The 144,179-nt window shown below is 38.5% G+C and overlaps 2 protein-coding genes and 1 pseudogene across 3 annotated transcripts; 2 read left to right on the plus strand and 1 right to left on the minus strand.

Moving 5' to 3' along the window:
• Positions 1 to 22,256: 22,256 nt before the first annotated feature.
• On the minus strand, positions 22,257 to 46,298 carry AASDHPPT (aminoadipate-semialdehyde dehydrogenase-phosphopantetheinyl transferase). 2 transcript variants are annotated; one of them, XM_086338836.1, is made up of 6 exons: positions 45,873 to 46,298; positions 43,710 to 43,935; positions 31,223 to 31,344; positions 30,444 to 30,605; positions 24,824 to 24,895; positions 22,257 to 22,502 (listed from the first exon to the last, which is right to left on the minus strand). In XM_086338836.1, exons 2-6 carry the CDS (start codon positions 43,921 to 43,923, stop codon positions 22,338 to 22,340), a joined length of 735 nt encoding a protein of 244 aa, XP_086194962.1. In that variant the 5' UTR covers positions 43,924 to 43,935; positions 45,873 to 46,298; the 3' UTR covers positions 22,257 to 22,337. The 2 variants fall into 2 exon arrangements, with proteins under 2 accessions (XP_086194962.1, XP_086194961.1); XM_086338835.1 differs by lacking the exon at positions 45,873 to 46,298 and adding an exon at positions 45,456 to 45,683.
• On the plus strand, positions 46,003 to 120,692 carry KBTBD3 (kelch repeat and BTB domain containing 3). Its single transcript, XM_086338834.1, has 3 exons — positions 46,003 to 46,143; positions 109,357 to 109,601; positions 114,029 to 120,692. The coding sequence occupies exons 2-3, from the start codon at positions 109,381 to 109,383 to the stop codon at positions 115,629 to 115,631; spliced, it is 1,824 nt and encodes a 607-aa protein (XP_086194960.1). The 5' UTR covers positions 46,003 to 46,143; positions 109,357 to 109,380; the 3' UTR covers positions 115,632 to 120,692.
• Positions 120,693 to 123,943: 3,251 nt separating this feature from the next.
• Positions 123,944 to 125,286, plus strand: LOC147357254 (myb/SANT-like DNA-binding domain-containing protein 4 pseudogene; annotated as a pseudogene).
• The last annotated feature ends 18,893 nt before the right edge of the window (positions 125,287 to 144,179 follow it).

Genomic DNA, 144,179 nt, shown 5'->3' on the forward strand with positions numbered 1-144,179 from the left:
AGAGTCAAAAATGAAGAGAGCAATCAAGCCAGTAGTCAAATCCCTAAGTAAAAACGGGTACTAAAAATTAACCTCTTAAAGATACAAAGTTAATAACAATAAATCAAAAAACAAAAATTAAATACCTAGAAAAAATTATACTCTCAAAATTACAATGTTAAAAAGACAAAATAAAGTACAAAAATTTAAAAATATGGAACTTACTCAAAAAATAAGTTTCTTTCTTTTTTTTTTTTTAGAAAGGTAAAAGTAGGGTATAAAAAAAAGTTAAAGGAGTAATAAAGAACCATATTAGAACAGTTTGAAAGAAAAAAGAAAAAGACAAGGGGAGGAAAGGAGAAGAAATGGAGGAAAAAATACAATAAAAAAAGAAATTAAAGAAATAATAACATTTTTTAAAATTAAAAATAATTTAAAAAAATTTTTTAATGAGGCATGGGGATATATATGGTAGTGAGGTGGATGTTCATGTGATTCCTCTGTTTTCCTTCTCCAGTCAAGTTGCCTACTCAGAAATTCCTCCAACATATCTAGGAATGTCTCTGGAGCTCTTGTTAGTGTATAGTCAGTCCAGTGTTAGATAATCCATTGTTCTGGCTTGTACTTGTTCTCAAAGTCTACAGGTGCCCCTCAAATGCACAGTCTCAGCTTAACTGCAGGATTTTAATCTGTTGCACCTGCCACCTCTGGGGCGATTCCCCCTTCTTCTTTTTCTTTTTTTGCTTAGGTTGGCCTCCTCTGCTTGCAAGTCTCTCTTCAGTGTCTGATTTCCACCTTGACATGACGGGGTGAAAGTGGTCACTTATTTGGGCTCACTTGCTCAGTCGTGCTGTGGAGAGGGAGGGACACTGCAAACAAATGCTACTGGTGTGTGTGGGGAGATCTCACAGTTGCTATACCACAGGAGAGTCTAAGTCACTTGGGCTCCCAGGTGCCCTGTGAGGGCACAGTCCATGGCATTTTCTTAATTGCTTTGGGTTTTTGTCAGTCTTTTTCTTCTCTTGTGTTTCCTGCCTATAGAAGTCACTTTAACATTTGTTTAAAAGCTAGTTTCAGTTCAATTCAGTTCAATTCAGTTCAATTCAGTCGCTCAGTCGTGTCCGACTCTTTGCGACCCCATGAATCGCAGCACACCAGGCCTCCCTGTCCATCACCAACTCCTGGAGTTCACTCAGACTCATGTCCATCGAGTCAGTGATGCCATCCAGCCATCTCATCCTCTGTCGTCCCCTTCTCCTCCTGCCCCCAATCCCTCCCAGTATCAGAGTCTTTTCCAATGAGTCAACTCTTCGCATGAGGTGGCCAAAGTACTGGAGTTTCAACTTTAGCATCAGTCCTTCCAAAGAAATCCCAGTGCTGATCTCCTTCAGAATGGACTGGTTGGATCTCCTTGCAGTCCAAGGGACTCTCAAGAGTCTTCTCCAACACCACAGTTCAAAAGCATCAATTCTTCAGCGCTCAGCTTTCTTCACAGTCCAACTCTCACATCCATACATGACCACTGGGAAAACCATAACCTTGACTAGATGGACCTTTTTTGGCAAAATAATGTCTCTGCTTTTCAATATGCTATCTAGGTTGGTCATAACTTTTGAGTTTGGTGGTACTAAATTCTCTTAACTTTTGCTTGTCTGTATACCTTTTGATTTCTCTATCAATTTTGAATGAGATCCTTGCCAGGTAGAATAATACTGGTTGTAGATTTTTCCCTTTCAGTAATTTAAATATATCCTGCCATTCCCTTCTGGCCTGAAGAATTTCTGCTGAAAGATTAGCTGTTAATCTTTTGGGGTTTCCTTAGTATGTTATTTATTGCTTTTCCCTTGCTGCTTTTAGTATTCTTTTTTTGTGTTTAGTCTTTGTCAGTTTAATTATTATGTGTCTCAGCATGTTTCTTCTTGGGTTTGCCCTGTATGGGGCTGTCTGTGCTTCTTGGACTCGATTGACTATTTCCTATCCCATGCTGGAGAATTTTTTGACTATATCTCTTCAGAAATATTCTCAGACCTTTTCTTTTTCTCTTCTTCTTCTGGTACCCCTATAATTTGAATGTTAGTGCATTTAATATTGTCTCACAGGTCTCTGAGGCTATCCTCAATTCTTTTCATTTTTTTCCCTTTATTCTGCTCTTCAGTAGTTCTTTCCACCATTGTATCTTCCAGCTCACTAAATCCGTCTTCTGCCTCAGTTATTCTGCTATCAATTCCTTCTAAAGTATTTTTAATTTCAGTAATTGTGTCATTCATTTCTGTTTGTTTATTCTTTATTTCTTCTAGGTCCTTGGTAAATGTGTTAATTTATTCTTTCATTTTCTCCATTCTATTTTCAAAGTTTTGGATCATCTTTTCTAACATTACTCTGTTTTTTGGGTAGTTTGCCTATTTCCTCTTTGTTTATTTGGCCTTGTGAGTTTATAATTTGTACCTTAATTTGCATAATATTTTTCTGTCCTTTCATTTTTTTTTTTTTTTCTAACTTACAGTTCTTGAGGTCTCCTTTTCCTAGGCTTTAGGGTCATATTCCTTCTTCATCTTGGTTTCTGACCTTGGTGGGTTAGGTTGGTTTAGTGGTTTGTGTAGGGTTTGTATTGGGAGGGATTTGTGCCTGTGTTCTGGTAGGAAAAGGTGAATTGTTTTTTCCCCCTCTGATAAGCAGGGATGTGTGAGGTAGTATGTTTTGAGCTATCCGTGGGAACCCTGTAGACCGATGACTAGGCTTGTGTTTTTGTCTTGCTTCTCTTTTATGTGAGGCATCTTACACTGTCTGCTCCCAGCAGTTGGGTGATGCTGGGTCTTGTATACTTGTGGAGGCCTTCACAGGAGTTCTCACTGATTAATATTCCCTAGGGTTAGGAATTCTCTGGCAGTCTAGGGTCTTGGGTCCAGGACCCAATCCAAAGACTCAGGGCTGATCTCTGGCTGGGGAACTGTGATTCTACAAGTCATTTGTTATGTCATTAAAGGGGGTTAAAATAAACACACAACAACAAGAAACAAAAGATGAACCCCAGGCAAATGGTAAATACAAAATCAGAAAAATAACAAAAAAATAATGGAATTCACATATACTCATGTACATACACACAAACAAAACCAAAATAGTACAAAGAAAAAGTACAAGAGAGTGATCTGGCAAGCAAAGAATACTAAAAATGATATTGAGGGGAAAAAAAAAAAAAACTAACTAAAACACAAACTGGAAAACAAAACCAAAGCAGAGTGCCAACTGGAGAATAAAGCAAAAAACACAAAAACAAAAAAACCCACAAAACTAACAAACATGGTGAAAAAAGGAAGAAAGAGAATGAAAGAAAGGAAAAGTAGAAAAGCTAAGTTAAATAGAATTATATTTAAAAGATTTATATATATTAAGAAATAACTACAGCAGGAAAAGAACAGTAATGAAAATAACAAACCAAAAAAATGTATATTTTTTTAATTTGAAAAAAAAAAAAACCCCACAGAACCACAAAAGGCCAGTGTAGAGGTAGAAGTGACATCTTACAGTGAATGATGTTGGATTTGTGATGTCTGAACAAGAAGATTCAGTTTTGGGATTGGGCACCAGGCTTAATCACTCAGAGCTTTTGTGTAATAAAATGCAGAAGTTTTATCACAGTGAAAAAGGACAGAGAAAGCTTCTGACACAGACATCAGAATGCAGATGGAGAGTGTCCCACACGCTAGTATGGTCAAGGCCTTATATATTTTTAACATACCGACTCCAACAGTGGAAGTGACAAATAGATTCAAGGGATTAGATCTGACAGACAGAGTGCCTGATGAATTATGGACGGAGGCTCGTGCCATTGTACAGGAGGCAGTGATCAAGATCATCCCCAAGAAAAAAAATGCAAAAAGGCAAAATGGCTGTCTGAGGAGGCCTTACAAACAGCTAAGAAAAGAAGAGAAGTGAAAGGCAAAGGAGAAAAGGAAAGATTTACTCATTTGAATGTAGAGTTTCAAAGAATAGCAAGGAGAGATAAAAAAGCCTTCCTCAGTGATCAATGCAAAGAAATAGAGGAAAACAACAGAATGGGAAAGATTAGAGATCTCTTCAGGAAAATTAGAGATACAAAGGGAACATTTCATGCAAAGATGTTCACAATAAAGGACCTAACAGAAGCAGAGGATGTTAAAAAAAAAAAAAAAAAGGTGGCAAGAATACACAGAACAGTACAAAAAAGATCTTCATGACCCAGATAACCATGATGGTGTGATCACTCACCTAGAGCCAAACATCCTGGAATGCAAAGTCAAGTGGGCCTCAGGAAGCATCACTATGAATAAAGCTAGTGGATGTCATGAAATTCCAGTTGAGCTATTTCAAATCCTAAAAGATGATGCTGTGAAAGCGCTTCACTCAATATGCCAGTAAATTTGGAAATCTCAGCAGTGGCCACAGGACTGGAAAAGGTCAGTTTTCGTTCTAATCCTTAAGAAAGGCAGTGCCAAAGACTGTTCAAACTATGCATAATTGCATTCATCTCACAAACTAGAAAAGTAAAGCTCACTATTTTCCAAGTCAGGCTTCAACAGTATGTGAACTGTGAACTTCGAGATGTTCAAGCTGGATTTAGAAAAGGCGGAGGAACCAGAGGTCAAATTGCCAACATCTACTGGATCATAGAAAAAGCTAGAGAGTTCCAGAAAAATATCTATTTCTCCTTTATTGACTACACCAAAGCCTTTGACTATGTGGATCATAACAAACTGTGGAAAATTCTTCAAGAGATGGGAATACCAAACCACCTTACCTGCCTTCTGAGAAACCTGTACAGAGGTCAAGAAGCAACAGTTAGAACTGGTCACACCCACCTCTGCCTACACCCAGAGCCACAACCGGCCTGGGAGAACGCTCTCCCACTGCATACTGGTGGCCTCCATGGCCCTCACACACACAACCTGCTGCACCCAGCTTCCCCCTCTCAGGGACTGAGGGCATTGCTCCATCCAGGGATGCCACCGGCCAGTGGAGGCCAGGGGACGACACCCACATGAGGCATGGAACCACAGACTGGTTCTAAATCAGGAAAGTAGTACGTCAAGGCTGTATATTGTCACCCTGCTTATTTAACTTCTATGTAAAGTATATCATGTGAAATGCCGGGCTGGATGAAGTACAAGCAGGAATCAAGATTTCCAGGAGAAATAGCAATGATGTCAGTACACAGATGATACCACCCTTATGGCAGAAAGTGAAGAGGAATTAAAGAGCCTCTTGATGAAAGCGAAAGCAGAGAGTGAAAAAGTTGGCTTAAAACTCAACATACAGAAAACTAAGATCATGGCATCTGGTCCCATCACTTCATGGAAAATAGATGGGGAAACAATGGAAACAGGGAGAGACTTTATTTTTTTGCACTCCAAAATCACTGCAGATGGTGACTGCAGCCATGAAATTAAAAGACGTTTGCTCCTTGGAAGAAAAGCTGTGCTGAACCTAGACAGTATATTGAAAAGCAGAGGCATTACTTTGCCAACAAAAGTCTGTCTAGTCAAAGCTATGGTTTTTCCAGCAGTTATGTATGGATGTGAGACTTGGATGATAAAGAAAGCTGAGTACCAAAGAATTGATGCTTTGGAACTGTGTTGTTGGAGAAGACTCTTGACAGTCCCTTGGACTGCAAGAAGATCCAACCAGTCCATTCTAAAGGAAATCAGTCCTGAATATTCACTGGAAGGACTGATGCTGAAGCTGAAACTTGAATACTTTGGCCACCTGATGTGAAGAACTGATTCACTGAAAAAGACCTTGATGCTGGGAAAGATTGAAGGCAGGAGAAGAAGGGGATGACAGAGGATGAGATGGTTGGATGGCATCACTGACTCAATGGACATGAGTTTGAACAACTTCCAGGAGTTGGTGATGGACAGGGAAACCTGGCATGGTGTAGTTCATGGTGTTTCAAGAGTCAGACACAACTGATTGACTGTACTGAATTGAACTGAACTCCCACAACATACATTTTAAATTAACAATATTAGAACTAGCAATAGAAATGTCTTACCAGACCCACTGGTACAACATACATCTTAAGATAACAAGATCATCTAAGATTAGTCAGAAGGTTCTTGTTAAGACGGAGAAACATATCCTCAAGATACATTGTTCTTATAAAATCATTAGCACAGAGCTTAAGGAAAAACATATCCTTGAGCAAGATGAGTTGTTTTGTTGTGTAATCATTAGCTCTGAGCTTAAGGAAAGTTAGTCTTGAAAATTGTTGTCATAACAACTCAGAGTTTAAGAATAAACATCTTATTCGACTAAGACAAAGTAACATAGAAAAAAATGTTTGTTTTTTCTCCTCCTTGAGAGCCCTGGACCCCTTTCTCCTTGAGGGCCCGGGACTCCTTATCAACTTACTTAAGAATTAGCTCTCTCACAAGCATATGAAAGAAATATAAAGTGTGATTAAAAAGAAGTTCTCAAAAGACTAAGTAGAATTAACAGGAATAATAATATCAACAACCACAGCAACAGGGGGAAAAGAAAAAGAATCCAGAACCAATAATAGAACAAATCAAAATAAAAGAATGATAAATATTTACCTCAGATCTCAGCTATCAGTGTCCTTTCCTTCACTGTCACAGATCATCTGTGTCTCCTTAGGGTTCCCTCCAATACTGGTGTGGTCTCTGGACCTACTGTGGGAATAGCTCAGACTCAAATCTTGTCCTACTGTTTGGTGTTCTTGCCCCCAGTGTCCACAGTTGAAAGAGTTAGTGCATTTCCTTTTGTGGGAACTCTCATTGTTCTTTCATATGCTCCAAAGACAGAGAGTCTGCCTAGTCGAGTGTGTGGATTTAATCTGCAGCTTGTATTATTGGTGGGAAGGTATTTGCTCCTCCTCCTTAGCCCCATTGCCCCTCCATTTCAATTGTGTTTTTATCTTGAAAGGTTGTTGCTGAGCTGTGAAAGATGCTGGGATTCTTGGCCTCCAGAGTAGAAGAATTCTATCTGGGACTAGTGATGAGGCTTGATCGCACAGAGCTTTTGTGTAATAAAGTTTTATAAAGTATAAAAAGGATAGAGAAAGCTTCTGACATAGACATCAGAAGCGGGCAGAAAGAGTGCTTCCCTGCTAGCTAGATGTTATATAGCTACTCGCATGTTGCTAATTGGAGAAAAGAAATGTCTCAAAACTCAGAGAATGGCACCAGGCCCCTCACCCACAATATGCATTCTGAGATAACATTCGCACAAGGTGAGTGGTCCCAGGCCATAAAATGATTGACATGAATCTTGAAGAAAGGCAAGTTTCCAAGTAAATACTGTCTTATTAACATAGCTTAAGAGAACATTTGTATGAGTAAAATATACTGGTTTGTCAAGTTGGTTCTGAGTCTTAAAGTGAAGTGAAAGTGAAGTCACTCAGTCGTGTGCAACTTTTAGCGACCCCATTGACTACAGCCCACCAGGCCCTCCATTCATGGGATTTTCCAGGCAAGAGTACTGGAGTGGGGTGCCATTGCCTTCTCTGTTAACAGCAGCTAGGCATATTATATTTACGGTTGTGAGTCTTAGGCAGAACCAACTTGAAGACAGAGTCTAGGATAAATACATAGTTCATTAACATAGCTTAAGACAAACATTTCCATAAGAAAAATACATTGATTAGCTTAAGGTTTGAGAAAAGTTAAGTTCAGGTGGAACTGGGTGTTGTCATGGCAACACAAAATTTTAAAAGAAACCTCTTTTTAAGTTTCTATAGAGAAGGGGAAAATATCTAACACTTGTAGTTAGAGGAAAGGAACAGGCTGAGTTGACTCCATCTTGAAAAGGAAGGAAAATCCATCTTACATTCCCAGTGAACTTTGGACTATGTTCCTGGAGGCCATGGAGATCACATACCTATGACAGAACAGACCTCCCAGCCTGATAGACACCAGATCCCACACCAAGATTTCCCTTCGCCAGAAAGAATGTAATAATCCCCTGTGTAGTCAATCACCTTCGTAATCTTTATGGCACCTATTGGTGTAGGTTACAATGTATAACTGACCTTTCTGATTATGAATCATGGCTGTACCTGATTGTATCTCCCTTTAACATTTTCCAGGATAGGCTTAGGGAATTTGGGGATGTGGACTTGAGCAGTACACTTAATGCATATAAGGTGTTCACAAAAGTTCGTCAGGGTCCCTGGCTAAACAGGAAACTCTGCCTTGGACCCGCCTGTGTAATAAACTGCACTCCAGTATCCACACTGTCCTTCTGAGTGAGTTTGTTTCCTGGAGTGTTTGGCTATAACAAATCCTGCCACTTAAGAGAGAGATAAAAAAATCTCTGACAGTTGCTGCCTATTTCCCCCGTTTGGAGACCCCTTGGTTCCTGCCTGATACCCTCTCAATCTCTATTCTGCATGTGGATAATCCACAGGAGTTTGCTCCTGAGGCTGCCCTGGAGGACTTGCCCAGTGAGGACCGGGTGTGGAGGTGGTGCAGCTGTTTGGATTGCAGGGACCCTGGCGGTACCAAGTGTGCTGGATGCCAGCTGCCTCAGCTGCCTCAGCTATGGTACTATTAAGAGTCTTTTTCTAGCCTCTGACAAGTGGCATACTATTCATACTGTTCATGGGGTTCTCAAGGCAAGAATACTAAAGTGGTTTGCCATTCCCTTCTCCAGTGGACCACATTCTGTCACACCTCTCCACCATGACCCATCCGTCTTGGGTGGCCCTACACGGCATGGGTTAGTTCCATTGAGTTAGACAAGGCTGTGGTCCATGTGATCAGATTGGCTAGTTGTCTATGATTGTGTTTTCAGTCTGTCTGCCCTCTGAAGCCTTCTCTCAGTGCCTACCGTCTTAACTTGGGTTTCTCTTGCCTTGGACATGGGGTATTTCTTCACGGCTGCTCCAGTAAAGTGCAGCTGCTGCTCCTTTCCTTGGACGTAGGGTAGATCCTCTTGGCCGCCGCCCCCTGACCTTGGATGTGGGGTAGCTCCTCTCAGCTGTGCTTCTGAGCCATTGCAGCCACCATGCTTCAACAGCACTCAGTTGTGGATGGGACTGGGGATAGAAGCAAGGTTCGATGCTGTAAAGAGCAATATTCATAGGAACCTGGAATGTTAGGTTCATGAATCAAGGCAAATTGGAAGTGGTCAAACAGGAGATGAAAAAAGTGGACATAAACATTCTAGGAATCAGCGAACTAAGGTGTACTGGAATGAATGAATCTAACTCATATGACCATTATATCTACTACTGTGGGCAGGAATCCCTTAGAAGAAATGGAGTAGCCATCACTGTCAACAAAAGAGTCTGAAATGCAGTACTTGGATGCAATCTCAAAAACGACAGAATGATCTCTGTTGGTTTCCAAGGCAAACCATTCAATATCATGGTAATCCTCGTCTATGCCCCGACCAGAAACACTGAAGAAGCTGAAGTTGAACAGTTCTATGAAGACCTACAAGACCATCACCCAAGAACTAACACCCAAAAAAGATGTCCTTTTCATTATAAGGGACTTGAATGCAAAAGTACGAAGTCAAGAAACTCCTGGAGTAACAGGCAAATTTGGCCTTGGAGTACAGAATGAAGCAGGGCAAAGGCTAATAGAGTTCTGCCAAGAGAAAGCACTGGTCATAGCAAATACCCTCTTCTATCAACACAAGAGAAGACTCTACACATGGACATCACCAGATGGTCAACACCGAAATCACATTGATTATATTCTTTGCCGCCAAAGATGGAGAAGCTCTATACAGTCAGCAAAATCAAGACTGGGAGCTGACTGTGGCTCAGATCATGAACTCCTTATTGCCAAATTCAGACTTAAATTGAAGAAAGTGGAGAAAACCACTAGACCATTCAGGTATGACCTACGGCAAATCCCTTATGACTATACAGTGGAAGTGAGAAACAGATTTAAGGGCCTAGATCTGACAGAGTGCATGAGAAACTATGGACGGAGATTCATGACATTGCACAGGAGACAGGGAACAATATCGTCCCCAAGAAATAGAAATGCAAAAAAGCAAAATGGCTATCTGAGGACGCCTTACAACCAGCTGTGAAAAGAAGAGAAGTGAAAAGCAAAGGAGAAAAGGAAAGATATATCTATTTGAATGCAGAGTTCCAAAGAATAGCAAGGAGAGATAAGAAAGCCTTCCTCAGCAATCAATGAAAAGAAATAGAGGAAAATAATAGAGTGGGAAGACTAGAGATCTCTTCAGGAAAATTAGAGATACCAAGGGAACATTTCATGCAAAGATGGGCTCAATAAAGGACAGAAATGGTAGGGACCTAACAGAAGCAGAAGATATTAAGAAGAGGTGGCAAAAATACACAGAAAACTGTACAAAAAAGATCTTCATGACCCAGATAATCACAACAGTGCAATCACTCACCTAGAGTCAGACATCCTGGAATGTGAAGTCAAGTGGGCCTGAGAAAGCATCAATACAAACAAAGCTAATGGAGGTGATGGAATTCCAGTTGAGCTATTTCAAATCCTAAAAGATGATGCTGTGAAAATGCTGCACTCAATATGCCAGCAAATTTGGAAAACTCGGCAGTGGCCATAGGACTGGAAAAGTCAGTTTGCATTCCAATCCCAAAGAAAGGCAATGCCAAAGAATGCTCAAACTACCACACAATTGCACTCATCTCACACACTAGTGAAATAATACTTAAAATTCTCCAAGCCAGGCTTCAGCAGTAAGTGAACTGTGAACTCCCATATGTTCAAGCTGGATTTAGAAAAGGCAGAGGAACCAGAGAACAAATTGCCAACATCCACTGAATCATTGAAAAAGCAAGAGAGTTCCAGAAAAACATCTATTTCTGCTTTATTGACTATCACAAAGCTTTTGACTGTGTGGATCACAATAAATTGTGGAAAATTCTGAAAGAAATGGGAATACCAGACCACCTGACCTGCCTCATGAGAGACCTGTATGCAGGTCAGGAAGCAACAGTTAGATCTGGATATGGAAAAACAGACTAATTCCTAATAGGAAAAGAAGTACGTCAAGGCTATATATTGTCACCTTGCTCATTTAACTTATATGCAGAGTACATCATGAGAAACACTGGGTTGGAGGAAGCACAAACTGGAATCAAGATTGTCGGGAGAAATATCAATAACCTCAGATATGCAGATGACACCACCCTTATGGCAGAAAGTGAAGAAGAACTAAAGGGCCTCTCGATGAAAATGAAAGAGGAGAGTGAAATTGGCTTAAAGGTCAACATTCAGAAAACAAAGATCATGGCATCCGGTCCCATCACTTCATGGGAAATAGATGGGGAAACAGTGGAAACAGTGGCTGACTTTATTTTTCTGGGCTCCAAAATCACTGCAGATGGTGCTTGCAGCCATGAAATTAAGACACTTGCTTCTTGGGAGAAAAGCTCTGACCAACCTAGACAGCATATTAAAAAGCAGAGACATTACTTTGTCAACAAAGGTCCATCTAGTCAAGGAATGGTTTTTCCAGTGGTCATGTATGGATGTGAGAGTTGGATTATAAAGAAAACTGAGCACCGGAGAATTGATGTTTTTGAACTGTGGTGTGGAGAAGACTCTTGAGAGTCCGTTGGATTGCAAGGAGATCCAACCAGTCCATCCTAAAAGGAGATCAGTCCTGGGTGTTCATTGAGAGGACTGATGTTGAAGCTGAAACTCCAGTCCTTTGGCCACCTAATGTGGAGAGCTGACTCATTGGAAAAGACCCTGATGCTGGGAAAGATTGAGGACAGGAGGAGAAGGGGACCACAGAGAATGAGATGGTTGGATGGCATCACCAACTCGATGGACATGGGTTTGGGTTGACTCTGAGAATTGGTGATGAACAGGGAAGCCTGGCGTGCTGTAGTTCATGGGGTCACAGAGTAGGACACGACTGAGGGACTGAACTGAACTGACAGCTGGCATTCAAAGGACCTCCCTGGCTGGTCCTTCTCTGTTGCTTGAGGCATTCAGGCACCTAGACGGCCCCCCTGGCTGTGGTCCTTCTCTATTGCTTGGCATGTCAGGCACTTAAGTGGTCCCCCTGGCTGTGGTCTCTCTCTATTGCTTGGCATGTCAGGCACTTAAGTGGCCCCCCTGGCTCGGGTCCTTCATCAGGCACTTAACCCTTCTTCCCCCTCAGCTTAGTTTCTTCTCCATTTCTTGGTGTGTCAGGGGACCACCCTGTCTGAGGTCTTCCTGTGTTGGCCAGCTGCTGGTGCTGGCATGTGGGCAGAGAGATGATGGTGATGGCCTCACCCTCTGTGTGTAACTCAGCAGTATTGCCAAAGGCATTTTTCATGGCGATATCCTCGCTAATATCCCCTTGGGCAGTCTCCCTACCATCAAGAGCAGACTTTGTCCTGGGGTTGCTCTCCAATTCCTAGGCTTCAGCTCCTAGCCACCGCACATTCCAGGGGAGTTGCATCCCTGTCCAGTGTATGTACAGATGTGGCAAGGATTGTTTGTATTGTTCTCATTCCATTCAGCCTGTCGCAGATCACTGCTGCACTCTCAAACAGTCTCAAATGCTTCTCCTCTGTCCCAAACAATTGCAGTTTCATTCCCCTGCCTACCAGGTGTAGCACCAGTCCTGCTCACTCTCTGGCTTTTCTCTTCCTTCATTTGCTCTGCCAAATTTTGCATGGGTCTATATATTCCTTTCCAGTGGTCAAGGATTCCTGCCTGCTCTCAGCTGGTGTCCTGCAAAAGCTTCTGTGTCTGAAGGTGTATTCTTGATGCATCAGTGGAGAGATGTACTCCATGTCACCTACTCCTCTGCCATTTTGTTTCTCCTGTTATTTGTAAACTTTTTAATGATGGCCATTCCGACTGGTGTGAAGTGATATATTGTACTTTTGATTTGCATTTCTCTAATAATGAGCATCTTTTTATGGCCTATTGACCATCTAGATGTCTTCTTTGGAGAAATGTCTGTTTAGGTTTTCTTCCCAGTTTTTGATTGGGTTGTTTTTTAGTTGTTGAGTAGGATATTTTTAAGTTACGCACTTTATTTTGACATAATTGGAAATTCATATATAGCTGTAAAATACTAGAGGTAGCCTGTTTACTATGCATGCAAAACTATAGAACAATATTACAATCAGAATTTTGATATTGATACAATCAAGATACATAACATTAACGTCTCAACAAGGATCCCTTGTGTCTTACTGCAGCCATACTTTCCTCCTTCCTGTCCCCACCACCTCTTTATACCCTGGTAGTCTCTAATCTGCTATTTCTATAATTTCATCATTTAAAGGATGTTATATAAATTCTTCATATATATGTGTATATCAGTTCAGTTCAGTTCAGTCACTCAGTTGTGTCCGACTCTTTGCGTTCCCATGAATTGCAGCACACCAGGCCTCCCTGTCCATCACCAAATCCCGTAGTTCATTCAGACTCATGTCCACCGAGTTAGTGATGCCATCCAGCCATCTCATCCTCTGTCATCCCCTTCTCCTTCTGACCTCAATCCCTCCCAGCATCAGTCTTTTCCAATGTGTCAACTCTTCACATGAGGTGGCCAAAGTACTGGAGTTTCAGCTTTAGCATCAGTCCTTCCAAAGAAATCCCAGGGCTAATCTCCTTCAGAATGGACTGGTTGGATCTCCTTGCAGTCCAAGGGACTCTCAAGAGTCTTCTCCAACACCACAGTTCGAAGGCATCAATTCTTCGGTGCTCAGCTTTCTTCACAGTCCAACTTTCACATCCATACACGACTACCGGAAAAACCATAGCCTTGACTAGACGGACCTTTGTTGGCAAGGTAATGTCTCTGCTTTTGAATATGCTATCTAGGTTAGTCATAATGTTCCTTCCAAGGAGTAAGCATCTTTTAATTTCATGGCTGCAATCACCATCTGCAGTGATTTTGGAGCCCCCCAAAAATAAAGTCTGACACTGTTTCCCCATCTATTTGCCATGAAGTGATGGGACCAGATGCCATGATCTTCGTTTTCTGCATGTTGAACTTTAAGCCAACTTTTTCACTCTCCTCTTTCATCAAGAGGCTTTTTAGTTCCTCTTCACTTTCTGCCATAAGGGTGGTGTCATCTGCATATCTGAGGTTATTGATATTTCTCCCAGAAATCTTGATTCCAGCTTGTGTGTGTGTGTGTGTGTGTATATATATATATATATATATATATATGTAAATATATACACTATGTATACTTTCATAACTTTTTTTCACTCAGTGCAATTTTTCTGGCCATTTACCCAGATTGTAATGGGTATCGATAGTTCATTCCTTTTTATTGCTGAGTTAGTATCCCATGGTATAGATGTATGATAATTAAACCATTCACTATATAATAGTAGATTGAATAACTGTCCCCAAAGAGAGCAATCTGTAATCCTTGGAACTTGTGAATGTAATTTATATGGCAAACCAACCCCCCCCCATAAATATGACTTAGTTTAAGAAATTTGAATCCTAGATTATTTGAGTGGGCCACAAATTCAGTCACAACCATCCTTGTAAGAGACAGGCAGAGGGAGATTTGACATGCGCTAAAGAAGAGGCAATGTGTCCTTGAAGACAAAGACTTGAGTGATGTAAACACCAGCTGAGCAATGTTGGCAGCCCCCAGAAGCTAAGAGGCAAGGAACTGATCTCCCCTGGAGCCCTAGAGCCTCCGGAGGGAGTATAGTCCTGCTGACACCTTAATCTCAGACCAGATTTTAGACTTCTGGCCTCCAGAAGTGTGAGAGAATACATTTGTCTTCTTGTTAAGCAACCAAGTTTTTGGTAATGAGCAAGCCCACATTCCCATCTCCCTAAGACTCTGGACCCTTCCAAATGTACTGAAATTTCCACCGAGCTGACTGTAGGCAGCTATTGTGTCAATACTGCTATCATTCCCAGGTTTCCAAGCCAATACATTAAATCACATTTCCCATGTGAGTACACCAGTATCAATAATCCTGGCCTATCCTATGTCACACTTTTGGTGTGACTCCTTAGAATCCACTTCCATACTTGTTTCCCAGACTCATACTGATGCAAGGTGGTAATATGTTGTACAGGTGCCTTCTCTTGGGTTCAACCTTGTACTCATTTGGGATATGCTGGCATTTTATCATTTTCCAGAGTGTAAAGGTGGATGGCAGGTGTAGACCCTGATATCCTCTGACAGAATTTTCTTAGGTGAAGTCACTGAAAACTTTATTTTCTTGGGAGTAAGACTGTTTCCCCCAAAGAGGAAGGATTCCTTCTGTCAACTACGAAGGACAAGACATTCCTCTAAAGCTGCCACAGTTAAGTTTTCTGAAGTTTCACACTTGCTTTCAATTTATCCTTTATCCTGTGCCTATCTCCTGGACATTTAAAAAGACTAGCCCAGGACTTCCCTGGCGCTCCAGTGGTTTAGACTCTGTGCTTCCACTGCAGAGGGTACAGGTTTGATCCCTGGTCACATATTTCACAGGCCATGTGGCGTAGCCAAAAAATAAAAATCCCAATCGACTAGCTCTCACAACCCTCTGTAATCCCCACCATGACCACAAGGACTGGACGCCACAGCCACTCAATCTTAACCCATTGTTCTCCAACACCCCGCAACACTATTAGGGACAATGTGAACAAAGGTGAAATCACCTCTTGCCACAAACATCATTTCCCCTACACTCAGGCTCTGCTTCCTAGAGCTACTTGTGGTACAACTGACTATACTATACAGGACTGCACCAGGAAATGGGAATGGAGTGAGCAAAGAGTGCAGGAAAGGATAAAGGCCACTACAAGAGTTGGTGAAGCAGCCTGGGTTAAGCAAAAGCACCATGTTTCTACTCATAAGAAAATGTAAGGAAAACCAGTTGCTGAACCTGTGAGATCAACTTCTGGGCTACATTAGGAGCTGTAATGTGGAGAAATACAGCCATTTCCAAATCACTGCGTGAGAAGAGGCAAAAGCATAAACTCCTTGACTTCTTTCCCTTCCCACCCAGTCTTCTCCTAATGGCTTCGCCCATTTGCAACACTCTACCAAGGAAAAGGAATTCTGGTTAATATACTGCAAAGAAGTCAATTTCTCGGGTACTGAGCAGGGTGAAGGGTGGAGTAAATCTAGATGGCCAGGTTATCAGGCTTCCTTATTAAGGCACTGGGAAGAACACAGAAAGGGTGCTAAGTACAAACAGATATGACAGCGTACTGTTCAGTTCAGTTCAGTTGCTCAGTCATGTCTGACTCTGTGACCCCATATACTGCAGCACGCCAGGCTTCCCTGTCCAACACCAACTCCACTCCCGGAGCTTACTCAAATTCATATCCATCCAAACATCTCATGTTCTGTTACCCTCTTCTCCTCCTGCTTTCAATCTTTCCCAGCATCAGGGTCTTTTCAAATCAGTCAGTTCTTCACATCAGATGACCAAAGTACTGGAGTTTCAGCTTCAGCATCAGTCCTTCCAATGAATATTCAGGACTGATTTCCTTTAGAATGGAATGGTTGGATCTCCTTGCTGTCCAAGGGACTCTCAAGAGTCTTCTCCAATACCGCAGTTCAAAAGCATTGATTCTTTGGCACTGAGCTTTCTTTATGGTCCAACTCTCACATCCATACACGACTACTGGAGAAACCATAACTTTGACTAGATGGACCTTTGTTGGCAAAGTAATGTCTCTGCTCTTCAATACGCTGTCTAGGTTGGTCAGAGGTTTTCTTCCAAGGAGCAAACGTCTTTTAATTTCATGGCTGAAGTCACCATCTGCAGTGATTATGGAGCCCAAGAAAATAAAGTCTGACACTTTTTCCATTGTTTCTCCATCTATTTGCCATGAAGTGATGGGACCACCAAAACTCTGGGCTTCCACTAACCTACTACTTGAGCTCCAGGCCAGTAGAAGACTGGCTTTATATCTAGCACATAGGTGCTTTCTTGAAGGTGATTTGCAAAGGTAGGCATTATGCCAAGCATCAGGCTCTACTTCTGATTAAGTATTCAACAAATTTCACTTTTTGTCCTCCTAATGTTGGCTCCTATTTAATTTTTACATTGAAAAATGATCCTGAAGGAACTGTGACTGCATATCCTAGGCAAGGAAGCTCCTCTGCCGTCCTTTTTAAAAGTCAGGCAAGTTTACATTCTATTTATTATCTGTATTGCTGCCATCATAAAGATTCTTTCCCAAAATTTAGATAAAAATTGAATGCCTCCAGGTGTCCTATTGTAACTCCTAATGGTGACCACCTACCTTTAAGGGTATGTATGGATGCACATGCATCCTAAGTCACTTTAGTCGTGTCTGACTCTGTGACTCTATGAACTGTAGCCCCCAGGCTCTTCTGTCCATGGAATTCTCCATGCAAGAATATTGGAGTGGGTTGCCATGCCCTCCTCCAGGGGGTCTTCCTGACCCAGGAATTGAATCCTCATCTCTTGTTTCCTGTATTAGCAGGTTCTTTACCACTAGCACCATCTGGGATGCCCAAGGGTGTCTAATTCAATTGAGTGAGCTGATTACTCTCATACTGTTGCCACTTTGAAGACATCCAATCCTGATGTTTCAATTTTAATAGGAAAAGATAGGCTGTAAGTATATAACATTACCCATAGATTATGGATGCATACACAAGTACTTAAGTCCATAAAACTGCAAGTGATACAAGTTATCTCTGGAGAGAGAAAAAGGAATAGGACTGGGGGTGATGCCGAAACTCAGCCTCTGTGCATCAGTGCCAAATTGAATCTCAAAGACAAGGTTTTGGGTGAAGTAGAAAAGAGCTTTATTGCCTTGCTGGGTAAAGGGAACACAGTGGGCTAATGCCCTCAAAACTGTGTGCCCCAAGTCAGGGAGAATTTGGTGAAGAGTTTTATAGCAATGGTTCAAGGGTATGATTGCTGATGAGGATCAGAGTTATGTTTATGGCCTGCATGGCTTTAATCTGGCTTCAGGTGGTCTTCTGATGAGCTTCTGTGGTTCTCAAACTGTGACCTTCTCTGGAATAAAGAATGTGAAAGTAGTAAACATCTCCCACTTGTTGGGGGTTTTAGTTCTGTGGAAGAGCTGATACTGTCATGTGTATCCCTTGAGGCAGAATCATGACCCTGCACACTCCTGTTTACTTGTTCCTCCTGTCTCTGCATTTCCTCCATTCCTCGATTAGCAACTGTTTGAACCTGTCCTTTGGAACTCAGAGGTCACAGAGGCTGAAGTCTATACTGTACAAACAAGAAATGGGAAACATGGAAAGGCTTCCATGCCCAGGAGCCCCACATAGTCCTGCTTGGTTTCAGGGGTGGGATAAAATTTTTTATCTTTGGGATAAAAAATTTGAGGCAAATATGGTAAGACAGTGATAAACCTAGGTGTTGGTGACCTGACATTATTTAATGATATCAGCAAAAGCTACAAGTTCAGGCTCCCAGGCTCTATCATCCTTGCCCCAGGATTGCTTTCATTCTTTACAGTGTACCACTGAATTTCAGTACAGTTCAATTCAGACTCTGCATCTAGGCTACCTGGTTCAAATGTGGAGTCCACTATATAATTCCATCTACTTTATTAGTAAACTGCTTAACATCTCAGTACCTTATTTCACCCATCAGTAAAAAGGGGATACTAGGACTTACCCTGCAAAGTTATGAGGATTGCTTGATACATGTGAAGCAAAATGGAAGCTAGGTATTCTAACATAGATGCTCTAAGACAGACAAAAAATATGTGCAAAGACGTTTGCCAACCTCAAATTCACAAACTCTGGTGGCATATTTTCCCCATAATTTGATCAAGAAGTGCTGCTACTGGTAAGTTGCTTCTGTCATGTCCAACTCTTTGCAACCGAATGGACCATAACCTGCCAGGTTCCACTGCCCATGGGACTCTCCAGGCAAGAATACTGCAGTGGGTTGCCATGCCCCTCTCCAGGGGATCTTCCCAACCCAGGGACTGAACCTGCATCTCATGTCTCCTCCAACGGGCAGGCAGGTTCGTTACCACTAGTGCTACCTGGGAAGTGCAAGTACTAGATGGAATTATCCTTATGCATATTTTTGATCAAAGATGAATATATTTAAGTATACATATATTTATGTATATAAATACATAAAAACATATACAGGAACACACATATAAATCTCTTGAGCTGTTTAAGTTCAGATGGCAGTACTTCAGTCAGCGAGGGGCTATTTAGTTACCCAAATCTAATTAGTTTCTGAGTTTCAGATACTTAGTAGTAAGGATGGCAAATATTTTAATTGAAAATATATTCAAATATATTCAATTCCTGAGTTTGAAGACCACAGGATGCGTGAATATGTTTATGTACACACATACACACACACATTCATTTTAAAAAGTCAATCCATCAGAGTTCCTAGGTAGGAAAATATTTACAGAAACCAATGAAGCTATAAATACTTGGCAGTATAGTACAAAGCAAACAATGCTTCTGGACTCAGCAAAATATGGATATGAAACAGTGCTGTCGTCCAGCCCAGCTCAGGACTCAAAAATTGGCGACACCAAATACAGGTGCTTTGGTGGGGGAACTGAATGGCGTAATCTGTAAGAAGAAATTAGATCTCCTATACCATTCTGCAAAAAAATGTATCCCTATACTCCCTTTGTTCTCAAGAAGTTACTTGATAACAATCCACACAAATGAAGCAGTAAATCTTAAAAAGGATATGAGACATAGAAAATGGGCCATCAGGGAACCCAACATAGGGGTGTGTGCTAGTTTTGCCCGACTCTCGGACTGTGGCCTCTAGGCCCCTCTGTCCACAGGATTATCCTGACAATGATACTGTAGTAGGTTGCCATTTCCTCCTCCAGGGCATCTTCCTGACTCAGAGACTGAACCTGCATCTCCTGCACTGGCAGGTGGATTCTTTACCACTGAGCTACCTGGTGAGCCGTCAACATAAGGGAGACAGAAGTAATTTCTAGGACGATGGTGAAAAGAGATCCCAGGATGACAGCTGTGTACTAGCCACAGAAGGCAAAACGTTCAGAATGGACAAAACAGATTATTACTTCAGGAGCAATTTTTTCAAGATGGATGAAACTGATAAACAACTGGTATGTCTGGATGTAGAGTTTTGGGTTTAATTAGCAGTAAGTACACAGAAACCTATGCAAACAAAATTAATTATTAAGTCAAGGAAATAAAAAGGCAGAAGAGGGTAAGAGTAACACATCACTTAGCTGTACAGTGTTACATAATCTCAGTCGTGCATACATTCTTAATCACAGTCAATGAAAACACTGAATTACATACACTGGGAAAGGGGAGCAGGAAGGGAAAGTGTAATGGCTGGGAAGCAGCAGAACAAAGTTTTATATTAGAAATTAAAGAAATGCCTCAAACTAGAAACAGATAAAGCAATGCTATTTAGAGATACGATAATAAATAACAACAACAAAAAAATCAGTGAAACAGCTCACTCTGGGGACAGGAAATAGGAGGTGGTCAAGGGAATGGTAATTTTTATTAGAAAGAAAGATTTTTATAGACCTACTTGAATCTAAACTATGTGTATTTATTTGATTCTGACTATGTGAAACCTTAAGACAACAGATCTCCACCCACTGCCCGCCCCCACCCCGCCCCCGCCCCACCCCCAGAAACGCAGCATGGTGCCTGATCCATAAAAGTTCAGAAACGTTATAACAACAAGACAGAGGGCGGCGTTTTCATATCACCATTACACTCATGCTACAGATAACAATGCTTCCTCTGCTACAAATGCTACTTGATCCTTTTAAAACAAGTTATTTACTATGCTTGGAATATCTGCATGCTTTAACGAAGTAAAAAATAAAATGTTCAAAATTTTTCTTGTACTTAAGCAAAATACCTAATTTTATACAATTTAAACACAACTTTTCACTTTAGTAATAGAAACAATGAAACTATTTCACTTCTGACATTTAACAATTATTAATATAAAGACTTCAAACTTCCCAAGACATGCACTACAACCATAGTATAGATTCTGTCATCAATATGATGGTCTTGCATCTTACGTATTATGTTTGTACTTTAAGTCTTATTTACCAAAATAAAAACAGGTTAAGATAATGAACAGGCAGTTCATACAAAAATAATACAAACAGCCAATAACAACACTGCCATAGCAACCTCATTTGTAATGAAAGAAACACACTTTTAAAATATAAGGTACTACTTTTAACCTATATTGGCAATGATTAAATTTTTTTTTTAAAAAACGATCCTATCTACAGATGACCAAGTCTGTAGGTTGATGGGGGGTGGGGGTGGTGAGAGAATGATCAAACATATAACACTAACTGGAAATATAAATTATGCAGCCTTTTTGGAGAAAAATTTGGCAATACTTATTGAGGCTCTAAATATATTTAATTCCTTTGGACATAATTAAACATGTACTTCAAAATGTGGCTACGAGGATATTCAATAAACCACTGCTTACAGTAAAAACTGCAGACATTCAAAATGCCTAGCAGAGAGGACAGAATGAGTCAGCTATGGCATACCTTCCTCACAGCAGGCAGTGGGCCTCCCCTAGGTATCACTCCCCCAGACTCTGCCTTAGGCTTCTTCCTTACCAAGAGTTCCCTTTCACAGAAGCCAAGAGTGTCAAGTTCAGCTTTCTCAGTGACCTGATCGGGGTCACCAGAAACTTTGTGGAAATTTTCTGGGGGCTCACTAACAAAACTGAGATGTGAGAGGCAAAATAGGCTTTTCTGCCTTTCAGATGCATGAGGGAGACCAGCCTAGAGCAAAATAAGCTAAGATGGAGGCAAAAAAAAGGCCCTTAATGGCAACTTTAAATTGTTTGTTTTGTGACACAATAAATGTCCTTGGTTACTAAGCCAAATTGAACCGTAATACGTATGGTCAATTGCATCTTGATAGTAGCTGGAAAACAGAATACTTAAGCAGCACTAAAAGTTATGCTACACCAGTGTAGTTATGGACCTCAGATGTAGAGTCAAGAGAAAACTTAAATATATTTATGTTCTATTAAAAAAAAAAAAGAGTAAGTATATTAACAGGGCATCATTCACCAAGAAAAAGATCTGGGAAGATACTCCATGTTTTAAGGATAGGTACCTCTAAAATAGTTATCTCTGAAAAATAGGAATTTGAACATTCTCTATTTTGTGTATTCCGTTTTATCACTTTAAGACTCTACCATCAATTTCTATTTTTATTTTTTATCAAATCCAATGTGATTTTGGGGAGGAAGAAGAGGCAAACATGTATTCTAGTCACGAATCTTGATCTGGGAGTCTGCTTTTTTAATAGGAAAAGTTGTTTCTTCTTTTTAAAAATGTTTTGTGAAACAAAATTTGATACTCTCAGGCATTTATTTTTTAGTGAATACAGAAGACTACAGTTTTCACTTCCCTTTGTTACTCAGAAAATCATATCATGACTTTGTACCATTTCTTATTGAAATCTCTTCTGTAAAGCAAAAACAGTCCCAAAATGAAGGATCTTCAGGGGTCATAGGAACTGCAGATGATATTAAATCATTAAAGGTGAGAATAGTAAACTGCCTCTGGGTTGCTTTAGAATCATCTTGAGATGTAACCTAAAAGGGGGAAAAAAAACCCTTAGATTACCTCAAAATTATAATGTGTATTAATCTTATGGTCAATTTTATAATTAGGAAAATAAGAAATCAGTAATCACATTTCAGTAATATTAAGTTACACTTCAATAACATTAAGTAACACAGTGGGATTTAGATAATTGTTTCTATTTCTTATATTAGTGCTGTCAATATAAACAAGAATAATATGAAATAATCTGATTCTTAAACTTTTTGTAGGTAACAACTGCCTGTGGTTATTTGTTTAAAATGTAGATTTACTGAGCCATACGTCCAACAATTCTGATTCAGTAGAAAAGGATCCCCAAATAGATAACTTTAACAAACAAGTGGGTTATTCTGACAGGGAGAGACCACCAGGTAAACTTCTGAAAAATACTCTAGAGGGTGCATCTAATAAAATTGCTGTAACTACTTAGAGATATAGCACTTCATTAGTAAGTGATTCATTCAACACTAAATAGAAATTATATCTTACACTCTGTGATACACCCCTTGTTCATAAACTCAGCCCAGTGTGGACTGTCTTTAACATTCTATACATTCTAGTAAAGACAGTACTTGGGTCTTCTGCAGTGCTTTTACAGGGTCAATATGTTTCATATGATTTAATTCTCATTACTATGTTGATATGGTTATGTTACCTCATTTCTATAGATGGGGAAACTGAGGCTCAGTAAGATCATTCAATGTATACAAGTGTACAACATAGCTTAAATGGTAGACCTGGACCTGGAACCCTTGCCCTTTTCTCACTATGATACTGCTGCCCAAATAGACTCTCTTCATGGAAATACGGTACTGCTATGTGCAAATGTTACAAAAAATATAAAGCTCTATGGAATCATAAGGTATTTGCAGAAAGGGTAATGCTGAGACTTCAGCATACAAGGACAGCTAACCTGTTTCAGAACATCTTCAGATTAAAGGAGTCAATTTTAACATGTCGTCCCTTTTAAAATAAAATAATCTATGAAGAATTTTACTCTTTTTTAATCTATCCAAGGCATGATCTGTACTGAGCTTTTATCCTAGAAGTAATGATGAAAATATACTGATCACACTACATTCCCTTATGCAGATTCCCTAAAATAATCATATGCATTTAATTTCAATTATTGTAACATTATCAGTATTCCTTAAATAAATACTTCTATAGAATCACAACTGTATGTAGACTGAGAGTCAAGACCCTAAGGTTTCTTTTTTAAAAAATTTCCCAACTTACCAATTAATAGGAAAAGAAAGTAAAAACAGATTTTAATTGGAAGAATTGATGTTATGCTAGAATATACCATAAGGTCTCTCACACGTTTGACACTTTGGGAATAATTTAGGAGAGCACTATAAAAAGCGGAAGGAGATCAATTTGACAGATAATCCCATTATTCATTACCCCTCAATTTAGTACCATTATATTCAGTTCAGTTCAGTCGCTCAGTCCTGTCCGACTCTTTGTGACCCCATGGACGGCAGTACACCATGCCTCCCTGTCCATCATCAACTCCCAGAGTTTACTCAAACTCATGTCCACTGAGTTGGTGATGCCATCCAACCATCTCATCCTCTGTTGTCCCATTCTCCTCCCACCTTCAATCTCCCCCAGCATCAGGGTCTTTTCCAATGAGTCCGTTCTTCGCATCAGATGGCCAAAGTATTGGAGTTTCAACTTCAGCATCAGTCCTTCCAATGAATATTCAGGACTGATTTCCTTTAGGATGGACTGGTTGGATCTCCTTGCAGTCCAGGGGACTCTCAAAACTCTTCTCCAACACCACAGTTCAAAAACATCAATTATTTGGCACTTGGCTTTCTTTATGGTCCAACTCCCACATCCATACATGACTACTGGAAAAACCATAGCTTTGACTAGACGGACCTTTGTTGGCAAAGTAACGTCTCTGCTTTTTAATATGCTGTCTAGGCTGGTCATAACTTTTCTTATATTCACGACAGCCCCACTTCACCAGGAAATAAACCATTGTTAAGATGACCAAGATAGTAATTATCTTGAATTTCTATTGAAAATATGAATATTGGAAGAGTACTACCAAAATTTTTTCTTTGTAATATTTAAGTGTATTTGAATGCGAAGTAGCAGGTAACATATTTTAAAAACATTTCTGTGAAAACCCAAATGATCTTAAGGATTAGATAATGAACACTTCTAAAGTCTATCATTAAAAAAAACAAAAAGCTAAAACCTCTACCTGATATAAAACAATTATTTCCATCAATAACAAATTCAACTTTAATACATGTTTTTTAGGGGAAAAAAAAAGCAAACAGAGAAATCTTACATTCTGATGTCTAGATCCATTGGGTTTCCTAAGAGCTACTGCAACAAAATGGTGCTCATCTATTTTGCTTTCCTGAAAAATAAAACATAAGTAAACAGAGAATCAGAGAAGGCAATGGCAACCCACTCCAGTACTCTTGCCTGGAAAATCCCATGGATGGAGGAGCCTGGTAGGCTGCAGTCCATGGGGTCGCTAAGAGTCAGACACAACTGAGGGACTTCCCTTTTTTCACTTTTATGCATTGGAGAAGGAAATGGCAACCCACTCCAGTGTTCTTGACTGGAGAATCCCAGGGACAGGAGAGCCTGGTGGGCTTCCTTCTATGGGGTCGCACAGAGTTGGACACGACTGAAGCGACTTAGCAGCAGCAGCAAACAGAGAATACTAAGTATAGAAATTTAGATACAGTTCTATTTTCATCTAAAAAAAATCTCACAACCCACCACCATACACACACACACACACAAACTTCCCCTGAATAGTTTAAGGTAAAGTCACATACATTTTGGCCCTTTACACTGAAATATTGCAATGCATTTTCTAATAGGGACACTCTCACATACCCACAGTAGTTAATAACTTCAATAAATTTAACATTGAAATAATACTTAAATCTACTCTCTGTATTCCAGATTCTGTGAAGAATACAATAATGTCCTTTATACCATTTCCCCACCTTCAGTATAGGAACCAGTTTGTGGTCAAGTATTGCATTCAGTTGCCATGTCTTGCTAAATGTTTTGTCTTTTATGACACTAATATTTTAAGATACAAGCTCCACCCACTTTTTTATTAATAAATACTGCTTATTTTTTGTCTGATGGCTCTTAATGATTATTTAGATTACAGACTCTTAATAGGAATACCATATAGATAAAGCATCATACCCAGAGGCATGTCTAGAGAGCCATCTGCCCTCATTGGTGATGTTTATTTTGTACATGCTTAAACTGATTAAAAAAAAAACCAGTCTGCAACATTGGTTTATAAGCATTTAGTTAACTACATATTACAGCTTAAGGAAAATCATGTGGAAACTCATCGGTAAAACTCAATTTCCTGTTTTCCCCTATGTGTGAGACAAATGGAGAGGGGGCTTTAAAATAGACACTGAGGCAGTTACTAGAGAAAAGTATGAACAACTAAACAAAATTTCACTGAGAAGCCACTTTACTAAGGCAGCACTCCATAAGAAATCAGTTGAAATAGGAACTACAATCAGAAATAATGTTAGAGACTTTTCATCCTTTATCCTCCTCTGTGTATCTTTGTACCTTAAGATATCCAAATTTGTAAAAAAACAAAAGAAATTCAAAAGAGAGAAATTTAGAAAAATATTTCAAGAGGAAAAAATAACTATGAGAAAGATTTAATAGGCTAAAGTTTGTTATTAACATTATAAACAGAACTACTCTTTTTGAACATGGTCCTCCCATTCTTTACACTGAATATATTGATAATACAAACACTGTAACACAGAGGTGTTTTGGCTATAGCTACTTTCGGAAAACTCCTTAGATCAGCAGTTTTGTGGTATCTGTATCTAAGGTGGAATATCAGTGTTAACCATGGGCAGCAGACTCTTTTCATTCAGTCTGTCCTCTAAAATGCCAAGGTACCCTGCTCAATTTGTCTATTTACTTCATAATGAGCCAAAATTCAATGAGACTGACTTCAAAATAAAGATTCACCATATCTATTCACCCCTCATCAACATCACATAAATATGAAATTTAACACCGCAAAACTAAAGAAGTTATTTGACAGTGATTCCAGTTATCGAACATTAATATTCAATGTCTCACCAGAATAAAAGTTCTATGCAATTAACTTTACCCTAAATCCCTTCTGCCTAGTATGTCTATAATATTAGTTGAAAAAGGAAACTGGCAAGGTAGCTAGCTAAAGTTAAGGCCATACATTCAATACTACTGAACTTAAGACTTAACTTTAAGACTTCCTAAATTTTAAAATTTTTTCTAAGCTTACTAGCAAAAATTTCCTTAAAATCACCAACAAACCCAAAGAAACAATATTTTATTTTTTCAAGAGGTAGTTTTGGATTAGACTACAAAGATTAATCTGCTTCAGTTAAATTGTATGTCATTTTCTTAGTATAATTTTAGTTTGTTTATAAGATAAAATACAAAGTTTAACTTAGAACATTCAAGTTTTACAATGCTTTCCCAATGGTAAAGTGCTGAGTAAAATCTGTCATAACATGTTATTCTTTCTACTGTTTAAAACGCCTCCTTTCAAAAGTAAAGCAAAGAATTTGTTTCATCTAATCTCATCATTTTAAACAATGATGGTAAATTTAACTTTCCAAATAGGAACTGGTTATGAAAACTGAGAGCCTATGAAAACACAAGATTCCTCTTGGCATAAGAATTCATACTTCTAGAGTATTATTTTTCCAGGTGTTAGATACATGTGTGCCTACTAAGTTGCCTGGGTCGTATCTGACTCTGTGCAACCCTACAGACTGCAGCCTGCCAGGCTCCTGTGTCCATAGGATTCTCCAGGCAAGAATACTGCAGTGGGTTGCCATGCCCTCCTCCAGGGGATCCTTCTGACTGAAGGGATCAAATCCATGTCTCTTCAGTCTACCTGCATTGGCAGGCGGGTTCCTGACAGCTAGCGCACCCTGGGAAACTCCATGAGATACATCTCTCTTCCTGACTCCAGGTGCTCCCTCATTCACTATGCCTCACCAGGCAAAGTAATGTTAACACTGTTGTAATGCAGCTTTTAGAACCCTAGGTCATATCAAGTATCCAGTGTGGGTGAATTCAGTGGATAAAAAGAGTGCAGATGGGGAGGAAAGGCCAGTGAAGACCACTTACACCACAGGTGTCCACTGTGATCACAGCCATCCCTCCGTTGCACGCCTAAACGCTCATTCTTTATCTCGTGGGGGGACTCAGAAATGCCAACAGGAATTCCCATCTGTGTTCCTTGACTCTAGGCATGCCTCCCCTGACTCCAGGCTCATCATTCTCCCCTCAAACCCTGGCTTCTGGCTGTCCATACCACCAGATTCATTCTGTTAAGGTCACTCTCTCTTCCCAGGCCTGTTCACAGTATAATAAATAGTCCACACTTAAATATATGTATCTAACATATTATTTGTGTATTTTCCTAACTGGTACCCTGAATAGACAAAATGCTCAAGTACATTCAATTCAATAAAGAATTTTCCTTCCATAGATGTTTTCAAATGCGCCTTGGTGGATCTTCATTCCCAGTTCCTGGACAACCTCTGAGGCAAACCTGGTAGCTCCTCAGTCACTTTCAGCTTAAAAAAAAAAATCCTATTTTAATTCTTAAGACACATTCTTCCTGGCCTCACCTTCCTCTTCCTCTGGTTTCCTTCAGGCAGGTGGCAGAGAGGAAAGTGATGGAAAACAGGCAAAGTAATGATCAACACTGTTGCAATCTACTTTTTAGAACCCTGGGTCACATCAAGTATCCAAAGGCTAGCTTAGTGGGCATCTGAGGGATTTTCAGAGAAACACTACCTGTTCCTCTGCCCTATACCACTGCCTGCGCCTAACGGTGCATTTAAGAGCTGACTTCTTGTATATCCTACCCTTAGCAATTAATAAACAGTAGAATGCCCACTGCCTCTTTCTTTTGGAAATCCTCTTAGGTATCTTTTCAAGATACTTCGGCCCTTTTTCCACAGCATCTCACACGCCCACAGGAACTCAGACATCTTTGTCACCTACAAAGTTGAAGCACAGCTGGCCCAATCACTGATTCTTTCCTCTTTACCCTGCTACTAGGTCTATTTCATCTGGCACCATTAAGAATAAAGGACTCTCCATGAATGAAATGGCTGACATCTGCCCCTTTCAAAATGAGAAAAAAAATTTTAATTGTATTAAAAAACATAGTATGCTAAATATACTTTACTCTTTAACTGACAGAATCCCTATCTTGGTATGTTAGCAATTTTGCTAACTTTCTGCCTTTGGATCACCTAAGACTACTTTCTGTCATTAAAAATATTTATATATATATTTTTGGCTGCATGGGATCTTCACTGCAGCATATGAGATCTTCCTTGAGTTGTGCGGGTTCTTCTGTCGAGGCTCCAGCTCCAGAGCTCAAGGGGGCTCAGCGGTTGTGGCACTCAGGCTTAGCTGCTCCACAGCTCGTGGGATCTTAGATCTCTGGCCAGAGATTGAACCTGTGTCCCCTGCACTGCAAGGTGAATTCTCAACCACTGGATCACCAGGGAAGCCTCTACTTAATTTATATTTTGGTTATTCTTCCTCAGTCTCCTCTCCATCCCACCTTTAAACAGCATTCTCAGGACTGTACTAGGTCCTTCTAAATTCTAATTTAGGTACTCTCACTGCTGCAACTGTAAATCCCATGATTTCAGCTACCACTCACATGTTAATGATTACCTTCTTTCCTTTAGCCCAGTCTTTCACTCTATTCGCCCACTCAAAACCTTCACTTAGATGTTTCTATGGTATCTCACACTTAAATCCCACTTGTTTTCTAATATTCAGTATCTCAACAGACAGTCCTCTAAGTCACAGAATTGATAACTTCTTTGACACCTCACTTCCTTAACCTCCAGATACCATCATACAGAGAATGTGGTCTTAAAATATGATTCTGATCTTACAACTCTCTATTTACAACTTGTTAAATTCCCTTGAGAAAATGAACGAACATCTCCTATTTTACCTACTCATCATGAATTCTTTATTCTGGATACTGACATTCTCTGCACACAATTCAGGGGATGACTGCAAGAACTACCACATTATAGTACAGACCATTTGGCTGGGCTACGAACACTTGATACCAGTTGTAACACACTTCCTTGGCTACGTCTGGTCAAGAGAAAGTCAACTAACATCCAACCTAAGCCATGGAATGTTTTTTCCAGAGCTTTTACGAATTGAACCAATGAGTTCACCGATCTCTGCGGGTTTTTAAACTGTAAATTGTTACATGTACGAGTTGTAGAAAGTCATGCTTCCTGCCACATAAGGAACCTTACCTAGATAAGGTTAAGAAAGCTGGTGTATAGAATGAGAAATGTGGGTGGGAGAAAACTGAAGCCAGGAAGGCAAAAGAGAAAAGATAAAAAGAGTTCTGAGTTTTCCAGTCTCTAATTATAGCCAATTCTGCAATTTGGTTATATGAATCACCCTAATAACCTATCATAATGTCTTTCTGGCTAAAATGAGTTTGTTAAGATTTCTCTCATTAGCAACCAGGAACTGCTAGTGACAGAAAGCAAGTAAGAAACCAAAATGTTAACCGACTCATAATGCCCTAACATGATCTTATTAGCCTGAATCAGCATCTCTCTCCACCCCCCTCACCTCAGCACAGTGACAGAATGGTGGCCTTTAGTGGTTCTATTACAGGAGCTCCTTGTCCCTTCTCTTTTACTTTATGTACTATGACTTATCTTTCACGCATCAGCTTAAACATTACACGTGTTCCCAGTATCTCTGACTTCACCTTCAGAGCATCCAGACTGGATTCCGAATGTGTCAAGTTTCAATGACTAGCCTCCCCAAGCTGAGTTTATACTCACATGCACAAAATAAGAAAATTCTTATAGCAATTCTGATAAATTTCTTACCTCAAATGCCCATTCTTTTTCTTCTTCTCCATCCAAAAATAAACGTGTTTCTTTATAAACTTGGCCTATATCCAGGTTTAACGGGGATATATCGAATTCAAGCCGTTGCAATTCAAATCCTAATCCAACACCTATTGCTTTTATGAAGCTTTCTTTCAGCGCCTAAGATACAGACAGACATTTTCTCTTAGAGCTTTAGGAGATATAATTGTTCATAAAATCTTCAACCCTCAAAACATATGGATTTTTAATTCTCTACTACATTACAAGTATAAGCTACTTATTTTCACCTTTATACTAACACAGAGGCCAGCCAGCTGTGAAAGTTGAAGACATACCATTTGGGCTCCCCATGCCTCCATTACCCCATGTGTAACATGCAATAATAGTACCTTTGTCATGGGGTTATAACAACTAACTAACTTAAGAAAGGCTTACAGTAATGTCTTCTGGTACATAATAAATATTATGTAAATGTTTTTTAATTAAGTTCTAATATGTATGAGATTCTTTAAGACAGAAACCATTAAACTTTACTAATAATGATAAATAAAATGTCTTATTTTAGCTTTAAGAGTAAGGATCTTCTAATTGAGTATTAAACATATGTTAAATTTTCTTAAATGTCATTATAATAACGTATACATAAAAATCATGAAGTTCCCAAGTAGTGACTTATGTACTTTGAACGCTGTACAAAATACAGGGTTACCAATGGACTTTTGCTCCTGCTTTTAGCAACACAGGGGCTTACTCTCAAAACTAGAAAGAAATTATACCCAATTCCTATAAAACATATCCAGCTGAGTCCATTCATCCTTAAAGCTTCTGATTGTTTCCCATTCTTTGTCAGTAAACTTTCTTTTCATAATATGAAAAAATTCTGGAATTGAACCACGACCTGTCAATTGAGGAAATAGAGAATTACCAAACTGTTAAAGATAGCACACAAAAGGAAACAATAGTCCAACATTACTTTCGAATACAGTCACAATTTTGCTAAACAAAGTATCAGCAAATCAAAGCTAGTTGAGAATTAAAAGGATAACATGCAAGATAAGTGTGGGTTAGTCCAGAAATAGAAGGGTTACATAGGTTTAGAATTTTACTTTGCTATTTAACAGGAAAATCAGAAACAATTTCTTTATAATTTTGGGGGAATTGGTAGAAAGCTAAGAAATGTTCTTTTAAGTGAATAACATAACTGGAAAGTTAATATACACTTATTTCCTTCACAATAACTGTTTTTAAACATGTATTCTAATATGATTTTTCCGAATAAAAATAGATTTTGACTTCTGTTCTATTGGCTCATTAAAAAAAAAAATACTGTTATACAGACAATAAAATATTACACAGCATCCAAAAAATCAATAGAACTCGAAGAATCTGATTCCCACAATTAAGAGCTAAATTTGTAATTTATATATTACAAATTATACAGTATGCTTTTCATATTACATTTTTCAAAATATTATGTGTTTATCTTTACTACTAAACAGGAACCTTCTATCATCATCCATTTATTCTACAATTATGCAGAATGTGTACAAATATTATACCATTATGAACTGAACTAATAGTTAAAAACAAATTGGTCATGGTTCTTGCTCTCACACAATTACAGCCTAAGTAGTCTATCAGAAAAATCTGGCAACAAGGTGCATGCGTGCTAAGTCACTTTAGTCGTGTCTGACTCTTTGTGATCCCATGGACTGTAGCTCGCCAGGCTCTTCTGTCCACGTGATTCTCCAGGCAAGAATACTGGAGTGGGTTGCCATGCCCTCTTCTAGGGCATTTTCCCATTTTGATCCCCCAGGGATCAAAACCCAGGTCTCCTGCATTGCAGGCAGATTTGTTTCCATCTGAGCCACCAGGGAAGCCCAGCAACAAGGTAGGTAAATCATAAATGTTTACTATATGAATAAATGTATGTTAACTATTACCTGGTAAATTAAATGCTCTACTGCCCTATATCCTTATTTCATGATTCCATTACTTCCAGCAAGCCTCTTGAAATAGTCCTTCTGCAGGTTCTATTAACATAATTTGTCTACTCCTGAACTTCCATTTCTAAAATACTTAACTTCAAAATCTGACATTCCCAACTGGCTGGAACTATAGCACATCTGGGAAGAAAAAAGATGTCAAATCCCCCTACTTCATGCTTTACTGGCATTTAATCACTAACTAACCCCATGAGAATTCAACAGTTAGAATGCAAACTATATCATCCACTCCAAAAGTATCTTTTCCATGGTTATCTCAAGGGGAGGAAATATTAAAAACCAGCTCTTCCACAGAATTGCCCATAATTCCCCCACCATCCCCCACTCCAGTACTTTTGCCTAGAAAATCCCATGGACGGAGGAGCCTGGTAGGCTGCAGTCCATGGGGTCGCTAGAGTTGGACATGACTGAGCGACTTCACTTTCACTTTTCACTTTCATGCATTGGAGAAGGAAATGGCAACCCACTCCAGTGTTCTTGCCTGGAGAATCCCAGGGATGGGGTCGCACAGAGTCGGACACGACTGAAGCGACTTAGCAGCAGCAGTAGCAGCAGCCTCCTCTCGTTTACAGAGGAAATATTTCTAATGACTCTCCAATGGTATGTGGTCCTTTAGTTCAAGGCAAAGATCCTCAATTATTTTCAAGTTCATCAGACTCATTTGATTTATCTATCTTCTCCTTAGTCCTCTACTGTTCTCAAGAATGAGAACTTTACAATCCATTTTTATGAATCAACTAATGTTTATTGTTTGTATTCATATTAATGTTATAAGGCTATCATTTCTAGGACTTTCCTGGTGGTCCAGTGATTAGGACTTTGCCTTTCAATGCAAGGGGTGCAAGTTCCATTCCTGGTCAGGGAGCTAAGATTCCACATGCCTTGCGGCCAGAAAGTCAAAACAGAAGCAGTATTGTAACAAATTCCGTAAAGACCATAAAAATTTTAAAAAGGTATATTCCACACACACACACACACACACACAGACCTATTACTTCCTAAAATAGTTCTGCAAAGCTGTAAAGTCATTTCATGCAAAAGCACTGAAATATTAAACTGGGATCTTAGGAGTCCTGGGAGGATTCTAACCCTTTTGGGGCTATGAACACTCTTTGATAGTCTGGTGTTTATTTCTTAAGCCCCTTAATAAAGACTGTCTTGTTAATGCAAGCATCACTAGTATATCCTGGCTTGACAGGTAAAACACTAAAGAAAGTAAAGACGGTAAGCTTGTTTTTTCAAAAGTGACAGAAGAAAATCTGGAGATTTTAAACACTAGGAGCACTAAACACACACAAATCATAAACTGTTTTCTTTTGAATAGATTCTGTTACAAATAGGATAAATAATAACAATGGAATGAACAGCTACCTTGAATTTGGAAGACACTATTTTATATTTTGAGTGGAAGGGAAAGTCATTCAGTGGTGTCAGATTCCTTGTGACCTCATGGACTATACAGTTCATGAAATTCTCTAGGCCATAATACTGGAGTGGGTAGCTGTTCCCTTCTCCAAGGGATCTTCCCAACCCAGGGATCGAACCCATGTCTCCTGCACTGCAGGCGGATTCTTTACCAGCTGAGCCACAAGGGAACCCCATTTTGAATGGAACTGCAGCTTTAACAGAATACTATCCAACAAAAACTAAAATTTTAACAGATATGCCTATTCTCATCTATAGTGTCATTATGTTCGTTGGTTTCTTTAGGCTGTAATTTCATAACCTTCAAGAAGTCCTATGATTTTTACCTAAATATGATGGGGCAATTAAGGAAAAAATTTAGTCATGCTAGTAAAAACACTCATTTAACATAAAAAAGCAATCTAGCACAATCACTGAAAAAAGTAGTAACTGATCATGCACACTAAAAAAAAAAATCTGCTATGACTATTTTCATATACTTTTGACAGCATCATATGCCACAAAAAAATAGACTGACAGCAACAGAAAACAGCTTTGTAAATGTTCAGCCAAAGAACCACAGTGCCACATTGTGACTTAAGGTGAAAATACACACGCAATGGATGAGTACTCTGTTAAGGACTCAGTTTATCTTCGATATTGGAATTTAAAATATCAGTAGGAAATATCAGAATACAACACCCTCAAACTAGCTGAAAATGACACAATCATTAGTTACATAACTTGGCAAAGCCTCTAAGTAATACCAACACAATTCATGTCTATTACAACCTTCGATTTAATAGGTAAGAACTTAAGTACATAAAGTATATACATAAAGGTAAAATAACTGAAAAACATCTAAAGAATGAATTTTCTCAACTAACCAGGTTGAGAAAAACAGGATTCCCCCAACTTACAGCTTAATCTCTAGGGAAAGCAGCACTAGATATTAACTAAGTGTTCTGCAATGATCAATTAATCAAGGTCACAACTAAAAAAATAATTTATATAGTTGAGCCATGAATAAGGCGGGTTTGAACTGTGAGGGTCTAGTTGTCCTAAAACTCATGCCCAGACTAAAAATGTGACCTTATTGGAAACAGTCTTTGCAGATGTAATCAAGTTAAGATGACGTCATCTTGGAGGACTGGTGTTCTTTAAGGAGAAACTATATATAGACACACAAGTGAGAATACAGGGGAAAAGGAGCCCTAGGAAACTAATACATAAATGCAAACAATTTATATATACAGACACATTCACATACTCAGCTTTAATGTTACGCCACTGGAGTCAAATGTTCAAATCTTGGCTCTATCACTTAACTTTTTATTTTGTATTGGGGTATAGGTAATTAACAATGTTGTGATAGTTTCAGGTGAAGAGCGAAGGGACTCAGCCATACACATAGCCATCTCCCCTAAACTCCTCCCATCCAGTCTACCACATATTGAGCAGTGTTCCATGTGCTATACAGTAGGTCTTTGCTAGTTATCAATTTTAAATACAGCAGTGTGTACATGTCCATTCTCAACTCCCTAACTACCCCTTTCCCTCTTTCCCCTGGCAGCCATGAATTCATTCTCTAAGTCTATGAGTCTCTTTCTATTTTGTAAGTTAAGTTCCTTTGTATCATTTTAGATTCCAAGTGAGGGATATCATACAATATTTCTCCTTCTTTACCTGACTGACTTCTCTCAGTATTGACATTCTCTAGGTCCCACCAATAGTGTAGGAGGGCTCCCTTCCCCAGTATTTATTTATTAAATTTTTACTTCAGAGTCTTAACCTCTGGGCCACCAGGGAAGTCCTCAGCATTTATTTTTGATGATAGCCATTCTGCTTGGTATCACTTCTTTACTGTTATTTAACTTTTCTATGGCTGTTTCTTAAGCTATAAGATAGGGAGAAAAGAGTTGGGTAGTTCAAGAAAGAAACATATAAATGGTCTGGGCCTGGAGCTGCTGCTGCTGCTGCTAAGTCGCGTCAGTCGTGTCCGACTCTGTGAGACCCCATAGACGGCAGCCCACCAGGCTCCCCCATCCCTGGGATTCTCCAGGCAAGAACACTGGAGTAGGTTGCCATTTCCTTCTCCAATGCATGAAAGTGAAAAGTGAAAGTGAAGTTGCTCATTCGTGTCCGACTCTTAGCAACTCCATGGACTGCGGCCTACCAGGCTCCTCCATCCATGGGATTCTCCAGGCAAGAGTACTGGAGTGGGGTGCCATTGCCTTCTCTGGCCTGGAGCTAGTAAGTACTTAATAAATATTAACTTTAAGGCTGCTGCAGTAATTGTTATATATACATATCACTCCTCTTTTGTGAAATGTCTTATCAAGCCCTTAGTCCATTGTTAGGTTAAGTTTTAAGGGGCTTTTCTAGCAATACTTACAAAGTACTTTAAATATTAACCATATTTACCTCTTTGTGTCTTATTTGCCCCTGTTTGTGACAGAGAAGAGACTTAACATGAAATCAATGACATCTGCCAACTTTGTGGGTTCTTCTTACCTTTCTAAGTTTAAAAGGTATCCTTCTTTCAGAAGTCTGGCCAAATATACAATTCTGTTGTGTTCTAGTAACCTTTGTTAAAACCCAATTCTAATTAACTTTGTTGTACATCGTGAAACAAGGATCTAATGGCTTTCAGATAATCTTACTCATCAGAAAAAGTTGACAAGTTACAATCTTTTTGTTGGTTCCATAAATTTACATCTAATAGTGTTTCCCAAACACTAGTATGTCTAACAATCACCTGAGAAACTGTTTTGAGTATAGAATCACTGGCTGCATCTAAATTCTAGTTTGAGAGGTCTGAGATGGTTTCAAGGAACATGCACAGGCATCCTGGCTGATTGTAACATCCTGATCACTATTTCAGAAACACCATTCAACACATGTAACAACTATCACAATCACCTTAGGCTAACATTTACTTATAAAGTACTTAATAATTCCAGGCACTTTAGATGTTTATTACTAATCTATCCCACGCTGATGGTGCTAAAACTTTTGCGCCATACGATGTAAAATATATACACACAAATTCTAGAGGAATTAAAGATTTAAAGGTAAAAAAGAAGGTACAATTTTAAAACAAAAACTAAGAGACCCTATAACCTATTGTTGGAGTAAATCTTTTACCGATTAATTTTTTTCAAATGAGACAGAGTTCAGTATTTATCAAGGAAATGTTAGATATATTAATTAAAAAAAAGATATATAAAATTCATACATAAAAAAAAACAAAAACAAAAAAAACAAATTCAAGATAAACAAATAATCTAGTGGAAAAATATTTGTAGGGGCTTCACTTGTGACTCAGTGGTAAAGAATCTGTCTGCCAATGCAAGAGACACGAGTTAAATCCCTGATCTAGAAAGAGCCCACGTGCTGAGGAGCAACTAAGTCCATGCACCACAACTACTGAGCCCGTGTGACGCAATTACTGAAGCCTGCACTCTGTAACAAGAAAAGCCACTGCAATGAGAAGCATGCATACCATGGCTACAGTAGCCTCTGCTCTCTGCAACTAAAGAAAAGCCCGCACAGGATCAAACACCCAGCATAGCTGAAAATAAATATATAAATAAATACAATTAAAAAAAAAATAGTTGTAACAGATATTAAAGAAGTGTCACTATCCAAAGTACATAAAGAGCTTTTATATATGGATTAGAAAATAGTAATACGTTTATGGAAGAGAAAATTCAAGTAGCCAACAAGCTATTACCCTAGTGATTAATGTACCACTTCATAAATAATCTTTAACCACTGAATTGAAATATTACATATAAGTACTAATCAGTACTAGTTGTCTATTCTTTCACTAACATCCTGCTTTTTTGTTTAGGACGCCTCAGTTTAGTTCAGTTCAGTCACTCAGTCGTGTCCGACTCTTTGGGACCCCATGGACTGCAGTACACCATGCCTCCCTGTCCATCACCAACTCCCAGAGTTTACTCAAACTCATGTCCCTTGAGTCAGTGATGCCATCCAATCATCTCATCCTGTTGTCCCCTTTTCCTCCCACCTTCAATCTTTCCCAGCATCAGGGTCTTTTCCAGTCAGTCAGTTCTTTGCATCAAGTAGCCAAAGCATTGGAGTTTCAGCTTCAATGACATCAGTCCTTCCAATGAACACTCAGGACTGATCTCCTTTAGGATGGTCAGGCTGGATCTCCTTGCAGGCGAAGGGACTCTCAAAACTCTTCTTCAACACCACAGTTCAAAAGCATCGATTCTTCGGTGCTCAGCTTTCTTTACAGTCCAACTCTCACATCCATACATGACTACAGGAAAAACCACAGCCTTGACTAGATGGACCTTTGTTGACAAAGTAATGTCTCTGCTTTTTAATGTGCTATCTAGGTTGGTCATAGCTTTTCTTCCAAGCAGCAAGCCTAGTATAAGTTTAAACAATAGTAAAGCAAGTTCCAGCTCACTTTTGTATACTCTTCTTAGACATCAGTTCTTTCCTCAAAACTTTAAATTCATTTAACCCAGTTCCACAGAATTTTTCAGTATTTTGTACCTGCAAATTCTTAGCATTTAACACATAGAAGTTGCTCAATAAACACAAGTTCTATGTTGTGATCCCACTGAATTCCTCTGCACAGTGGGAAAAACCTATTCTGTAACTTGGGAAAAGGGAAAAACTACCTGCCAGTAAACACCTACTTTTCCAGTAGCAGTTCAGAACACAAAAAGAAGTGTGACTTATTTAAGCTGCTTGACAGCTGTAAATCTCCCAGTTTAAAAAAAACTAACCCCCCACCAAAAACAATGCTTTAACTAAGCATATCTTTCAAAATGCAGATCCAGAAGAATGTAGATCAGCTTAAAAATGTAGATCAGAAATGACAGTGGAATGCAGTTCTTTGATTTATGATGAAGTTATATCCTGATAAATCCACTGTTAAGCTGAAAATATTTTAGGATTGAAAATGCATTTAATACCCCTAAGCTATGATCGTCACAGCTTAGCTTCACCTACTTTAAATGTTTTCAGAACACTTACATTAGCCTACAAATGGGCAAAATCATCTAACAAAAAGCCTATTTTATAATAGAGTGTAGAATACTTCATAAAATGCATTGAATACCTCACTGAAAGTGAAGAAAACAATGGCTGTACTGGGTGTTTACCCTTGCGACTGTGTAGCTGACTGGGACCTATGGCTCACTGCTGCTGCCTAGAATTACGACATATGGCTAGTCTGAGAAAATGTCAAAATTAAAAGTATGGTTTCTACTGAATTGCTTTTAAACCATCATAAAGTTGAAAAATTTTAAGTCGGAGACTGTAGATTGCAACAGTAACAAAGCTGGAAACTGAATCTGCTGGGGATGCAAATGCAGGAGAGAAGCAGCTAGGGAGATTATTGGAGGGTGAGGAAGAAGACTTGAAGGAAGAACTGTTTGTAACCACAGCTCACTAAAGAGAGCAGTTTATACTCCAACTAGAATCTGATATGAACATCACTGTTTACTGTAGCTGCAAACCAACTTTTCAACAAATTTAAGGAATATTTTAAGTGAAATTGAGAATTTCTATTATTTGTTTATTCAATGAATATTTACTAAGCACCTTCGACGTGCTAGACACACTAAGTACTAGGTCTGCATGGCTCCTGAACTTATTTAATGAAGCGGAACAGAAATGAAGGATAATAATCAAATAACTAAGTTATAATTAGAAATGAGAAAGGCCATGACAGAAAACAAGAGCAGGTTGTCAGGAAAGCCCTTTCTGAGGAGGTACTGGAACTGGTTACTTCTCAGCCTTCAGATCTCCGGTACTCAAGAAGAGTGAGAAGAACAACAGGCAGAGGGATCAGCATTTTTTAAATGACCCTGAACTGGAAAAAATTTGCTACATTCAAGGTAATAAAAGATGAGTGTGGAGAACAGTGAGCAGACAACAGATAAAAATACAAAAGGAGAGATAAAGGAGAAGCGACAACAAGACGACACAGTCATGTTAAAAGGAATGAATTTTATTAAGAACCAACCTAAAAGTTTAAGACAACTGCTTTAAAGAAATTTTTAAAGACCACTCTAACTCTGTACAGACAATGTATTGAGTGAGAACAGAAGTAAAGAGGGGGAACCAATTAAGAAGCTACTAAAATAGTGCTACCAATTAGTATGGTGGAAGGAGACAACAAATAGACTATCAAAGCTATCATATAATACCATCACTTACTTTATACTTACTGTTCTTACTTAATACTTACTGTTCTTAATACTTACTGTTCTCTTGAACAGTAGCAACTGTTCAAGAGAAGCAGTTCTATGATGCACTAATTTCAAAGCTATTAAATTAGCATTAAATTTCAAAATACTGAGTCATTTTGTCCTGCCAATTAATATCCAGAAAAGTTCATAACAAAAACATGAACTACAAAGTATAAACTCATGGGGAAAAATATTTTGGGTCTTTCTCCAAATTCTAATAATATTTACACTGTATCTATCTTATCTTGGCCTTCCCTCATAGCTCAGTTGGTAAAGAATCTGCCTGCAATACAGGAGACCCCAATTCGATTCCTGGGTTGGGAAGATCCACTGCAGAAGGGATATGCTACCCACTCCAGTATTCTTGGGCTTCCCTTGTAGCTCAGCTGCTAAGAATCTGCATGCAATGCGGGAGACCTGGGTTTGATCCCTGGGTTGGGAAGATCCCCTAAAGAAGGGAAAGGCTACCCACTCCAGTATTCTGGCCTGAGAATTCCATGGACTACCAGGTTGAAAAGAGTCGGACACAACTCAGCAACTTTCATCTTTTTTTAAAATTAATTAATTTATTTCAATTGGAAGCTGATTACAATATTGTGGTGGTTTTTCACTTTCATCTTAACTTGCTGTATCTTGTAAGTATGGGTACAAAACTAAACAATTCACAAAACTATCCTTATACTTCTAACTGCAAAAGCCTTTAGAGGCAGACAAAAATTATTAGAAAAGGAAGGAAAAACCACCAATATTTCCCAACTGGGTGCAACAGATTATAATGATGACCTATAAAACACCCACCCCCAGGGTTAGGATTATATTGCACTGGCAATTTATCTATACTAGAGCCCCAATATCTTATATTAATAACTCCTTCTCTGGATATTCATTAAACAAATAATTACTGAGTGCCAAGTATACACCAGTTACGTTTGTATAAGGTTCCTCTCTCCATTAGGCAGAGAAAACAGTGGTAGGTGCAGGCATCTGGCTAGAAGGAAGAAGCCCAGAAACTTCTTAATCCATGATATATTCTCTCCTACCCTGTCACAGCAACAAAGAGAACTGGGAGAAGGTGGGAAATGATCTGCACCTAGTAGGAATGTCTAATGTGACAAGGAAAGACTCCACAAGTTCCTACGTGATGTTTGCATGTTAAGTCACTTCAATTGTGTCCAAACTCTTTGCAACCCTATGGACTGTAACCCACCAGGCTCCTCTGTCCGTGGGATTCTTCAGGCAATACTGGAGTGGGTTACCATGCTCTGCAGACAAAATGGGAGTAATGGAACTAAGTCTTTCAATATACTGATGATGCCCCCAAAGTTTAGCTTCATCTTGAAATGAAGTTAGATAATCTTAATAACAACATTCAGAACAAAGTACAATACTTCCCTTGCTGCTATACTAAGTTTTACCCTTCATCATTTAGCAAATCTTAGGAATGTCTCCTGCTCAGTTTCCTCACTCTGATAAGCAGAGTAATTCAATGCATTGCCAGTGAAGTAAACCAGTGTCTACTTGCTGAGAAATAATGCTGCATCCATTAATCTTTCCAACATTAGTGACAGAATAACAATGCTAATTAAAACTGGAAAATACCTCTTCCTCAGTGCATTACTGGGTATGTCAACAGCTTTTTGGCAATGAAACAGCTAAACAGTAAAAGGCCTGGATACTGTGATTAGACAAATTAGGGCAAAGAAAAAAGATGGTGGATAAAAAAGGCTAATAAAATATAATTAACAGAAAACAGAATCTTCATTTTTTGCTTTCGTAATTACCTGTTTATCCAGTATTGACCATAACCCAACATTGCCCACTAAACCAACTGTAATTAAATCTGTGTCCCATAGGCATAATTTCCAAGCAGATACCAACTTGATGAGCCAACCATTACTATGTAATTGTGCTGACTGCATTCTAATAAGCAATGGCCTCTCCAGTAATTTCTGATTTTCAGAGAAAATTCATATAAGAAACACAGAAAACTGTGAAGTTTATAGGCTCATTTGTATGCTCACTCTGAATCCTCTAGAGCAGTGGTTTTTTCACAATACACCTTCTATGACCCTGCAGAAAACCAGATCCTTTCTTTGAGAAAAGCATACCTGTGCATACAAAATGTAGAGAACAATTTCAGGAGGTTAAAAAAATGATGCTTATTTGGGGTCAAGAACCCCTGTTGTAATTAGTACAGCTCCCTTCTGAACAAAGAATAGAGTTTTAATAGATTTATGAACAGGTTAGAGAAAAACCAGCTGGTGGGAAAATTCAACATAAGGGAGAGATAAGAGTCATAGCCATATTCTGAAGCCTTACTATTGTAGCACAGAATGCTTATTCATTCATTTAACAAATATTTATTATGCATTACTTCGAACGAGGTAAGGTGCTAGATGTTATAGTACAGTGGAAAGACAATCATCCTGATAAATAACTATAAAATGAAATATATTATTGGAATGAAGGAAATATATTTTATGGGACCCTAGAACAAAGCAACCTGGTTTACTTTGAAGGTCCACAAAGCCTTCAGTGGAAGCTGAAGTGGAAGCTAATCAATAAATAAGTTATCTGTGCAGAAATGCAGGTGAGCACGACGTTATCACAAATATTCCAGTCCAAGGGAAACACAAGCAAAGAACCTGTGGTGGATGCAGTGTGGAGATTAAGAAATTGCACAATGAAATCAGGAAGATGTTGGTTCTCTTATTTTAACAGCTTTCTTCTTATCCTGTTACTTATCTTCTGAAAAGTTCCACTCAACATATAATATACATAAAGCACTGAGTAAAATGTCTTGGCACACAGTAACTGCTCACTAATGTTACTGATGATGAAAATTACAGAGGAGTTGAGAGAGCCTATGATCTATTAAAATTACTTTAGTCAACCACACAATAAATGTCAGCAGTTCTGACAGTCATCAACTGCAAATTTCTAAGGCAAAATATAAATATTTTAGTAACTACTTGCTCTTTGTTTTCATTGTATATAAATGTGCTACAAAGAAATATATTTAGATATAATACAAATACATGTTATCTCTGCTTAGTGATCATAATACAGCTCACTATTGAGATTATTATTTTTTAAACAAGTTAATTAGTGTTAGTCACTCAGTCATGTTTGACTCTTTGCGACCCCATGGGCTGTAGCCCACCATGCTCCTCTGTCCACAGAATTTTCCAGGCAAGAACACTTAGGTGGGTAACCATTTCTCCAGGGGATCTTCTTGACCCAGGGATATTGAACCGGAGTCTCCTGCATTGCAGGCAGATTCTTTACCATCTGAGTCACCAGGGAAGGCCACCAGTTTGATCTTCCTGATAAAGGGATAGAACCTGGGTCTCTCCTGGTGGCTCAGAAGGTAAAAAATCTGCCTGCAATGCAGGAGACTTGGGTTCAGTCCTGGGTTGGGAAGATCCCCTGGAGAAGGGCATGGGAACCCACTCCAGTCTTCTTCCCTGGAGAATTCCACGGACAAAGGAGCCTTGAGGGCTACAGTCCCTGGGGTTGCAAACAGTCAGACACAACTGAGCAACTAAGCACAGCACAAGAACTAAGACAAGATATTTAACAACTCATGTATTACAAAAATGCAACATTACCTGGAAAACTAGTCTTCATTATATCAATTCCAACTTGTAGCTCAGATTCTGCAGCAAGTACAGCATAGTCTCCTTGATGAGAGATGTTAAAGTTGAAATTGGGGTAAGGATTCAATGAGTCTTTTGCAAGAACTGGTTTTCCTTTTGCAGTTCTTTGCAAACGAATATTATTCCAAGGTATATTCAATTTCTCTGCAACTAATTTCCTTATCATCAGACGACCAGCCTGTTAATAAAACACTTGGTAAGTATTGCAGTCTATACTAAAGATTCAAGTAAAACTGCCTATAACATACAAAGTCTATTTTTGTGGTTTCTAAAATACTCCTTAAAGTTTTAAAACTACGTAAGTATTAAATATCCTGCATTAAGATTTAAGAAATGCTTATGAAGACAGAAAAGTCGAAGTCCCTCTTTAGCAATTCCCTCCATCCCATCAACAAGTATCCAATGTTGACAAGTATTCATCCTTCATCTTTTCTCTAAGTATCCAAATATATGCTCATTTGCATTTGCTATCCATCCATTTATTTGAAATCCCACTATATGTACTATTCTACTATCTATGAACTTTTTCATTTCTAAGTGTTGGGGATTATTTTATGTCTGCACATAACCACTGGCCTCTGCATTTTTAAATGTAGCATATTTGATAGTATCAAGGTACCACAACTTGACTATCCCTCTATTACTGGATATTTTAGGCTGGCTCTGGTTTGCTATTATATAAAAAAAAAAACTCCCAGTGGGCAATCCTGTTGTACTTACATCTTTGTGCACATGTGCAAGTGTTTCTAGATCACATGTACTTATCACTTGCCTCCACAACTGCACGACATAACCTATCTTTTTTCACATATACCCAGTCCACTCTCTCTCCGATTAAGGTCTAAAATCACAGAGAATACCCGAGGACATAAGAAAACAAGGTAGATAACATTTTGCAAAATCTTTCAAGTTTTTTTTTTCCTTCAGTTCTAACACTGACTTTAAATACTGCAACACTTTGAATTTCACGAAAATATTCACTAGTGTGCCTTCAAAAATCAATTAGTCTACATTTCAAACGAAAACGTCCTTTGACAGAGAGACATTTTCAGGATAATGACAGTCTTTGACGAGATGGCACTCAGAAGCTGTGCCATACTGCGCTATATAGACATCATTTTGAAACCCAACTTTCCATTTGTTGCTAAAAATATACACGTAAAATAAACGATTATATTCAAAATAGTGTTTTCTGAGCTAAAAGTTAACAAGGTATGCCTAAGACCGCATTCTTCCTTTGCTTCGGTTTCATCGGTAAAAGGAGGCTAGACTCTTGCAGTTCTATGGTGTGCAAGGTTAAACTAAGTGATACTGTCAATATTTTTTAGGGCCTACCACGTGCACGGTGCACAGGGAGACTGGTGGGATATTTAACAGGCTCAGACTGCTATGGGCCCAAGCAAGGAAATTAAAAAAATTTGATTAACACTTAAAAATAAGGAAAATCCTATTGACAGACCTCCGGAACAGCTATTTTAGGGTTTAGCAGGACCTCTCTTTTCAAATGCAACGGGGGAGGGGCTGATTTTTTCTACGGACGAGGCGATGACAAAGGCGACGGAGACTAGGCCGGGCACACCCCGGAGTCGCCCGGGGCGGCCGCACGCGGACGCCGAGGCTCGCGTGCGGGGTCTCTACTGCGCGGCCCACCACCCCAACGGCTGCTCCCCGACCCGAAGCGCAAAAGACCCGCGGTACCAGGGCGGCCTTAGCGTCCCGGGCGAAGACGAACTGGCCAATGCGTTCCTTCTCCTCGGGCTGGATCGATCGCACAGCTAGCAGCCATTCGGCGCGGCTCGGCAGCCACGTGCCACAGGGAAAGGCCCAGCGCACGCCCTCCATCGCCGGCAGCACGCAGAGTCGCCAGGCGAGGAGAACCATCAACCGAAGGCCTCGCCGCCGCCCCGGGATCGATGGCGCGGACGCGGGCGGAGCCCCTCCCAGCTGCCCCGGCGCCGCGCGGGGGGCGGGGCGCCGTGTGCGTCCGCAGGACCTGGGTCACGGGGGGCGGGGCGCCGCGTGCGTAGGCGGGGCGCCGCGGGCGTCCTCCCGCGCGGGGGCGGGGCGTCGCGTGCGTGGGCGGGGCGCCCGGCGCGTCCGCGGGAGGTGGCTCACCTGCGGCCCTCGCTGCGCGTCACACGCGCGGCCGCCGCCTCCTCGGAAGCCGGGACCCTGCTCTGCGCTCTGCGTCCTCTGCGTTCTGCGGCAGCGCGTGACCGCGCGCGGGGCGGGGCCTCGGGGGCGCGAGGGGCGGGACGGAGGCGCGGCGCGTACCGGCGGGCGCTCAGACTTGAAGAAGAGGCAGCGCGACAGTGGCGGGAGCCAATCGCAGCCAGGCCTCGGGAGCGGAGAGGCCGGGCTGGAGACTTCGGAGACCGCGGTGCAGGTGGGTGATCGCGGGGCACCGGGGGAGCGTCGGGGGCCCGCCTCGTTCCCGGGCCAGGGCCGGCCTCATCGTCCGCAAAGCTGAGGGCTCTCTGGCCTCGGTCGCCCATGCCGCTCGTCTTGAGCCGGGGCGAGGGGGCTTCCGTGACACAGGGCGCCGCGGGGCGCTTCGGGAGTTGTTTCCAGGGCCCCGGGTTGCCTCCCCCAACACCCGACCCCGGAGGCCTGAGCGCCCCGAGGCCCTTCCGGCCCTATGCCCGCCCCGGCCCCCAACCCCGCCTCACTCCTTCTGGAGCGGCACGGCCCCCGCCTTAAGCCGAGAGAGACTTCGGGCGAGCCACGGAGCCGTGCAGAGGCCGTCAAGGGATCCAGGGGCTGTTTCTTCGTTTGCCAAGCCCGGGCCGGAGCCCTGGGGAGAAAAGTGAGGATTCTGTTGTTGAGGCGCCGGTGGTTCCGTTCTTATTACGGGTCCTGGCTCTGAAAGCAACGGAACCAAGTTAAATAGTTTCAGGAGCCCTTCATAGTTGCTCTGCGCCTTTGCTCAGATGTTTGTGATCAAAGATCTTGCGGCTTTGGGGCCAGGGAACAGTTGAGATCTGTAGATGAATATAAATGCCCATCTTTGAGATAGATTAAATGCCACGCTGTGTGATTCAGCCAATTCCCTTCTTCCTTTGGCTGCCAGAGAATATTAACTAAAGGCCAGCAGTAGTACTTAACAGTTACCTGCGGCTTACTTCCGTCTTTTTTAAAATGGGTTCTATTCTATTTTCATTTATATTTATTTCTGTTAACTTTTCGTGATATCAGCCCCCCTCCAGTCATTTCAACTAAATGGGATCTTGAACACAAGCAAACACAAATCCTCAAAGGGCTTTAAAATTAATAACTCGCTTCACATATCAGTGTGGCTAATACTAAAAACGTGTCAGGTGCTTTATCTGCTTACAGTCTGGCAAAGAAGATGAACCATGTACAAAAAACTACAGAAAGAGAAAATGTAAAGATATGTAAAGTATGAAGTGCTGATACCCATACCAGCAATGATTGTTACTAATTTCTCTATTTTTAATGTTGTGTAGCTAAGCATCATATTAAAACTTTTCCATTCTTGTTTATTTGAACTTTTACAATTTTGGTATATTTATGTTTCTAAACCACTTATATGTTCATTATCTCACGTGTTCTATGCAGTAATTTTTACTGATGCAGAAACTGAGATGAGAAAGAGAATTTATGGGATTACTTAAACTCAGATTTAGAAATTTATGGTCTACCCTTTTACTATTCAACTAAGCTTTGTGTATTCACTCTATAGAGCCTAATGTAGGCAGGTAATGTAGTGATTATTTGTACTTGTTCTCTCAGAATATTCTCCGCAACTTCCATCATCACATTCCTTGTTTTTCTTTGTCATTCAGGTCTCAAATGTCATACCAAAGAGAATGTCTCCATGGAACATGTATAGAAAGCTCACTCTTACCATTCCCTAACCCCCAGCCCTGAGCCTTACCTTAGTCGACACTCTTTATAGGTTTGTTTAATGTAATCCCCTTCCCCATCTACTTTTATTTTTTATTTTTTTATTTTTTTTTGAGGATTCATTGAACATTTATTTGGACAGGGTACGGAGTTGAGAGTGTCACTTCCTAGGCACCCCATCTACTTTTAAAATTCTTACTTGTCCTTGAAGGCTTAGCTCAAATCTAAAGGACTACCACAGCGTACTAAAAAAAAAAAAAAAAAAAAAAAAATATATATATATATATATATATATATATATATATATACACACACACACACACACATATAGTCTATACAATTCGTTTGACAATTATTCTAGTACTATTTTATGACATCTCTTCTGTTGGCCTGAATTATTTATATGTGTGTTATCTTGCAAATTAGAATGTGAACTGCTCAAGGGGGATTTCCTGTGTATCTTGTCCTTTACAAATAGTTTACTTCAGCAAATGTTTTTGATGAACTTTTAATAGATTTTACTCTTCATAAGCCAATACTGATATTTATATTCTACCTTTACTTTTTTTACTTTTTTCTTAAAGACATATAAAGTGTGAAGTTAATAGCTTGCCTAATTATATGCAATAAACCCAAAAATGTATTGCAGTATTTTTTACTGCATTGGTTAGGGAAAAAAAAAGGACTAAAGCTTCTGAGAGCATTCGTCTTGCCAGATCCTGATCTGTGGCTTCTTAGGATTATGAGAGACTTGTGTTCTATTTTCAGTTCTATCACCAGTTATCTTTGTGACTTTGGGTAAATAACATAACCTCTCCCAAGTATCAGTTTTAGTAGAAAAGTATCAAGTGAAATATATCTCTAAAATTTGGTGATTTTTTTTTTTTTTTTTTTTTTAGGTAGTGTTCATTAGTTTTTTATTCTGTTGCAAAATCTTGATTTCCCCTATTCCTTTAATTCCTGTATCTGATCTGTCCCAAAGTTCTATTGGTTCTATTTCTAAAATAGAGCTAAAATATATTTCTATATAGTCTCTAGTCTAAACCATCGTCATTTCTAACCTGAAATACTGATTAGTTTTCTATCTTGTTCAGGAAAGGGAAACATTCTCTTCCTGTGTCTGTCCTCCATGACAAGCACTCCTGAACCAGTCTTCAGAGCTAAGTTTATAAGGCTGTGCTCTTAAGCACAGTGCTGTAGGCCTCTTTATTTAAGCTAAGGAGAGAGGAAACCTGAAAAGTGTTGCGGCACAGAAAAGAAGGGGGAACTAGTTAACAGTGTGAACACCTCTGAGAGATTATAAGATGAGGGGAGAGAAGTTAGCATTTGACTGCAAGTTCAGAGTGTGGTGACATTGACATGAACAGTTTATATTCATTTTTATTTGTATTATTTATTTATTTTATTGAAGTATAGGTGGCTTACAATGTTTTGAGTATACAGCCAAATGATTACATTATATATATATATATGTATATGTATATAAATGAGACTTTGAATATAGTGCCCTATGCTATACAGTAGGTCCTTGTTTATTTTATATATGTAATGTGTATCCTTTAATTCCCAGGTCTCAGTTTATCTCTTCCCCTATTTCCCTTTTGGTAACCATCAATTATTTTTCTATGTCTGTGAGCTTATTTCTGTTTTTAAAGTCAGTTTAATTGTATCATTTTTTAGATTCCACATAATAAGTGATATCATATATTTATCTTTCTGTGTCTGATTTATTTCACTTAGTGTGATAATCTCTAGGTCCATCCATGTTGCTGCAAATGGTATTATTTCATTCTTTTAAATGGCTGAGTACTATTGCATTTATATATCTGTCACATGTTCTTTATCCGTTCATATGCTGATGGACATTTAGGTTGCTTCCTTGTCTTGGCTATTGTTAATAGTGCTGCTGTGAACATAGGGTGCATGTATCTTTTCTAATTAGACTTTTTTTCTTTCTTGAATATATGTGGGATTGCTTGATCATGTGGTAATTTCGTTTTGTTTTTAAGAAGCCTTCATACTGTTCTCCATAGTGGCTGAACCAGTTTATATTGCTACCAGTAGTGTAGGAGAGTTCCCTTTTCTCCACATGCTCTGTAGCATTTATTTGTAGGTTTTTTTGATGATGGTCATCCTGACTCATGTAAGGTGGTACCTCATTGTAGTTTTAATTTGCATTTTCCTTATAATAAATGATGTTGAGCATCTTATTATGTGCCTGTTGGCCATCTGTGTGTCTTCTTTGGAGAAATGTCTGTTTAGGTCTTCTGTCTATTTTATGATTAGGTTGTTGATTTTGATATTGTGTTGTATAAGCTGTTTGTATATTTTAGAAATTAAGACTTTGTTGATTGTACTGTTTGCAAATATTTTCTCCCATTCTGAAGGTTGTCTTTTTGTTTTGTTTATTATTTCTTTTTCTGTGCAATAGATTTTAAGTTTAATTAGATCCTATTTGTTTATATTTGCTTTTGTTTCCAATTCTAGGGGAGAGATACAAAAATGTTGCTGGGATTTATGTCAAAGAGTTTGTTTTCCTCTAGGAGTTTTATAATATTGGGTTTTGCATTTAGATCTTTAATCCATTTTGAGTTTTTTTTTTTTTTTTTTTATCTGTATATGTGTTAAAGAATATTCTAATTTTATTCTTTTACCTGTAGCTGTCCACTATTCTCAGCAGCTCTTATTGAAGAGACCATCTTCTCTGTTGTGTTGTAATTGATTGACTATAAGTGTGTGGGTTTATTTCTGGGCTTTCTGACCTTTTGCATTGATCTGTGTGTGTGTTTGTACCAGTACAATACTGTTTTGATTATTCTAGCTTTGTATAGGCTGAAGTCAGGGAGCATGATTCCTCCAGCTCCATTCTTCTTTCTTAAGATTGTTTTGGCTCTTTTGGGTCTTTTGTTTTCCATACAAATTTAAAAAAATTTTTGGTTCAGTGACAGGAACAATGTTAATAGAGTGAAAGAGAAGAACCTGATTGTAGTGGATTGAGATAATAACTGGTTGCAAAGTTACTGCAGACAATTCTTTAAAGAATTTTTTCTGGGAATAAAAGAATAGGATGATAGCTAGCAGAGAGTGCAAGGTCAAATGATAGATTTTTGTTTGATGTTTGTTTAAAGATGGGAGATAGTAAAACTTGTATACTGATAGAAAATGTTCAGTAGAGTGGGAGAAATTGTGAATGTATGAGTTTGTATGTGTGTTCACCACTCAGAAGTGTACTCCACAGTGGAGGACCTTGTCTCTAATGTTTTTGACTCTGTGTCCAATCTCTGGAATAGTGCTTACTACAATAATAGTTACTTCATAAATATTCTAATATTTGTTGAATAAATGAAAATTTAGACTCTATTTATCTTAACTTCTTTCAATTCATTCTTTACACATCAGCCAGATGGATTATTTTAAAAAAATAAATCGGATTATGTCCCTATCTAGTTCAGTTTTCCATAAATCCAGTAGGAAGTCAAGAAACACCCGAAGTAACAGGCAAATTTGGCCTTGGAATATGGAATGAAGCAGGACCAAGGCTAATAGAGTTTTGACAAGAGAATGCACTGGTCATAGCAAACACCTTCTTCCAACAGCACAAGAGAAGACCCTAACATGGACATCAGCAGATGGCCAACACCAAAATCAGATTAATTATATTCTTTGCAGCCAAAGATGGAGAAGCTCTATACAGTCAGCAAAAACAAGACCGGGAGCTGACTGTGGCTCAGATCATGAACACCTTATTGCCAAATTCAGACTTAAATTGAAGAAAGTAGGGAAAACCACTGGACCATTCAGGTATGACCTAAATTAAATCCCTTACGACTATACAGTGGCAGTGATAAGTATATTTAAGGGACTAGATATGACAGACAGAGTACCTGATGAACTATGGATGGACGTTCATGACACTGTACAGGAGAGAGGGATCAAGACCATCCCTAAGAAAAATAAATGCAAAAAAGCAAAATGGCTGTCTGAGGAGGTCTTACAAATAGCTGTGGAAAGAAGGGAAGCGAAAAGCAGAGGAGAAAAGGAAAGATATACCCATTTGAATACAGAGTTCCAAAGAATAGCAAGGAGAGATAAGAAAGCCTTCCTCGGTGATCAGTGCAAAGAAATAGAGGAAAACAATAGAAGGGGAAAGACTAGAGATCTCTTCAAGAAAATTAGAAATACCAAAGGAACATTTCATGCAAAGATGGGCTCAATAAAGGACAGTAATGGTATGGACCTAACAGAAGCAGAAGATATTAAGAAGAGGTGGCAAGAATACACAGAAGAACTATACAAAAATGATCTTCACAACCCAGATAATCACAATGGTGTGATCACTCACCTAGAGCCAGACATCCTGGAATGTGAAGTCAAGTGGGCCTTAGGAAGCATCACTATGAACAAAGCTAGTGGAGGTGATGGAATTCCATTTGAGCTATTTCAAATCCTGAAAGATGATGCTGTGAAAGTGCTGCACTCAATATGCCAGCAAATTTGGAAAACTGAGCAGTGGCCACAGGACTGGAAAAGGTCAGTTTTCGTTCCAATCCCAAAGAAAGGCAATGCCAAAGAATGCTCAGACTACCACACAATTGCACTCATCTCACATGCTAGTAAAGTAATGCTCAAAATTCTCCAAGCCAGGCTTCAACAATACGTAAACCGTGAACTTCCAGATGTTCAAGCTGGATTTAGAAAAGACAGAGGAACCAGAAATCAAATTGCCAACATCTGCTGGATCATTGAAAAAGCAAGAGAGTTCCAGAAAAGCATCTATTTCTGCTTTATTGACTATGCCAAAGCTGTTCACTGTGGATCACAACAAACTGAAAAATTCTTCAAGAGATGGGAATATCAGAGCACCTGACCTGCCTCTTGAGAAACCTATATGCAGGTCAGGAAGCAACAGTTAGAACTGGACATAGAACAACAAACTGATTCCAAATAGGGAAAGGAGTACATCAAGGCTGTATATTGTCATCCTGCTTATTTAACTTGATGCAGAGTACATCATGAGAAACGCTAGGCTGGATGAAGCACAAGCTGGAATCAAGATTGCCGAGAGAAATCTCAATAACCTCAATAATCTCAGGTTTACAAATGACACCACCCTTATGGCAGAAAGCAAAGAAGAGCTAAAGAGCCTCTTGATGAAAGTGAAAGAGGAGAGTGAAAAAGTTGGCTTAAAGCTCAACATTCAGAAAACTAAGATCATGGCATCACGTCCCAACAGTTCATGGAAAATAGATGGGGAAACAGTGGCAGACTTTATTTTTTTGGGCTCCAAAAATCACTGCAGATGGTGACTGCAGCCATGAAATGAAAAGATGCTTGCTCCTTGGAAGAAAAGCTCTGACCAGCCTAGACAGCATATTCAAAAGCAGAGACATTACTTTGCCATCAAAGGTCTGTCTAGTCAAGGCTATGGTTTTTCCAGTAGTGATGTATGGATGTGAGAGTTGAACTATAAAGAAAGCTGAGGGCTGAAGAACTGATGCTTTTGAACTGTGGTTTGTAGAAGACTCTTGAGAGTCCCTTGGACTTCAAGGAGTCCAACCAGTCTATCCTAAAGGAGATCAGTCCTGAGTGTTCATTGGAAGGACTGATTTTGAAGCTGAAACTCCCGTACTTTGGCCTTCTGATGCGAAGAGCTGACTCATTTGAAAAGAACCTGATGCTGGGAAATATTGAAGGCAGGAGAATAAGGGGACAACAGAGGATGAGATGGTTGGATGGCATCACCAACTCAATGGACATGGGTTTGAGTAAGGTCCGGGAGTTGGTGATGGACAGGGAGGTCTGGCGTGCTGCAGTCCATGCAGTTGGAATGAGTCAGACACAACTGAGTGACATAACTGAAATCCAGCTGCGCTTAGAATAAAATTCCAGTTCCTTGCGTCTTACAAGATCCTGCATGAGGTAGCACCAGCCTTCTGTAGGCCTGTCTCTCCAACATTCTTGCTGTCATTAACTACACTCCAACAATGCTGGCCTTAGGTCATATTCTAAAACTGAATGACCCTTTCCCACTTTAGGGCTTAATACATAATTTCTCTCACCACCCCTTACCTTCTCATCTTTCAGGTGTTAACTTATGAAACCAGTTCAGGAAGGCTCTCCCTGAAATTATAGTGGATTGAAAGCATGTTCTCTGGAGCCAAACTTTCTGGGTTTATAGCCTATCTCACTGCTTACTTGCTATCCATTATTATTTTCAAGATTTTGTTTCAAGACACTGTTAAACCATTTTTCACATTTTATTTCACATACATAGGTAATGACAAATATATCATGACTTCTGCCCAGAAGTGATTATAAGATATATATCAATTTCAGGTATATTAAGTCTCATATTCCCTGGGTCTATAAAATAGAGATAATAGTAGTATCTATTTTATGGTAGTTGTTTTGGAGATTAAAGAGTAGGTAAAGATGTAGTTACAGAGTCTGGCACAGAGTAAGGTTATGTAAGTTTTGTAAGTTTTCGCTGTTACCATTGCATTATCTGCAATTGAATACCATCCACTGTTCATTTTTATTTTCTTTTTCCAGTTGTTTCTTCACAGAATGTATTATAATTTATAATTTGTCAGTCTTCTTTTCTATATACTAAACATCAGGAAAGCAGTGATCATGTCTGCCTTTATTCTCCTTGCTATCTGTAGTGTGTAATTCACTACCTGGCATATAGTTAGCACTCTGTAATAAATATTGAAATAGAATAGCTAGAAATGTCAGTGACTAAACTTCTATCAATGGGAGACTTAAAGAAATCAGAGCCTGCATCAGTCATAACACAGCTTTAGTTTAATATTCTTCTATCAATTTGCATATGTTCCTTTGTTGTTACTTAATATCAAAAGCTTGGTTATTAGGCTTGGTGCCTGTACTTTTAGTGACTAAATTTTTTTAAATCAAATTATAATGGAAGACATTAAAGGAAAAAAAAACAAGTGAAATTTTGAAAATTGATTCAGTGTTTTCAGCAGGAAGGTGAAGAGAAAAATGCCATTTAACTGTGACACAGCTTTTTATGACTTGGAAATTTTCATTCTCATGGCAAGCCCTTTTAAAAATAATCGTATCAACCTTGTACACACATTTTAAAAAGTAAGCAAAATTAATTTGCTGAGATACTCACATTCAGAGCCTAACTCTTCTGTTCACCTTCAACTTAAAGTTGCAATGTCCATGTTTTTCTATATACATTGTTCTCTGTTATCAGGAGCATTAGTGATGTATGATTTTTTAAACAAAGTCAGTGTCCATTTTTATCTTCAGGGTTTTCTTCCAAGACTGATACACATCTTTCACATTTTGATGCACATAACACATGTAATAACACGTATCTTATGACTGCTGTTTAAAGTGGTTATTAGATACATTTCTATCAATTTCAGATGCGTTAAGTATGAAAAATTGTGTCTTAAAATTAGTGAAATATGATATTGAACTTATAGAATATTTTGGAAAAAAAGAATTGCCTACAAATCTTTTATCCAGATTTAAGAATTGTTTAACATTTAATAATGTTTATTGCTAAGTATACATTATTATTGATTTTGACCATTAATATTTATATACCACTTGACAACATTAATATTAATGTCATTTAAGCAGCACTGCAGTACAATGTAATTTAATGTGTCCACTTTGCAGTTAAGGAAGCCAGAGCCTTAAAGAGCGTCAGTAGGGGTCACTAGTCAGTGATGGATCATCTGGGACCCTATTCCTTCACCTCTCAATCCCAGGTTGTTTGCCATTTGCAAAATACACTTAATATTAGGAGTGAAAGTAAAAGTCACTCAGTCGTGTCCGACTCTTTGTGATCCCATGGACTGTAGCCCACCATTCTCCTCTGTCCATGGAATTCTCCAGGCCAGAATACTCGAGGGGTAACTGTTCCCTTCTCCAGGGGATCCTCCCAACCCAGGGACTGAACCCAGGTCTCCCGCATTGCAGGTGGATTCAGGCTTCCCTGGTGGCTCAGTTGGTTAAAGAATCCGCCTGCATTGTGGGAGACCTGGGTTGGGAAGATGCCCTGGAGGAGGGCATGGCAACCCACTCCAGTATGCTGGCCTGGAGAATTCCATGGACTGTATAGTCCATGAGGTTGCAGAGTCAGATACGACTGAGCAGCTTTTACTTTCTTTTACCCCCTGAGCTACCAGGGGAGCCTTGTATTATTAGAGACTTACACAAACCAAACTTAAGAATAGAAAGTTTCAGCTTCTTGGATTTATCCTGTGTAGAGTACATGGATGGTGGGCTTTTATCTTTGATAAAAGTGACTAGCTGTGTATGATCCTAATATATTTGAGAATACTTGAAAATTTATAGTAAAGTTTGCATTTAGTGACTATCTTTGTATCAGTAGAAATAAGAATGCTGTTTTATAATTGGAGGATAATTGCTTTACAATGTTGTGGTGGTCTCTGCCATACATCAACATGATACATCATAATTAGATATATATCCCCTCCCTCATAAGCCTCCTTCACACCCCCTACACCCCCATATTCCACCCCTCTGGTTGTCACAGAGCACCAGGCTGGGCTCCCTGTGTTTTACAGCAGTTTCCTGCTAATTACCTTTTTCACTCATGATAGTGTATATATGTCAATGCTACTTTCTCAATTTGTCCTACATTTTCCTTCCCCCACTGTGTCCACAGACCATTCTCAATGTCGGGGTTGGCATTTATTCTCCGTAAATAGGTTCATCAGTACTATTTCCTAGATTCCATATGTATTTTTTTTTCATATGTATATTTTAATGTACAATTTTTGTTTTTCGATGACTTACATCACTCTGTGTAACATGCCTTTATCCACCTCACTACTTACTACTAACTCAAATTCCTTTCTTTTTATGGCTGAGTTTGGGCTTCCCTGGTGGCTCAGCTGGTAATGATTCAGCCTGCAATGCAGGAGACCTGGGTTCGATCCCTGGGTTGGGAAAATCCCCTGGAGAAGGGAACGGCTACCCACTCCAGTGTTCTGGCCTGGAGAATTCCATGGACTGTATAGTCCATGGGGTCACAAAGAGTCGGACCCGACTGAGCAACTTTCACTCACTCACTCATTCCATAGTATATATGTACTACAGTTTATCCATTCATTTGTTGATGGACATCTAGATTGATTTCCGTGTCTTGGCCATTGTAAACAAGTGCTGTAGTGAACATTAGGGTGCGTGTGTCTTTTTGAATTGTGGTTTTTTAAAAGCCATAAGGGTATATGCTCAGTATTGAGATTGCTGGGTCATATGGTATTTGTATTGCTAGTTTTTGAAGAAATTTCCATACTGCTCTCCATAGTGGCTATACCACTTTACATCCCATCAACAGTGCAGGAGGGTTCCCTTTCTCAGCTTCCACTCCAGCATTTATCGTTTGTAGGTTTTTTGATGATGGCCATTGTCACCTGTGTAAGGTGATACCTCATTGTAGTTTTGATTTGCGTTTCTCTGATAATAAGCATTGTTGAACATCTTTTCATGTGTTTATTGGCCATCTGTATGTCTTTGGAGAAATGTCTGTTTAGGTCTTCTGCTCATTTTTTGATTGGGCTATTTGTTTTTCTGATATTGAGATTTATGAACTGCTTATACATTTTGGAGAATAATCCTTTGTCAGTTGCTACATTTGCAAATATTTTCTCCCATTCTGAGTGTTGTCTTTTACTCTTGTATATTGTTTCCTTGCCTTGCAAAAGCTTTATAGTTTAATTAGGTCCCATTTGGGGCTTCTCTGGTGGCTCAGTGTTAGGATGACCAGCAGGGATAGGATGGGGAGGGAGGTGGGAGGGGGGTTCAGGATCAGGAACACATGTACACCCATGGCTGATTCATGTCGATACACGGCAAAACCACTACAATACTGTAAAGTAATTAGCCTCCAGTTAAAATGAATACATTTATATTAAAAAAAAAAAGACTCTGCAGGAGGTGGCAAGAGTCATGAGTTCGATCTCTGGGTCAGGAAGATCAATTTGAGGAAGAAATGGCAACCCACTCCAGCATTCTTGCCGGGAGAATCCCATGGACAGAATATTCTAGTGGGCTACAGCCCATAGGGTCGCAAAGAATCAGCCACACTGATGCCACCGAGCATTCATGCGGTCCTATTTATTTTTGTTTTTGTTTCCCTTACTTTAAGAGGTGGGTCAAGGAGGATCTTATGTCAAAGACTGTTCTACCTATGTTTTCCTCTAAGAGCTTTATAAGTTGCTAGCCTAACATTTGAGTCTTTAATCCATTTCAAGTTTATTTTTGTGTATGGTGGTAGAAAGTGTTCTTTTCATTCTTTTACATGTGGCTGTCCACTTTTCCCAGCACTGCTTATTGAAGAGGTTGTCTTTTCTCCATTGTATAGTCTCCTTTGTCAAAAATAAGGTGCCCATAGGTATGTGGGTTTGTCTCTGCGCTTTCTTTCTTGTCCTATTGGTTTGTATTTCTGTTGTTGTGCTGGTACCATACTCTTGATGACTATCAGATCAGATCAGATCAGTCGCTCAGTTGTGTCTGACTCTTTGCGACCCCATGAATTGCAGCACGCCAGGCCTCCTTGTCCATCACCAACTCCCGGAGTTCACTCAGACACGTCCATCGAGTCAGTGATGCCATCCAGCCATCTCATCCTCTGTCGTCCCCTTCTCCTCCTGCCCCCAATTCCTCCCAGCATCAGAGTCTTTTCCATTGAGTCAACTCTTCGCATGAGGTGGCCAAAGTACTGGAGTTTCAGCTTTAGCATCATTCCTTCCAAAGAAATCCCAGGGCTAATCTCCTTCAGAATGGACTGGTTGGATCTCCTTGCAGTCCAAGGGACTCTCAATAGTCTTCTCCAACACCACAGTTCAAAAGCATCAATTCTTCGGTGCTCAGCCTTCTTCACAGTCCAACTCTCACGTCCATGACTACAGGAAAAACCATAGCCTTGACTAGACGAACCTTTGTTGGCAAAGTAATGTCTCTGCTTTTGAATATGCTATCTATGTTGGTCATAACTTTCCTTCCAAGGAGTAAGCGTCTTTTAATTTCATGGCTGCAGTCACCATCTGCAGTGATTTTGGAGCCCAGAAACATAAAGTCTGACACTGTTTCCACTGTTGCCCCATCTATTTGCCATGCAGTGATGGGACCAGATGCCATGATCTTAATTTTCTGAATGTTGAGCTTTAAGCCAACTTTTTCACTCTCCACTTTCACTTTCATCAAGAGGCTTTTTAGTTCCTCTTCACTTTCTGCCATAAGGGTGGTGTCATCTGCATGTCTGAGGTTATTGGTATTTCTCCGGGCAATCTTGATTCCAGCTTGTGTTTCTTCCAGTCCAGCGTTTCTCATGATGTACTCTGCATAGAAGTTAAATAAGCAGGGTGACAATATACAGCCTTGACGTATTCCTTTTCCTATTTGGAACCAGTCTGTTGTTCCATGTCCAGTTGTAACTGTTGCTTCCTGACCTGCATACAAATTTCTCAAGAGGCAGATCAGGTAGTCTGGTATTCCCATCTCTTTCAGAATTTTCCACAGTTTATTGTGATCCACACAGTCAAAGGCTTTGGCATAGTCAATAAAGCAGAAATAGATGTTTTTCTGGAACTCTCTTGCTTTTGCCACGATCCAGCAGATGTTGGCAATTTGGTCTCTGGTTCCTCTGCCTTTTCTAAAACCAGCTTGAAAATCAGGAAGTTCACGGTTCACATATTGCTGACTATAGCTTTGTAGTATAGTCTGAAGTCAGCAAGGTTGATTTCTCCAGCTCTGGTTTTCTTAAGATTGCTTTGGCTATTTGGGGGTCTTTTGTTTTTCCAAATAATGAATTTTTTTGTTCCAGTACTGTGAAAAATTACATTGGTAGTTTGATAGGGATAACATTGAGTCTGGAGATTGCTTTGGCTAGTATAGTCATTTTCACAATATTTTTCCAATTCAAGAACATGGTATATCACTCCATCTGTTTGTGTTGTCTTTGGTTTCTTTTATCTGTATCTTGTAGTTTTCTGCATACAGGTATTTCGTCTCTTTAGGTTGGTTTGTTCCCAGCTATTTAATTCTTTTTGTTGCAATGGTGAATGGGATTGTTTCCTTAATTTCTCTTTTTGATTTTTCATTGTTAGTGTATAGGAATGTAAGGGATTTCTGTATATTAATTTTATATCCTCTGACTTTACCGTATTCATTGATTAGCTCTAATAATTTTCTGGTGGCATCTTTAGTGTTCTATATATAGTATTATGTCATCTACGAACAGTGAGAATTTTTCTTTTTCAATCCATACTCCTTTTATTTCTTGTTCTTCTCTGACTACTATGGCTAGGACTTCGAAAACTGTATTGAATAAGAGTGTTAAGAATGAACACCCTTAATCATGTTTCTGATATTAAAATGTTTTTAGTTTTTCACCATTGAGAATAATGTTTATCTGTGGGTTACTTGTACATGACCTTTATTGTGTTGAGGTATGTTCCTTTTCTACCCACATTCTGTTGAATTTTTTAATAATTATATTTATTTTAAATTGATTGCTTTACAATATTGGTTTAATTTCTCTCATACATCAACATGAATTAACCATAGGTGTACATATGTCTCCTCCCTCTTGAACCTTCCTCCCACCTTCCAACCTTTCCCACCCCTCTAGGTTACTACAGAGCTCCAGTGTGAGTTCCCTGAGTCATACAGCAAATTCCCTTTGGCTGTCTGTTTTACATATGTTAGTGTATGTGCCTCCATGCTGCTGTCTCCCTTCATCTTGCGGTCTCCTTCTTCTCTCCTGCCCTTGTCCATAAATCTGTTCTCTGTGTTTTCTCCATTGCTGCCCTGCAAGTAGGTTCATCAGTACCATCTTTCTAGATTTCATATATATGCATTAATATATGATATTTGTTTTTCTTACTTACTTCAGTCTCTGTAATAAGCTTTAGGTTCATCTACCTCATTAGAACTGACTCAGATGTGTTCCTTTTTATGGCTGAGTAGTATTCCGTTGTATATAGGTACCACAGCTTCTTGATCCATTCATCTGTCAGTGGACATCTAGGTTGCTTCCATGTCCTCAGTTCAGTTCAGTCTCTCAGTTGTGTCTGACTCTTTGCGACCCCATGAATTGCAGCACGCCAGGCCTCCCTGTCCATCACCAACTCCCGGAGTTCACTCAGACTCACGTCCATCGAGTCAGTGATGCCATCCAGCCATCTCATCCTCTGTCGTCCCCTTCTCCTCCTGCCCCCAATCCCTCCCAGCATCAGAGTCTTTTCCAGTGAGTCAACTCTTCTCATGAGGTGGCCAAAGTACTGGAGTTTCAGCTTTAGCATCATTCCTTCCAAAGAAATCCCAGGGCTGATCTCCTTCAGAATGGACTGGTTGGATCTCCTTGCAGTCCAAGGGACTCTCAATAGTCTTCTCCAACACCACAGTTCAAAAGCATCAATTCTTCGGTGCTCAGCCTTCTTCACAGTCCAACTCTCACGTGCATACATGACTACAGGAAAAACCATAGCCTTGACTAGACGAACCTTTGGTGGCAAAGTAATGTCTCTGCTTTTGAATATGCTATCTATGTTGGTCATAACTTTCCTTCCAAGGAGTAAGTGTCTTTTAATTTCATGGCTGCAGTCACCATCTGCAGTGATTTTGGAGCCCAGAAACGTAAAGTCTGACACTGTTTCCACTGTTTCCCCATCTATTTCCCATGAAGTGATGGGACCGGATGCCATGATCTTCGTTTTCTGAATGTTGAGCTTTAAGCCAACTTTTTCACTCTCTGTAGCTATAGTAAATGGTGCTACAGTGAACATTGGGGTACATGTTTCTTTTTCAGTTTTGGATTCCTCAGGGTATATGCCTAAAAGTGGTATTGCTGGGTTATATGGTAGTTTTATTCCTGATTTTCTAAGGAATCTCCATACTGTCTTCCATCATGGCTCTTTCAATTCAGTATTCCCAGTAGCAGTGCACGAGGGTTTCCTTTTCTCCACACCCTCTCCAGCACTTTTTTGATGATGGCAATTCTGACTGGTATGAGGTAATAGCTCATTGTAGTTTTTGTTTACATTTCTCTAATAATGAGTGATGTTGAGCATCTCTTCATGTGTTTATTAGCCATCCATATATTTTTAGAGAAATGTCTGTTTAGGTCTTTTGCCCACTTTTTGATTGGATTGTTTCTCTGGCATTGAGTTGTACGAATTGTTTGTATATTTTGGAGATTAATCCTTTGTCAGTTATTTCATTTGCTATTATTTTCTCCCATTCTGAGGGTTATCTTTTCACCTTGTTTACAGTTTCCTTTGCTGTGCAAAAGCTTTTAAGTTTAATTTGGTCCCACTTGTTTATTTTTGTTTTTATTTCCATTGTTCTAGGAGGTGGTTCGTAGAGGATCTTGCTATGATTTATGTCATACAATGTTCTGCCTATGTTTTCTTCCAAGAGTTTTATAGTTTCTATAATTTCTATCAAACTATAGTTTTATAGTGTACATTTAGGTCTTTAATCCATTTGTTTATCTTTGTGTATGGTGTTAGGAAGTATACTAATTTCATTCTTCTACATGTTGTTGTCCAGTTCTCCCAGCACCACTTATTGAAGAAGCTATCTTTTTCCCCACTGCATATTCTTAACTCCTTTGTCAAAGATAAGGTGCCCCTAGGTGCATGGGTTTGTCTCTGGGCTTTCTATCTTGTTCAGTTGGTCTATACTTTTCTTTTTGTGCCACTACCATACTGTCTTGATGACTGTAGCTTTGTAGTATAGTCTGAAATCAGGTAAGTTGATTCCTTCAACTCCATTCTTCTTTCTCAAGATTGCTTTGGCTATTTGGGGTCTTTTGTGTTTCCGTACAAACAGATTTTTTGTTCTAGTTCTGTGAAAAATGCCATTGGTAATTTGATAGGGATTGCCTTGAATCTGTTGATTGCATTTGGTAGTTCAGTCATTTTCACAATATTGATTCTTCCAAGCCAGGATCATGAAATATTCCTCTGTCTATTTATATCATCCTTGATTTCTTTCATCAGTGTCTTATAGTTTGCTGAATACAGTTCTTTTGTCTCTTTAGGTAGATTTATTCCTAGGTATTTTATTCTTTTTGTTGCAATGGTAAATGGGATTGATTCCTTAATTTCTCTTTCTGATTTTTCATTGTTAGTATATAGGAATGCATGTGTTTTCTGTGTATCGATTTTGTATCCTGCAACTTTACCATATTCACTGATTAGCTCTAGTAATTTTTTGATAGTATCTTTAGGGTTTTTTATGTACAGTATCATGTTATCTGCAAATAGAGTTTTATTTCTTCCTTTCCAGTCTGGATTCCTTTTATTTGTTTTTCTTTTCTGATTTCTGTAGCTAGGACATCCAAAACTATGTTGAATAATAGGGCACCCTATCTCACAAGTGGGCACCCTTGTCTTGTTTCTGATCTTAGAGTGAATGCTTTCAGTTTCTCACCATTGAGAATCATGTTTGCGTTGGTTTTCTGTAAACGGCCTTTGTTAACGGTAGATTCCTTCTGTGCCCATTTTTTGGAAGAGTTTATTTTAACATACATGGGTGCTGAATTTTGCAAAAGCTTTTCCTGCCTTTATTGAGGTTATCATATGGTTTTATTTTTCAATTTGTTAATATGGTGTACCACATTGATTGATTTATGTGTATTGAAGAATCCTTGCGTTCCTGAGATAAACCCCACTTGATAAGGGGATATCTGATGCTTTTAATATGTTGTTGTATTCTGTTTGCTAGTATTTTGTTGAGGATTTTTGTATCAATGTTTATTAGTTATTGACTTCCCAGGTGGTACAGTGGTAAAGGAATCTACTTGCCATTACAGGAGACTCAGAATCACAGGTTCAACCTCCAGGACAGGCAGAACCCCTGGAGCAGGAAATAGGAAACCACTCTAGTATTCTAGCCTGGAAAATTCCATGGACAGAGGAGCCTGGTGGGCTACAGTTCATGGGATTGCAAAGAGTCGGACCTGAGAGCATGCATGTGGTACATGTCATCAGTGATATTGGCCTGTAATTTTCTTTTTTTGTGTATGTTTGTCACGTTTTGGTATCAGGGTGATGGTGGCTTATAAAAGGAGTTTGGGAGTTTTCCTTCCTCTGCAGTTTTCTGGAAGAGTTTGAGCAGCATATGGGTTAGCTCTTCTCTAAACTTGCGATAAAGCTTGCCTTTGAAACTATCTGGCGCTGGGCTTTTGTTGGAAGATTTTTTGAGTAGAGTTTTGATTTCAGTGTTTGTGATTGGTGTGTTCATTTTTTCTATTTCTTCCTGCCTTACTTTTGAAAGGTTGTCCTTTTCATAGAATTCATCCGTTTCTTCCAGCTTTTCCATTTTATTGGCATATATTTTATTGGCATTTTATTGGCTCATAGTGGTGTTTTATAATCCTTTATATTTCTTTATTGTCTGTTGTAACTTCTCCTTTGTCTATTCTAATTTTATTGATTTGAGTTTTCTCCTTTTTTTTCTTGATGAGTCTGGCTAACAGTCTGTCAGTTTTGCTTATCTTCTCAAAAAACCAGCTTTTAGTTTCACTGATTTTTTCCTATTGCCTCCTTCATTTCTTTTTCATTTATTTCTGATCTGATCTTTATAATTTCTTTCCTTCTAACAACTTTGGTTTTTTTTTTGTTGTTCTTCTTTTTCTAGTTGCTTAAATGTAAAGTTAGATTGTTTATTTGACGTTTTTCTTGTTTCTTGAGCTAGGTTTATATTGCTATAAATTTCCCTCATAGCACTGGTTTTACTGAATCCTATAGGTTTTGAGTTGTTGTGTTTTCCTTTTTTGCTTTTCCCTCTTTGAGATCTTCAGTGAACTCTTGGTTATTTAGAAGCATATTGTTTAGCCTCCCTGTGTTTGTGATTTTCTTTTACAGTTTATTCCTGTAGTTCATATCTAATCTTATAGCATTGTGGTAAAAAAAACCAAAATGCTTGATATATTTTTAGTTTTACTTTTTTTAAACTTACCAAGGCTAATTTGTGACCCCAAGATGTTATCTTTCCTGGATTGTGTTTCTTACGCACTAGAGAAAAAAGTGAAATCTACTGTTTTTGGATGAAATGTCGTATAGAAATCAATTAATTCCATCTGGCCCAATGTATCATTTAAAACTTGTGTTTCCTTAGTAATTTTTGTGTATGGATGACCTGTCCATTGGTGTGAGTGAGGTTTTAAAGTCCCCCTCTATTATTATGTTACTGTTGATTTCTCCTTTTATAATTGTTAGCATTTCCTTATATATTGAGGTTCTCCTATGTTTGGTGCATATATATTTTTGATTGTTATATCTTCTTCCTGGATTAGTCCCTTGATCTTTATGTAAAGTCCTTCCTTGTCTCCAATATTTTACATTTACATTGTAAATGTAAAATAGACATTTACAATGTCTATTTTATCTGGTTAGGCTACTCCTAAACTTCCTTTTGATTTTCACTTGCATGGAATATATTTTTTAAGTTAAGCTCCATACTTTCAATCTCTATGTGTCCCTATGTTTGAAGTGGGTTTCTTGTAGATGGCATACATAGGGGTCTTGTTTCTGTATCCGTTCATCCTGTCTGTGTCTTTTGCTTGGAGCATTTAATCTGTTTACATTTAAGGTAATTAGTGATATGCATGGTCCTATTACCACTTATTTTATTGTTTGGGGTTTGTTTTTGTGGGTCTTCTCTTACTCTTGTGTTTCCTCTTTAGAGACATTCCTTTAGTATTTGTCATAAAGCTGGTTTGATGGTGCTGAATTCTCTTAACTTTTGCTTCTATGTAAAGCTTTTGATTTCTCTGTCAAATCTGAATGAGATCCTTACTCTAAAGAGTAGTCTTGGTTTTAGGTTTTTTCTTTTCATCGTTTTAAGTATATCCTGCTACTCCCTTCTAGACTGCAGACTTTCTGCTGAAAGATCAGTTATTAGCTTTATGGGAATCCCCTTGTACATTATTTGGTGTTTTGCCCTTGCTCTTTGAATAGGTTTTCTTTGTGTCTAATTTTTGTTAGTTTGATTAATATGTGTCTTGGTCTGTTTCTCTTTGGTTTTATCCTGTGTGGGACTCTCTGGGCTTCCTGGGCTTGTATGGTATTTCCTTTCCCATATTAGGGAAGTTTTTGACTATAATCTCCTCAAATATTTTCTCATACCCTTTCTATTTGTTTTCTTCTTCTGAGACCTCAATAATTCAAATGTTGGTGTGCTTAATTATGTTACAGTCGTCTCTGAGACTGTCTTCGTTTCTTTTCATTCTTTTTTCTTTATTCTGCTCTGTTTCAGTTATTTCCATCATTTATCTTCCTGCTCACTTATCCATTCTTCTGCCTCAATAATTCTGCTCTTGGTTTCCTCTAGTGTATTTGTCATCTCAGTTATTTTGTTTTTCATTGATGATTATATGTTCTTTATTTCTACTAGGTACTTATTAAACATTTCTTGTATGTTCTAAGTCTGTGCCTCAATTCTGTTTATCTGTGCTTCCATTTTCCACATTTTTGGATGATCTTTACTTTCATTACTCTGAATACTTTTTCAAGTAGACTGCCTATTTCTTCTTCATTTGTTTGGTTTTGTGGGTTTTACCGTGTTCCTTCATCTACTGTATATTTCTCTGTCTTTTCCTTTCGTTTAATTTACTGTGCTTGGGGTCTCCTTTCCGTAGCTGCAAGGTCGTAGTTCATGTTGTGGACTTGGTCCCCAGCTGGTGGGTTTGGACCAGTGCCTTGCGAAGCTTTACATGGTGGTGGGGATTGGTGCCTGTGTTCTGGTGGTTGGAGTTGGATCTTGTCTCTCTGAAGGGCAGTACTACATCCAGTGGTTTGTGTTGGGGTGTCTGTAAACAAGGTATGGCATTGGGACACACCTCTGCTACTGAGCAGTGTTGTGTTCATGTTTTGCTGATGGTTTGGCATCAGACGTCTGGCATTGGAGCTTTCTGGCCTTTTGTGTTGCATGGTCTTAGTGTTGAGATGGCGGCCTTTGGGAGAGCTCTTGCTTTTTAATGTTCCATGGGATTGGGAGTTCTCTCATGGTGCAACACCCTGGACTCAGGTCTCCTACCTTGGAGATTCAGGCCTGACTCCTTCTGTAGCCCCAAGACTCCACAAGCCACACAGCATACAAGGGAAAGAAAAAGTCATTAAAGGGAACAAAAAAGGAGTGAGAGAAGAGGGAAAAAACAAAAGAAAAGAGGGGAAAGAGTTAAAAAAAAAAGAAATGAAAAGCAAAAGGAAAAAGAAGACGTCAAATGTAGAAAGAAAAAAAAAAAAGGACAGACAAAACCCATGACAAATGGTGAAAGCAACACAAGCAACAATCAACAGACAAGAATAAACAAAGGAGCTTTCATACTCACAAAGAGAATAGGAAAAAAAAAAAAGAAGAAAAAAGAATAAAAATAGGAACCAAAAAAGGAAGAGTACATTCAAGCCAATAAACAAATGCTAAGTGAAAACAAATACTAAAAACTAGAGTAGCAGAAATACAAGATCAAAAACGTGGAAAAAACGGAATATAACTAGAGTACTGTAAAAATAGAAAAATAATAAATTTATTCAAAAGTAAAAGGTTTTTGAAAAGGAAAAGTAAGTTAAAAAATAAAAATTAAAGGAATAATAAAGAACACCATTACAACAGTATGAAAAAGAAAAAATATATATGTACATATATAGAGAGAAGAATGTCCTCCTGAATCCTCCGTTGTCCTTGCTTACAGTGCGTACTAGGCATTCTGTTTACTCAGGAAGTCCTCCAACATTTCTGGGAAGGTCTCTGGACCTGTTGTGGGTGCTGTATGGTCAGCTCAGACTCAGATCTGGTCTTACTCCAGCTTGTTCTTGCACCCAAAGTCCACAATTGCCCCCAAAGTCCACAGCCTTAGGCTCTTTCTGGGGATTTAATCTGCTGCACCTGTGGCTAGAGGAGCACATTCCCTTCTTCTTCCATCCTACAACCCCTGGTGCTCAGCTTTGGTTTTGGCCCTGCTTCTGCTTGTAGGCCACCCTCCAATGTCTGTTCCCCACCCAGACAAGAGTGAACGAGAGTAGCAGCTGATCAGGGCTTGCTTGCTCAGTTTGACTTGGGAGAGGGAGTGATATGGGAGACACAACTGGGACATGTGGAAGTGCCCACTGAGATGGAGGCCTGCAGGAAGTTGCTATAGTCAGGCCATCATGTGCTCCCTTAGGGGAGTTGGCCTTGGTTCATGTGTCCCTCAGCAGAGCCAAGCTGCAAAGTTTCCCCAGAAGGTGTGGGCAGTGACCTGTGCCTGCTCACTGCTTGGTGAAAGCTGCTGCCTCTGGTGTTGGGACCACAGTGGCATTTTGTCAACAACCTCTGGCCCTCACCTTGGCTTTAGAGATGGCCAATCAGCCTGCATTCCCCACTCTGGGATCATAAACTTCAGTCATGGCTAGTGCCACATCTGGCACTTTTGCCAGCTTTGGCAGTGGTGGCCAGTGTACCTGCCTCTGGGGTGGCAGTCCACATCTGTGGCTTCTCCCATCTATGGCTTTCACAAAGGCAGAGTCCTGTGTAGTCTGTGCATGTGTGGAATTAGAGTTTCCCTGCAGCAGTGATCCCTTGACTCTCTGGAAGACCCATGCTTTACCTTGGACTCTCTCAGCTGTATTGTACTAGTTCCCTCAGATTAGCATCATTTCTGTCAACCCCAGTTTTCTCCCTGGGCTCCAGTGCCTGAAGCCTGAGCCTCAGCACCCAGCCCCAAATCACTGTAGTGGGCATGCAAACAGTGTCTCAACTGGGAAGTGCTGGTCAGCAGTTATCTCTGTGGTGAATTCTTTTCATTTTGCTTTCCTAATGTTGCTGCGTTCCCCTTTGAGGTTCTGAAGATGCTCCTGTCATCACCCATTAGGGGGTTTCTGAGTGTGCAGACTTTTTCTCCTTCACAGCTCCCTCCCTAAAGTTCAGATCCCCATCCCAAGTCCTTTGTCTTTCATTGTTCTTGTATCTTTTGCCCTACTTCATTCTGTGGAGATTAGCTTGCCTTTTTGGAAGTCTGGCATCTTCTGCCAGCATCCAGAAGGTGTTCTGAATGAGTTGTTCCACATGCAGATGCATTTATGATGTATTTGTGGGGGATGGTGATCTCCCCACCTTCCTTTATGGTATAGTCTTACTTTATGGTATAGTCTTACTCCTCTGCCATTTTGAAAGTCCCCCAAAGAACTTCTTTATACTTATATCATTGGGTTTAATTCTTCAAGAAAAAATGAGACTCAGTAATTGATTTAATCTAACAATCCAAATTACATTCATATTTTTAACATCAATGAACTTAATATAAAAAAAAATTTATCGTTGAGTTTTAAAATTGATGTTCTCAAGGTCTTTGCCACAATGAAGAAATAGAGATTTTATCCTTTTGAAAGTCTCAGATTTGGATATCTTCTTGTTGTTTTACATTCAACTTATTTTTAAAAACTGAGGAACCAGTTACACCAAAAATAAAAGGAAATTTTCTTTGAATATTCTGAGTGTTTTGAACAAGAACAAAACTGTAAGGTCAAAATAGTTTCTGATTTGAATTTATATGTCATTGTCTTTTTCTCTTCATTTTTAAAAGAGTACCTACGGATACACAGGAAGTTACAAAACTAGTACAGAGAGATCACATGTATCCTTCACGCAGTTTCTCCAGTTTTATATCTTACATAATTATTGTTCAAATTCAAAACCAGGAATTTGACATTGATACAGTGTGTGTATAATTTCATGTCATTTTATCACCTGTGTTAGATTCCTGTGGCTACTGTCACAATCAAGTCTCCTTTGTGTATATCCACTTCCTCCAACCCCCCACAACAGAGCCTTCAATCCCTGGAAACCTCTAGTCTGTTTCTCATGCCTATAATTTTATCATTTAAAGGATATTTTAGTAGTGGAATTATAAAATATGTGACCTTTAGAGACTGAATTTTCATTCATGATAATGCTCTTGTAATTCATCTAAATTGTGTGTATAGTAATTTGTTCCTTTTTAAAGGTGAGTTATACTTCGTGGTGTGGATGTACCAGTTTGTATACTCATCTGTTTGTTTAGCAACATTTTGGTTGTTTCCAGTTTTTGATTATATAAATAAAGCTGCTATGAAAAGTTATATACAGGATTTTATGCCCACATAAATTTTTATTTCTCCTAGGATAAATGCTCAGGTCTGTGATTATTGGGTTGTATAATATGTGTTTAGTTTCCTGCCCCTTAGTTTTATTGAGGTATAATTATATATAACATTGAATTTTGGTGTACATCATGATTCCTGCAATGCAAGAGATGCAGGAAACATGGGTTTGATCCCTGGGTTGGGAAGATCCCCTGGAAGAGGAAATGGCAACCCTCCCCAGTATTCTTGCCTGAGAAATACCATGGACAGAGGAATCTGGCAGGCTAAGTCCAAAGGGTCACAGAGTGTTGGACACAACTGAGCAGATGAACACACGCATACCTGTATTGCTAAATAATTACCACAATAAGTTAGCATCTATCTTTTGAAGTTAGTTTTTTCTTCTGATGTGAACTTGTAAGCTCTAACTCTTCTGGTAACTTTCAGATATTCCACATAGTATTGTTAACTATTGTCATCATGCTGAATGTTACATTTCCAGAACTTATTTATCTTATAACTGAAAATTTGTATGTTCTTACTACCTTTACCCAGTTCTCCCCTGCACACACACACCCACCCACCTTTGGCTAAGATTAATTTGTTCTTTTTCTATGACTTTAGGTTTTTAGATCCCACATGTAAGTGACATCATACAACATTTGTCTTTCTCCATTTGATCTAGCATAATGACCTTAAGGTCAATCCATGTTGTCACAACTAGCAATATTCCTTCTTTTTTATGGCTGAATATTTTTCCTCTGTATGTGTGTGTCTCTGTGTGTATGTATATATATATATATCATTTTTTCTTTATCCTTTCATGTACCCATGAGCCTTTACAGTGTATCCATGTCTTGGCTATTGTGAACAATGCTACAGTGAAGTGGGGGTACAGACAGCTATTCAGGATGGTGATTTGATGTATTTTGAGTATATACCCAGAAGTTGAATTGCTGAATCATGTGGTACTTCTCCCTGGAGGAGGAAATGGCAACCCACTCCAGTATCTTTGCCTGGAAAATCCCATGGACGGAGAAGCCTAGTGGACTACAGTCCATGGGTCACAAAGACTTAGACACCACTGAAGCATGAAGTGATACTTCTATCTTTTTCAAGAAATGTGCAGACTATTTTCTATTTGACTATACCTGTTTACATTCACAACAGATGTATACAAAGATTTCTTTCCTTTTATCCACATCCACAACACCACTTGTTATTGCTTCTGTTTTTGACAGTAGCCATGCCAACAAGTGTGAGGTGATCTATTAGGGTTTTGATTAGTGTTGTTGAGTACCTTTTCATGTTCCTGTTGGCCATTTGAATATCTTTTTTGGAAAGAGAAGGCTATTTGAGTTCTTTGCCCATTTTTAATTGTGTTATTTGGATTTTTTTGCTATTGAGTTGTTTTGAGTTTGTTATACAGTTTGGATGTTGACGTTTTATCAGATGTGTGGTTTGAGAATATTTTGTCACATTTTATAGATTGCCTTTTCGTTTTGTAGATTGTTTCATTTACTGTACAGAAACCTCGTGGCTTGCTATAGTCCCACTTGTTTATTTTTTTGTGTCTGCGCTTTAGTTGTCATACCCCCCCCACCCCCACATCATTGCTATTACTGCGGTCAAGGAGCTTATTCTTCATTTTTCTCCTGGGAGTTTTATGGTAACAGATTTTACATTTAACTCTTTAATTTTGAGTTAATTTTTGTGGATATTGTGAAATAGGGATGTAGTTTCATTCTTTGGCATGTGAATATCCATTTTCCTCAGCTCAATTTTTGAAGAAATTTGTCTTTTTACCACTGAGTTTGTGGCCTTCTTGTCAAACATTAGTTGAACTTATATGTGTTTCCCATTAGTCTATGTATCTGGTTTTGTCCTAGTGCATACTGTTTTGATTACTGTAGCTTTGTAATATAGTTTAAAATCAAGACATGATGTGTCTAGCTTTGTTCTTTCTCAGGGTTGTTTTGCCTATTTAGTGTCTATGATAGTTCCATATAAATTGCAAGATTTTTTTTTTTTTCTGTTATTTGTGTGTGTGTGTGTGAGAAAGAGAGAAATGCCTAGGAAATCATGATAGGGATTGTGTTGACTCTATAGATGGCTTTGTGTTGTACGGACATTTTAATAATGTTAATTCTTCAAATCCAAGAACATTTAATATCTTTACATTTATTTATGTCTTCATTTTTTTTCATTAGTATCCTGTACTTTTTGGTGCGTTAAGTTTTTCACCTACATGGTTAATGTACTCCTAAAAAGCCTCTTGATGAAAGTGAAAGAGGAGAGTGAAAAAGTTGGCTTAAAGCTCAACATTCAGAAAATGAAGATCATGGTATCTGGTCCCATCACTTCATGGGAAATAGATGGGGAAACAGTGGAAACAATGTCAGACTTTATTTTTTTGGGCTCCAAAATCACTGCAGATGGTGACTGCAGCCATGAAAATAAAAGACGCTTACTCCTTGGAAGGAAAGTTAGAACCAACCTAGATAGCATATTAAAAAGCAGAGATATTACTTTGCCAACAAAGGTTCATCTAGTCAAGGCTATGGTTTTTCCTGTGGTCATGTATGGATGTGAGAGTTGGACTGTGAAGAAAGCTAAGCGCTGAAGAATTGATGATTTTGAACTGTGGTGTTGGAGAAGACTCTTGAGAGTCCCTTGGACTGCAAGGAGATCCAACCAGTCCATTCTAAAGAATACCCAGGAGATCAGCCCTGGGTGTTCTTTGGAAAGAATGATACTAAAGCTGAAATGATACTAAAGCTGAAACTCCAATACTTAGACCACCTCATGTGAAGAGTTGACTCTTGGAAAAGACTCTGATGCTGGGAGGGATTGGGGGCAGGAGAAGGGGACGACAGAGAATGAGATGGCTGGATGGCATCACCAACCTGATGGACATGAGCTTGAGTGAACTCTGGGAGTTGGTGATGGACAGGGAGGCCTGGCTTGTTGCAATTCACGGGGTCGCAAAGAGTTGGACACGACTGAGCGACTGAACTGAACTGAACTGAAGTATTATATTTTTGTTGATGCTGCCATAAGTGAGGATGTTTTATTTACTTCATAGTTAATTTCATTCTTAGCATATATAAGACCTGGAGCTGACTGTTGCTCATATCATGAATTCCTTATTCCAAAATTCAGACTTAAATTGAAGAAAGTAGGGAAAACCATTAGCCCATTCAGGAATGACCTAAATCAAACGCTTAAGATTTTACAGTGGAAGTGATAAATAGATTCGAGGGATTAGATCTGATAGAGTACCTGAAGAACTATGGGTGGAGGTTCATAACATTGTACAGGAGACAGTGACCAAAACTGTACAAAAAAGATCTTAATGAGCTGGATAACCCCAATGGTGTGGTCATTCACCTAGAACCAGACATTCTCAAATGTGAAGTCAAGTGGGCTTTAGGAGGCATTACTATGAAAAAATCTGGGGAAGGTATTGGAATTCCAGCTGAGCTATTTCAAACCCTAAAAGTTGATGCTGTGAAAGTGCTGCACTTGATATGTCAGCAAATTTAGAACTCAACACTGCCCACAGGACTGGAAAGGGTCAGTTTTCATTCCAATCCTAAAGAAGGGCCGTACCTAAGAGTGTTCTAACTACCGTACAGTTGGGCTCATTTCACATGCTAGCAAAGTAACGCTCAAAGTCCTTCAAGCTTGGCTTCAACAGTATGTGAACTGAGAACTTCCAGATGAACAAGCTGGATTTAGAAAAGGCAGAGGAACCAGAGACCAAATTGCTAACATCGATATGGATCACAAAAAACAAGGGGATTCTGCTTCTTTGACTACGCTAAAGCCTTTGAATGTGTATATCACAACAAACTGTGGGAAATTCCTAAAGAGATGGGGAAACCAGACCACCTTGCTTATTTAATTATATGCAGAGTGCATCATGTGAAATGCTGGGCTGGATGAATTACAAGCTGGAATCAAGATTGCCAGGAGAAATATCAACAACCTCAGATATGCAGATGATACCAGCCTATTGGCAGAAAATGAAGAGGAACTAAAGAGGCTCTTGATGAAAGTGAAAGAAAGTGAAAAAGCAAAAAACTAGTGCTGGCATCTGGTCCCATCACTTCATAGCAAGTAGATTGGTAAAAAGTAGAAACAGTGCAGATTTTATTTTCTTGGGCTCCAGAATCACTGCAGATGTTAACTGCAGCCATGAAATGAAAAGACACTTGCTCCTTGGAAGAAAAGCTATCATAAACCTTGTCAGTGTATTAAAAAGCAGAGACATCACTTTGCCAACAAAGGTTCATATTGTCAAGGCTATGGTTTTTCCTTCCAGTAGTTGTGTACGGCTGTGAGATTTAGACCACAAAGAAGGCTAATTGCTGAAGAATTGATGGTTTCAAACTGTGGTGTTGGAGAAGACTCTCAAGAATCCCTTGGACAGCAAGGAGTCAAACCAGTTAATCCTAAAGGAAATCAACCCTGAATATTCACTGGAACGACTGATGCTGAAACTGAAGTTCCAATACTTTGGCCACCAGATGGGAAAAACTGACTCATTGGAAAAGACCTTGATGCTGACAGAGATTGAGGGCAGGATGAGAATGGGGTGACAGAGAAAGAGATGATTGGATGGCATCAATGAATCAGTGGTCTTTGAGTTTGAGCAAAGAAGTAGTGAAGGACAGGGAAGCCTGGCATGCTGCAGTCCATGAGGTGCAAAGAGTCAGACACAACAACAATTTTTGTATGTTGATATTATATCCAGTAATTTTGCTTAATTTATTAATGCTTACATTTCTTGGTGGAGTCTATGGAATTTTCTACGTATGTAAAGACTTCTGTTGCCATTTTGTTAATAGTGTTGAGTTTCTTTTTTATCTCTCTTCTTTGTGACTTGACTTTTTGTAGTAATATTCTTTGACTGGCTTCCGAGATAGCTCAGTTGGTAATGATTCTGCCTGCAATGCAGGAGACCTGGGTTTAATCCCGGGGTTGGGAAGATCCCCTGGAGAAGGAAATGGCTATACACTCCAGTATTCTGGCCTGGAGAATTCCATGGACTGTATAGTCCATGGGGTTGCAAAGAGTTGGACACGATTGAGCAACTTTCACTTCACAGTCTTTGACTCTTATCATAATCATTAGTGTAACTACTATAGGTTTTTTGTTTTTGGTTACCATGAGACTTACATAAAATTTATGTTTTTAACTTATTGTTTTAATCTGACACAGTTTCAATTGCATATATAAATTTTATATTTTTACTTCTCCTTTTCCATTTTAAATTATTGATGTTTTAGTTTATATGTATTTTATATTGTGCATCTAATACATTATTTTAGTTATGGTTATCTATTAATATTTATTTTAAAGTTTTGAATTATGTATCACCATTATAATATTAGAGAATCTGACTTTGTATATTTACCCAGTTAGCTTTATACTTACATTTATGTGTTTTTATCATCTTTTAAAGAATTCCCTTTATTATTTCTTTTAAGGCAAATCTAGTGGAAATGAACTCACTCAGTTTTTGTGTTTTCAGAAAAGTCTTTATCTTTCATTAATTTCTGAAAGATGATTTTGTTGGGTGTAGTATTCCTGAGACAGTGTTTTGTTTTCTTTCAGTATTTTGAATATATCACCCCATTCTCTCCAGGACTACAAAGTTTCTGTTGAGAAATCTGACCACAGTCTATTGGGAGTGGTCCCTTGTATATGATGTATTGCTCCTCTGCTCCTTTTAAAATTCTTCCTTGTCTGACTTTTGACAGTTTAATTACAGTGTGTCTCTATAGCTGTTTTGGAGTAGTCTATTTGGCGTCCTTTGGGCCTCATGGCTTTTGATATCCATATCTCTCCCCAGGTTTGTACAGCCATTATTGCTTTAAAAATATTTTCTGTTCTTTTTTCTTCTGGGATTCTCATAATGCAGTTGTTATTCATTTGATGATATCCTGTGGTTCTCATAGACAATTTTACTCTTTTGCACTTTTTTGCTCCTCCAACTGAATGATTTTAAATGCCCTGTGTTCTATTCATTGATTCTTTTTTTCTGCTTGACCAAGTCTGATGTTAAAGCTGTCCATTGAATTCTTCAGATCAGTCATCGTGTTCTTCAACTCTAGAATTTTTTTTTAATGGCTTATTTCTTGGTTTAACTTCTTGCTTTGCTCATGCGCTGTTTTCCTAATTTTGTTTAATGTCTGTAAAGAAGCTCACTAAACTTCTTTGAGGGGATTATTCTGAAATCTTTGTACACAGTTCAGAAATCTCTGTTTCTTTTGAGTCAGCTTGGAACTTTATTACTTTCCTTTGATGGTGCCATGTTGGCTCAGCTTTCTGCTCCACTGCTGTTGTAAGCAGGGTGGTAGATGGGGCTGCACAGCTTCCTGAGTTTTCTGTTTAGTTTTTCTGATTGGGCAGGCATGGAGGCTATATTCAGACCAGGCTTTGAATTTGCTTTCCAACCTGGGGGCCATGTAACAGCATTCGCAGCTGGTATGACTTGCTGACTAAGGATCTTAATCAGTCAGAACTGCTCACTAAGTTCCTTGGTCAGACAGAATCACTGGCTTGGTGCTCTTCAAGTGTTGCTGAGCTGCTCTGTTTCCTGGATGCTCTGGGCAGGTTCCAGGGAAGTGGGGCTGGGGTTGCATTCACCAATAAAGCTAGGAATTAGCTTCCCTACCTGGGCCAGCAACAGCAGCAAAGCAGGCGTCAAAGCCAGCGAGGCATTGTTGGGGATCTTGCATCATAGTCTTGAAAATACAAGCTAAACCACTTTTTAAGAAACTAGCAAATAATTTCCATTAGCAATGTATGAATGGTCTAGTGTCTCTGAATCCTCTCAAGCTTTTGGTGTTACCACTGTTTTTAATAATATATTAGCAATTCTAATAGGTAATAATATTTCCACTGTGGTCTTAACTTTACATTTTTTCATAGTGGAATATCTTGGAGGTATAGACAGGTTGTTTCCAGACCTCTGCAATAAAGCAAATATTGCAATAAAGCAAGTTATATGTAGTTGTTGTTTTTCCCAATGCTTATAAAAGTTATGTTTAAGTATTAATATCAATACCACTATGTTTAAAAACACTGTACATACCTTAATTTAAAGTATCAGTTCTAAAAAATGCTAACCATCATCTGACAGCACAAGGTTGCCACAAATTATCAAAACTGCAATATCTGTGAAGTTTAATAGAATGAATTACGCCTTTAATGACTAATGATATGAACACCACTTAATGTGCTTATTTTCCATCTGTATGTTTTCATTGGCCAAATATTTTTTCATGCCCTTTGGCTATTTTATAGTTGGATTGTTTGGGTTTTTTTCAACCCATTGAATTTCGAGAGTTCTTTATGTGAATCTTTTATCAGATTTCATTTGCAAGTATTTTCTTACAGGCCATAGCTTGTTTACATGGTCTTTTACAAAGGAAAAGATTTTAGATTTGGTAAAATTCAACCTATCAATTTTTTCCTCTATTCTATGGATTATACTTTTTCTGTCGTATCTGAGAACTCATATTGACTAACCCCTAGTCACAAAGATTTTCTCCTATAATTTCTTTCTTCTAAAAGTTTTATAGTTTAAATTTTTTCCTTTAAATTTATGATGCATTTTGAGTTAATTTTTGTATAAACGGTGATGGTTAGATCAAGGTTCACTTTTTTTTTTGCTTGTGGATATCCATTTGTTTTAATATCATTTGCTTCAGTACTATTCTTTGAATTACTTTTGAACTTTGGTCAAAAATCAGTTGACTTTACTTGAGTGGGACTGTTTGTTAGTTATATATTCTGTTCCACTGATCTGTGTATTTAGTCTTCACCAGTATCATACAGGTTGGAGAAGGCAATGGCAGCCCACTCCAGTACTCTTGCCTGGAAAATCACATGGATGGAGGAGCCTGGTAGGGTGCAGTCCATGGAGTCGCTAAGAGTCGGACACGACTGAGTGACTTCACTTTCACTTTTCACTTTCATGCATTGGAGAAGGAAATGGCAACCCACTCCAGTGTTCTTGCCTGGAGAATCCCAGGGACGGGGAGCCTGGTGGGCTGCCGTTTATGGGGTCGCACAGAGTCAGACACGACTGAAGTGACTTAGCAGCAGCAGCGGCAGAATCATACAGTCTGGATTCTGTTCAGTTCAGTCAGTTCAGTCCCTCAGTCATGTCCGACTCTTTGCGACCCCATGAATCGCAGCATGCCAGGCCTCTCTGTCCATCACCAACTCCCAGAGTTCACCCAGACTCACGTCCATCGAGTCAGTGATGCCATCTAGCCATCTCATTCTCTGTCATCCCCTTCTCCTCCTGCCCCCAATTCCTCCCAGAATCAGTCTTTTCCAATGAGTCAACTCTTCACATGAGGTGGCCAAAGTACTGGAGTTTCAGCTTTAGCATCATTCCTTCCAAAGAACACCCAGGGCTGATCTCCTTCAGAATGGACTGGTTGGATCTCCTTGCAGTCCGAGGGACTCTTTAAGAGTCTTCTCCAACACCACAGTTCAAAAGCATCAATTCTTCAGTGCTGAGCCTTCTTCACAGTCCCAACTCTCACATCCATACATGACCACAGGAAAAACCATAGCCTTGACTAGCCGGACCTTTGTTGGCAAAGTAATGTCTCTGCTTTTGAATATGCTGTCTAGGTTGGTCATAACTTTCCTTCCAAGGAGTAAGCGTCTTTTAATTTCATGGCTGCAGTCACCATCTGCAGTGATTTTGGAGCCCCCAAAAATAAAGTCTGACACTGTTTCCACTGTTTCCCCATCTATTTGCCATGAAGTGATGGGACCGGATGCCATGATCTTCGTTTTCTGAATGTTGAGCTTTAAGCCAGGTTTTTCACTCTCCACTTTCACTTTCATCAAGAGGCTTTTTAGTTCCTCTTCACTTTCTGCCATAAGGGTGGTGTCATCTGCATATCTGAGGTTATTGATATTTCTCCCGGCAATCTTGATTCCAGCTTGTGCTTCTTCCAGTCCAGCGTTTCTCATGATGTACTCTGCATATAAGTTAAATAAGCAGGGTGACAATATACAGCCTTGACGTACTCCTTTTCCTATTTGGAACCAGTCTGTTGTTCCATGTGCAGTCTGGATTACTGTAGGTATATAAGTCTTAAAATCAGGTAGACTGATACTTCTCACGTTATTTTTCAATTTGTGTTAGCTATTCAGCTTTCCTTATCATCCCATATATGTTTTGAAATAAATTTATTATCTATATTTTAGAAAAACTTTTCTGGGATTTTGATAGGAATTGTATTAAACCAGTATAGTCAGTATGGGGAGAACTGACATACTTACTATGGTGATTTTTCTAACTCATGAATGTGGCATATCTTAACATGTATTTAGGTTTCGTTGATTTCTTTGATTAGCATGTTGTAGTTTTCAGTGTATGAATCCTTGTACATATTTTGTTTTATTCCTGTAAATTTCTCTTTCCCTTTCTCCCTTCTTTGATATTGTAAATTGTTTTGGTTTCCATGTATTCATGGTTATTTTATAGAATAACTGTTTTCATGTATTATTATATCCTGTGGCATTGTTGAATTTATTTGTGTGTGTGTGTGTGTGTGTTTATGTGCATGTGCTCAGTCATGTTTGCCTCTTTGCAGCCCCATGAACTATAGCTCACCAGGCTCCTCTCTCCATAGGATTTCCCAGGCAAGAATACTGCTGTGGGTTGCCATTTCCTACTCCAGGGGATCTTCTCAACTTAGGGATTGAACCCATGTCTCTTATGTCTCCTGCATTGGCAGGCAGGTTCTTTACCACTAGTGCCACCTGGGAAGCCTATATAAATACATATGTGTGTATTTACATATACAAATATGTATTTGTATTTACATATATATATATACATATATTTTATCAAATACTTTTTCACAGACAAGTTTAAGGTCTATAAATAGTTTATTTCTTCCTTTCAAATATGTATCGTTTGTATGGTATTTTCTTCCTTTGGTGTGCTGGCTAGAACTTCCAATATTATAATGAAAGGCAGTGGTAAGAGTGGTTATCCTTGTCGTTTTTTCTCATCTTAGAACATACAGTTCCTTGTTGTTGTTCAGTTGCTAAGTCATGTCTGAGTCTTTGTGACCTCATGGACTGTAGTATGCCAGGCTTCCCTGTCCTTCACTATCTCCCAGACTTTGCTCAAACTCATGTCCATTGAGTCAATGGTGCCACCCAGCTGTCTCATCCTCTGTCACTCCCTTCTCTTCCTGCCCTCAATCTTTCCTGGAATCAGAGTCCTTTCCAGTGAGTCTGCTCTTCACCTCAAGTGGCCAAAGTATTGGAGCTTCAGCATCCATTGTTCCAGGGTTGTTCAGCGTTGATTTCATTTAGGATTGACTGGTTTGACCTCCTGTCCAGCTCTCTTACCCTTTAGTGTATAATGTTATCGATAAATTTTATTGTAGATGTTCTTTATCAATTTGAGGAAGTTCTCTATTTCTTACTGGCTGCAGAGTTTTTCTCATTAATAGATACTGGATTTTTAATGCTTTTACTGTGTTGATTTTCTTTCATAGAATCCTTCAAAGGTGGATTACATCTATTGATACTTGAATATTGAAGTATTCTTACATCCCTGGATTAACCTACATGGTTGTAATATAAAATTTCTTTTGTTTATTGCTGAACTTTTAAAAATAATTTTAAAAGTAATTTTTACATCATATTTGTGAAGGTATTTATAGTTCGGGCTTCTTTTTTGTAGTTTCTTTGGGATGCTACAGTAAAACTGACTTTATAAAATTAATTAAGAAGTATTCTCTCTTTTATATTGTGGAAGAAATTGTATAGATTTAGTATCCATTCTTTAAACTTCTGGAAAACTTAATTTGTTTAATAGTAACATGGCTGTTCAAATTTTATATTTCATTTTGCTTGAGTTCTAATGTGTGCTTTTTGAGGAATTAGTCTATTTCATCTGTACTATCAAACTGTTATGTGAACAGTTATTTATATTAATAGTACTCCCTTATCCTTTTGATGTTTACAAGACCTATAGTAATTCCCTTGCTTCATTCCTGATATTATTAATTTGTGCTTTTTTTCTTCTTTCTTTGTCGGTCTTGCTGTAGGTTGGTCTACTTTATTGAACTTTTCAAAGAAAAAGCTCTTTGTCTCATTGATTTTTTTCTCTGCATTTTAAAATTTTCGATTTCATAGATATTTGCCCGTTATCATTTCGTCTGTCTTGCATACATTGAGTTTATTTTGCTCTTCTTTTTCTAGTTTTCTAAGGTGTGAGCTTCGATTATTGGTTTGAGGCCTTTATTTCATAACATAGGCGTTTATTGAGTTTAAATTTTCTCTCAGCATTGTTTTTAGCTACATCCCACACATTTTAGATATGGTATATTTTTGTTCCAATTAAATGTATTTAAAAAAATATTTCCCTTGAGACTTTTTCTTTGCCTTATAAGTGTTAACTATTTTCTTAATTTCTAGTCTTGTTTCATTGTGGCCACATAACATAGTGTGTGTGTGATTTCAATTCTTTTAAATCATTGGAAGTTTCTTTTTGTGAGTCAGAATATGGTCACCCTTATATGTTTTATAGGCACTTAAAACTCATTTATTCTGTTGATTAGATTCTGTTGGTTACCAAGTTCTTATGTATCATTGCTGATTTACTGTTTTCTTGTTCTGTTAATTTTAGAGAGAAAGATATTCAGGTCTCCAGCATTATAACTATAATAAATACTTTTGTCTGTTTTTTCAGACCTATCCTTTTTTTGCTTCACACTATTTCAGCTCTTTTGTTTGATATCCTCACTTCGATTTACCCTGTCTTCTTGGTGGATTGACCTTATGTGATATTTTTCTCTGTCCCTGATACTTTTTCTTGCTGAAGTCTACTCTATGTGATATTCATATAGCCCCACCTGTTTTCTCTTAATTCATGCTTGTATAGTATATCTTTCTTTATTCTTTGACTTCTAGGCTACTTGTATCATTCTGTTTGAAGTGAGTTACTTGTAAGAAGGATAAAATTGGGGTAACTTAAAAAGAAAATCTCTGCTGTTCTCTGCCTTAAATTGATATATATATGTGGGGGTGTATGTGTGCATATGTACTGTTTACATTTAGTACAGTTGTTGATATTTTAGTACTTAAGTCTGCTTTTTGGTTGTTTTCTGTTTATTCTGTTTTTAATTTCTTTTTTTCCTGTCTTCCTTTGTGTTACTTGAACCGTTTTTAGGATTCCATCTTGCATTTTCTTGACGCTGGGTGTATCTCTTTGTATAGACTCTGTAGTGGTTGTTTTAAGTATTACATCACTTACGTATTTTGTACATGCGTTCAGTCCTCCATATCTACAGGTTCTGCATCCACAGATTGAGAGGACTGACCATACTTTGCCAGCCATTTTTAAAACAAATTTTTTTTAATTGAAGAATGCTTGCTTTAAAGAATTTTGTTTTCTGTCAAACCTCAACAAGAATCAGCAACAAGGGTATACATATATCCCTTCCCCTCAGAACCTCCCTCCCATCACCCTCCGCATCCCACCCCTCTAGGTTGACACAGAGCCCCGGTTTGAGTTTCCTGAGTCATACAGCAAATTCCTGTTGGCTGTCTTTTTTTACATATGGTAATGCAAGTTTCCATTTTACTCTTTCTATACATCTCACCCTCTCCTCCCCTTTCTCCATGTCTGTAAGTCTGTTATCTATGTTTGTCTCTCCATTGCTGCCCTGTAAATAAATTATTCAGTACCAATTTCCTAGATTCCATATATGTGCGTTAGAATATGATATTTATCTTTCTCTTTCTGACTTACATCACTCTGTATAATAGGTTCTAGGTTCATCATTAGGACTGAATCAGATGTGTTCCTTTTTATGGCTGAGTTTTATTCCATTGTGTATATGTACCACAACTTCCTTATCTATTCATCTGTCAGTGGACATATAGGTTGCTTCCATGTTTTATCTATTGTAAGTAGTGCTGCAGTGAATAATGGGATACATGTTTCTTTTTCAATTTTGGTTTCCTCAGGGTATATCCCTAGGAGTGGTATTGTTGGGTGATCGGTTCAGCTCAGTTCATTTGCTCAGTCATGTCCGACTCTTTGCGACCCCATGAATCCCAGCACGCCAGGCCTCCCTGTCCATCACCAACTCCCGGAGTTCACTCAGACTCACGTCCATCGAATCAGTGATGCCATCCAGCCATCTCATTCTCTGTCATCCCCTTCTCTTCCTGCCCCCAATCCCTCCCAGAATCAGAGTCTTTTCCAATGAGTCAACTCTTCACATGAGGTGGCCAAAGTACTGGAGTTTCAGCTTTAGCATCATTCCTTCCAAAGAACACCCAGGGCTGATCTCCTTCAGAATGGACTGGTTGGATGTCCTTGCAGTCCAAGGGACTCTCAAGAGTCTTCTCCAACACCACAGTTCAAAATCATCAATTCTTCAGTGCTCAGCTTTCTTCACAGTCCAACTCTCACATCCATACATGACCACAGGAAAAACCATAGCCTTGACTAGCCGGACCTTTGTTGGCAAAGTAATGTCTCTGCTTTTGAATATGCTGTCTAGGTTGGTCATAACTTTCCTTCCAAGGAGTAAGCGTCTTTTATTTTCATGGCTGCAGTCGCCATCTGCAGTGATTTTGGAGCCCAAAAAAATAAAGTCTGACACTGTTTCCACTGTTTCCCCATCTATTTGCCATGAAGTGATGGGACCGGATGCCATGATCTTCGTTTTCTGAATGTTGAGCTTTAAGTCAAGTTTTTCACTCTCCACTTTCACTTTCATCAAGAGGCTTTTTAGTTCCTCTTCACTTTCTGCCATAAGGGTGGTGTCATCTGCATATCTGAGGTTATTGATATTGTTCCCAGCAATCTTGATTCCAGCTTGTGTTTCTTCCAGTCCAGCGTTTCTCATGATGTACTCTGCATATAAGTTAAATAAGCAGAGTGACAGTATACAGCCTTGACGTACTCCTTTTCCTGCTTGGAACCAGTCTGTTGTTCCATGTCCGGTTCTAACTGTTGCTTCCTGACCTGCATACAGGTTTCTCAAGAGGCAGGTCAGGTGCTATGGTATTCCCATCTCTTTCAGAATTTCCCACAGTTTATTGTGATCCACACAGTCAAAGGCTTTGGCATAGTCAATAAAGCAGAAATAGATGTTTTTCTGGAACTCTCTTGCTTTTTCCCTGATCCAGAGGATGTTGGCAATTTGATCTTTGGTTCCTCTGCCTTTTCTAAAATGAGCTTGAACATTTGGAAGTTCACAGTTCATGTATTGCTGAAGCCTGGCTTGGAGAATTTTGAGCATTACTTTACTAGCATGTGAGATGAGTACAATTGTGCGGTAGTTTGAGCGTTCTTTGGCATTGCCTTTCTTTGGGATTGGAATGAAAACTGACCTTTTCCAGTGGCCACTGCTGAGTTTTCCAAATTTGCTGGCATATTGAGTGCAGCACTTTCACAGCATCATCTTTCAGGATTTGAAATAGCTCAACTGGAATTCCATCACCTCCACTAGCTTTGTTCGTAGTGATGCTTTCTAAGTGATGTCTCACCTAGAGCCAGACATCCTGGAGTGTGAAGTCAAGTGGGCCTTCCATAGTGGTTGTATCAGTTTGCATTCCCACCAACAGTGCAAGAGTATTCCCTTTTCTCCACACCCTGTCTAGCATTTATTGTTTGCAGACCTTTTGATGATGGCCATTCTCACCAGTGTGAGGTGATATCTCACTGTAGTTTTGGTTTACATTTCTCTAGTAATGAGCATGTGGAGCATCTTTTCATGTGTTTGTTAGCCATCTGTATGTCTTCTTTGGAGAAAAGTCTTAGGTCTTTTTCCCACTTTTTAATTGGATGGTTTGTTTTTCTGGTTTTGAGTTGTATGAGCTTACTTGTATATTTTGCAAATTTATCCTTGGTCAGTTGTTTCATTTGCTCTTATTTTCTCCATTCTGAGGGTTGTCTTTTCACCTTGCTTATAGTTTCCTTTGCTGTACAAAAACTTTTAAGTTTAATCAGGTCACACTTGTTTACTTTGGTTTTTATTTCTATTACTCTAGGAGGTGGATCATAGAGGATCTTGCTTTGATTTATATCATCGAGTGTTCTGCCTGTGTTTCCCTCTAAGAGTTTATAGCTTCTGGTCTTCCATTAGGTCTTTATTCCATTTTGAGTGTATCTTTGTGTATGGTGTTAGAAAGTGTTCTGATTTCATTCTTTAACATGTAACTGTCCAGTTTTCCCAGCACCATTTATTGAAGAGGCTGTCTTTCCCCATTTTATGTTCTTGGCTCCTTTGTCAAAAATAAGGTACCTATAGGTGCATGGGTTTATTTCTGGGCTTTCTTTTTCCATTGGTCTATATTTCTGTTTTTGTGGCAGTGCCGTACTGTCTTGATGACTGTACCTTTTTAGTATAATCTGAAGTCAGGAAGGTTGATTCCTGCAGCTCCATTCTTCTTTCTCAAGACTGCTTTGGCTATTTGGGGTCTTTTGTGTTTCCATATGAATTGTAATTTTTTGTCCTAGTTCTGTGATAAATGTCATTGGTAATATGATAGGGATCACATTGAATCTGTAGATTGCCTTTGGTAGTATAGACATTTTCACAATACTGATTCTTGTTACCCAGCAACATGGAATATGATGCATCTGTGGAGTTTGGTATTAGATGAGGTGGAGTGCCTTGGAAGCAACCCCCTTTGGTTACCAAGGGACCAATGTATATAATGTGTGCATGCTTCTCTGGTGGCTCAGTAGTCAAGAATCTGCCTGCCATGTAGGAGACACAGGTTCAATCCCTGGTTTGTGATGTTCCTCTGGAGAAGGAAATGGCAACCCACCCCAGTATTCTTGCCTGGGAAATCCCATGGACAGAGGAGCCTGGCAGGATACAGTCATGGGGTTGCAGAAGTGTCAGAAAGAACTTAGGATCTAAACAACAACAATGTAATATATACTTTGTAATTGTTCACTGAAGCTTTTCCAAGATCATTTCAGTCGCTCAGTCCTGTCCAACTCTTTGCGACACCGTAGACTGCAGTACACAAGGCATCTTGTCCATCCCCAACTCCTGCAGCTTGCTCAAACTCATGTCCATTGAGTCAGTGATGCCATCCAACCATCTCATCCTCTGTCATCCCCTTCTCCTCCTGCCTTTAGTCTTTCCCAGCATCAGGGTCTTTTCCAGTGAGTCAGTTCTCCATGTCAGGTGGCCAAAGTACTGAAGCTTCAGCTTCAGCATCAGTCCTTCCAGTGAATACTCAGGATTGATATCATTTAGGATTAACTGGTTTGATCTCCTTGCAGTCCAAGGGACTCTCAAGAATTTTCTCCAATACCACAGTTCAAAAGCATCAATTCTTCAGTGCTCAGCCTTCTTTATGGTCCAACTCTCACATCCATCCACGACTACTGGAAAAACCATGACTTTGACACATGGTACTGACTAAATGTTAGCTCTTATTATCATCATATATGTCTTTCTTATTCAAAATGACCTTAAATTGTCATGGTAACTTTTGACCAGTACATTTATATTTGGATATTTTGAGCAGTAAAATACTTTGTGAGTTTTCATTTAATATTAAAATCCAGGGTCAAAATAGTATTGAAAATACCATGGACTTTCAGTGAAGCAAGCATAGTTCTGTTAGTTTTGTGTCTAAATCTTATTGTTTAACTTGGCTTCAATTTCCCATTTTGGAAAACTAATTGTTAATCTTAAAGGATTATGAATATTGAATAAAATAGCTCTATAAATTGCTAACTATAAATTCTAATACTGTCAGGTCTGTTATATCACAAACTATGAAATTTGAGTCTCTAATCATTCATTTATTTATTAATGTTTACATGTTAACAGAAAGGGGAGTTTTACCAGATAGTATTTTTCTCTAGTTTATTGCTTTAAAGGTCCAAAAAGATCTACATTGATAGGGATGTAAATTCTTAATCCCCCTTCATGGATCACAGCCTTGTGGTGAAGGGGCTAGTGTAACTCAATGAAGATATGAGCCAGGCCATGCAGGGTCACCTAAGGTGGACAGTTCATAGTGAATAGTTCTGATAAAACGTAGTCCAGTGGAGGAGGGAATGGCACACCACTTCAGTATTCTTGATGTGAGAACCCCATCAACAGTATGAAAAGGCAAAAAGATACGACTGAAAGATGAGTCCCCCAGGTCAGAAGGTGTCCAGTAGGCTACTGGGAAAGAGCACAGGGTAATTACTAATAGCTCCAGAAAGAATGAAGTGGCTGGGTCCAAGAGGAAATGACAGTCAGTTGTAGACCGCTCTGGTGGTGACAATAAGTCCGATGAACAGTATATTGCTTAGGAACATGGAATGTTAGGGCCATCAGTCAAGGTAAATTGGACATGATCAAGTGAACAAGAGAGTCTGAAATGCAGTACTTGGGTGCAATCTCAAAAACAACGGGATGTTCTCGGTTTGTTTCCAAGGCAGACCAATATTACAGCAATCCAAATCTGTGCCTCAGCCACTAATGCTGAAAAGCTGAAGTTGACCAGTTCTGTGAAGACCTACAAGACTTTCTAGAACTCACACCAAAAAAAAGATGTCAGTCTTGTCACTGGAGATTGGAATGCAAAAGTAGGAAGTCAAGAGATACCTGAAGTAACAGGCAAGTTTGGCCTTGGAGTGCAAAATGAAGCAGGGCAAAGGCTGACAGTTTTGTTAAGACATGCTCATAGCAAACACCCTCTTCCAGTAACACAAGAGATGACTCTACACATGGACATCACCAAACGGTCAGTAACTAAGGCAGATTGATTATATTCTTTGCAGCCAAAGGTGGAGAAGCTCTATACATACAGCAAAAACAAGACATGGAGCTAACTGTGGCTAGATCATGATTTCCTTATTGCAAAATGCAGGTTTAAATAGAAGAAAGTAGGAAAAGCTACTAGCCCAGTGAGGTATGACCTAAATCATATGGTGGAGGTGACAAATAGATTCAAGAGGTAAGGTCTGGTAGGTAGAGTACCTGAAGAACTATGGACAGGAGTTCGTAGCACTGTACAGCAGGCAGAGACTAAAACCATCCCAGAGAAAAAGAAATGTAAGAAGGTAAAGTGATTGTCTGAGGAAGCTATACAAAAAGAGAAGCGAAAGGCAAAGGAGAAGGGGAAAGATATACCTAACTGAATGCAGAATTCTTAAAAATAGCAAGGAGGGTTAAGAAGACCTTCCTAAATAAACAGTGCAAAGAAATTGAGGAAAATAATCAAATGGAAAAAAGATCTCATCAAGGAAATTGGAGATATCAAGGGGGGCATTTCATACAAGGATGGGCACAATAAGGGACAAAAACGGTAAGGGCATAACAGAAACAGAAGATATTAAGAAGAGGTGGCAAGAATACGCAGAACTGTACAAAAAAGATTCTTAGTGACCCAGATAACCACAATAGTGTGGTCACTCACCTAGAGCCAGACATCCTGGAGTGTGAAGTCAAGTGGGCCTTAGGAAGCATCACTGTGAACAAATCTAGTGGAGGTGATGGAATTCCAGCTGAGCTATTTCAAATCCTAAAAGTTGATGCTGTTAAAGTGCTGCACTCAACATATCAGCAAATTTGAAAAACTTGGCAGTGGCCCCAGGACTGGAAAAGGTCAGTTTTCATTGCAATCCCAAAGAAGGGCAAGCCAAAGAAGGTTCAGACTACTGTACAGATGCACTTATTTCACATGCTAATAAGGTTCTGCTCAAAATCCTTCAAGGTAGACTTCATCAGTACATGAACCAAGAACTTCCAGATGTACAAGCTGCATTTAGAAAAGGCAGAGGAACCAGAGATCAAATCGCCAGCATGCATTGGATCATGGAGAAGGCAAGGGAATTCCAGAAAAAAAAAAAAAACAATAAACACATACTTCTTTGACTATGTTAAAGCCTTTGACTGTGTAGATCACAACAAACTGTTGAAAATTCTTAACAGATATGGGAATATCAGACCACCTTAACCTGTCTCCTGCGAAACCTGTATGCAGATCAAGAAGCAATAGTTAGAACCAGACAGGGAGCAACTAACTGATTTAAATTTGGGAAAGGAACAGGACAAATCTGTATCTCTCTCTGGTTATTTAACTTCTCTGCAGACTACATCATAGGAAATGGTGGGCTGGATGACTTACAAACTGGAATCAAGATTCCCTAGAGAAACAACAACTTCAGATATGCAAATGACACCACTCTTAATGGCAGACAGTGAAGAGGAACTAAAGAGCCTTTTGGTGAAGGTGAAAGGGGAGAGTGAAAAAGCTGGCTTGAACTCAACATTCAAAAAACCTAAGAACATGGCTTCTGGTCCCATCACTTCATGGCAAATAGAAGGGAAAAAAGTAGAGTCAGTGACAGGTTTTATTTTCTTGGGCTCCAAAGTCTCTGTGGACTTTAGACTGCAGCTATGAAATGAAAGGATGCTTGCTCCTTGTAAGAAAAGCTGTCATAAACCATGTCAGCATGTTAAAGAAACAGAGAGATCACTTTGCCAGCAAAGGATGTCTAGTCAAAGCTATGGTTTTTTCAGTAGTTATGTCTGGATGTGAGACTTGGACCATAAAGAAGGCTGATCACCGAAAAATTGATGCTTTTAAATTGTGCTGGAGAAGACTCCTGAGAGTCCCTTGGACAGCGAGGAGATCAAACCAGTCAATCCTAAAGGAAATCAATCCTGAATATTCATTAGGACTGATGTTGAAGCTGAAGCTTCAATACTTTGACCACCTGATGGGAAAGCTGACTTATTGGACAAAACACTGATGCTGGGAAAGATTGACAGCAGAAGCAGAAGAGGGCAGCAGAGGATGAGTTGGTTAGATGTCATCACCGACTGACTGCATATGAATTTGAGCAAAGTCCGGGAGATAGTGAAGGACAGGGAAGTCTGAAGTTCTGTATTCCATGTGGTTGCAAAGTATCAGATTGAACTTTTGACTGAAGAATAACAATAAAAAGTGCTTAATTTAGATTGTTGTAGTCATTATCAAAAATTTTCCTCCACTTTTCCCCCCTTTCTTCTCAGTGTATTTGCATGCTTAAATTTCTCCCATCTTAGCAAAATAAAATTCTGTAGAATCTACACGATCCTCTAGTTCCAACCTCACTGAACTTAAAAAAAAATTACATACAATATGTTCATTATCCTCTCTTAAAACCACTATAATCTGGCTTCTCCCTATCCCACCCTCAAATCATCAGTGACTTCTTTTCAGTCCTTACGTTACTTAAACTTTTTCAGCCTTTGATGATATGGGAGCTACGTCATTTTTGAAATTCTCCTCCTATGGCTTCCACCATCTCTCCAAATTAATTTTCCTCCATTTCTGTCCCTGTTCTTTTTATGTTTTTTTCTCAGCTCTAGAACTTTTTCACCGGTGTCTTCTACAGATTATATTTCTCATATTTTCTTTCCATCTAGGTTGTCACCTGGTATGTAGCAAATGCTGCATAAATAATTCTTCAGCTTAGATTGTCTATCCCTTAAGGTTAATTATCCTTGGTGTTCTATCCTTAACACTCTTCTCTAGAAATTCTACTTGTCTTCTTTGATTGATTTTTATTAATTTCAGTGGACTTAGTTATCTTGTGGATTAGTTCCCTCTTTCCCTTTCGTGTATTTTCCAGTGCCCTTTGTCTATGATAGTGCTTGCAATTATTGATTAAGTAAAGTCTACATAAATTTATTCAAGCCAAATTGACCAAATAGGACATTTCAACTTCTCTGCTTAACCACTGTACATAGAGTAAACATGGAGAGTTTTAACTTTTAGACACATTGCAAAAGTGAATACGCTTGTGTCATACTAATGTATTATTAGTTCAATACTTGAAAATTTCCAATAAAGCCATTTTGCTTGTATTATTAGTCATAGAAATAAAAATTACTATGTATATATCATTGTGTTCACTTCTTATCTATGAACTATTAGCTTCAGTAATTTAGACTTACTCGAATACAAGTTCCAGATTATATATTTATATAATAACTTAGCATAAATAATTAGGTACAAATTAGATATACACACTTATATAGAGATATTTTTAAAAGTATTGCAACCCATATTGCTTTTATTCATCAGTGTTCAGGAGGTCTTAGCTACTACTGTAGTGCAAAAAAAGGAAATTGGTAAAAAATAATACAAAAAATGCAGTCTCAATATTTACAAATGATATATTGTTTTACGCATTAAACCAAACAGTAAAGAATCAACAGATAAATATTTAGATTAATAAATATGTTTAATGAGTTGCTGAGATTAAAATTAATACTCATCAGTTAAGATAGTCCTATTTGGGTTTTACCTAGGGGCTCAGTAGTTGAGAAGCTGCCTGCCAATGCAGGGGATATAGGTTCAATCCCTAGTCCTGTAAAATTCTGCATACCAAGGAGCAGCTAAGCCTGTGTTCAACAGCTGCTGAGCCTGTACTCTAGAACCTGTGTACTGCAACTACTGAGCCCCTAGTCACTGCAGCGAAAGATAGCCTGTGTGCAGTAGTGAAGACCTGGTACAGCCAGAAATAAATAAAATTTTAAAAAATGATCCTATTTGTTATAGTAGGTGCATCTCAGTGACTTAACAAAATTAAAGTCGTTTTTCATTAAAGTGGATTTAAAAAAATTGATACTCATTACCAGTGCCACTGCACATGCATATCTGTCTCATTAGATAGTAAACTCCGTGAGAGTAAGAGCCTCATCTTTGTTACTTACTGCTGTATTCTTAGCAGAATTTCTAAATGTAAATCCAGTGGTATAATGCCAATCCTTCTTAAATTTACTATATGTTCTGTATTACATATAGAGTGAAACCCACACCCCCTTTCATGAGGTAAACGTCCTGTTTACCACTTAAGCTTTCTTTTATCCTGTCCCCTGTCCTCAACGTTGTTTTTCTCCATAGGGCCATAATAACTCTTTTATCCATGCCTTTGCACTTACAACTTAATTTTTTTCTCTTGGAAATGTTGGTCTCACCTTCTTTGATAACCATTTTTCTTAACAGGTCAAGTACCATACTCATCAGAATGGTTTCCTCAGTCCTCCCCTCTCTACTCTATCCTCTCCACTCTTGAAGCAAGTCTGAATGTTGTTCTTCCTCTGTGCATCCATAGTACTTGCTCATATTGCTTTTGTGACCCTTGTACAGTTTACTTGGGGCTTCACTGGTGGCTCAGATGGTAAAGAATCTGCCTGCAATGCAGGAGACCAGGGTTTAAGACCTGTGTCGGGAAGATCCCCTAGAGGAGAATGGCTACCCACTCCAATATTCTTGTCTGATCCCATAGACAGAGGAGCCTGGCAGGCTACAGTATACAGTTCACGGGGTTGCAAAAAGTTGGACACAACTGAGTGACTAACTTTCACAGTTTACTTACTTCTCACCACACTAGCCTATAAACCGTAAGAGCAGGAATCCTGTACCTCATTTATTTTATATTCCCAATGTCTGTGCAGGTTTGAAAACCAGAAGATTCAAATAAAAGTTTATAGAATAAGGAGTATTAGTGTGGAGGCTGTTGGGGGCAATTCAATCCCAGTCCAACCCCAAGTGAGAGTAATGAGACCCTCACTAAAAGAATGACAAATAGGGAAGGAAAGAAGTGGTTTTAAAATGAATGTGTATCATTGGTGAAATATGATTTGCAGTTGTCTGACTTGGAGAGTATAGAAGCTATTCATCTAGATGAGAATTAGAAAAATAATAGAGTCATGGGGGGAGAAACCCTACATTGCTGTTATAGAGTATGGATGCTTCAGCCCATGGCTGAACTTGAGAAACAAGCCAAGGATAACACCTTGACCTCATTGTGTTGTTGAGAAAATACTTTAATCCTTTGCACGACATTAACCCATGTCTGTCTGTCTGCCTAGTGCCAATCATGCTGGTGATTTGCTCTGTTATGCTCCCCTTTTGTGTGTATAAATACTCCCTGGCTCATCCTTATGAGTATTCCTTTCCATCATCATGGAGTCAGAAAGAGAAGGCTGGTTCATGTCTCCACCAGCTGTCTCTCTCCTCTTTCATTGATACTCCATATAAAACTATTCTGCAGTGATAGCTCTTATGCTCAACTTTCTCTTAAGCTCTCAGTTCAGTTCAGTTCAGTTGCTCAGTCATGTCTGACTCTTTGTGACTCCATGAACTGCAGCACGCCAGGCCTCCTTATCCATCACCAACTCCTGGAGTTCACTCAAACTCACATCCATTGACTCAGTGATGCTATCCAGCCACCTCATCCTCTGTCGTCCCCTTCTCCTCCTGCCCCCAATCCCTCCCAGCATCAGAGTCTTTTCCAGTGAGTCAACTCTTTGTGTGAGGTGGCCAAAGTATTGGAGTTTCAGCTTTAGCATCAGTCCTTCCAAAGAACACCCAGGACTGATGTCGTTTAGAATGGAGTGGTTGGATTTCCCTTACAGTCCAAGGGACTCTCAAGAGTCTTCTCCAACACCACAGTTCAAAAGCATCAATTCTTCGGCGCTCAGCTTTCTTCACAGTTCAACTCTCACATCCATACATGACCACTGGAAAAACCATAGCCTTGACTAGACGGACCTTTGTTGGCAAAGCAATGTCTCTGCTTTTTAATAGGCTACCTAGGTTGGTCATAACTTTCCTTCCAAGGAGTAAGTGTCTTAATTTCATGGCTGCAAACACCATCTGCAGATTTTGAAGCCCCGAAAAATAAAGTCTGACACTGTTTCCACTGTTTCCCCATCTATTTGCCATGAAGTGATGGGACCAGATGCCATGATCTTAGTTTTTTGAATGTTGAGTTTTTTTTTTTTTTAAACTTTACAATATTGTATTATTTTTGCCAAATATCGAAATGAATCCGCCACAAGTACACCCGCATTCCCCATTCTGAACCCTCCTCCCTCCTCCCTCCCCTACCCTCCCTCTGGGTCGTCCCAGTGCACCAGCCCCAAGCATCCAGTACTGTGCATCGAACCTGGACTGGCGACTCATTTCATACATGATATTATACATGTTTCAATGCTATTCTCCCAAATCTCCCCACCCTCTCCCTCTCCCACAGAGTCCATAAGACTGATCTATACATCGATGTCTCTTTTGCTGTCTCGTACACAGGGTTATTGTTACCATCTTTCTAAATTCCATATGTATATGTTAGTATACTGTATTGGTGTTTTTCTTTCTGGCTTACTTCACTCTGTATAATAGGCTCCAGTTTCATCCATCTCATTAGAACTGATTCACATGTATTCTTTTTAATGGCTGAGTAATACTCCATTGTGTATATGTACTACAGCTTTCTTATCCATTCATCTGCTGATGGGCATCTAGGTTGCTTCCATGTCCTGGCTATTATAAACAGTGCTGCGATTAACATTGGGGTACACGTGTCTCTTTCCCTTCTGGTTTCCTCAGTGTGTATGCCAAGCAGTGGGATTGCTGGATCATAAGGCAGTTCTATTTCCAGTTTTTTAAGGAATCTCCACACTGTTCTCCATAGAGGCTGTACGAGTTTGCATTCCCACCAACAGTGTAAGAGAGTTCCCTTTTCTCCACACCCTCTCCTGCATTTATTGCTTGTAGACTTTTGGATTGCAGCCATTCTGACTGGCGTGAAAAGGTACCTCATAGTGGTTTTGATTTGCATTTCTCTGATAATGAGTGATGTTGAGCATCTTTTCATGTGTTTGTTAGCCATCTGTATGTCTTCTTTGGAGAAATGTCTATTTAGATCTTTGGCCCATTTTTTGATTGGGTCATTTATTTTTCTGGAGTTGAGCTGTAGGAGTTGCTTGTATATTTCTGAGATTAGTTGTTTGTCTGTTGCTTCATTTGCTATTATTTTCTTCCATTCTGAAGGCTGCCTTTTCACCTTGCTAATAGTTTCCTTTGATGTGCAGAAGCTTTTAAGGTTAATTAGGTCCCATTTGTTTATTTTTGCTTTTATTTCCAATATTCTGGGAGGTGGGTCATAGAGGATCCTGCTGTGATGTATGTCAGAGAGTGTTTTGCCTATGTTCTCCTCTAGGAGTTTTATAGTTTCTGGTCTTATTTTGAGATCTTTAATCCATTTTGAGTTTATTTTTGTGTATGGTGTTAGAAAGTGTTCTAGTTTCATTCTTTTACAAGTGGTTGACCAGTTTTCCCAGCACCACTTGTTAAAGAGATTCTTTAATCCATTGTATATTCTTGCCTCCTTTGTCAAAGATAAGGTGTCCATATGTGCGTGGATTTATCTCTGGGCTTTCTGTTTTGTTCCTTTTGATCAGTATTTCTGTCTTTGTGCCAGTACCATACTGTCTTGATAACTGTGGCTTTGTAAGAGAGTCTGAAGTCAGGTAGGTTGATTCCTCCAGTTCCATTCTTCTTTCTCAAGATAGCTTTGGCTATTCGTGGTTTTTTGTATTTCCATACAAATTGTGAAATTATTTGTTCTAGCTCTGTGAAGAATACCGTTGGTAGCTTGATAGGGATTGCATTGAATCTATAAATTGCTTTGGGTAGTATACTCATTTTCACTATATTGATTCTTCCAATCCATGAACATGGTATATTTGTCCATCTATTAGTGTCCTCTTTGATGTCGTTCACCAGTGTTTTATAGTTTTCTATATATAGGTCTTTAGTTTCTTTAGGTAGATATATTCCTAAGTATTTTATTCTTTCCATTGCAATGGTGAATGGAATTGTTTCCTTAATTTCTCTTTCTGTTTTCTCATTATTAGTGTATAGGAATGCAAGGGATTTCTGTGTGTTGATTTTATATCCTGCAACTATAATCATTGATTAGTTGTAGTAATTTTCTGGTGGAGTCTTTAGGGTTTTCTATGTAAAGGATCATGTCATCTGCAAACAATGAGAGTTTTACTTCTTCTTTTCCAATTTGGATTCCTTTTATTTCTTTTTCTGCTCTGATTGCTGTGGCCAAAACTTCCAAAACTATGTTGAATAGTAATGGTGAAAGTGGGCACCCTTGTCTTGTTCCTGACTTTAGAGGAAATGCTTTCAATTTTTCACCATTGAGGATAATGTTTGCTGTGGGTTTGTCATATATAGCTTTTATTATGTTGAGGTATGTTCCTTCTATTCCTGCTTTCTGGAGAGTTCTTATCATAAATGGATGTTGAATTTTGTCAAAGGCTTTCTCTGCATCTATTGAGATAATCATATGGTTTTTATTTTTCAATGTGTTAATGTGGTGTATTACATTGATTGATTTTCAGATATTGAAGAATCCTTGCATCCCTGGGATAAAGCCCACTTGGTCATGGTGTATGATCTTTTTAATGTGTTGTTGGATTCTGATTTCTAGAATTTTGTTAAGGATTTCTGCATCTGTGTTCATCAGTGATATTGGCCTGTAGTTTTCTTTTTTTGTGGCATCTTTGTCAGGTTTTGGTATTAGGGTGATGGTGGCCTCATAGAATGAGTTTGGAAGTTTACCTTCCTCTGCAATTTTCTGGAAGAGTTTGAGCAGGATAGGTGTTAGCTCTTCTCTAAATTTTTGGTAGAATTCAGCTCTGAAGCCGTCTGGACCTGGGCTTTTGTTTGCTGGAAGATTTTTGATTCCAGTTTCAATTTCCATGCTGGTGATTGGCCTGTTAAGATTTTCTATTTCTTCCTGGTCCAGTTTTGGAAAGTTGTACTTTTCTAAAAATTCGTCCATTTCTTCCACGTTGTCCATTTTATTGGCATATAATTGTTGATAGTAGTCTCTTATGATCCTTTGTATTTCTGTGTTGTCTGTTGTGATCTCTCCATTTTCATTTCTAATTTTATTGATTTGATTTTTCTCCCTTTGTTTCTTGATGAGTCTGGCTAATGGTTTGTCAATTTTATTTATCCTTTCAAACAACCAGCTTTTGGCTTTGTTGATTTTTGCTATGGTCTCTTTTGTTTCTTTTGCATTTATTTCTGCCCTAATTTTTAAGATTTCTTTCCTTCTACTAACCCTGGGGTTCTTCATTTCTTCCTTTTCTAGTTGCTTTAGGTGTAGGGTTAGGTTATTTATTTGACTTTTTTCTTGTTTCTTTAGGTATGCCGGTATTGCTATGAACTTTCCCCTTAGGACTGCTTTTAAAGTGTCCCACAGGTTTTGAGTTGTTGTGTTTTCATTTTCATTAGTTTCTATGCAAATTTTTATTTCTTTTTTTATTTCTTCTGTGATTTGTTGGTTATTCAGCAGCGTGTTGTTCAGCCTCCATATGTTGGAATTTTTAATAGTTTTTCTCCTGTAATTGAGATCTAATCTTACTGTATTGTGGTCAGAAAAGATGCTTGGAATGATTTCTATTTTTTTTTGAATTTACCAAGGCTAGATTTATGGCCCAGGATGTGATCTGTCCTGGAGAAGGTTCCATGTGCACTTGAGAAAAAGGTGAAATTCATTGTTTTGGGATGAAATGTACTATAGATATCAATTAGGTCTAACTGGTCTATTGTATCGTTTAACGTTTGTGTTTCCTTGTTAATTTTCTGTTTAGTTGATCTATCCATAGGTGTGAGTGGGGTATTAAAGTCTCCCACTATTATTGTGTTATTGTTAATTTCTCCTTTCATACTTGTTAGCATTTGTCTTACATATTGCGCGCTCCCATGTTGGGTGCATATATATTTATAATTGTTATATCTTCTTCTTGGATTGATCCTTTGATCATTAGGTAGTGACCATCTTTGTCTCTTTTCACAGCCTTTGTTTTAAAGTCTGTTTTATCTGATATAAGTATTGCTACTCCTGCTTTCTTTTGGTCCCTATTTGCATGGAAAATCTTTTTCCAGCCCTTCACTTTCATTCTGTATGTGTCCCCTGTTTTGATGTGGGTCTGTTGTAGACAACATATGTAGGGGTCTTGTTTTTGTATCCATTCAGCCAGTCTTTGTCTTTTGGTTGGGGCATTCAACCCATTTACATTTAAGTTAATTACTAATAAGTATGATCCCGTTGCCATTTACTTTATTGTTTTGGGTTCGAGTTTATACACTGTTTTTGTGTTTCCTGTCTAGAGAATATCCTTTAGTATTTGTTGGAGAGCTGGTTTGGTGGTGCTGAATTCTCTCAGCTTTTGCTTGTCTGAGAAGCTTTTGATTTCTCTTTCATATTTGAATGAGATCCTTGCTGGGTACAATAATCTGGGCTGTAGGTTATTTTCTTTCATCACTTTAAGTATGTCTTGCCATTCCCTCCTGGCTTGAAGAGTTTCTATTGAAAGATCAGCTGTTATCCTAATGGGAATTCCCTTGTGTGTTATTTGTTGTTTTTCCCTTGCTGCTTTTAATATTTGTTCTTTGTGTTTGATCTTTGTTAATTTGATTAATATGTGTCTTGGGGTGTTTCGCCTTGGGTTTATCCTGTTTGGGACTCTCTGGGTTTCTTGGACTTGGGTGAATATTTCCTTCCCCGTTTTAGGGAAGTTTTCAACTATTATCTCCTCAAGTATTTTCTCATGGTCTTTCTTTTTGTCTTCTTCTTCTGGGACCCCTATGATCTGAATGTTGTAGTGTTTAATATTGTCCTGGAGGTCTCTGAGATTGTCCTCATTTCTTTTAATTCGTTTTTCTTTTATCCTCTCTGTTTCATTTATTTCTACCATTCTATCTTCTAATTCACTAATCCTGTCTTCTGCCTCTGTTATTCTATTTGTTGCCTCCAGAGTGTTTTTAATTTCATTTATTGCATTATTCATTTTATATTGACTGTCTTTTATTTCTTCTAGGTCCTTGTTAAACCTTTCTTCCATCTTCTCAATCTTTGTCTCCAATCTATTTATCTGTGATTCCATTTTGATTTCAAGATTTTGGATCAATTTCACTATCATTATTCGGAATTCTTTATCAGGTAGATTCCCTATCTCTTCCTCTTTTGTTTGGTTTGGTGGGCTTTTATCCTGTTCCTTTGTCTGCTGGGTATTCCTCTGTCTCTTCATCTTGTTTAAATTGCTGAGCTTGGGGTGTCCTTTCTGTATTCTGGCAGTTTGTGGAGTTCTCTTTATTGTGGCGTTTCCTCGTTCTGTGTGGGTTTGTACAGGTGGCTTGTCAAGGTTTCTTGGTTAGGGAAGCTTGTGTCGGTGTTCTGGTGGGTGGAGCTGTATTTCTTCTCTCTGGAGTGCAATGAAATGTCCAGTAATGAGTTATGGGGTGTCTATGGTTTTGGGGTGACTTTGGGCTGCCTGTATCTTGGAGCTCAGGGCTGTGTTCCTCGCTGCTGGAGAATTTGCTTGGTATGTCTTGCCCTGAAACTTGTTTCGCCCAGAGAGGTTTACAGCGTTATATGGAGAAGAGAAGAGTGAGGAGGGAGTTAGAGGTGACCCGAATGAGATGAGGTGGGAGTCAATAGAGGAGAGAGTGGGCTATTCAGTAATCTCTTCCTTATGTGCACTCCACAACTGGACCGCTCAGAGTTGTTCACAGAGTTATACAGAGAAGAGAAGGAGGAAGAAGGTGGCAGAGGTGGCCAGGAGGATAAATGAGGGGAATGAAAAGGAGGGAGACAGATCCAGCCAGTAATCAGTTCCCTAAGTGTTCTCCACCGTCTGGAACACACAGAAATTCACAGAGTTGGGTAGAGTAGAGAGGGGTTAGGGAGGAGACACAGGCGACCTAGTGGAGAAAAAGGAGAGTCCAAAGGGAGAGAGAGCAGTCAAGCCAGTAATCTCGCTCCCTAGTTAAAAATGGGTACTGAAGATTGGGTTCTTAAAGGTACAAAATTGGTAACAAATACGTAAAAGCAAAAATTTTAAATCTAGAGTAGAGTTTGGAATTTCAAAAACACGATGTTAAAGAAAAGAAGAAGGAAAAGAAAGAGAAAAAACGAAGAAACAAAAACAAACAAGGTTGCAAAAATTATACAGAAAGTATAGGTACAGAATTGATAACTAATACCAAAAAGCAAAAGTTAAAAATCTAGAGTAGAGTTTGGAATTTCAAAAATACAATGTTAAAAAAAGAACGAGAAAAAGAAAGAGAGAAAAAAACAAACAAACAAGAACAAACAAGGTCGCATAAATTATTAAAAAAAAATACAGGTACAAAATTGATAACAAATACCAAAAAGCATAAATTAAAAATCTAGAATAGAGTTTGGAATTTCAGATATACAATGCTATTTAAAAGAAGAAGAGAAAGCAACAGAGAAAAAGATAAAATTAAAAAGGGTCACAGAAATTATATAAAAACAAAAAGAAAAAAAAACTATAGGTACAAAATTGATAACAAATACTAAAAAGCTAAAATTAAAAATCTAGAGTAGAGTTTGGAATTTCAAAAATACAATGTTAAAGAAAAGAAGGGAAAAGAAAAAAAAAGTCAAAAAAATTATTAAAAAAATATATATATGAAGTTTGCTTAAAAAAATAGGGTCTTTTTTTTTTTTTTTTGCAAAGTAATCGGTTATAAAAGTGGAAATTAAAGGAATAATAGAGGACTTAAATTTTTTTTTTTTTTAATAGGCTCACTTGTTCAGTCGCACTGAGGGGAGTTAGGGAGGGATGCTGCAAACAAATAACACTGGCGTGTGCTTGCAGTGCCTCAGCCACACTGGGTCTGCCCCTAGTTCACGGCGCGTGTAGCCTCTCTGCCCACGCTGCTCAGGCTCTAGGTTGCTCCGCCGCAAACCATCCTTGGCCCACCCTGGGCTGCCTGTACTTCCCGGGTCCAAGCCGCTCAGGTTCAGGCACTCGGGCAGTCCTCAGAGGCGCAGACTCTCAGTTGGGCCTGCGTTTTGTGCCCTTCCCAGATCCGAGCAGCTCAGGTGATGAGGTGTTTTGCGCACGCGATTGCTGAGACTTATCGCCCCTCTGCCGCTCGGTTATCTAGTTGTGCACCGGCACACCTTCTCAGGCAGATGTTGACCGCCCAGACCCCCAAGAAGTTTTAGTTAGCAAAGAAGCCTGCTTACAGTTTTATAGATAATGTCTCTCTGGGGCTGCGATTGTCTCCTTCCGGCTCTGGCTGCCTATCACCGAAGGGGGATGGTCTGCCGCGGGCTGTCTCTGTTCAGTCCTTTATTCCGTGTGCGGGCCTGGCGGTGTCATAGGTTAGGGCTGGCTTTTCGCGTGGTAGATATCCCACAGTCTGGTTTGCTAGCCCAAATTATTTCACTCAGATAGTGCTCGGGGTATTCAGGCCAGATTCTTGCGATGCAGCCCGCGCCGCGCCTCCCTGCCCAACCCCCGCTTGCTAATGGCCTATGCAGGCGTCTGCGCTGCTTCTCCGCTGGAGGAGTTACCGTAGGGCTCGCAATGTGCGGGTTTTAATTATTTATATTTCCTCCCTGTTATGTTGCCCTCTGTGCTTCCAAGGCTCGGCACAGATTCCGCAATGAGAAGGTTTCCTGGTGTTTGGAAACCTCTCTTTTTAAGACTCCCTTCCCGGGTCGGAACTCCGTCCCTCCCTCTTTTGTCCCTTTTTTTGTCTTTAATATTTTTCCCTACCTCCTTTCGAAGACTTGGGTTCCTTTTCTGGGTGCCTGATGTCCTCTGCCGGCTTTCAGAAGTTGTTTTGTGGAATTTACTCGGGGTTTAAATGTTCTTTTGATGAATTTGTGGGGGAGAAAGTGTTCTCCCCGTCCTATTCCTCTGCCATCTTAGCTCCTCCCCCTTCGAATGTTGAGTTTTAAGCCAACTTTTTCACTCTCCACTTTCATCAAGACGCTTTTTAGTTCCTCTTCACCTTCTGCCATAAGGGTGGTGTCATCTGCATATCTGAGGTTATTGATATTTCTCCTGGCAATCTTGATTCCAGTTTGTTCTTCTTCCAGCCCAGCGTTTCTCATGATGTACTCTGCATAGAAGTTAAATAAGCAGGGTGACAATAGACAGTCTTGACATACTCCTTTTCCTGTTTGGAACCAATCTGTTGTTCCATGTCCAGTTCTAACTGTTGCTTCCTGACCTGCATATAGGTTTCTCAAGAAGCAGGTCAGGTGCTCTGGTATTCCCATCTCTTTCAAATTTCCCACAGTTTATTGTGATCCACACAGTCAAAGGCTTTGGCATAGTCAATAAAGCAGAAATAGATGTTTTTCTGGAACTCTCTTGCTTTTTCAATGATCCAGCGGATGTTATCAATTTGATCTCTGGTTCCTCTGCCTTTTCTAAAACCAGCTTGAACATCTGGAAGTTCCCGGTTCATGTATTGCCGAAGCCTGGCTTGGAGAATTTTGAGCATTACTTTACTAGCGTGTGAGATGAGTGCAATTGTGCTGTAATTTGAGCATTTTTTGGCATTGCTTTTCTTTGGGATTGGAATGAAAACTGACCTTTTCCAGTTCTGTGGCCACTGCTGAGTTTTCCAAATTTGCTGGCATATTGAGTGCAGCACTTTCACAGCATCATCTTTCAGGATTTGAAATAGCTCAACTGGAATTCCATCACCTCCACTAGCTTTGTTCGTAGTGATGCTTTATAAGGCCCACTTGACTTCACATTCCAGGAAGTCTGGCTCTAGGTGAGTGATCACACCATCGTGATTATCTGGGTCATGAAGATCCTTTTTGTACAGTTCTGTGTATTCTTGCCACCTCTTCTTAATATCTTCTGCTTCTGTTAGGTCTATACTATTTCTGTCCTTTATTGAGCCCATCTTTGCATGAAGTGTTCCTGTGGTATCTCTAATTTTCTTGAAGAGATCTCTAGTTGTTCCCATTCTGTTGTTTTCCTCTATTTCTTTGCATTGATCACTGAGGAAGGCTTTCTTATCTTTCCTTGCTATTCTTTGGAACTCTGATGCTTATATCTTTCCTTTTCTCCTTTGCTTTTCGCTTCTCTTCTTTTCACAGCTATTTGTAAGGCCTCCCCAGACAGCCATTTTGCTTGTTTGCGTTTCTTTTCCATGGAGATGGTCTTGATCCCTGTCTCCTGTACGGTGTCTCGAACCTCTGTCCATAGTTCATCAGGCACTCTTATCTATCAGATATAGTCCCTTAAATCTATTTCTCACCTCCACTTTATAGTCGTAAGGGATTTGATTTAGGTCATACCTGAATGGTCTAGTGGTTTTCCCTGCTTTTTTCAATTTAAGTCTGAATTTGGCAATAAGGAGTTCATGATCTAAGTCACAGTCAGCTCCCGGTCTTGTTTTTGCTGACTTTATAGAGCTTCTCCATCTTTGGCTGCAAAGAATATAATCAATCTAATTTCGGTGTTGACCACCTCGTGATGTCCCTGTGTAGAGTCTTCTCTTGTGTTGTTGGAAGAAGGCGTTTGCTCTGACCAGTGCGTTCTCTTGGCAAAACTCTATTAGCCTTTGCCCTGCTTCATTCCATATTCCAAGGCCAAATTTGCTTGTTACTACAGGTGTTTCTTGACTTCTTACTTTTGCATTCCAGTCCCCTATAATGAAAAGGACATCTTTTTTTTCCCTAAGCTCTAGGAATTATTAGAGAATGCAGTGAGTGGCACCCCACTCCAATACTCTTGCCTGGAAAATCCCATGAATGGAGGAGCCTGGTGGGCCACAGTCCATGGGATTGTGAAGATCGGACATGACTGAGTGACTTCACTTTCACTTTTCACTCTGTTGCATTGGAGAAGGAAATGGCAACCCACTCCAGTGTTCTTGCCTGGAGAATCCCAAGGACAGAGGACCCTGGTAGGCTGCTGTCTCCGGGGTCTCACAGAGTCGGACATGACTGAAGTGACTTAGCAGCAGCAGCAGCAGGAACTATTAACTGCTTCTACTCTCCTCCCCCCATCACCTTATAAACATTTTGATTAATATAGTTTAAATGATTTTTTTGACTTTTAAGTGGACTTCTAATAGAAAACTGGCTTCCCTGGTGGCTCATATGGTAAAGAATCCACCTGCAATGCAGGAGACCCAGGTGTGATCCCTGGGTCAAGAAGATCCCCTGGGGGAGGAAATGGCAACCTTCTCTAGTATTTTTGCCTGGAAAAGCCCATGGACAGAGGAGCCTCGTGAGTTACAGTCCCTGGGTCACAAAGACTTGAACACAACTGAGTGAGTAAGCACACATGCACACACTAACTTTCATTTAGCACACAGTAAATGCTAAATTATGTATTACTTTTTAATCTCAGCAACACAACTAGATAAATAAAGTTTATCTTTATTTTACAAATGAAGTATAAAACTCCTACAGGAGAACATAGGCAAAACACTTTCTGACATTCATCACAGCAGGATCCTCTATGACCCACCTCCCAGAATATTGGAAATAAAAGCAAAAATAAACAGATGGGACCTAATTAACCTTAAAAGCTTCTGCACATCAAAGGAAACTATTAGCAAGGTGAAAAGACAGCCTTCAGAATGGGAGAAAATAATAGCAAATGAAGAACTGACAAACAACTAATCTCAAAAATATACAAGCAACTCCTACAGCTCAACTTCAGAAAAATAAATGACCCAATCCAAAAATGGGCCAAAGATCTAAATAGACATTTCTCCAAAGAAGACATACAGATGGCTAACAAACACATGAAAAGATGCTCAACATCACTCATTATCAGAGAAATGCAAATCAAAACCACAATGAGGTACCATTTCACACCAGTCAGAATGGCTGCGATACAAAAGTCTACAAATAATAAATGCTGGAGAGGGTGTGGAAAAAAGGGAACCCTCTGACACTGTTGGTGGGAATGCAAACTAGTACAGCCTCTATGGAGAACAGTGTGGAGACTCCTTAAAAAACTGGAAATAGAACTGCCTTATGACCCAGCAATCCCACTGCTGGGCATACACACTGAGGAAACCAGAAGGGAAAGAGACACGTGTACCCCAGTGTTCATCGCAGCACTGTTTATAATAGCCAGGACATGGAAGCAGCCTAGATGTCCATCAGCAGATGAATGTATAAGAAAGCTGTGGTACATATACACAATGGAGTATTACTCAGCCATTAAAAAGAATACATTTGAATCAGTTCTAATGAGGTGGATGAAACTGGAGCCTATGATACAGAGTGAAGTAAGCCAGAAGGAAAAACACCAATACAGTATACTAACGCATATATATGGAATTTAGAAAGATGGTAACAATAACCCAGTGTACGAGACAGCAAAAGAGACACTGATGTATAGATCAGTCTTATGGACTCTGTGGGAGAGGGAGAGGGTGGGGAGATTTGGGAGAATAGCACTGAAACATGTAAAATATCATGTATGAAACGAGTTGCCAGTCCAGGTTCGATGCACGATACTGGATGCTTGGGGCTAGTGCACTGGGACGACCCAGAGGGATGGTATGGGGAGGGAGGAGGGAGGAGGGTTCAGGATGGGGAACGCATGTATACCTGTGGCGGTCATTTTGATATTTGGCAAAACTAATACAATTATGTAAAGTTTAAAAATAAAATTAAAAAAAAAAAAAGAATTGATGCTTTTGAACTGTGGTGTTGGTGAAGACTCTTGAGAGTCCCTTGGACTGCAAGGAAATCCAACCAGTCCATCCTAAAGGAGATCAGTCCTGGGTGTTCATTAGGAGGACTGATGCTGAAGCTGGAATTCCAATACTTTGGCCACCTCATGCGAAGAGTTGACTCATTGGAAAAGACTCTGATGCTGGGAGGGATTGGAGGCAGGAGGAGAGGGGGATGACAGAGGACGAGTTGGCTAGATGGCATCACCGACTCGATGGACATGATTTTGGGTAAACTCCGAGAGTTGGTGATCGGCAGAGAGGCCTGGCGTGCTGTGATTCATGGGGTTGCAAAGAGTCAGACACGAATGAGCAACTCAACTGATATACATATATACTATATTTACACACACGAATATACATATACACACAGAACCCACATAGATATCACATGTATATCAGTAGTTATATATATAACAAATAGCTTTATAGCCAAATATATAGCCTATTGGTTTTTTTTTCTCTGAAGAACTCTAATACAACTGTTTTCTGCCTTACGTTTCTTTGGAGCCCAAGCCTTTTATTATCTTTCTCCTTTTATGACACTTCATTCTTTGTGTTTATTTGTCTGTGAGCTCAATTTTATTGACAACAAATATTCTCAGTTCTTTTCCTCAAAATGGCAGGTTCACTTCCTTCACTTTTGAGCATATCTGCCAAATACGCAAGATAGAATAGCCATAATGTGTCTGTCATTTGACATTCCGTATAAATGGTAGCTGCATCTGTGCTTTTCCTCAAGACTGCGTAGTTCTTGGGCACGTAGCAGAAGTGCTCTATGTGGGCTTCCCATTTTGTCACATGGAATTAAAAAGATGTATCCTTAAGGAGCAAGCTTTTATAAAATCCAGAATTTTTAGCGCTTCACTAAGGACAGTTTTAAGTGAAGTTGACTTTTTCCCTCTTCTGAGTGCTTGGGGTGAAGAATAGAATAAATAGGTGTATTCCTTGATGGTAGCAATTTCATTCACATTTCTTTTGTACCATCAGTGCAAGTGTCAGAATAGTGAGAAAAGCAACTACTTAATGTTTGTATGAAAATTGTTTTAATTTCACAGACTCCTGAGAGGGTTTCAGGGACCTTTGGTGGTCCATATGCTACATTAGAGAAACAGTTTAAGATACTGTCTCACAGAATAGACATGGTTGCTGTTGATGAATTTGAGTGATACTTGACTTTCTTTCTCTCCCTTCTTGTGATTTTTTTTCTTGATTTGTCAGCAACTGAAGTTCCATCAGATGCCTGTAGCATCTCTCTAAAGGAGAGTGGCAGAACAAATTTACCATTTGTTCCTTCGTATTGTATGTCTTGCATCTGCTTTGTTTGATATTTGAAATTTGAAACCAGTGATGTCCTTTGAGACTTTATTTCCTAGATGACAACAGCAAGGTTCTAAGATATGGGGGTCAGAGAGAAAACAGGAGCAACCTAGAAACAAAGCTTTGACCTGGCTAGAGGAAAACCATAACTATTGGCACTCACATTTAGAGCCATTCCTTGAATATGTTTTTTTCTAGAGCTATTTCTCATCACTACTGTGCCTTTCAGCTTCTAAGCAACTGCTTTGGAATTTTCTTAAATTCAGATTTACAACATTTGGTAATAACATCGAATCTGTGAGGCACGCAGAAAGTGAGGCATGCTGTCAGAATCAGAAGCAATTCTACTTCCCAAGACCTGTAATCATCCAATTTGAAACTCTTTGCATACTGGCAATATATTAAAGCATGTGTAGCAGGCACAGAAATGAAAATGGAAGTTTACTACAGGCGTCCTCAATTTATGATACGTCATGATCCTCTACCTAAATCTGCAGAATGGGGCATCCATTTTTTATACCCTTAAAGATACTGTTTTTGAAAGTTTCCCTTTTTTCATCTCTATTTGATTTACATATTCTTTCATTTCCACAAAGTTCACTCCCACCTTCATTCTTAATATATCTCCCTCCTTATAGTTACTCAGAACACTGCTCACAAAATGACTGCAGGTAACTTATTTTTCTAATACTACTGCAAATTACATCATATTACTGCCTCCTGCACATGTGTGCACATACACTCTTAACACAGGCACATTATTTTATAGTACATCAGCTAGTCACTAACTTTCTATGATGATGGAAATATTCCTTATTTCCTGTATACAGTACACTGTATACAGTACACTGCAGTAATCATTAGCCACATGTATTAGTGGTCTCCAGAGAAACAGAGCCAATTGGAGGGAAGATAGATTGATTTACTCTGTAGAGTTAGCTTATATGCTTATGGAAACTAAGCAGTCCTAACATCAGAAAACTGGTCCTAGTAGTAAAATTAGCAGGAAAGTTGTAATCCAAGTTTTAGTCCAAAGGAAGGAGAAGTCTGATACTCCAACTCAAAGACAGTCTTGCAGACAGAAAAAATTCTTTCTTACTGGACCCTTTGTTCTTTGCAGGCCTTTAATGGATTCAGTGAGTTCCACTCACATTAAGTAAAGCAACCTGCTTTCCTCAGTCTGCTGATTCAGATGTTAGTCTCATCCAAAAACACCTTCACAGACATACCCAGATAAAATGTTTAGCCAAATATCTGGGTACCCCCATGGCCCAATCAAGTTGACACATAAAAGTAACCACCATATTACATATAGCTACTGACTACTTAAAATATGGCTATACCAAGGAACTAAACTTTTATTTAAATTTAAATAGTTTAAATGTAAATTGGTATACATGGCTCATGCTTACTATTTTGGATAACACAGAGATGATTGTCTCAGTCTTAGAATGAAGCTTTGATTGATGTTGTAGGACAATTCAGACTACTTCTCCAGCGTCTAGCTTTCACCTGGGCTTGAAACTCCTCCTCTAGAACACAGCTACCATGTAAGAAGTCTAGCTACCCTGAGACTGCCATGCTCTGAGGAAGTATTGCTTTGGCCACCTCCTGCGAAGAGTTGACTCATTGAAAAAGACTCTGATGCTGGGAGGGATTGGGGGCAGGAGGAGAAGGGGACGACAGAGGATGAGATGGCTGGATGGCATCACCTACTCGATGGACATGAGTTTGAGTGAACTCCAGGAGTTGGTGATGGACAGGGAGGCCTGGCGTGCTGTGATCCATGGGGTCGCAAAGAGTCAGACACGACTGAGTGACTGAACTGAACTGAACTGATGGAGAGAGTGGATCAAGAGGGGGAGAGAGCCCTGTCTGTTCTAGCTGTCCATCCCATATGAAGGAGATGTGAGTGAGGAAATCATACTGGACCTCTCACCCAGGTTAATCAGGCCTTCAGGTGAGCTGCCACCTGACTCTGACCCGATCAGGCCTTCAGCCAGAGCTGCCACCTGACTGACCATGTGAAAGCCTGCAAATAAGAAGCTCCATCTAACCCTGCAGAACCGTGAGAGACTAAGTTGTCTTAAACCACTAAGTTTTGGGGTGATTTGCAAAGCAGTAAATAACCAGAACAGAAGTATGCTAAGGAATCAAGATTTCCTATTTCTCTGACTCACCTAGATCCCAATCTTACTGTCTTTCTGTTTCCTACTTTCTTGCTTTTTGTGGTATAAACTTTTATGCTCAAAACTAAATTTGTGGTTTGGGAAAGTCAGTTAATCTGGCCTTCAGCTATCTTGGATTTCTGACCTCACTTAAAAGGCTTTCCTACTTTCAAATTTTTAGGACAGCTTGAACCAATGTTGACTTTTCCTTCCTTACTAAAGGCCATAACCAGTTAATTTAACATCCTTTTCTTTTTCAACCAGTTGTAAGTGTAACCCAGAAGACATGTACCTTTGCTTCAATATCAACATTTTAACATCTGGTTTGCTACCAGAAGGAAAAGGATGGGAGTGGAGAGGGGTGTGTTAGATAGATACTCAAATGATACCTGCTTATAAAAGCTATACCACTTACATGTAACAAGACTAGACATGTAGTCAGATTCTATGTCAGGTTTTAATACAACTTGTAATTGTACTATTTAATGCAATTATATAGCCTCGAACTTTATTACTAAATAACATACTTTTTATTTCAGTGAGCTCAATATTTATAAAAATTTAAAAGGAATTTACTGTTAAATGTCATGAAAACAAATGTGTGGGACAAGATTTACCATTATAATTGTTTTTAGTGAGCATTTTTTTGTGATTTACACTTAGAGGGCGAATTTTAGATCTGAAAATTCATTAAGACTCTGCTACATCAGTGATTTGTTTTTTTTTTCCTTCTAGTTCTAAGAACAGATAGAAGTGGCTATGGATAATTCATATAATTTCAATCAAAAAGGCTCATGTAATGGAATTCCATCTGAGAAGAAAAACAACTTCCTTGTGTCAGAAGATCATGGACAGAAAATCTTAAGTATACTACAGAATTTTCGAGAACAAAATATCTTTTATGATTTCAAAATAATCATGAAAGATGAAACAATCCCATGTCATCGTTGTGTGTTAGCAGCATGCAGTGACTTTTTCAGGTACTTTTACCTTGTCTGTCTATCCCTCAGATTTTATGATACCACTAATTAAGTTGTTTTTATGACTGTAACTGAGTTTTTCCCCTACGGAGTATGGAATAGTAATCTTTAATACTTAAAAAGAGATACTTAGAACGTAGATTAACTAATGATTTTTTAAATATGAAAATATAAGAATACCTTTTTTTAAAGCTCAAGTCTTCCCAGGCTAGGATTTCCCAAAGTTAAACATTAGTCCTTACTGTTCTGGAAAAAAAAAATTGTTTTGATGTGGGGTCAGTTTTGTTTGGGAGGTCCCCTGCACTGTATAATTTGGCAAAAGAGAAAAGGATAGACTGAGCAGAAATGGAAGCCAAGCTCAAAGAAAATGAGGCATCTGAGAAAAAAATACATTTTGGACATGTGTTGTATCCCATGGATTGTCCAGGGAAGAGGTACTCTAATGCGGAGAGTTTCTCTTCTCTTTAGCCTGGATTGTCCTAAAGTGGGGAGAAGTACTTCCAGAGCCATTTCTGGAGAGCACTCAACTTGTTTTGATTCTGAGTATAATTCTGTTCCCCAAGTAAATCATCCTACAAGGAATGCACTAGTCATAACACTGTTAGAATCCACTATGATGACAGTGGGTTTCTGATTCTTCGTAGTTAAGGGTCAGACACATGACCTTAGTATTGTGGTAACCGTATGAAGATAGTACCTCTGAGACCTATTTGTCAGGCAGGCAAACCTCTCTTGCTGACATCCTGACCTTCAGGCCTCCTAGTCATACTTTAATAAACTTAAATCTTAAGTGCAATATTTTGCGTTAAGTTCAGTTTTAGAAGCAATTCTAAGTAAGCAGAGTTTAAATCTCTAACAAACTTGATAAAAAAAGAGCAAGATATAAGATACAAAAACATCTAGATACAAGTTAACGTATACTGGTTTTAATCCTTAATTTAACTCGTTTTACTACCAACATATAATTAAACCATACCCTTATTGCTCAAGATTAAATCTTATAGGTTGTACTTCATTCAGCAAGTTTATTGATATCTACTACTCACTAAACACCTTTTTTTTTTTTTTGACTCTTCTATGTGGCATGTGGGATCTTCATTTCCTGATGAGGGATCAGACCGTGCCCCCCTGCATTGGAAGCGTAGAGTCTTATCCACTCGACCACCAGTGGAAGTCACTAAACACCAGTTTCTCTAGGGTTTCCTGCTTTGAATTTGAGAGCAGTGGCTCAGTGCTACATCACAGTTTACTGAGGACAAGGGGAACTACACCTTTTACTAGCTTTTTGCCTAACTAGACTATATGTCTTCAGGTATTCTTCTCATTTCTTCTCTCAGGTAACCTAAGTTATTCTTCAGCCTCCACTGGGGCCCTAACTGGCCTTATGCTCTCCCATTTTCAGATTCCACTAGTTTCTTTCCACTTCCCTTTGAATTCAGTTTTTCTTCCAAGGAACTCTTTTTTTGTTCCCTTATCCTTCATATCACCTCTTCATTAGAGGAAGCAGTACAGTATAATAGGTAAGTATTTGGCCTCTTTATACACATGCCCTAAATCTAAATTCCAGCTCCACCACTTATTAGACTGAACTTAGGTAACTTAGCCTGTTTATGCTTCAGTTTCTTTATTTGTAAAAAATTAGGATAAGACAAATAGGACCTAGCTCATAAAGTCATTAGTGAGAGTTGAATGAAATAACATATATGCAATGATTAGGTCAGTCTTCCCTGGTGTCTTGGTGGTAAAGAATCCACCTGCCAATACAGGAGAGGCAGGTTCAATCTCTCGGTCAGGAAGATCCCGTGGAAAAGGAAATGGCAACCCACTCTAGTATTCCTGCCTGGGAAATCCCATGGATAGAGGAGCCTTGTGGGTTATGGTCCATGGGGTTGCAGTGAGTCAGACACTAGAAACTAAATAACAATTGATTAGTGTCCACTACTTTCAGTTATTATTGTTGAATTAAATTGTTATTAAGCTGAATTTAGTATTATTAATATTATTAGCTGACTTTTTTTTTAGCTGAAATTATTTCCAAATCTAGCCAAAAAATGGAAATAATTTGGTATGAACATGCAGTTTTATTTCCTTATAAAGTTTGCATGTTAACAAAATAAGAAGTTCATGTGACATTTGAATTAGCAGTCCTCTCTACTGTTTATGTTGGAGTTATGCCTACAGCTTAGCTTTTTAGGGATCTGTTTTCAATTTTTAAAAATTACTGTTAAAAACAGTGTTTTTTAAAATTTGTACCTGTTCTGAAGTAAAACAAAAGACAATTTTATAATGACCTGAATCTTTTATGATATATTTTACTAAATGAGTATATAGTTCACATAAAAATGTGTACAAATGTAGTTAGAAGGTCTATATAATTTACACTCTTGTAGATAAGGCCACTGATTCATAATTTTGTGTTATGATAAAACTCACTGGAGTATTGGGCTATAAACTTACAGGAATACTGGGGTATGTAAAATTAAAAATAGCAGAAAAGTACACAGTGCATGGTAAATGCCCTTTATAATGTTTTTGAAAAACGAAAATTATGATTGAAATGTAAAGTCCCTGGAGACAAGATTCAAAAAGAAGCACACTATTGTATAACCAGTTTATGATAACACAGTAAATTTGAGATGGAAGTTAACTGAATACTTTAAAGATGAATAGGATGAAGTATATAAATATGATATTACATGTCTTCTCATGGACAGTGTGGAAGCTGATGGTAAATTAGAAATGCATATGATTTTAGAAAACTTTTTTTCCTTAAAATGATAGTAACAGCTAATGTGCTCAGTTGCAATGCAACCCCATGGGCTGTAGCTCACCAGGCTTCTCTGTTCATGGAGTTTTTCAGGCAAGAATACTAGACTGGGTTGCCATTTCCTACTCCAATAACGGCTAATATTTTGCATCAGTTAACTTAGTTGTTCCTCTCATAACTCTGTGGCATAGGTACTACTAGTATCCGCATTTTCAGAAGAATTTGAAGCACGATTAAGTTGTTAGCTCCCCAAGGTCACACAGTTAATAAGGCAGCCCTGTTCTAGAGGCCACACTCTTATTATTACCTTAAACTGACTATAGATGTCTTAATAATCTAATACGATTATCACCACAGGTTAATGTTTCTAAGTTGATCACATTGAAATATCCTGCACAATGTGGAACATGTATAAATTTTTGTAACCATGTTTATTTGTTATTATATTAAGAAGTATTGAATATCCCTATTAGGAAGGGGCTTTATCATCCTTTTCCTAAGGAGTGTTCTGTATTTGGAAGCCTCCTCATATTTTTCAGGTGGACACTAGTGTTTCTTTAGTAGCTTTAGTTACTCTCTAGAATAGACTTCAATAATGAAATTTAGTTTTCCCCCAGTACTACTTGGGGGCTTCCCTCATAGCTCAGATGGTAAAGAATCCACCTACAGTGCTGGAGATGTGGGTTTGAAACCTGGGTTGGGAAGATACCCTGAAGAAGAAATGGCAACCCACCCCAGTATTCTTACCTGGGAAATCCCATGGACAGAGGAGCCTGGCGGGCTACAGTCCATGCAGTTGAAAAGAGTCTTAACACGCTAACCAACTAAGCATGCCTGCAGAGTACTTGGGCACTGCTCACAAAGGTATCCTGGACAATACTGGTACAAAAACAAACCAATGTTAAACCAGGCCCAAAGTCAGATGATCTTTAGTCTTAATGAATGTTCAACTGGCAATCTTTAGTTGTTTGTTGTAGTCCTTTCCTCTTTAACCTTAATTTTTATTTGCAGTTCTACTGAAAACCATCTTAATGGGTTTGTTTAAAGTGTAAAAATTAGTAAGTCTGGATATAAAGTTAATTAAGGATGGATGGCAATATTGTTCTTACCAAAGCCAGTCATGAAATATTCTTAGTCTCCTGCCTAAACATTTCCAAATAATTTATACTTTTGCTTAAAATGAGCCAAAAATGTTCCCAGTTTCTTAGAGTGGTATCAACATTACCAGATGGGGATAATGTATATGTAAGTTTATCCTGTATTTTAAGTAATTTTAGTTATAACCTGCAGAGTTGATACTAAATTAATCCATAGGTAAATAAATTCAGCCATTAGATTTTACCCCAATTTTATGAATAATGTATAAGAACATCAAATCAGACACAAAATTTGAATCTTTTTAAAGCCTTTGGATTCATTGCTATGGCTTAGCTGTAATCTATATATTTTTCAATGTGGTATTGTGTAATATGTGTATTTTACAGATAAATAATATGGTCTCTATTATAGATATTAATTTATTAGGATGCTTTAAAAATGTATTTTGTAAATATATTTTATATCAACCTAAGAGTGAAGGAAACCTCTTTAAGGTCATATTGAAAATTATCTTGGAAAAAAATATTCCTGTTTATTTGTTCTTCTGTGTTCATTTTTGCAGGGCTATGTTTGAAGTAAACATGAAAGAAAGAGATGGTGGAAGTGTTACCATTACTAATTTGTCCTCCAAAGCAGTAAAAGCATTTCTTGATTATGCCTATACTGGAAAAACAAAGATAACAGATGATAATGTGGAAATGTTCTTCCAGTTGTCATCATTTCTTCAAGTTTCCTTCCTATCCAAAGCTTGCAGTGACTTTTTAATAAAAAGTATTAATCTTGTCAATTGTTTACAATTATTATCTATATCAGATAGCTATGGCTCTGCCCGTTTGTTTGACCATGCTTTATACTTTGTACAACATCACTTTTCTTTATTATTTAAATCCAGTGATTTCTTAGAGATGAATTTTGGAGTACTGCAAAAGTGTTTGGAATCAGATGAATTAAATGTTCCTGAAGAAGAAACTGTACTGAAAGTTGTCCTTAGTTGGACTAAACATAACTTAGAATCAAGGCAAAAACATCTGCCTTATTTAATTAAAAAAGTAAGATTATGTCAGTTATCTGAGGAGACACTTCAAGATTGTCTACTCAATGAAGAGTGTTTACTCAAAAGCACAAACTGTTTTGACATAATCATGGATGCAATTAAGTGTGTGCAAGGTTCTGGTGGACTTTTCCCTGATGCTCGACCATCCACAACTGAAAAATACATATTTGTTCACAAAACTGAGGAAAATGGAGAAGCTCAGTATACGTTTTGCTATAATATTAAAAGTGATTCATGGAAGATACTGCCACAGTCACACCTGATTGATTTGCCAGGATCTAGTCTGTCTAGTTATGGGGAGAAAATATTCTTGACAGGTGGTTGCAAAGGGCCATGTTGTAGAACAGTTCGGCTTCATATTGCAGAATCATATCATGATGCCACTGATCAAACCTGGTGCTACTGTCCAGTCAAAAATGATTTTTTCCTGGTATCAACTATGAAAACACCAAGAACCATGCATACATCAGTTATGGCTCTCAATAAATTATTTGTCATAGGTGGAAAAACTAGAGGATCTCAGGACATTAAAAGTCTCTTAGATGTTGAATCTTACAATCCTCTTTCCAAAGAATGGGTGTCTGTTAGCCCATTACCCAGGGGCATATACTATCCTGAAGCAAGTGCGTGCCAAAATGTAATTTATGTTCTTGGATCAGAGGTAGAAATTACAGATGCTTTTAACCCATCACTTGATTGCTTTTTCAACTACAATGCTACAACTGATCAGTGGTCTGAACTAGTGGCAGAATTCGGGCAGTTTTTTCATGCAACACTAATTAAAGCTGTCCCAGTAAACTGCACACTCTATATATGTGACCTTTCCACTTATAAAGTTTATAGTTTTTGTCCAGATACTTGTGTTTGGAAGGGTGAAGGATCTTTTGAATGTGCAGGCTTCAACGCAGGTGCGGTTGGAATTGAAGATAAAATTTATATATTAGGTGGTGATTATGCACCAGATGAAATCACAGATGAAGTTCAAGTCTACCACAGCAGCAGGTCTGAGTGGGAAGAAGTTTCACCAATGCCAAGAGCCTTAACTGAATTTTACTGCCAGGTGATTCAGTTTAATAAATACAGAGACCCATGGTTTTCTAATCATTTCTAAATGTAGTGTATGATTAGACATTCTAAAGCAATTGCAGTTCTAGAAGCCTGCAGTAAATTTATTAACTTTAATTATTGGTAAAAAGGTCTTTACAGCTTAGTGAGATAAAATAGACCTTCTATAAGAGAATTACTATGAATGTATACCATATTAGAAAAATACTATGAATGTATACTATATATGAATTAGCAGTTCCCAGAAACTTAAAATACACAATACATTCTACCAAAAAGTGTATTTAATTTAATCTTGGAGAATAGGATATTAGTATTTTCATATGTAAGTAAAACTCAGGCTTTGATGTTTTGATTCTTAAAGTACTTTATCCTGACAGAAAAACAAATCATACTTCACATAACTGTACAATGTAAATGGGAGAAGTCTCTTTAGGTAGTAAAAATGACTTATTTATACTATATTATATGAAGTATAAAATATATTAGAGGTGAGAATCCTATCTTGTTACTACAGGTATAAGAGTAGTTGAATTCCTATTTTTTCTGATCATTGGTTAGCTATTTTTAAGCCCTTTCTTTTCTTTCACTATTTTTCAGTCAGAAAATTTTCTGAAATGAAGTGTATTTCCCCAGCCTTCTAAAACTGTACACTAAACATGTTTTAATTTTTTGATTCAACTCTTCATTAAGAGCATAGTGTACTGTAATGCTGTTGGCAGTTACTGAAATGTCTTAAAATTTGCTTATTAGTTTTCAGTGTTAGTTGGTCTCAGTTTTTAGAGGTATTTTATTTTCTGGCTCAAGCTCAGTAAATTAACTTTCTTGATTTATTTAATCAGTTTAAGTTATACCTGACTTGATTTTATCTTGACATGTAATCCTTTTAGTGACATTCTTGGATTCTGGGATGGTAGTCCTAAAATACTTTTCCATATCATTGCCAGATTCCACTGTAAAGTGAGGATATAGAAAATCTGACCTCTAGCTAAGTGGACCACTATTGTTGGCATTTCTTAAACTTTTGCATGTCCAAATTTGAGTTGCAGTAAGAAATTTCAACATCTCAGTTAGTACCGTGTCAGTTTTTTGTGATGATGTATACCAGCTGTTAACTGCTGTGTATGTTTTCTTCTTTAGCACATTATTCATTGTGAATTATTTACTAAATTTAAAAATGTGACTGGGCTTTTGGTATTGATAGTAGATATGTGAAGCTTGCAACTTATTTGGTGTTTAATCATCTCTGACCCAAACAATGAAAGAGAATCATCCTTGTTCTCAGCTAAGATGATTCTGCCTTGTAAGAGGATATGTTTCTTTAATTAGTTTTTACGATACAGGTATTTTAGGTTTTAGGACCTGATTTATATCTCAGGTAATCTGTAGATTGTATTTCTCTGGAATCAAATGAAGTTTCCCACACACTGTAGTAAATGTTAATCTGTTGTAAATATTCTTTAGAAGTAGAAATATACCTAAATGAAGGTCCTTTTATTTTACCATATAAAATTTATGTAATCATAAGTTTCAAATATATTTTTCAAAACAGAACAGAATGCTAGACTAAATTATGCGATTTGAAAATCAGGGATTGTCCGTAATCAGACGATAGTTGCCTAAAAATTCTTGTGTAGAATTGGTGGCTTCCTCCCTACCTACCTTTATTGGCTCTGCCCTGTTCTCTCTCTCTCTCTCTGTGGGTGTGTGTATGTGTGTCGTGTGCGTAAGAAATAAAATTCAGTGGAGGCTTTCTCTGTGTTTTATGTGGCACTTTGAAAACAAGTTACTTAAGAAAGACCATAACACAGTGGGTGATTAAATTGTTAAACATGTATAAACAAATATTTCCAGAAAGGAGAAACTAAAGCAAAATAGAATCCCTTCCTGATCTTGTTTCATTATTATATCTTGATTTCTACCATTCTTCTCACTGGCCATTGATTTTTTTAAATTTTATTTTTACTTGGAGGATAATTACGATGTGGTGATGGTTTCTGCCACACATCAACATGAGTCAGCTATAGGCATATATACTTCCCCTTCCTCTAGAACCTTCCTCCCACCTCCTTCCATACCCCAACCCTCTGGGTTGTCACAGAGCAACTGCGGCCATTGATTCCTGATGTTACTAGAAGTATCCTTGTTACCAAGCCATAAGTAACTCCCTCTGCATTTGATTTTAAACACTTTTCAATGCACAAGGCTTTCTGCCTTAGTTTCCACAATTGCTGCAGGAAACTTGATTGTTTTTCACTTACTGTCATCCCTTTACATCTGTACCTGAGTGTTCTTCATCAGTTATAACTAAAAAAAGTAGTCTGTCTAGTCATAAAACCTCAAACTCTTACTCTTCTTTTTCCTTGACATTATAGCAATCTGTGCTGGGCTTGGCTCTCTTAGCAATTAATCTTGTAGTCTCCAATTTTGCATCATCTGGTAAAGGGAACACTTGCATTTGATCTACTAAATGGTTATTGAAAAATGGTTCTGGGTGTTCAAAATCCTCAAGGAACCCAGGCACATTATTCTGATCTTGGCAATAACTTTGGCTTCACCAAGAACCACATATATTATTTCTGCCTTGGCCCTCTATTCTTGATCTCTTGCAAGTCTCAGTGATCTCTCAAGTCTATTCTGCTACCCAGGAGGAGCCGTTTTTCCTGTCTGTAAGATTAGAAAACAATATCCCTTTATGACTTCTTCCGTCTTTTTTTTTTTTCCTTAAAGTTTCCTTTCCTTTCATTATCATCCTTCAGTCAGTGCTGCATTGTAAGAGACAAAATAATTAAGCTCATTATCCAGATTGCTTTCATTCTTGTAGCAAAATTCTAAATAACATTTCCAAATTGTCATTTGTCCTGGTAAATGGATTGTGCATGCATAAAAAAATTGCAGTATTGTAGTATCCTAGTGTCTGCTAAAATTGAAAGTAGTTACGTGTCACTATTAAACATAAAAAAGATTAAATTCAACACTTATATCAAAGTTAATGAACATTTTTAGAACTATCTTCAAACTTGATTTATAATGTAGAGCACCTGTTCATCTATTGCCTGTGAAATAAAAGCAGCATGAAGAATATTTGCATAATCAAATTAACTGCATTCATATAATACTCAATTTTGGTTGGGGAGGGGAAACAGTCTTTATCACAACAGTATTCATTATATATTACTCTTGAAAGCTAGAATATTATTTGAGAGCAACCACATCCTGCAACATGATTCCATTTTCCCCAGATACCAAGAAGAGCAATTGAGTATGTGTTCAGGGTACCTAAATGAAGGCATCTGACTTGAAAATCAGAGTCAAATATAGAGGGAGACATCTGTTTACCTTTTGAGATTTGGAAGCAATAAATGGTTAAATATATTGTTGAATATATTTTGGATCATCATTCTCAGTTTAATTGGATCCAATGTGTGGAAACCCGTATATTTAGAATTGAAGGTGTAAGAATGAAAAATGCCTTCCAATGGACAGCTCTTGAGGGCAATCTAAAAACGAAGGCTAAAGTTTAAAAGGAAGCCAATTTCTGTTCAGCATAACAGAATTAACTCCACTTTATAAAGCCATATTTGGAATAAGACTAAATATCAAAAACTGCGGCATGTGGCAGAAAATGAGCCCAAATAAATAAATTCCTACACAGGAGTACACCGAAGATTTCTATATTTTATTTGCACATTTTGATCTTAATATTTTTCTGTCTTTTGACTAATTGCTTCCTCCAGTTTGTTTAGCATTTAGGCATTCTGAGTAACTTGATTTTATTGTCTGCATACTCAAGATTTCAATAAGATGTGAGTCATAAAATTACATCATTTTAGGAGCATTCTTGTTGAAGGAAATTTGTTCTTTTTTTAAAATCACTTCGGAAAAACTCTGTAAAGGGTGCTGACATTTATAGTGAGCTGCTAATAGGGATTTCTCCTTCTGTTTACCATAAGTGCACATTTGTTTTACATTGAGTAGAAACTGAAAGACCATTACCTAAAATTTTGTCCTGAATTATTTCACTGCAAATGTGGCTATATAGCTATATGTAGTGAATTTAGTTAAAGATTATGTGCTTTGAAAGATATCTTTAATTTTAAAAATCTGTTTATAAATTATATTTGACTACACTAAGATGCTTAATCAAATTTAATTTATAAATAGGGGTTTTAATCAGCATAGTATTACAATAGGGATTTTAATCACAGCATGGTATTACACACTGATCAAGAGATAACTTTTCTAAAATATAGATTCATATTCAAACTTGAAGATAAAATCTAATACAGCTTCCAGCCTTGTATAGAAAACCCCTCTAAATTCTAAAATACCCTTGACAGATGATTTTCTTTTCAAATTCTAATTCAGTTCTTTCAGGGTAAAGAGCTCACTACCTCCATTTTTAAACAGTTCTATTAGAAAGTTCTTCCTAAGGTTGAAAGCAACTCTGCCTCCCTGTAATAACTTTCAGTCCTTGATCTTAGGTTGCTGTCTCCATAAGTATTGGAAATAGCATGTCTTCCATTCCTCTAAAATCAAGTCTTCACTTTCCTTCTTGTTTAAATGCTTAACACTTTAAAACTTGCCACAGTGGCCAAGGTTACATACCTTCTACATGTACATTTGCCTCAGAAAAATCTATCCTAGCTCTATTGCTTTTTTGGTGTGTTGAGCATGATGAGCATTGCATAGTCTAATAAAGCAAGCACTTCATTCCCTTAATCAGCTCTTATAAATCCAGTGTGAGCTAGAGCTTTGCTATCTCTCCTTCTATCAACTATCAGCATAATCACAAACATAGTTTCTGGGAGGAATTCTGAAGCCAGATTTTAATGTCTTGATCATTTGTCATTAGATATGGTTTTGAGAATTTTAATAATACTTCTAAAAGAGACTAAAGCATATACAAAAAATAGAAACCAAAGCAGTCACTAACTAGTTCAACAAATTATGCTATTGGTTCCAAGGGTAACAAGGTTGCCGGAATTACTTAAGAGTACAATTCTCTTGAGTATCACATTGTAGTGTAAATACTTCTTTACATGTCTGTCTTATTTAATTGGAAACTCTTAGGAGTAGGGGTATTATCATTTCTGGACCTAGCAATTAGTACAGTGCTTGCATATTAATAAGGCGTCTAACAATCTAACATTCTATGAAGCCAATATATGAAGCAAAATTTATTGTTTCTGAATGGGTTAGACTTAACTGCATATTTTGCAATTTCCATGTACAAAAAATTGATTTACATTAGGATTTTACATTTAAGAATGCTACCCATTGTACTTTAGTTATCAATGTATGTGTTAATTCTTTTTGTAATATTTGATATCCTTATATTAAAAAGTCTGGGCAAGCTAATTTATACAACTTTTTGTTAGTATATGTTGTATATCTTTGTTAGTATATGGAAAAATTAATAATGAAGTATACTTTTTATTTGAGAATGAAATTGCATTACATAGTACATTGCCCACATTTGGAGAACATGTATAGTTGGTTGTATAGTTGTGTTGTATATGTATATTTGGTACTTGAAAGAGAAATTATACTTTCAAAGTAATTCATTGAATTTTTTTAGTGCTTAAGGATTATTTGTTCTCCTTGAATTTTAATTATAATATTTAATTCTGTGTTTCTTTTCAAATACAGTAATAGATAAGACAATGACTGAAAGTATCGTTAGTAGACATACAACCCCCATTTCCCCTACAAGAACATAATAGCTTCAGTGACCTTCTTCCCACAGGGGAGACTGTGCGCAAAGCTACTTAACTTTGCATACATAAGTGATTTATTTCATTTTCTATTAGTAGAATATGGGCATTTACCATATGGTATGAGAAATAAAATCATTTTTTTCAGGTCCATGTTAACCATATTAATATGTAGTAAACATTTCAATTATATAAATAATTATTAATGTATTAAAATGTATCTCAGAAAAGAATATATATTGTTTGTATTTATTGTTACTAGAAATAAAAAAGGTAGAAAAAGGTGAATTCTAAGGCTCTCATTTTCTTGCCACCCCCTTCCCCAGATGCCCTGAGTGGCTCTGATGAATCTCAGAATTCCTGAGAGAGTGGTGGTGGAGGTGGGGTTACTGTTAGAACTGGCTCTGTAACTGTGGACAGAGCAGCATAGACTTCAAGGTGGACATATTGGGCTGAGTGAATAAAATGCAGCTAGATTTGAAATGAATCATAGATGAGGAGAGACCTTGAGGCTGTGCATGAGCTAAGAAAGAACAGACCAAATGTCCATGAGCCACAAATGAAATCAGTAGAAGCTAGCTGAATGTCCAAGGTCAGGCACTGTCCAACCCTACTTCAACGGATATCAGCAACACAAGAATCAGCTAGATGCCAGGGTATAAGCCTCCTTCCTACCTAATATGTACAGGTGAACTAGTGAAGAGGTCCAGCGTCTGAGAGACTAAATCATACCATAACATTATTTTAAGATGTTTACATTGGACAGATGCTGTCTTAATTCCAGTTCAATTTTTCCTCTTTCTGGACAGGCTCATTTGCCGTCTCATTTCTGGTTTTCCTATGTGATCAGTTGTGATTTACTAAACAACTTTGACTTCCAAACCCTCTTCTAGAATACTGCTCAGGTTGAAACAGTTGATCTATGGAAACCTAACCCTTCAAAAATCAACTGTTGTATCCCACATGCTTGCATAATGCTAGTTGATTTCTCTTCATTTCTTAGGCTCTCTTATCAAATCCTTGGTCCAACCTTACTGCTCCAGATTTCTTCCCTTATTACCTCCAATTCTCCATGTGCTTCCATCTTCTGTAGTTTACTTTGCCAGCAAATGATGACTCACCTCCTTCTCTTTAATCACCGTAGTTAATTTAAAATGTAAGGATGTTGGCGGGAATTTGCCTGTTACCAGGTTATTGGGGATGCTACCCTGAAACTAGAGGTCTCTCTTGGTCAGCATTTTAGTACTTGCAAGTTTTCCTCTTAAGTCATTAAATAGAATGGTTCATAATCTCAGACTGATGCATTGGCATTTGAAGTTCTTTCCCTAAATTCTGAACTGCCTGAATTTATCCTACTCCTCACTGCAAAACAAAACCCCCTCAAAGACAAAATTTAATCTCTGTACTCAGAAAATAAATTGCAAAACACATTTAAACTTAAGTAATTAAGGATTACTTAATATTGTTTTACAGGCTCTTATTCAGTTACAGTGTAAGTTGCAAATATGTTTTGTCAAAAACTAGCTATTCGGCCAATATGTATATGTACATTTTTCAGAGAAAAAAAATAATCCTAAAATGTAATTACTCTTCACTATGAATATGGAGTTTCAAAGTAATATTTATAAAGTGGTTTGAAGTTTTTGAAACGAAAATGTTGAATTTTTAGACACTGTGGCACTAAACCAATCTATCTAGTAAACATTAATTAAAACTGCAATTTATTTTAATTACTTTTATAAAACCCGTTTCCAAGGTTAAGTTTCCTTGGACTTAATAAATTTTGTGATTTTGAAGACTTCTATGAAGCCTAATGAAACTAAACCTGAAATAGCAAACTTAATATTCATGAAAAACTTAAGAAATATGTGGGAACCTCTTAAAATATTTAACATATCATCATAGTATTTATAGAGTTAGATTTCACTGCACTGGATAAATATTTTTGCATTTCTTCCAAATTCAGGGCTTGTTCAACCTGATTCTGTTCTGGTAGTAATTAGTGAGTCTTTCCATTGGAAATTAATTACCCTTACCTAACTTTGAGTAAAATACATGGTGCAAAGTTAGTTTAACATTTTCAATCAAGCCTTTGTCTAGCCTTTTCATTTAAAAATTCAACTAGCCTAATTTTTTCCTTTTAGAGATTAACCACCTTTTATGTTATGAAACATTAGTTGAAATTCAAAAAAAACTTTTCGAATGTTTTTAAAAACTTTTAAAAACAACTTTCAACAAATGAGTAATTTTTTTGTTTGTTTGTTTCCTTTACAAATAGTGTTCACCTTGTGATAATTCCTGAAGGAGTGAAATATACCACAATATTCTTCCATTTAAATACAATTCACATTTCACTTATAAGCACAAATTAATGAACACTTGTTTCTAGGAATTTTCACAAAGAGAATTATTCTAGTAGTTTAAAGCATCTAAGTTTCTTTCCTTGATAAATGAAATATTAAGCTCTAACCAATAATTTTTGTTATGGGATGTCTACCCAGGAGTATATGTGTCAGGCAGTGTTCCTTAAAGTTTCCTCCAAAAAGAAAAAGGTCATCTGGTAATTCCATTAAAAATACTGAATCCAGGGGGAGGTGCCGCCAGGCTAGCAGGAAACCTCCAACCCCCTGTGCTACTAGATGAATAGAAAACTGATTTAAACAAGGTACTAACAAGGAATTGTCCTTGATTTTTGTACTTTGTAGCATTCCTCAAATTATTTTCACATCTTCCCTTACTGTAAAAACTGCATTTAAGTTAGAAAATGAAACAATTGAAAAGGAAAAGCAATTTCAGTGTACAAGAAACTCAGACCCTTTTGAAAGAAATTACAGAAAGGAAGGAAGTAATTTTTTCTAAGCAGCTTAATACAACAATTAATGTGATGAAGCAAATGGCTTGGGAGGAGATTGCACAGTGTGTGAATGTAGGAGAAGGAGAACAGAGAACAGGGACAGAAGTGAAAAGAAGTTACCTTGACTGGCGAGCCCTTTGAAGAGAAAGAAGATGAAGGCGAACATTAAGCAAGTTGGTTCAGGGTTTCCCCTTCCCACATCTGATTTAGATGACTCACTGAAGAGATAGATGAAAAGATTGGATTCTGAAGTGATACAAATTTTGATTGGCAAAATGTGGCAGATTTCAGGGATGCAGGTGGATCCTGAGGTCAAGGAAGAAGAAGAAGAAAGAGATCCCCAGAGTCCTGAATTTGAGATTGAAGGAAGAAGAAATGTCATCAGTCATACCAGATTCCAGGAGGGAAAATGAACTTCCTGATTTCCCCCACATTGATGAATTTTTTACTCTGAACTCAACACCATCTAGGTCTGCATATGATGAGCCCCATTTGCTTGTAAACATTCCAGAAACTAGAATTGGAAAAACGAAGTCTTGATATTGAGGCTGAAAGACTGCAGGTAGAAAAGGAATGCCTACAGATTGAGAAAGAGAGACTGTGACATTTAGACATGGAGCACGAGCAACTTCAGCTGGAGAAGGAGCGGTTGCAGATTGAAAGAGAGAAGCTGAGGTTACAGACAGTAAACTCAGAGAAGCCATCTTTGGGAAGTGAACTACGTCAGCCACAGGATATAGAAACCGAGAAGTTAAAACCTGAGAGAGAATGCTTACAACTGGAAAAAGGCTGCATTTTTTGGAATCTGAATCGAAGAAGCTGCAGATTGAAAAGAAACACTTTCAAATAGCAAGAGACTACAAATTCAGAAGGAAAGACACTTGCAGTGATTTATCTAGGTCTCCATTTATCAAATGGTTGTAAAGCATAAGTTTAGGTTTAAAAATGGTTGCGGGATTAACTGTATTGTTTTGTCCCTGTTAGTGTTTTCAATACGAAAAAGATAATTCTTTGTGGGTAATATATGCTTAAGTCTTCTATGAAAACTATGTGCCCTAGCATAAACAATATAGCAGAAATTGTTGTACTATACACTTTAATTTAGTAAAATTACACACAATCTTGTATAATCTATGCACTCAGAGTTTACAATTATGTCTGTGTAAAATTCTAGCTCAGTAGTTGTCAACTGGGGGTGACTTTGGCCCCCAAAAGACATTTGGCAATGTCTGGCAACATTTTTTGGTTGTCAGAATTGGAAAGTTGGCCACATTCCTCGTGGCATGTAGTAGCTAGGGATGCCCAACATCCTGCAATGCACAGGACAGTTCCCACTCTCCCCCCCCCCCCCAAAAAAAAAGAATGATCAAACCCTAAATAGCAATGTTGCTGAAGTTGAGGAACCCTGTCTTAGCCTGGCTGAGCACCTCTTTAGCTTTGTTTCAGTTTCAGAATGTTAAAACCACAGATATTTATGTGGGAATTACTTAAATGGCCCAAAACTTTAACTATGAAACAGTACTGTATAGTATATTGACTATAGGAAGTGATGAAGATTATAGATGTTTTATTCCTTTGTTTCCATCTATAGATAATGTGAGAGTCAGAAAACAATGTAAGCAACATCAGAGGTTGTCTAAAGTGGGTTACTTTCCAAAGCAGTTCACTCATCTAGCTATCGGTGCTTTAGAAACGGCACACATTTTTGTAAGCTTTATGCTTTCTTCTGTGACTCCATTGACTAAGCCAGTAGTTTAGACAAAAACTATCATTTCAACCATGTACTGAAATCTTAATATACTTGGTTGAAGCTAGTAAGAATGCTACCAGTTTAAAAATGGTGCCAGTAGTCAATGAACTGAAACTCAGCAAGTGGTCATTTGATTTTTAAAATAGATAATAGGTATTTGGAACTGGGAGTGGGGGTAGGGGAGAATGTCCTCTGTATCCAATAGTAATGATGATGGTGATGAAATAATGATAGTAGTGGTGTATTATGAATTAGGGAAGCACTTACTGCACACTATCTGACCTAATCTGTAGAAAAAGTATTGAGAGTAGTATCATTATTCCTGAATCTGAGACTTAGAGAAGTCACACTTCTCTTAAATGACTGATTTCATATATCATGATGTATCTTGTCTTTGTTCTTTCCTGTGAAACAAAGTTTGTATCTTTAGTCAGTCAGATATTTATTCTGAGACCAAGGGTTTACTTAATCTGGTGATTTGCCTTCAGTCCCTTAAAGGTACTTTTTCCACTGTCCAGATGATTGTAATGCACACTAAATTTGAGAATCACTGCATGAGATCACCTTGTATTTTCCCATTTCCCTATATATAGCCTTAATACATCTCTTCTATTCACAGATACTACCTTGATTCTAAATTGATTATTGTTAATTTGAGAATATCTTGAAACCAAATTTAGAGAAGAGCTAACACCTATCCTACTCAAACTCTCCCAGAAAATTGTAGTGGAAGGTAAACTCCCAAACTCATTTTATGAAGCCACCATCACCCTAATACCAAGAGCAGACAAAGATGCCACAAAAAAAGAAAACTACAAGCCAGTATCACTGATGAATATAGATGCAAAAATCCTCAACAAAATTCTAGCAAACAGAATCCAACAACATATTAAAAAGATCATATATCATGACCAAGTGGGCTTTATCCCAGGGATGCAAGGATTCTTCAATATTAGCAAATCAATCAATGTTATACAGCACATTAATAAATTGAAATATAAAAACCATATGATTATCTCAATATATGCAGAGAAAGACTTTGACAAAATTCAACACCATTTATGATTAAAAACTCTCCAGAAAACAGACATAGAAGGAACATACCTCAACATAATAAGAGCCATATGTGATAAACACATAGCCAATATTATCCTCAATGGTGAAACATGGAAAGCATTTCCCCTAAAGTCAGGAACAAGACAAAGGTGCCCACTCTCACCACTACTATTCAACACAGCTTTGAATGCTTTAGCCACAGCAATCAGAGAAGAAAAAGAAATAAAAGGACTCCAGATTGAAAAAGAAGAAGTAAAACTGCAGATGACATGATCCTCTACATAGAAAACACTAAAGACACCACTTGAAAATTACTAGAGCTAATCAACGAATATAGCAAAGTTGCAGGATATTAAATTAATACACAGAAATCCTTTGCATTCCTATACACTAACAGTGAGAAAACAGAAAGAGAAATTAAGGAAACAATTCCATTCACCATTGCAACAAAAAGAATAAAATACTTAGGAATAAATCTACCTAAAGAAACAAAAATCTATGTATAGGAAGCTATAAAACACTGATGAACGAAATCAAAAATGACACAAATGGATGGAAAAATATACCATGTTCATGGATCAGAAGAATCAATATAGTGAAAAATGAGTATACTACCCAAAGAAATCTATAGATTCAACTCAATCCTCATCAAGCTACCAATGGTATTTTTCAAAAAACTAGAACAAATAATTTCACAAATTGTATGGAAATACAAAAAAACCTCGAATGGCCAAAGCAATCTTGAGAAAGAAGAATGGAACTGGAGGAATCAACCTTCCTGACTTCAGACTATACCACAAAGTTACAGTCATCAATACAGTATGGTGCTGGCACAAAGATAGAAATATAGAGCAACGGATCAAAATAGAAAGCACAGAGATAAATCCACGCACCTATGAACACCTTATCTTTGACAAAGGAGGCAAAAATACACAATGGAGAAAAGACAATGTTTTTAATAAGAGGTGCTGGGAAAACTGGTCAGTCACCTGTAAAAGAATGAAACTAGAACACTTTCTAACACCATGCTGCTGCTGCTAAGTCGCTTCAGTTGTGTCCGACTCTGTGCAACCCCATAGACGGCAGCCCACCAGGCTCCCCCATCCCTGGGATTCTCCAGGCAAGAACACTGGAGTGGGTTGCCATTTCCTTCTCCAATGCATGAAACTGAAAAGTGAAAGTAAAGTTGCTCAGTCGTGTCCGACTCAGCGACCCCATGGACTGCAGCCTACCAGGCTCCTCCGTCCATGGGATTTTCCAGGCAAAAGTACTGGAGTGGGGTGCCATTGCCTTCTCCGAACACCATACACAGAAATAAACTCAAAGTGGATTAAAAATCTAAATGTAGGATCAGAACTATAAAACTCCTAGAAGAAGACACAGGCAAAACACTCTCTAACATAAATCACAGCAAGATCCTCTATGACCCATCTCCCAGAGTAATGGAAATAAAAGCAAAAATAAACAAATGGGACCTAATTAAACTTAAAAGCTTTTGGACAACGAAGAAATTATAAGCAAGGTAAAAAGGCAGTCTTCAGAATGGGAGAAAATAATAGCAAATGAAACAACTGACAAAGAATTAATCCCTAAAATATGCAAGCAGCTCAAGCTGCTCAGTACTAGAAAAATAAATAACCCAATCAAAAAGTGGGCCAAAGAACTAAACAGACATTTCTCCAAAGAAGACATACAGATGGCTAACAAACACACGAAAAGATGCTCAATATCACTTATTATTAGAGAAATGCAAATCAAAACCACAATAAAGTATCATCTCACGCCAGTCAGAATGGCTGCTATCAAAAAGTCTACAGACAATAAATACTGGAGAGGGTGTGGAGAAAAGGGAACCCTCTAACTCTGTTGGTGGGAATGCAAACTAGTACAGCCACTATGGAGAACAGTGTGGAGATTCCATAAAAATCTGGAAATAGAACTGCCATATGACCCAGCAATCCCACTGCTGGGCATCCACACCGAGGAAACCAGAATCGAAAGAGACTCTTGTACACCAATGTTCATTGCAGCACTGTTTACAATAGCTAGGACAGAAAAGCAACTTAGATGTCTATCGGTAGACGAATGGATAAGAAAACTGTGGTACTTATACCCAATGGAATATTACTTCGCCATTAAGAAGAATACATTTGAATCAGTTCTAATGAGGTGGATGAAAACTGGAGCCCATTATACAGAGTGAAGTAAGTCAGAAAGAAAAACACCAATATAGTATATCGACACATATACATGGAATTTAGAAAGATGGTAACGACAACCCTATACACGAGACAGCAAAAGAGACAGATATAAAGAAACGACTTTTGAACTCTGTGGGAAAAGGGGAGGGTGGGATGATTTGAGAGAATAGCATTGAAACATGTATATTACGATATTTGAAATAGATGAACAGTCCAAGTTCGACACATGAAAAGGGCACTCAAAGCCGGTGCACTGGGACAACCTAAAGGGATGGGATGGGGAGGGAGGTGGGAGGGGGGTTCAGGATAGGGGACACATGTACACCTGTGGCTGATTCATGTCAATGTATGGCAAAAACCACCACAATATTGTAATTAGCCTCCAAGTAAAATAAATAAAAATATAAAAATAATAAAAAAGAATATCTTAAAAACCACATGTGACATTTGAGTATGTGTATATAAGGCAAAAATATACATCTTAGTTATCTTGCATTTGAAATAGTGTTATTTTTCTATAATTGAAATAAATGCTTCCATAGGGGGGAAAATACCCAATCCAGGACCTTATTCTTAGAGATTTTCATTTAGTAAGTTCTAGATTTGGATCCTAGGAACTCATAGCTTTTACAAGCACTGCAAATAATTCTTATCAGTAAGCAGGCCTGGAAATATACTAAGGTAGAGACTGAGAACCCAACTCTAAGTCAAGCAGGTTTGGGTTTGTATCTTTGTTCCACCATAGAGTGGTTTAGAAGCTGTATAAGCTTGAGTAAATTACTTAAACATTCTGTGCCCCAGGTATTTTATTGACAAAACAGTTAATAGTTATACCTCCTACAACATGTTGTTGTAAGAATTAAATAACACACGTGACATACTTGACAGTGGGAAATGTTCAGTAAATGTCCTTTGTCTCCTCTCTTTTGTCTTGTTTGCTTTCAGCAGAAAACATCTTTTCCTAATTCTCTGACATGCTACTACAGCCTTACATTCTACAATTACAGCTAAAATTTTAAATCTGAAAAGTATACAAATCTTCCTTGACAGAGGGAATTGATGGGACAAAGTAAAACTTTGCCTAATATACAGTTTAGCTTTGACTTGGCCCTAAACATTCCTTCTTAGGCTCAACCATGAGTATCTCATTTATTAATTTAACTGAGTTCCTAATGTGTGTTATCAGTGTAGTAGGCTTGAAGGTACAATAGCAAGAAAGTCAGATGTGTTCCCTGTTTTCCTTGAACTCACTTAGTGTTCTGTCACTTCTTCAAGTCTCTCCAGGCTTGATTTTTGCCTAGTCTCTATTGATAACAAACACTTTCGATTTGGCCCCATTTTTGTTTTCCAATCCCTCTTTCAGAGCTTTGAACCTTAGAAAGTTCTTTGGCTTCCGCATCTGCTCTGTCCAGATGAGAATTCCCTTTTTCTCTTTGACCCACATCTCTCACCTTTTTCTCAAGTTTAACTTTGGCTGATGCCAGATAGAGAATTAAGTTCAAATCTCCTGTATATACCTGAGCAGAGGGTCAGACAACCAGGTTACAGAACCCTAAAATGGGTAAGAGCTCTTAGAAATCTACAAGAAATTTAAAATCTATTGCATGTTTTATTTTCACAAACTGCAATGTAGAATGTATACACGATTCAAAATTTTGAACACAATTAAAAAACTTTTTTCTCATTAATTTCCCATCCTGCTATCTGTATTCAACCCTATATAATATGTCATGTTGAGGGGGTGGTCCCGAGATGACTTAAGAATAGGATGGGGAGATCACTTTCTCCCCTACAAATTCATCTAAAGATCAGTTGAATGTTGAGCAACTCCCACAAAACAACTTTAGAACGCTGGCAGAGGACACCAGGCACTGAGAAAGGCAGCCCAATCTCTTCTAAAGGAGGTAGGACAAAATATAAAAGATGAAAACAGAGACAAAAGATTTAGAGATGGAGACTTGCTCTGGGGAGGGAGTCGTGAAGGAGTAGGATAACCCTCTCATAAGCTGTGTAGGTTTGTCACAGCTTTTCTTCCAAAGAACAAGCATCTTTTAATTTCATGGCTGCAGTCACCATCTACAGTGATTTTGGAGCCCCCAAAAATAAAATCTGCCACTGTTTCCACTGTTTCCCATCTGTCTGCCATGAAGTGATGGGACCAGATGCCGTGATCTTCGTTTTCTTAATATTGAGTGTTAAGCCAACTTTTTCACTCTCCTCTTTCACTTTCATCAAGCTTTTTAGTTCCTCTTCACTTTCTGCCATAAGGGTGGTGTCATTTGCATATCTGAGGTTATAGTTATTTCTCCCAGCAATCTTGATTCCAGCTTGTGCTTCATCCAATCCAGCATTTCTCATTATGTACTCTGCATATAAGTTAAATAAGCAGGGTGACACTATACAACCTTGATGTAATCCTTACCTGATGTGAAACCAGTCTGTTGTTCCATGTCCAGGTCTAACTGTTGCTTCCTGATCTGCATACAGATTTCTCAAGAGGCAGGTCAGGTGGTCTGGTATTCCCATCTCTTTCAGAATTTTCCAATTTGTTGTGGTCCACAGAGTCAAAGGCTCTGGCATAGTCAATAAAGCAGAAATAGATATTTTTCTGGAACTCTATTGCTTCCAGATGTTCAAGCTGGTTTTAGAAAAGGCAGAGGAACTAGAGATCAGATTGCCAACATCTGCTGGATCATCAAAAAAGCAAGAGAGTTCCAGAAAAACATCTATTTCTGCTTTATTGACTATGCCAAAGCCTTTGACTGTGTGGATCACAATAAACTGGAAAATTCTTCAAGACATGGGAATACCAGACCACCTGACCTCCTTCTTGAGAAACCTATATGCAGGTCAGGAAGCAACAGTTAGAACTGGACATGGAACATTGCCAGGAGCCACCACGGGAGATCCAACCCATGACAAAGGTCATGCGGAAGAGACCTGACAGGCAAAGGCGGATCAGGCTTCAAGGGACCCCCCTGAATCTGCTCGAGCATCTACCCCCAAACCAGAATCTGTCTGTCTTGCTATTTTGTGCCTTTCACCAACTTTTCTGACATTAACAGGGGGTTATCCCCGACCATCTTTCTCTGGAAAAAGTCAACTTAGGGCTTTAGTTAATGGGCATGATAGGAGTGTTTCAATTCAAACCCCTCTGATGGCTTTCTAGCTTGCCTGACAGGTTTATCCATATTCTTGCAATTAACATACATGATTGTTCAAAATTCCCCAACCTTGAAAGGCACGGGAAGCCAAAACATTCTAAAAGTCCTAACGAGCATAGAGTCCTTTAAGGGATGAAAAATTATTAGAATACATGGTACTGGTGAAGGGCTTCATTATTGGGCCAATGCTTGCTGCCAAGTTCCCATATCCCTTATCCATTGTACACCTGGGAGTGCATTAGTTAACATAGTTGGAATGTAAGAAAAACAAGTAGCAGCCTTGGAATTAACCACATCAGACCTTTGAGCTAATTGGTTCTTTCTTTGTTGTGACCCACTGTACCTTTGCTCTGTGAGAATGTAACTCTGTTTAGTACTTTCTGAGGCTGGGAAAAATAAAGAAAAAACACTTCAAGGGAACTAAGTTTTCTGGTTGAGCAGCCTTTATCAAAAAAGGGTCATAAAATGTCCACAGGCCTCCAAGGCGAGAAGATATTGTGCACAGCATTGTTTATGGGAAAGGTATGCAGAAAAAATCCTGGTTTCAATAAAGACAAAACAGATGTAATGTTTGGGCTGACTCTGTATGACTTTGCATCTTTCATTTCCCTCTATGTACAACTCAAGGTATAAAAGTTCCTTTTGAAAGTAAAGTTTTGGGCCTCGCTCACCAAAGCTTGGTCTGCCCGTGTCATTCTTTTTTTCCTTTTCCTCCTTTTCTCTCTCTGTTCTTCTTTCAGGATGACTCCTTGGAACACAGGAGCTTTATTGGCTTTCTGTGTTAATCAAGGAAGATCAAGCCTCTGATCTCTCTGCTTTGCTATCCTTATTGTCTAGGCCGTCATCTTGAGGGTACCCCTGCATCCTGCTGGGGCTGGACCCCGGCAGAACAACAGACTGGTTCCAAATAGGAAAAGGAGTACGTCAAAGCTGTATATTGTCACCCTGCTTATTTAACTTATATGTAGGGTATATCATGAGAAACGCTGGGCTGGAAGAAGCACAAGCTGGAATCAAGATTGCTGGGAGAAATATCAATAACCTCAGATATGCAGATGACACCACCCTTATGGCAGAAAGTGAAGAGGAACTAAAAAGCCTCTTGAAAGTGAAAGAGGAGAGTGAAAAAGTTGGCTTAACACTCAACATTCAGAAAACGAAGACCATGGCATCTGGTCCCATCACTTCATGGGAAATAGATGGGGAAACAGTGGAAACAGTGTCAGACTTTATTTTGGGGGGCTCCAAAATCGCTGCAGATGGTGATAGCAGCCATGAAATTAAAAGACACTTACGCCTTGGAAGGAAAGTTATGACCAACCTAGATAGCATATTTATAAAAAGAGATATTACTTTGCCAACAAAGGTCCGTCTAGTCAAGGCTATGGTTTTTCCAGTAATCATGTATGGATGTAAGAGTTGGACTGTGAAGAAAGCTGAGTGCCAAAGAATTGATACTTTTGAACTGTGGTGTTGGAGAAGACTCTTGAGAGTCCCTTGGACTGCAAGGAGATCCAACCAGTCCATCCTAAAGGAGATCAGGCCTGTGTGTTCATTGGAAGGACTGATGTTGAAGCTGAAACTCCAATACTTTGGCCACCTCATGCGAAGAGTTGACTCATTGGAAAAGACTCTGAGGTGGGAGGGATTGGGGGCAGGAGGAGAAGGGGACGACAGAGGATGAGATGGCTGGATGGCATCACTGACTCGATGGACATGAGTTTGAGTGAACTCTGGTAGTTGATGATGGACAGGGAGGCCTGGTGTGCTGTTATTCATGGGGTCACAAAGAGTTGGACACGACTGAGCAACTGAACTGAACTGATTGCTTTTTTGATGATCCAATGGGTATTGGCAATTTTATCTCTGGTCTACAAATAATCTACAGAGCAAGTCAAAACATAAGAATAATAAATGTTTTTCTTGAGTCACTGCTGTCAGAGTCCTTTCCCACGCTGGGAGTCACAGTCCATCTCACCTCCCGAGGATGCCCCCAACACTGTGCTGATCTCTGGGCCTGCTGTGGGGGCAGCGCAAATTCTAATCTGGTTCTCCTATGTGTTCTTGCCTCCAATGTCTACATATATCAGTACTAGTGCATTTTCTTTTGTGTAAGCTCTCAATGACCTTTTATATATTCCATAGACACAGAATCTGCCTAGTTGATTGTGTGGGTTTAATCTGCAGCTTGTACAGCTGGTGGGAAGGTTTTGGGTTTTCTTCCTTAGCTACACTGCCCCTGGGTTTCATTTGTTGTGTTGAGTAGGATAGGTGTTAGCTCTTCTCTAAATTTTTGGTAGAATTCACCTGTGAAGCCATCTGGTCCTGGACTTTTGTTTGTTGGAAGATATTTGATTACAGTTTCGATATCCATTCTTATGATGGGTCTGTTAAGATTCTCTATTTCTTCCTGGTTCAGTTTTGGAAGGTTATACTTTTCTAAGAATTTGTCCATTTCTCCAAGTTGTCTAGTTTATTGGCATATAGTTGCTCATAGTAGTCTCTTATGATTTTTTTTTTGTATTTCTGTTATCTGCTGTGATTTCTCCATTTTCTTTTCTAATTTTATTGATTTGATTCTTCTCACTTTTATTCTTCGTGAGTCGGCTAATGGTTTGTCTATTTTATTTATCTTCTTATAGAACCATCTTTTAGTTTTGTTGATTTTTCCTATTGTCTGCTTCGTTTATATCTGCTCTGATTTTTACTTCTACTAACTTTGGTGTTTTTCTGTTATTTTTCTAGCTGCTTTAGGTGTAAAGTTAGGTTGTTTATTTGGTATTTTTCTTGTTTCTTGAAGTAAGCTTGTATTGCTATGACTCTCCCTCCTAGCCCTGCTTTTACTGAATCACATAGGTTTTATGTTGTCATGTTTTCATTTTCGATGGACGTGAGTCTCAGTGAACTCCGGGAGTTGGTGATGGACAGGGAGGCCTTGGCATGCTGCGATTCATGGGGTCGCAAAAAGTCAGACACGACTGAGCGACTGGTCTGATCTGATCTGATCTGATGCATATTTTGGTTTCCTTTTTGATTTGTTCCATGATCTCTTGGTTATTCGGAAGTGTGTTGTTTAGCCTCTGTATGTTTGTATTTTTAATAGTTTTTTTTTTTTTCCTGTAGTTGACATCAAACCTTAAAGCTTTGTGATCAGAAAAGATGCTTAAAAGATGGTTGAATTTATTTTAATTTTTAAAAATTTACCAAGGCTCGATTTATGGCCCAGGATGTGATCTTTCCTGGAGAATGTTCCATGTGCTCTTAAGATAAAGGTGAAATTCATTGGATTTTGGTGAAATGCCATGTAGATATCAATTAGGTCTAACTGGTCCATTGTATCATTTAAAGCTTGTGTTTCCTTGCTAAATTTCTGTTGGGTTGATCTATCCATAGGTGCGAATGGGGTATAATTCAGATCAGATTCAGATCAGTCGCTCAGTTGTGTCCGACTCTTTGCGACCCCATGAATCGCAGCACGCCAGGCCTCCCTGTCCATCACCAACTCCCGGAGTTCACTCAGACTCACGTCCATCGAATCAGTGATGCCATCCAGCCATCTCATCCTGTGTCGTCCCCTTCTTCTCCTGCCCCCAATCCCTCCCAGCATCAGAGTCTTTTCCAATGAGTCAACTCTTCTCATGAGGTGGCCAAAGTACTGGAGTTTCAGCTTTAGCATCATTCCTTTCAAAGAAATCCCAGGGCTGATCTCCTTCAGAATGGACTGGTTGGATCTCCTTGCAGTCCAAGGGACTCTCAAGAGTCTTCTCCAACACCACAGTTCAAAAACATCAATTCTTCGGCGCTCAGCCTTCTTCACAGTCCAACTCTCACATCCATACCTGACCACAGGAAAAACCACAGCCTTGACTAGACGAACCTTTGTTGGCAAGGTAATGGCTCTGCTTTTGAATATGCTATCTAGGTTGGTCATAACTTTCCTTCCAAGGAGTAAGCATCTTTTAATTTCATGGCTGCAGTCACCATCTGCAGTGATTTTGGAGCCCAGAAAAATAAAGTCTGACACTGTTTCCACTGTTTCCCCATCTATTTCCCATAAAGTGGTGGGACCGGATGCCATGATCTTCGTTTTCTGAATGTTGAGCTTTAAGCCAAGTTTTTCACTCTCCACTTTCACTTTCATCAAGAGACTCTTTAGTTCCTCTTCACTTTCTGCCATAAGGGTGGTGTCATCTGCATATCTGAGGTTATTGATATTTCTCCCGGCAATCTTGACACAATAATAGTGGGATATAATAGTCCCCCACTATTATTGTGTTACTGTTAATTTCCCCTTTTATACTTGTTAGCATTTGCCTTATGTATTGAGGTGCTCCTTTGTTGGGTGCATATATATTTATAATTGTTACATTTACTTCTTGGATTGATCTTTTGATCATTAGGTAGTGTGCTTCTTTGTCTCTTATCACGGCCTTTATTTCAAAATCTATTTTATCTGATATTAGTATTGCTACTCCTGCTTTTTTTTGGTCTCCATTCGCATGAAATATCATTTCAAGCCCCTCACTTTCAGTCTGTATGTGTCCCTAAGTAGGTAATTATTGATAAGTATGATCCCATTACCATTTACTTGGTTGTTTTGGGTTCGTTTTTATAAACCTTTTCTGTGTTTCCTGTCTAGAGAAGATCCTTCAGCATTTGTTGAGGAGCTGGTTTGGTGGTGCTGAATTCTCTCAGCTTTTGCTTGTCTATAATGCTTTTGATTTCTCCTTTGAATCTGAATGAGATCCTTGCTGGGTAGAGTAATCTTGGTTTTCAGTTCTTCTCTTTCATCACTTTAAGTGTGTCCTGCCATTCCCTGTTGGCCTGAAAAGTTTCTATTGAAAGATCAGCTGTTATGTTTATGGAGATCCCCTTGTGTATTATTTGCTGCTTTTCCCTTGTTGCTTTTAATATTTTCTCTTTGTGTTTGATATTTGTTAATTTGACTAATATGTGTCTTGGAGTGTTTTGCCTTGGGGTTATCCTGTCTCTGGGTCTTTTGGACTTGGGTGTCTATTTCCTTCCCAATTTTAGGGACATTTTGACTGTTATCTTCTCAAGTATTTTCTCATGCCTTTTATTTTTGTCTTCTTCTGGGACATCTAAGATTCAAATGTTGGGGCAATTAACATTGACCCAGAGGTCTCTGAGGTTGTCCTCATTTCTTTTAATTCCTTTTCTCTTCTTTCCTCTCTGCTTCATTTATTTCCACCATTCTATCTTGCACCTCGCTTATCTACTCTTCTGCCTCTGTTATTCTATTGTTGGTTCCCTCCAGAGTGATTTTATTTTATTTATTATTTTAAAAAATTATTTATTTATTTTACTTTACAATATTGTATTGGTTTTGCCATACATTGACATGAATCCACCATGAGTGTACATGTGTTCCCCATCCTGAACCCCTCTCCCACCTCCCACCCCACCCCATCTTGCTGGGTCATCCCAGTGCACCAGCCCCGAGCACCCTGTATCATGCATCAAACCTGGACTGGCGATTCATTTCACATATGATAATATACATGTTTCAATGTCATTGTCCCATATTATCCCACCCTCGCCCTCTCCCATAGAGTCCAAAAGACTGTTCAATACAACTGTATCTCTTATGCTGTCTCGCATACAGGGTTATCATTACCTTCTTCCTAAATTCCATATATATGTGTTAGTAAACTGTATTGGTGTTTTTCTTTCTGGCTTACTTCACTCTGTATAATAGACTCCAGCTGCATACACCTCATTAGAACTGATTCAAATGTATTATTTTTAATGGCTGAGTAATATTCCATTGTATATATGTACCACAGCTTTCTTATCCATTCATGTGCTGATGGACATCTAGGTTGCTTCCATGTCCTGGCTATTATAAACAGTGCTGCAATGAACATTGAGGTACATGAGTCTCTTTCAATTATGGTTTCTTCAGTGTGTATGCCCAGCAGTGGGATTGCTGGGTCATATGGTAGTTCTATTTCCAGTTTTCTATGGAAACTCCACACTGTTCTCCATAGTGGCTGTACTAGTTTGCATTCCCACCAACAGTGTCAGAGGGTTCCCTTTTCTCCACACCCTCTCCAGCATTTATTGCTTGTAGACTTTTTGATAGCAGCCTTTCTGACTGGAGTGAAATGGTACCTCATTGTGGTTTTGATTTGCATTTCTCTGATAATGAGTGATGTTGAGCATTTTTTCATGTTGTTTGTTAGCCATCTGTATGTCTTCTTTGGAGAAATGTCTGTTTAGTTCTTTGGCCCATTTTTTGATTGGATCTTTATTTTTCTGGAATTTAGCTGCAGGAGTTGCTTGTATATTTTTGAGATTAATTCTTTGTCCATTGCTTCGTTTGCTATTATTTTCTCCCATTCTGAAGGCTGTCTTTTCACCTTTCTTATAGTTTCCTTTGTTGTGCAGAAGCTTTTAAGTTTAATTAGGTCCCATTTGTTTATTTTTGCTTTTATTTCTAATATTCTAGGAGGTGGGTCATAGAGGATCCTGTTGTGGTTTATGTCGGAGACTGTTTTGCCTATGTTTCCCTCTAGGAGTTTAATAGTTTCTGGTTTTACGTTTAGATCTTTAATCCATTTTGAATTTATTTTTGTGTATGGTGTTAGCAAGTGTTCTAGTTTCATTCTTTTACAAGCAGTTGACCAATTTTCCCAGCACCACTTGTTAAAGAGATTGTCTTGTCTCCATTGTATGTTCTTGCTTCCCTTGTCAAAGATAAGGTGTCCATATGTGCGTGAATTTATCTCTGGGCTTTCTATTTTGTTCCATTGATCTATATTTCTGTCTTTGTGCCAGTACCATACTGTCTTGATGACTGTGGCTTTGTAGTAGAGCCTGAAGTCAGGCAGGTTGATTCCTCCAGTTTCATTCTTCTTTCTCAAGATTGCTTTGGCTATTCGAGGTTTTTTGTATTTCCATACAAATTGTGAAATTATTTGTTCTAGTTCTCTGAAGAATACCATTGGTAGTGTGATATGGTTTGCAGTGAATCTATACATTGCTTTTGGTAGTATATTCATTTTCACTATATTGATTCTTCTGATCCATGAACACGGTATATTTCTCCATCTATTTGTGTCCTCTTTGATTTCTTTCACCAGTGGTTTATAGTTTTCTATATATGCGTCTTTTGTTTCTTTAGGTAGATGTAAGTATTTTATTCTTTTCATTGCAATGGTGAATGGAATTGTTTCCTTAATTTCTCTTTCTGTTTTCTCATTGTTAGTGTATAGGAATGCAAGGGATTTCTGTGTGTTAATTTTATATCCTGCAACTTTACTATATTCATTGATTAGCTCTAATAATTTTCTGGTTGTGTCTTTAGGGTTTTCTATGTAGAGGGTCATGTCATCTGCCAACAGTGAGAGTTTTACTTCTTCTTTTCCTATCTGGATTCCTTTTATTTATTTTTCTGCTCTGATTTCTGTGGCCAAAACTTCCAAAACTATGTTGAATAGTAGTGATGAGAGTGGGCACCCTTGTCTTGTTTCTGACTTTAGGGGAAATGCTTTCAATTTTTCACCATTGAAGATCATGTTTGCTGAGCATTTGTCATATATAGCTTTTATTTTGTTAAGGTATGTTCCTTCTATTCCTGCTTTCTGGAGGGTTTTTATCATAAATGGATGTTGGCTTTTGTCAAAGGTTTTCTCTGTCTCTATTAAGATAATCATATGGTTTTTATTTTTCAATTTGTTAATGTGGTGTATTACATTAGTTGATTTGCAGATATTGAAGAATCCTTGCATCCCTGGGATAAAGCACACTTGGTCATGATGTATGATCTTTTTAATACGTTGTTGGATTCTGTTTGCTAGAATTTTGTTAAGGATTTTTGCATCTTTGTTCATCAGTGATATTGGCCTGTAGTTTTCTTTTTTTGTAGCATCTTTGTCAGGTTTTGGTATTAGGGTGATGGTGGCCTCATACAATGTGTTTGGATGTTTACCTTCCTCTGCAATGTTCTGGAAGCGTTTGAGTAGGATAGGTGTTAGTTCTTTTCTAAATTTTTGGTAGAATTCAGCTGTGAAGCCATCTGGACCTGGGCTTTTGTTTGATGGAAGATTTCTGATTACAGTTTCAATTTCCATGCTTGTGATGGGTCTGTTAAGGTTTTCTATTTCTTCCTGGTTCAATTCAGGAAAGTTGTACTTTTCTAAGAATTTGTCCATTTCTTCCAAGTTGTTCATTTTATTTGCATATAGTTGCTGATAATAGTCTCTTATGATTCTTTGTATTTCTTTGTTGTCTGTTGTGATCTCTCCATTTTCACTTCTAATTTTGTTGATTTGATTTTTGTTCCGTTGTTTCTTGATGAGTCTGGCTAATAGTTTGTCAATTTTATTTGTCTTCTCAAAGAACCAGCTTTTGGTTTCATTGATTTTTGCTATAGTCTCTTTTGTTTCTTTTACATTTATTTCTGCCTTAATTCTTAAGATTTCTTTCCTTCTACTAACACTGGGGTTCATAATTTCTTCATTTTCAAGTTGCTTTAGGTGTAGAGTTAGGTTATTTATTTGACTTTTTTCTTGTTTCTTGAGGTAAGCCTGTATTACTATGAACCTTCCCCTTAGTACTGCTTTTTTTTTTTTTAATTTTTTTTATTTTTAAACTTTACATAATTGTATTAGTTTTCAGAGAAATGCAAATCAAAACCACTATGAGGTACCATTTCACACCAGTCAGAATGGCTGCGATCCAAAAGTCTACAAATAATAAATGCTGGAGAGGGTGTGGAGAAAAGGGAACCCTCTTACACTGTTGGTGGGCATGCAAACTAGTACAGCCACTATGGAGAACAGTGTGGAGATTCCTTAAAAAACTGGAAATAGAACTGCCTTATGATCCAGCAATCCCACTGCTGGGCATTCACACTGAGGAAACCAGAAGGGAAAGAGACACGTGTACCCCACTGTTCATCGCAGCACTGTTTATAATAGCCAGGACATGGAAGCAACCTAGATGTCCATCAGCAGATGAATGGATAAGAAAGCTGTGGTACATGTACACAATGGAGTATTACTCAGCCATTAAAAAGAATACATTTGAATCAGTTCTAATGAGGTGGATGAAACTGGAGCCTATTATACAGAGTGAAGTAAGCCAGAAGGAAAAACACCAATACAGTACTGCTTTTACAGTGTCCCATAGGTTGTGGGTTGTTGTGTTTTCATTTTCATTCATTTCTATGCATTGTTTGATTTCTTTTTCGATTTCTTCTGTGATTTGTTGGGTTTTCAGCCGCCTGTTGTTCAGCCTCCATATGTTGGGATTTTTAGTAGTTTTTCTCTTGTAATTGACATCTAATCTTACTGCATTGTGGTCATAAAAGATGCTTGGAATGATTTCATTTTTTTTTTTTTTAATTTACCAAGGCTAGATTTATGGCCCAGGATGTGATCTATCTTGGAGAAGGTTCCATGTGCACTTGAGAAAAAGGTGAAATTCATTGTTTTGGGTTGAAGTGTCCTATAGATATCAATTAGGACTAACTGGTCTATTGTATCATTTAAAGTTTGTGTTTCCTTGTTAATTTTCTGTTTAGTTGATCTATCCATAGGTGTGAGTGGGGTATTAAAGTCTCCCACTATTATTGTGTTATTGTTAGTTTCCCCTTTCATACTTGTTAGCATTTGTCTTACATATTGTGGTGCCCCTATGTTGGGTGCATATATATTTATGATTGTTATATCTTCTTCTTAGATTGATCCTTTGATCATTATGTAGTGTCCATCTTTGTCTCTTTTAATCACCTTTGTTTTAAAGTCTATTTTATCTGATATGAGTATTGGTACTCCTGCCTTCTTTTGGTCTTTATTTGCATGGAATATCTCTTTCCAGCCCTTCACTTTCAGTCTGTATGTGTCTCTTGTTTTGAGGTGGGTCTCTTGTAGACAACATATATAGGGATCTTGTTTTTGTATCCTTTCAGCCAGTCTTTGTCTTTTTGTTGGGTCATTCAACCCATTTACATTTAAGGTAATTATTGATAAGCATGATGCTGTTGCCATTTACTTTAGTGTTTTGAGTTCGAGTTTATACACCCTTTCTGTGTTTCCTGTCTAGAGAAGATGCTTTAGCATTTGTTGGAGAGCTGGTTTGGTGGTGCTGAATTCTCTCAGCTTTTGCTTGTCTGTAAAGCTTTTGATTTCGCCTTCATATTTGAATGAGATCCTTGCTGGGTACAGCAATCTGGGCTGTAGGTTATTTTCTTTCATCAGTTTAATTATGTCATGCCATTCCCTTCTGGCCTGACGAGTTTCTGTTGAAAGATCAGCTGTTATCCTTATGGGAATCCCCTTGTGTGTTATTTGTTGTTTTTCCCTTGCTGCTTTTAATATTTGTTCTTTGTGTTTGATCTTTGTTAATTTGATTAATATGTGTCTTGGGGTGTTTTGCCTTGGGTTTATCCTGTTTGGGACTCTCTGGGTTTCTTGGATTTGGGTAATTATTTCCTTCCTCATTTTAGGGAAGTTTTCAACTATTATCTCCTCAAGTATTTTCTCATGGTCTTTCTTTTTGTCTTCTTCTTCTGGGACTCCTATGATTTGAATGTAGCAGAGTTTAACATTTTTCCAGAGGTCTCTGATGTTGTCCTCATTTCTTTTAATTCTTTTTTCTTTTTTCCTCTCTGTTTCATTTATTTCTACCATTCTATCGTCTACCTCCCTTATTCTATCTTCTGCCTCCGTTTTTCTACTGTAGGTTCCCTCCACAGTGTTTTTGATCTCATTTATTGCATTATTCATTATATATTGACTCTTTTTTATTTATTCTGGGTCCTTGTTACACCTTTCTTGCATCTTCTTGACCCTTGTCTCCAGGCTATTTATCTGTAAGTCCAATTTGTTTTCAAGATTTTGGATCATTTTCACTATTATTATTCGTAATTCTTTATCAAGTAGAGTCCCTATCTCTTCCCCTTTTGTTTGGTTTGGTGGGCATTTATCCTATTCCTTTACCTGCTGGATATTTCTCTGCCTTGTCATCTTGTTTATATTGCTGTGTTTGGTGTGGCCTTTCTGTATTCTGGCAGTTGGTGGTTCCTCTTTATTGTGGAGTTCCTCACTGTGGGTAGGGGTTGGATGGATGGCTTGTCAAGGTTTTCTGGTTAGGGAAGCTTGTGTTGGTATTCTGGTGGGTGGAACTGGATTTCTTCTTTCTGGAGTGCAATGAAGTGTCCAGTAATAAGTTTTGAGATGTCAATTGGTTTTGTGTGACTTTGGTCAGCCTGTGTATAGAAGCTGAAGGTTTTGTTCCTGTGTTGCTGGAGAATTTGCGTGGTATTCCTTGCTCTGGAGCTTGTTGGCTCTTGGGTGGTGCTTGGTTTCAGTGTAGGTATGGAGGCGTTTGATGAGCTCCTACCGATTAATGTTCCCTGGATTCAGGAGTTCTCTGGTGTTCTCAGGATTTGGACTTAAGCCTCCTGCCTCTGGTGTTCAGTCTTCTTCTTACAGCAGCCTCAAGACTTCTCCATCTTTACAACACCGATGATAAAACATTTAGGTTAAGGATGAAAAGTTTCTCCACAGTGAGGGACACCCAGAGAGGTACACAGAGTTACATGGAGAAGAGAAGAGGGAGGAGGGAGATAGAGGTGACCAGGAGGAGAAGAGGGGGAATCAAAAGGGCAGAGAGCAAGCTAGCCAGTAATCACTTCCCTATGTACTCTCCACAGTCTGGATCCCTCAGAGATGTTCATGGAGTTACACAGAGAAGAGAAGAGGGAGGAAAGAAACAGAGGTAGCCAGGAGGATAAAAGGGGGAATCAAAAGGAGAGAGACAGATCCAGCCAGTAATCAGTTCCCTAAGTGTTCTTCACAGCCCGGAACACATGAAGAGCTTCA

The sequence above is a fragment of the Bos grunniens genome, chromosome 15 (genome assembly GCF_055505025.1).
Source record: "Bos grunniens cultivar Pamir isolate PY7600 chromosome 15, Bosgru_T2T1.0, whole genome shotgun sequence".
Lineage (NCBI taxonomy): Eukaryota > Metazoa > Chordata > Mammalia > Artiodactyla > Bovidae > Bos > Bos grunniens.

Coding starts and splice junctions, on each gene's coding strand:
- AASDHPPT (XM_086338835.1), bottom strand. CDS start 45,638: ATGGTTCTCCTCGCCTGGCGACTCTGCGTGCTGCCGGCGATGGAGGGC. Junction 24,896..30,443: donor AAAAAGAATGGGCATTTGAG/GTAAGAAATTTA, acceptor TTTATTTTTCAG/GAAAGCAAAATAGATGAGCA. Junction 22,503..24,823: donor ATGGATCTAGACATCAGAAT/GTAAGATTTCTC, acceptor TCCCCCTTTTAG/GTTACATCTCAAGATGATTC.
- KBTBD3 (XM_086338834.1), top strand. CDS start 109,381: ATGGATAATTCATATAATTTCAATCAAAAAGGCTCATGTAATGGAATT. Junction 109,602..114,028: donor GCATGCAGTGACTTTTTCAG/GTACTTTTACCT, acceptor TCATTTTTGCAG/GGCTATGTTTGAAGTAAACA.